Source organism: Homarus americanus, unplaced genomic scaffold (genome assembly GCF_018991925.1).
Source record: "Homarus americanus isolate GMGI-L3 unplaced genomic scaffold, GMGI_Hamer_2.0 scaffold1024, whole genome shotgun sequence".
Lineage (NCBI taxonomy): Eukaryota > Metazoa > Arthropoda > Malacostraca > Decapoda > Nephropidae > Homarus > Homarus americanus.
Genome location: NW_024715228.1, coordinates 1,919,416 through 2,050,861, shown reverse-complemented (window position 1 = coordinate 2,050,861; position 131,446 = coordinate 1,919,416). Strand labels below are relative to the sequence as shown.

At 38.0% G+C, this 131,446-nt stretch overlaps 8 protein-coding genes across 27 annotated transcripts in view; 5 read left to right on the top strand and 3 right to left on the bottom strand.

Moving 5' to 3' along the window:
* The first annotated feature begins 18,307 nt into the window (after positions 1 to 18,307).
* On the top strand, positions 18,308 to 31,732 carry LOC121855774 (low-density lipoprotein receptor-like). 2 transcript variants are annotated; one of them, XM_042350895.1, is made up of 17 exons: positions 18,308 to 18,464; positions 20,010 to 20,110; positions 20,483 to 20,636; positions 21,180 to 21,283; positions 22,485 to 22,613; positions 24,056 to 24,326; positions 24,525 to 24,655; positions 25,541 to 25,682; positions 25,885 to 26,047; positions 26,264 to 26,404; positions 26,677 to 26,895; positions 27,086 to 27,290; positions 27,508 to 27,660; positions 28,437 to 28,617; positions 28,782 to 28,957; positions 29,181 to 29,375; positions 29,894 to 31,732. In XM_042350895.1, exons 1-17 carry the CDS (start codon positions 18,395 to 18,397, stop codon positions 29,921 to 29,923), a joined length of 2,565 nt encoding a protein of 854 aa, XP_042206829.1. In that variant the 5' UTR covers positions 18,308 to 18,394; the 3' UTR covers positions 29,924 to 31,732. The 2 variants fall into 2 exon arrangements, with proteins under 2 accessions (XP_042206829.1, XP_042206823.1); XM_042350889.1 differs by having other exon boundaries at positions 28,734 to 28,957.
* A 650-nt stretch (positions 31,733 to 32,382) lies between these two features.
* LOC121855793 (E3 ubiquitin-protein ligase rnf168-like) lies at positions 32,383 to 46,462 on the bottom strand. 3 transcript variants are annotated; one of them, XM_042350902.1, is made up of 10 exons: positions 46,204 to 46,462; positions 43,828 to 43,961; positions 42,483 to 42,628; positions 41,167 to 41,253; positions 40,966 to 41,052; positions 39,346 to 39,478; positions 37,351 to 37,575; positions 36,317 to 36,816; positions 35,097 to 35,219; positions 32,383 to 32,897 (listed from the first exon to the last, which is right to left on the bottom strand). In XM_042350902.1, exons 1-10 carry the CDS (start codon positions 46,398 to 46,400, stop codon positions 32,727 to 32,729), a joined length of 1,803 nt encoding a protein of 600 aa, XP_042206836.1. In that variant the 5' UTR covers positions 46,401 to 46,462; the 3' UTR covers positions 32,383 to 32,726. The 3 variants fall into 3 exon arrangements, with proteins under 3 accessions (XP_042206836.1, XP_042206844.1, XP_042206853.1); XM_042350910.1 differs by having other exon boundaries at positions 42,483 to 42,625; XM_042350919.1 differs by lacking the exon at positions 40,966 to 41,052.
* Positions 46,463 to 49,764: 3,302 nt separating this feature from the next.
* On the top strand, positions 49,765 to 55,342 carry LOC121857173 (dynein regulatory complex subunit 2-like). Its single transcript, XM_042353098.1, has 9 exons — positions 49,765 to 49,994; positions 50,496 to 50,609; positions 51,138 to 51,276; positions 52,078 to 52,301; positions 53,082 to 53,279; positions 53,933 to 54,112; positions 54,227 to 54,442; positions 54,817 to 54,888; positions 55,124 to 55,342. The coding sequence occupies exons 1-9, from the start codon at positions 49,848 to 49,850 to the stop codon at positions 55,283 to 55,285; spliced, it is 1,452 nt and encodes a 483-aa protein (XP_042209032.1). The 5' UTR covers positions 49,765 to 49,847; the 3' UTR covers positions 55,286 to 55,342.
* Positions 55,343 to 55,675: 333 nt separating this feature from the next.
* LOC121857168 lies at positions 55,676 to 59,503 on the top strand. Of its 2 annotated transcripts, XR_006087122.1 has the most exons (4): positions 55,684 to 55,854; positions 56,660 to 56,916; positions 58,601 to 58,825; positions 59,013 to 59,503. XR_006087122.1 is itself a non-coding variant. In XM_042353084.1 (3 exons), exons 1-3 carry the CDS (start codon positions 55,687 to 55,689, stop codon positions 58,764 to 58,766), a joined length of 591 nt encoding a protein of 196 aa, XP_042209018.1. In that variant the 5' UTR covers positions 55,676 to 55,686; the 3' UTR covers positions 58,767 to 59,503. The 2 variants fall into 2 exon arrangements, 1 of the variants encoding a protein (XP_042209018.1); XM_042353084.1 differs by having other exon boundaries at positions 55,676 to 55,854; positions 58,601 to 59,503.
* A 2,899-nt stretch (positions 59,504 to 62,402) lies between these two features.
* Positions 62,403 to 94,284, bottom strand: LOC121855681 (DNA-binding protein P3A2-like). 10 transcript variants are annotated; one of them, XM_042350808.1, is made up of 14 exons: positions 93,856 to 93,984; positions 90,841 to 90,902; positions 84,700 to 84,768; positions 84,349 to 84,595; positions 83,243 to 83,367; positions 81,859 to 81,975; positions 80,971 to 81,166; positions 80,471 to 80,583; positions 79,680 to 79,784; positions 79,333 to 79,485; positions 72,700 to 72,841; positions 71,793 to 71,810; positions 69,899 to 70,140; positions 62,403 to 69,339 (listed from the first exon to the last, which is right to left on the bottom strand). In XM_042350808.1, the coding sequence occupies exons 2-14, from the start codon at positions 90,844 to 90,846 to the stop codon at positions 69,274 to 69,276; spliced, it is 1,599 nt and encodes a 532-aa protein (XP_042206742.1). In that variant the 5' UTR covers positions 90,847 to 90,902; positions 93,856 to 93,984; the 3' UTR covers positions 62,403 to 69,273. The 10 variants fall into 10 exon arrangements, with proteins under 10 accessions (XP_042206742.1, XP_042206698.1, XP_042206728.1 ...); XM_042350764.1 differs by lacking the exons at positions 90,841 to 90,902; positions 93,856 to 93,984 and adding an exon at positions 94,163 to 94,284; XM_042350794.1 differs by lacking the exons at positions 90,841 to 90,902; positions 93,856 to 93,984 and adding an exon at positions 94,163 to 94,284 and having other exon boundaries at positions 62,403 to 69,318.
* LOC121855738 (5-demethoxyubiquinone hydroxylase, mitochondrial-like) lies at positions 93,215 to 98,645 on the top strand. 6 transcript variants are annotated; one of them, XM_042350853.1, is made up of 4 exons: positions 93,215 to 93,239; positions 96,215 to 96,376; positions 98,014 to 98,163; positions 98,309 to 98,645. In XM_042350853.1, the coding sequence occupies exons 1-4, from the start codon at positions 93,230 to 93,232 to the stop codon at positions 98,587 to 98,589; spliced, it is 603 nt and encodes a 200-aa protein (XP_042206787.1). In that variant the 5' UTR covers positions 93,215 to 93,229; the 3' UTR covers positions 98,590 to 98,645. The 6 variants fall into 6 exon arrangements, with proteins under 6 accessions (XP_042206787.1, XP_042206779.1, XP_042206815.1 ...); XM_042350845.1 differs by lacking the exon at positions 93,215 to 93,239 and adding an exon at positions 93,710 to 93,813; XM_042350881.1 differs by lacking the exon at positions 93,215 to 93,239 and adding an exon at positions 93,780 to 93,874.
* Positions 98,646 to 99,280: 635 nt separating this feature from the next.
* Positions 99,281 to 117,261, bottom strand: LOC121855673 (nardilysin-like). Its single transcript, XM_042350750.1, has 20 exons — positions 116,715 to 117,261; positions 114,383 to 114,462; positions 113,621 to 113,775; positions 112,568 to 112,708; positions 111,663 to 111,831; positions 111,151 to 111,410; positions 110,427 to 110,659; positions 109,661 to 109,781; positions 109,013 to 109,231; positions 108,156 to 108,285; positions 107,422 to 107,677; positions 106,659 to 106,809; positions 105,503 to 105,636; positions 104,226 to 104,370; positions 103,504 to 103,599; positions 103,218 to 103,361; positions 102,357 to 102,493; positions 101,759 to 101,966; positions 101,202 to 101,361; positions 99,281 to 100,779 (listed from the first exon to the last, which is right to left on the bottom strand). The coding sequence occupies exons 1-20, from the start codon at positions 116,948 to 116,950 to the stop codon at positions 100,646 to 100,648; spliced, it is 3,309 nt and encodes a 1,102-aa protein (XP_042206684.1). The 5' UTR covers positions 116,951 to 117,261; the 3' UTR covers positions 99,281 to 100,645.
* A 13,254-nt stretch (positions 117,262 to 130,515) lies between these two features.
* The window catches only part of LOC121855651 (protein P200-like), a 10,263-nt gene continuing 9,332 nt past the window's right edge, over positions 130,516 to 131,446 (top strand). For both annotated transcript variants that reach the window (XM_042350729.1, XM_042350720.1), the window contains exon 1: positions 130,516 to 130,564. In XM_042350729.1, coding sequence (XP_042206663.1) covers positions 130,538 to 130,564 — 27 coding nt within the window. In that variant the 5' untranslated portion in view covers positions 130,516 to 130,537. The remainder of the gene's footprint in view (positions 130,565 to 131,446) is intronic.

Below are 131,446 nucleotides of genomic sequence, written 5' to 3'. Positions count from 1 at the left end.
ACGATCTAGATACTGGGACCAGCAGTGACATAAGTTTGGGGATGACACCAAAATAGGGCGGCAGATTAATTCAGGGCAGGATGCAAATGCACTACAGGATTTAAATAAACTGCAGGAGTGGTCAGAAAAATGGCAAATGAAATTCAACACCAGCAAGTGCAGCGTACTTAATATTGGTAGAACAAATACTGTCAACGTATACAGCCTTAACAACATCAACCTAGAAAGGTCGACATACGGCCTAGAAAACAGTGCGTTAATGTTCGAAATAAGGCAAACAGAGTATTAGGTTTTATATCTAGATGTGTAAGTAATAAGAGAGCAGAGGTCTTATTGCAACTATATCTTGCGCTAGTCTGGCCGCACCTCGATTATGGTGTTCATTTCTGGTGCCCTTATTACAGAATGGATATCAATTCACTGCAGTCGGTGCAGAGAAGAATGAAGAAAATGATTCCGGGACTTAGGAACCTTCCATATCAAGGTAGATTAAAGAAACTAAACTTGCATTCCCTAGAAAGACGAAGAGTGCGGGGAGATATGATAGAAGTATTTAAGTGGGTGAAAGGAATCAATAGAGGAGATATAGATAAAGTTCTTATAATATCCGAGCAGGATAGGACTCGTAGCAACGGATTTAAGTTGGATAAGTTTAGGTTTAGGAGGGAGATAGGAAGGAACTGTTTCACAAATAGGGTGGTGGACGAGTGGAACAAGCTTAGCAACTTTGTAGTAAGTGCTGGAACGCTGGAAAGTTTTAAAAGGAGGCTAGATAGATTCATGTAGTAACTCTCGACAGGAGCTGCCATGCACAGGCCAACCGGCCTATTGCAGACTCCTTATTTTCGCACGTTCTTATGTACTGCTACTTCATCTAGTATATTCACATTCTTGAGCCTTTCCTGCATTAATTACTGAAGTTCTGTGTATGAATACATGTCTTGAGACACTCTGGTTACACGATAAAGTTGTATGTGAGTATTAATATATATATATATATATATATATATATATATATATATATATATATATATATATATATGTGTGTGTATGGAACCGCGTTTGTAAGTACTGGTTGGCGGACATGTATGTGTGTGAAATGTGTACACCCTCCACTTACTCACCCACGCCTATATGAGTAAAGTGGTGTGTGTGTGTGTGTGTGTGTGTGTGTGTCCCAGACAGAGGACGCAAGGCAGCAGCATGAGGTACAGCAAGAACAATATTGCGTCATCTTTCGGCATCGGTGAGTTGCGTGTGTCCCCCGTCTCTCCCTCCCTTCTTTCTTCCGATAAAATCTCCCTCGCATCTCAATTCCGAGAAATCCATTTATATTACATATCCTCCCCAACCACAACACCCGATATACCCCACTACCACCACCACTCCAGACTTGCCTCTCTCTCTCTCTCTCTCTCTCTCTCTCTCTCTCTCTCTCTCTCTCCTTTCCTTTTACTTTAGCTATTTTTAGTTTCGTCTTTCTCTTTCCCTTATATCTTACTTTATCTTTCTTGTTTTTCTTTGTCTGGCATATATACACCTTTCTCTCTTGCTTTCTCTCACTTTCTGTCATTGGTCGTGGTCCAGGACGACTGAGCCTGGGCGAGAGTCAAGAAGAGTGAAGATGTAGACACTCGGCTGCCATACCAGTACTGTACCACCTGCCATGCTCGGGAGATCAGGAATATTGCATACCTCCATTATTTTGCACACACACACACACACACACACACACACACACACTCTGCTTCCTTATGCTCATCAATGATGCCCTAAGAGAAACCCCTGCTCGCTGGAAATATGTCGACGACTCCACCATTGGGATCAACGTCAACAATTCTGCTCCCGACTATACCGCCCTTCAGGATTTATTGAACAGTCTCCAAAACTGGGCCACCAACAACCATGTCACCATCAACCATACCAAGACCATGGTTATGCACATCAACCTCTCCTCCGACATTGTCCCACCTCCTTCCATTACTTTAGGTCCGAACACACTTCAGGTTGTAGATTCCACGAAGCTCCTCGGCGTCACCATAGACAACAAACTAAATTGGAAACCACACATCAGTGAAGTTGTCAAATCCTCCAGTTTCCGTCTCCACCTCCTCCGCCGACTCAAGTCCCTCGGAGTTCCTGCACCCGAGCTCCTCAGTGTTTACACAACATTCATACTTCCCAAGCTCACTTATGCCTCCCCTACCTGGTCTTCCTCCCTAAATGCCACACAACGTAAACACCTAGAAAAGTGCAAAGAGGGCATGCAAGATTATTCTCTCTTCCTACTCCACATATCAAGAAGCGCTCAACACACTGACCCTTTCGACTCTCACTGACCATCACCACGACCTCATCTGCAAATTTGGTAAGAAGCTTCTACACCATCCTCGACACCGGCCCTACTACCACCTGAGATCCCTAGCCCGAGAATTGCTGTTCGACATCACAACCGCATCCATACACGTGCACGAACTGATCGCTATAAGAACAGCCCAGTCCCAACCATTGTAAAAATTATCAATAACTTGTAATAAACCAGTGTATTCACTCCCAGTAAATACTACTTGCACACTGTCACTATGTTGAAATGCACTGTAGTTTGAGCTTTTCCCCATCTAGTTATTATATATCTTATTTGTATCACTTATGTTACTTGTATATTATTTGTAATTCGAAACCCATTCCCCAGATATGTAACTGTATATTTTCAGCCTTCTGGCTGCCAAGCTCTTTCAATAAACCGTTAATTATTATTATTATTACACACACACACTAAAGTGACACATACACACTCGCATGACACAGACATATACAAGTACCAGCTGGTCTTCCTTGCTAAGTCATACCATCCACCCATCCACCCACCCACCCAACCATCCACACACCTATCCATCATTCAACCTACCTACCCACCCATCTATCCACCTGAAGGTTATGTTACTTGAGGGCCATGTTACCTGAGGGCCATGTTATGAGGGCTATATTACCTGAAGGCCATGTTACTTGAGGGCTATGTTACCTGAGTGCCATGTTACCTGAGTGTCATGTTACTTGAGAGCCCTGTTACCTGAAGGCCATACACACACACTCGGGGTTAAGTGAGCCGGCCTCGTCCCTAGGTCGAAGGAGCAAGAGACTACACCGACTATCTCCCGAGTGTATGACCCACTTGTAGAAGGCGCGTTGGGAGGGCGTGGGTGGTGGACGTGGGGGGGGGGGGTGGCAGGTGGTGTTGGTTGACACCATCTGGGTGGTGAGGGATGGGTTAACGTAACGACCACCACTTATAGCTTTAGCCATCTCTGTATTGCCCTAACCTTCCTTATTAACTAAATCACTTTAGAAAGAAGGTGTCCATTGCTACTCACTCTCATCTTTATATGTTCATACACCCATGCACAAATCCTTTTACAAACACACATAGTTATTCACTTACACACACAAATCCTGTATTTCATCATCTGCCCAACATTTATATAACTGATCTCAACGTCATTAATTTCCAGAACTCCCACACTGATCGATAGCTGCAAAAACTTCCTGGATACGAGAGATGTTCCACCACATAAAACTTTCCTCAGGGGCGTCAGGACCGAGAGGGCGTCGGGACCGAGAGGGCGTCGGGACCGAGAGGGCGTCGAAGATCGTGTCATCTCCCTTCCCTCTGAAGATTTAAGGACCACGGTGTTCAGTAGTCTCCCCCCCCCCCAACACCGTCAAGATCTATGTAATGCTTAACCTTAGTGACAACCATAGTCCTACGCCTGTGTCTCTGTGTTTGTTAGTTGTCCCCCAGTGTCTGGTGAGGAGGAAAGAGTCCATTTGAGGGCCTCAGAAGCACAAGGCGGCAAGCGCCACCGTCTTTATTTGAGCTTCAAAGTATGCACGAACGGCTTTTTTTTCAGGATCTTAATCACTAATTAAACAACTTAACTTCTGCACTTAAAACATTCTGAACAAATAACTACCGTGTATTCAGGTTTTAAGATCAATCACATATGAATAACGGCTTTGTCAGAAACACACTCAGAGTATTTAAATTCACATTTTATTTCCATGTAAATATGTTATTTATATTTCTACTTTCTTAAAAAATATTTTCTTTTAATTAGCACTCACCTGTGCTATGAGCCAAGGGGTTTTCAGCAAGGGGATAATTACCCACTAAACTAGAGAGTAGTTTAGAATTTATAAGAATGGTTTTTCTTCTATTCTTTCATGTACAGATCATGTAGTTCTTCTTTTGTGCCATTAAAGGTCATGTAGTTCCTCCCTTGTCCCATTAAAGGTCATGTAGTTCCTTTTTTGTTCCACGAAAGGTCATGTAGTTCCTCTTTTGTTCCACTAAAGGTCATGTAGTTCCTCCCTTGTCCCATTAAAGGTCATGTAGTTCCTCCCTTGTCCCATTAAAGGTCATGTAGTTCCTCTTTTGTTCCACTAAAGGTCATGTAGTTCCTCTCTTGTCCCATTAAAGGTCACGCAGTTCCTCTTTTGTTCCATTAGAGGTCATGTACAGTAGTTTCTCTCTTATAGTCTCTCTTTTATGTTAGTTTTTTGCATTCCCGACGTCTTCAGTCATCCAGGGAGGCTCTTTCTCCACATACAGTACAATTTAATTTCATTGTGTCTCCGCTACCTGTTTCATTTCGTCTATCAATTTGTTCTATGTTTAGAGCATCTCCTTCATTATTCTCTTTTCTTCTTCTGTGTTATAAATGTTGAGAGATTCTTCATCTGTTTTGTACCATCACCCCCCCCCCCCATACCCCCTCCCCAACACCCGTAACGGTCTATCATCCAGTTAATCTATTTATACGTTCATGATCAAGATAATCCAGCAAAGTTAGATTAATCTTGGTCAAGTGTGGTCAATTTCGATTACTTGTTTGCATGAGCATAAGTTAGTGAGGACCTCAGCTGGTGCAGACAGACACACACACACACACACCACCGTACCCTGAACGGACCCAAGTAGTGTGTCTACTACATCCTGCCTATCTTCCTGGGGAGCTCCCATCGCGGTCATTGACTCTCACCCATGTAAACAATCCTTCACTTAGCTGACAGATTGACAGAACAATGAATGTGGGTCAGTTAAACGGTGTCAAAAAGGATGCTTGAAGGAGTTCCCGCCAATTCCAACATGATGCGGGTGGCGGGGCCGGGGCGTGGAGCATGTATCAGTTGATAAACTTTCGCTCAGTCGCACCAAGGTAAAGTCTATTTTGTCACTCAATAGTGAGTGCTTTGGCGGGGTAATGTGGAGTATTACATCGGCCTTGAAATAATTCAGAGTTACGAAAAACACCAACAACGAGAGAGGAATATGCTGGGGACAAGTAAACAAACTGGCCTCAGACTCGTGGCACCAAGTGGTAATGATGTGGAAGAATATAAGAAGCAGACGGTCTGACCACAGTAAATACAGTGTTAGATTAAGGAAGACTTAAGCATAACCTACTGCACCTGGGAGTCATGCACCTGGGCTTTGCATCTGTTCCAGTTACAAACTTTTGTTGCCGTTAACCAGACAAGTCTTCCTACCAAACAATGCAGGTTCCTCCGAGTTCTCAGGTGTCCTGGACTCACTCTGAACCAATCATGAATGAAGGACAAATTCATAGGAACAAAGGGGGAGGGGGATGAACGAGCCATTGGCTTCTTCCCCCCACCAGCGAAGGAAAAATCTATAAGAAATGTATACTGGTACCTGTTGTCTTCGTATAACACATAGTACCGCGTTAAGAAATAGTGGTAGTGGGAGAGCAGCTAGTGAAAGGCTACACGTGTTGTTCATATACACGCTTTACAAAGATCATCTGGGTAATATGACAGTGTAAGTATTGTGTTGTGTTTCCTGACTGATATTTTAACACCTAAAAATGCAAAGGTCAATTCCTAATTCTCTTTCTCAGGTGTTATTTGTTAACCATAAAATCATAAACAGCGATACTTTTTATCTCGTCGTTGTACAGTATTAGTGCCAAATCAGTTTTTAAAAAAGTATGCACAAAATTGTTCACGTGCTAAAAAAAATTTCAACTTGTACGAAATTAAACAATGTAATATATCTTAAAAATAATAAACTAAATAACATAATGCAGTAATGCCCTCATATATCCCCCCCCCACAACAGGTGACGCCGCTGCTGTGGTCACCTCCCTGGTACTGGGTGGTAGTAGTGGTAGTAGTAGCAGCACCAGCAGCAGCAGTAGCAGCAGCAGCACCAGCACCAGCAGTAGCAGCAGTAGTAGTAGCAGCAGCACCAGCAGCAGCAGTAGCAGCAGCAGTAGTAGTAGTAGTGATATTGAAGGTATTGGTGACAGTAGTGGTGTTGGAGGTAGTGATGGTAGTAGCAGTAATTGTAGCGGTACTGGAGGTGCAAGATGCGGGCCACATGATCGGGTTGTGGGTGTCGGAGTAGCTAGCAGGGTGTCTGTCTGGCCGGCGGCTACGACCGCGACGGCAGCGTAACGGGTGCACACTACCCCGCCCCCCTCCTCTATCCCTTCTCCAACCTTCCCTCTCCTACTTTCATCCTTTTCTTCACTTCTTATTTCTCCTAGTCTTCACTCTCTTCCTGTTCCTCCTATTCGTCACAATCTTCCCGTTCCCCCTAGTCTTCATTCTCTTCCCGTTCCTCCTATTCTTCATTTTCTTCCTGTTCCTCCTATTCTTCACTCTCTTCCTCTTCCTCTTGTGGTATGGGTGACATGATCCTGCTTACAATGGATAAGTTAAATGTGGTTGGCAGAGAGAAGCATTTAAGGTTTAACCATTTGAGGCATAAAGGGTTAAATCATCGTCTCCATATGGTTAAAATCGGTTTTTAAATTTCTCTAAGTATCAGACTCTAAGAAGTAGTAAACTGAATCACAAGACACAGTAAACATAATGTCGGGCACAAGTCCGCTGTCCTGACTAATTCTTCCTTAACTAAAAACATCTGTAACAACTTCTGCACGCCTTCTTTTCCTCCCCTCTTCCGTCCCAATAACTCTATAGCCAACTCTCCCCCTGACAAAGCCAATCTCTTTGGCACCTTATTCTCCTCTAATTCCACCTCAGACGATTCCCACTCTATCCCTCCTACCCCTGCACCTCCTACTGAACCTATGCACTTTCCTATAATCTCCACTCGCAGGGTTGCCGGTGTGTTATCCAGGTTGGATGTGAGTAAGGCGCATGGACCGGACGGAATACCCCCTCGTGTTCTGAGGGAGTGTGCTGAAGCCCTGGCCCCTGTGCTTGCTTCAGCCCATCCCGAAGAAGGGTGACCATTCTAATCCCTCTAACTATCTCCCCATTGCCCTAACTTCATCCCTCTCTAAGATTTTCGAACTATCTTGAACTCCCATTTTCTCCGTCACCTTGAACGCCTTTCTCTTTTGTCGGATCACCGGTATGGCTTTCGCCAGGCGAGATCTACTGGTGATCTGCTCTGCTATTGTACCCATCTTTGGTCATCCTCTCTTAGGGATTATGGGGAAACTTTTGTCGTGGCTCTCGACATCTCCAAAGCATTTGACAGGGTATGGCAAAAGTCTTTGCTCTCTAAACTTCCCTCTTTTGGTTTCTCTCCTCCACTTTGTTTTCTCATCTCTAGCTTCCTTGAGAACCGATCCATGGCAGTTGTTGTCGAGGGATCGATTTCTCGCTCTTTCTCTACAAGTAGTGGCGTCCCACAGGGTTCTGTTCTTTCACCAACTCTCTTCCTTCTTTTCATCAATGATTTACTTCACACTACAACTAATTCTATCCATTCTTACGCTGATGATTCTACTCTTCACTCTTCCTCACGTTTTCCCCTTCCTCCTAACTCTCAAACTAGATCTGTTTCTAGAACTGATATCATTACTTCTATCAACGCGGATCTGTGCAGCATCTCTGAATGGGGAGGTACAAACTTGGTTAAGTTCAATAGTAATAAAACTCAATATTTACCAATTACACTTTGTAAATTAGACGATCTCCCACCAATTACATTTCAGGACGCTATCATCCTCCCAAATTCTGAAATAAATATATTAGGCCTCACCATTTCCTACACTATGTCCTGGAAATCACACATCCTTAGTATAACTAAGGCTGCCTCCCTAAAGTTGGGTATGCTGTACAGATGCCGCAGCTACTTCACTCCTGAGCAGTTGCTCCAAGTATATAAGGGATTCATTCGTCCTAACTTGGAGTACTGCTCTCATATCTGGGGTGGCTCTTCTTCTGTCCAACTATTAGATAGGGTGGAATCAAAAGCATTTCGTCTTATTAACGCTCCTCCTTTAGTCGACAATCTCTCTTCCCTTTCTCTTCGCCGCAATGTTGCTTCACTCTCTCTCTTTTACAGGTACTTTAACGGGCAATGTTCGGTGGATTTGGCATCCTGTGTACCGCCGGCAAGGCCTTGGGTTCGTAACACACGTCTTGCCTGCGGTGCCCACCGTTTCTGTGTGGATGTCGGTCACACGAGAATAACCCGTTATTGTACCTCCTTCTTTCCTCACACAGCCAAACTGTGGAATGCTCTGCCTTCTTTTGTATTTCCATGCTCTTACAATCTGTCTTACTTTAAAAAGATGGTTTTCCGGCATCTTCGTGGTGTAGATTAATACAGTATAACCTTTTTTTTTCTATATTTACAATTTCTTTCCGTTCTTTTTTTTTCGCCCCCCAGGCTCCGTTGTGGGTCGTTTGACCTGTGCCCGGGAGGGCTAATTCCCGTAAAAAAAAAAAACATAAGGTCGGGCACAAAGGACAGTTAACATAAGGTTAGAAGACCCTTTCTCGAATGGTTCACCTCCACACGTACTGTACATGAATATTCCACAAACACTTTTCATATTTGCTTAGTAAATATGGCGACATGAGCGTCACTGATGGTGTTTTGTTTTTGTTTGTTTTTTGGCTGTGAGAGGAGGTCCCTCAAGATGGATGAACTTACCTTTAAATTCGTGAATCTAGATTAACCTTAACAATCTATTCCTTTTTTAAAGGTAAAATCACCGACGTTGTTGTCCCCTCAAAATACAGCAACATCTCAGTAACCCCAAATTTGCCTCAGCCAAGAAATAAACAAATTGTATAATCTTTACTTCCTCGCGCACTCCTACATGTGAGGGATTAAAATGCTTACATGTTTTTGTTGTGTATGATATTAATGCTGTTTTTATTGCGGCACGAAGTCTGATCTATTACCCAGTTTAACTTCAGGGGGCATCATCTACACGTACTGTACAATATGAAGCATCATGCATGGGGACTTACTGATGATAAATATAGTGCAGACAAATACAACAACACACACAACGGTTAAAAATATCGCTGGTATACTTGGATTTCTGTAATGAAAGTATACGGTAGCTTGTTTCAAAGACTGCATCGAGCATAATGTGTAGCTGACGTTGTTATATATAGACACTGGTATAATCTCCCACTTAAAAAATTCTAGGTCACCCCGCGGAATGTCAGTGACAGATGAAGGTCTCTTGTTGAATTTAATAGGTCATGAAAACATTTAATATTATTTTGTGCAACAATGTAGGTAATCACTAACTATTCGTGTTACAATTTCCTGACAACATAGCATGGGAGATGTACATTAAGGATCTTCAAGTCTCCCACTTCATATTTTTTTAACCTATATATACACTATACCTACCTAATTTACCCAATGGCCAGCCAAGGGAAGGAGGCCAGTGACTTGTGTATGATCCAGCCATTATTCTTGGTAGTTTTTATACAGGAAATCCAAGAAAATGAAAATTCATTTTTTTTATTGCTACCACGTGTGACCCGGTCACCATCAATTGTCCAAGACATGAAATTCAAGGTTGGTAACTGGAAATACTCGTATGGTAGCCAATGGTCACCTTTTTAACGTGGTAACGTATACGACTGCTTAGTTTATCACAACAAACCAAAATAACTCGCACCCACGCCAGCCAAGGTCCGTCGTGTCCCATATGTACTAGACTATGTTTTGAGCCCATTCCCCGCCACGCGAACTTCGGGCTGCTGACACCCACACTGAGTACATGACAAATACTTTACCCTTGAATGAGCTAAGGGGGCGAGCCATAACACTGTCACACATGCGCACATGTCTCTTATTGATGTAAACATTAACTTGTATTTATTTATATATAATGAACAATTAATGATTGACGTATGTATGTATGTTAGAGAATTTAAGGACACAATGCTTCATAATTCACGAGGGTATTCTTCCACCCATACAATATTTAAAGAACAGAAATTCCTGTATTTAGTGAAGGTGAACAAAGGTTTTTTTTTTTTACCGACATTCACTTTCCCAATGGCTGCTTCCCTTGTAGCAACTGTCTCCCCCCTAAAATGAACTAAGCTCATAAGGTGTGTAAAAATAATGGTAGAGTGGGGTAGTGTTCTTCACACACGACTGTACCTTCAGGACAACTTGTGTGATGGTCGCCGTACCTGTGACGCCGTGTGCACCCAGGAGACTATAGGTGGAGGAAGGATCGCTTGATACGAGGGATGAACCACAGACTGCTATCGTTCCCCCATCGTATAATGATAGCCTTCCAATGATAGTGGTTGATAATGATAGTTTTTCAGTCGCACCCTCCACCACCAATGTGCTTTGGAGAGTATCCCAACCACCCCTCAATACTCCCCTCCCCCCCATCCCTCTCCTAACGCGTGACCCCAACCAACAACAATGCGCCCTGGTGCAAAAAGTGTCTGTCGCTTACACTGACGGTCGTAGTAAAACAAAGATCTGGTAGCAATTGGTACCAATACATTTTCATCCACTTACACACCATCCTGTCTGCCTGGTTAGATACTGTATAATAAAATACTGCGTGACCCCTATAGTTACTGATGCCAGTAACTCGTCCCCTTCACTCACCCCTTTACTCATCCTCCTCCCCCTCACTCATCCTCGTCTCCCTTACTTATCTTCCTCCCCTCACTCTCCCTCCTCCCCCCACTCAACCCTCACGCCCATTCACTCCCCCTGTCTCGCTGTCCGAGACGTGTGACGCAATAACCCATATTCTTGGTCACACCATCGACCATGACTATAATAACATTGCATTTTGACTATATGTAAAGTGGTGTGTCTGCATGCACTGGGTTTTTATGTTATTAAAGTGGGAATTATGTCCAGACTACTGGCATGTCATTAAACATTGCTGTGTTAGAACTATATGCTAAAAAAATAGTCATTTAAGACAATTATATGACAGCTCACTTATACTACTAACAAAATAAAAAAAATACCATTGAAAAAATAAAAAATGATCTCGGCGAACGCGAATTATAGCGTTGAATCAATTATAGCAAATAGCATTCGATCGCATTTAGAGAAAAGAAAATTAATCTACGACTCTCAACATGGGTTTACAAAGGGAAAATCTTGTCTAACAAATCTGTTGACGTTTTTTAGGAAAGTCTTCGATGTCGTAGATAATGACGATAATTACAATGTTATTAGACTTTAGCAGAGCGTTTGACAGAGTACCACATCAGAGGCTTCTGAGAAAAATTAAGGCTCATGGTATCGAGGGGAAAGTTTTAAATTGGATAAAATCGTGCCTCACCGATAGAACACAGGGTCAGCGTAGATGGTGTCAAATCTGAGTGGGGCTGTGTAACCAGTGGGGTTCCCCAGGGGTCAGTAGTGGGCCATTCATGTTCATAATCTATATAAACGATCTAGATACTGGGATCAGCAGTGACGTAAGCAAGTTTGCTGATGACACCAAAATAGGGCGGCAGATTAATTCAGGGCAGGATGCAAATGCACTACAGGAGGATTTAAATAAACTGCAGGGGTGGTCTGAAAAATGGCAAATGAAATTCAACGCCAGCAAGTGCAGCGTACTTAATATTGGTAGAACAAATACTGTCAACGTATACAGCCTTAACACATCAACTTAGAAAGGTCGACTTGTGAAAGAGACTTAGAGGTACTTGTAAACCCGGATCTACGGCCTAGAAAACAGTGCGTTAATGTTCGAAATAAGGCTAACAGAGTATTAGGTGTTACATCTAGAAGTGTAAGTAATAAGAGTGCAGAGGTCTTATTGCAACTACAGTATATCTTGCGTTAGTCACGTCGCACCTCGATTATGCGGTTCAGTTCTGGTGCCCATATTATAGAATGGATATCAATTCACTGGAGTCGGTGCAGCGAAGAATGACGAAAATGATTCCGGGACTTAGAAACCTTCCATATCAAGATAGATTAAAGAAGCTAAACTTGCATTCCCTAGAAAGACGAAGAGTGCGGGGAGATATGATTGAAGTGTTTAAGTGGGTGAAAGGAATCAATAAAGGCGATATAGATAAAGTTTTTATAATATCCGAGCAGGATAGGACTCGTAGCAACGGATTTAAGTTGGATAAGTTTAGGTTTAGGAGGGAGATAGGAAGAACTGGTTCACAAATCGGGTGGTGGACGAGTGGAACAAGCTTAGCAACTTTGTAGTAAGTGCTGAAACGCTGGAGAGTTTTAAAAGGAGGCTACATAGATTCATGGATGATAGAGAGTGGTAGTAACTCTCGACAGGAGTTGCCATGCACAGGCCAACCGGCCTATTGCAGACTCCTTATTTTCTTATGTTCTTATGTACTGAAACGTAAACACGGGCGTAGAAAGCATGTGTAGCGAGGATGGAGATGATGCAACTCCAGCGTGGCGTGGCGTGGTGAGGAGCCGGCCAGCAGGGCTGCCAACTACAACATAACATTACCCCATACGTAGGTTGCCAGTTACAGCCATTTCCATGCTCCGTAAATGCCAGACTAATTATTTGCATGGCAATTTTGTTTCATGGAATCGCACCATTAAATCATATATATGCAAGAACTGTACAATTATACTAAAAACAACATATCGTGTAGGGAATCAGGGTAACAATTTCGTGAATATCAGTTCGTGAATTTAGATTTTTTCAGTTCTTTTCAATCTATACATTTATGTTTTGGTCAAATTAATTATAAGAAACTGTTAATACATCTACCATTATTTACTTGCGGAAGGGGAGACCCATTTAAAGTACAATTTCCCACTATGTTCATAAAACAGAAATCGAGATTTGTGACGTGTTTTCACAAAAGCTTGCATCAGCCAGGTGATTCCAATACTTCCAGGAAAGGATGAACTAGCTAAGTGTAATTCTTCAAACTGCGTAAGACAGATTATTTGAGAGGAAGGATCCTTGGTGCTACACGAATAATGTTTCGAAAATGTTACACAGGTAGAGTGAGGGGCGATATGATCGAGGGCTAAACAAATGTGACATTATAAAGGTACTCAAACTATCCAACCAGGAGCGAACTCGCAACAATAGTTTTAAATTAGACAAATTTAGATTAAGGCGCGAAATAGGTAAACATTGGTTTGGAAATAAAGTAGTGGACGAGTGGAACAAGTTACCAAACATCATCTTTAACTCGAATGCGCTGGATAGCTTCAAACACAGGTTGGATGGATATACTGTATGAGCGATAGGGGTTGGGTGTAAATGGGACTGCCCAGTATGGGCCAATAGGCCCGCTGCAGTTTCCTCCATTCCTATGTTCTTATGTACACTAATTGTTTCAATGAATCCTTCCTAACATTAAAACAAAAATCAGAATAATTCTACAAATTTCAGAAACACTAAAAATTTTCAAAGTGAAAATATTATAAAAATTCAAACTAAAATTTTCAGAAATATTCTATTAGTAGTGTGTGTGTGTGTGTGTGTGATGTTTAGGGAATTTTCCAGGGTAAAGTAAAGGATTGGTGAGAACACAAGTAGACACAACACACACACACACTGTGTGTGTGTGTCCTGTCACTAATATGCGAGGAAACTTCGCCTTAAGTCTAAATTTATATTCCTAGCAAGTTAACACCCAGCACTACCCTTGTAGCATCAACTATGAACCACTTCACCCACCTGGTTTTGGACAATCGTTCACTAATAGACGATCCCATGGTCCGTCCATAACAACAACTTTTCCCGCCCCTCATCTATCTACCAACTAATCACAGGCCTTCATCAGCTGACAAACAACTGCCTAAGAAGCCACTACCCAGCATTTAAGAACATAAGAACATAAGAAAATAAGGAGTCTGCAATAGGCCGGTTGGCCTGTGCATGGCAGCTCCTGTCGAGAGTTACTACCACTCTCTATCATCCATGAATCTATGTAGCCTCCTTTTAAAACTCTCCAGCGTTCCAGCACTTACTACAAAGTTGCTAAGCTTGTTCCACTCGTCCACCACCCGATTTGTGAACCAGTTCTTCCTATCTCCCTCCTGAACCTAAACTTATCCAACTTAAATCCGTTGCTACGAGTCCTATCCTGCTCGGATATTATAAAAACTTTATCTATATCCCCTTTATTGATTCCTTTCACCCACTTAAATACTTCTATCATATCTCCCCGCACTCTTCGTCTTTCTAGGGAATGCAAATTAAGTTTCTTTAACCTATCCTGATATGGAAGGTTTCTAAGTCCCGGAATCATTTTTGTCATTCTTCGCTGCACCGACTCTAGTGAATTTATATCCATTCTATAACAGGGGCACCAGAACTGAACCGCATAATCGAGGTGCGGCCTGACTAGCGCAAGATATAGTTGCAATAAGACCTCTGCACTCTTGTTACTTACACTTCTAGATATAAAACCCAATACTCTGTTTGCCTTACTTCGAACATTAACGCACTGTTTTCTAGGCCGTAGGTCCGGGCTTACAAGTACCCCTAGGTCTCTTTCACAAGTCGACTTCTCTAGGTTGATGTTGTTAAAGCTGTATACATTATAAGTATTTGTTCTTCCAATATTAAGTACGCTGCACTTGCTGGTGTTGAATTTCATTTGCCATTTTTCAGACCACCCCTGCAGTTTATTTAGATCCGAAAGCTGACACAACAGATAACTTTATACATTTATTTCTATCATATACTTAAGAAAAACCATTTACTTCATTAATACATTATAGTGTCACGAGTTGGGGATTTAGAGACTGGCTTAGAATATAGTTAAAAGTCTACCCAGATCCCAACAGGCAACAACAATAAAAAAACTAAACAAACAAAGACAAACGGACAATAAAAGGGAAGACAAAGGATGCAAGTTTTTGTTGTGTATAATAAAGTACAATAAATTCCTTAACAAAATATCCAGCTTTCTATAATTTACCCTTAACCATACTTAACTTAAACATATGCAACATTGGCTTAACAGTATATACATATTTATACAACATACAACAATCTGAAGCAAGTGGAGGTGGGAGGTAATATAGGGTTACAATACTCAAGTCCGGTGCTGAAGTGTTTGACGAGTAGGGCTGAGTATTGAAGAAGATGGTAAGTAGTCACTGTGCCGTAGGTTTCCAGGATAGGTGATCCTAGTGTGGTCACTTCCCAGAGTGAACTGAACTCTCCTTGATCCGGAGCTGATGAGGAAAAGTTGGAGGAGGTGATGCAACAACCAGGATATGGAGAAGGGAAACCTGGAGTGGTGACTAAGACTAGTCATACTCGGGTTGCGTCCCTAGATGGCGTTGCTTGTGGTGCTGGGTAGGTAGATCATGACAATAGATGGCGTGGTTCGTAACAATAGTTAAAAAAAAGTCATTTCATGAGTTTATATGCATTTTTTTCATCAAAACATTAAAGTTATTATATTTATACATTAAATTTTCATCCTTAACCCTCATTTAACTATATACCCCTAATTAAGAAAATTTCACAATACTATTATGAATTCGTGGTTGAGTAGAAATAGTGTTAAAACTTCGAGGGTGGTGCATCCCCATAATCCTCCCCATAAATACGCCCTTGATGAGAGATAAATTATATAAGAGTTACTGTGTTTTATTGTATTGGAAATAAATGTCTCCACTTCCCGTCGAGTTTCATCCAACCTAATCCTTAAGTACTGTACGTTTGTTCCTGTGTTTGTGTGTGTGTGTGTGTGAGGGGGGAAAGAGGAATTATACCTGGCAAATTTATTGTTGGGATATTTAAAAATGAAATAATATTACCGTAACTGGAATTGGTGGAACTCATTTATTAAATAATTGTGTTTAAGTAGGATTTAAATGTCATATAAGTCAAGCTGAGGCAGTAACTTTAAGTGGGTTAGTTTGCGTTTTTACTAGGAGAAAAGTGATCTGAATGTATTTAGTGAGATTGTAAATTACTTTTGTCAAGTGCTAAGTCAATGAATCTATTAAGATCGAGCTTCGGTGAAATGCTGATGCCATTTTTCTCCGTTATTTTATTGTTTTAATTCAAGTTAACAGGTTAAGAGCACCTTTAGTTAAAAGGACTAGACGTCCTTGAGCGCGTGACCTCAGCCCAGGGTGAATATGTCAACACCCAGCAGAGAGAAAGTTTGCACACATTGGAGTAACCTGCTACTGTCTCGTGGCACCTTATTCTTTTATAAGTAACGTTTGTATAAAGATAAATTATTGTCAACACTTACATTTTTTATAAATATATCAGAAAGAGATAATTCGAAGCATTAGATGCGCTTTAAGTCAGTCAGAAAAGTCATATTTCCCTTTTATATTTTTGGCACTAAAGTACCACAATTCCCTGTACACGTGAAGCAAATGGTATTATGAGTTACATATACAAGTTATAAATGGCACTACTGAATAGTAGTGTGTGTGTGAGTGTGTGTGTGTGCTGCAGACGCGGTCACTTCTACATCATGTGGTCACACACATGCTTGTTTTGATGGTTTCTGACCATTTCGCCTTTCGGATATGTTGACCGTCACATACATAGCATGGACGCCCTTATATAGCTAGCTGTGAATGTTGTCCTCTGAGTTTCCTGGTGTAAAATTACCTTTTGGTTAGATAGAAGATACAACCTTTTTTTTAAACTGTTAGAGTAATTTTTACACCATTAGTTTGTAGCCAGCGAATTTAATTTCCATTAATGTATTTTTTATCTTCAAGGTTAGGCTACAAGACAACACATCAGTTAGGCCGGATGGTGGTGGACACTACATTTTTTGTTTACGTTAATACCATACCTAACATGATGTCCATCAATGTTAGTGTCTGTTATATAATATTTTATTATTTTTAAATAAAATATCCATAGTTGATAAGTAATAGAACAATTTAACAACTATTACTCCGACTTTAATAATGTTAAAGCTCTCATAAAGATTATGGACCCTAACTTATTTCGCCTGATGATTAAACACCTAACCTAACGTGACCCACCCATTGAACGTAAGGGCGTTTAATTTTCCATTGAAATGAGCTGGGATTTCCAATCTTCATGAAATCCATTAGAGATCTCAGGATTATTATTATTATTATTATTATTATTATTATTATTATTATTATTATTATTATTATTATTTATGGATCTCATGAAGATTAGGAACCCGTGTTTAATTCAAGTTATGCCTAAACTCATTTATGCTAAATGGGGGGAGGGGAGGGTTAGGTTATGGGGGACTTATGATTGATTCATTGTAAGGTGCACAAAACATATTGGTTGTGAGAGTGAGGCAAATAACACTAACATATTAAGATTTTAGCTGAAGATGAAAACCTGAAAATTTTAATAAAGTTAAGCTAAACTGAATTCAAATTCATCAAAATTAAATGCAATGCATAATACTGTATATCAAATAATTACAAATACATTGTGACTGTACTTTATTGGAGAATGATTTGAATTGCTGAATATAATTGGCTGCGAAAACCCAACTTCTGCGACGCATGTAATATGATTTTAAAGATCATATGGGGGTAATATTTCTCACATGATGGCAACTCAAATTTTCGCAATGTTTATTTACAACTGGGTTGCACGGAAAGGTTGGCTGGCCTGTCGTAGTGGGCGGGGCTAGGAGGTGAATATATTGTCATATATTTTTCCTTCAGTGCAATAATTAATTTTCCTTAGAGCTGCTATGTGAATTAATTGTATTGGTCCATCTTATTAATTTCTAATCAAGTAAACTGGTCAGACTCAATTTTTACAGCAATTTTATACCCTAAAAATTTCTGAGGTCGCTGCGCAGTTCATTGGCAACCAATTTATGCGCGCTGAAAAAAATCTGCCGGTGACTTTATTTTATAGCTTTTTATAGTTCATGTAGTCAAAAGTTAAGAAAAAACATAATAAGTGTTTCGTAAATTTTCAGTAAGTAATGAAACACCTAAATTAATCATGTTTATTTTTATTTTTGTGTTGTAGCTGTATGAAACAAAATGAAACTGAACGTAATATAGTGAATGTTTTTAAGGTCACCGTAAATTTCATGGCGTCTCGGCTGGCCATAAATACAGGAGTTGACCATTACAGAGCATGAGTGTGTGAGAAGCTACCACATGGTGCTAATATCCTGAGTGTGTAGGTGCTGATCAATGGCTGCGAGAAGAAAAATGAAGACTTTAATAATACTACTTAGTGCCTCGGCGGGGCTGGTGTCGGGTGGTATGTACAGTTTAAGACGATTTTTTTTCAGCATTTAAAATATTGAGTGTTAACTGCTTTGTCAAGTAATATACTATTACTGTAATATTATTAGAGCTTAGGTGAAGTTTTAATGGATTATATGCCACTTTTGCTTACAAGTATAGTTACCCTGTGTGATGTCTGATTTTATCCAGTCATACGTGGTACATTAGGATGAGTTTAACTTGCTATTACTATATTAACATCCATTATGAACTAATATGATTACGGACTTGTGTTCATATAAATTCAATATTATATTTACTGACTTGTGCTATGTTGAAGTATTAACACTATTATAACTCCCATTTCCAAAAATGGCAATAACATATTTTCATACGAATGTCGTATTACACGATTTTTCGGACTCCAGTTCAAGATTTATTAATTTATACTTTTGTTAAAAAATAATTACGTTTTAGCAAATTAAAGTATGGATATTTTTTAATACATTCTGGGGTGTCTTGTCCATCTACTGGTGTGACCTGTGAAAGTGTTTGTAAGGTGTTGTTTCTGAATGGTTCTAAATAATGATGAACATTCATTGGAATTTAAGAATGTGCCTAATTAGTTCATTTAACCCAAAGCAAAAGCATCTTAACTACTGAGGCTGTCGTAACTATAATAGAAACGTTCATTCAATGCAAGTTAAGAGATAAAAGTACCTTAACGAAATACATTTGCTCAGTACCAGTTAAGATTTTCGCTCAATATCAGTTAGGAGACAAAAGTCGGGTAGATAATCTTTTCCATAAAAGTTCTAGCCTGAAGCCACTTTTTAGAAAAAATGAGTTCCCGGTATAGAAATGGTTTACACTTAATGTAGAAGTTCAACTTCCTAAGTTTTTAATGAGGAATCTAGCCACGTAGAAGCAAAAAAAAAAAATCACTTGCCTACAATATAATATATGTATTTATTGCTTGTCCTTCAAGGTAAACTCCTCTCTGACTTCCTTTTGAAGTTGTCTTGCCTATGGAAGCCTTGGTAATTAGTCCACAAGTTCACAGAAGTTAAGAGTTGCACACATAACTGATGCAGCAGTGCAAGTTGCAACTGTTACTGACTCGTAAACAAAGTGCCTGGGGCTGTTGTTTGTGTGCACCACACAGCAATCCGGATTGTCTGATTTTTTCTTGGTTAATCCAGACTTTACGGAAATTCACTGATTACGGACTAGGCCCCCCATTAATCCGGATTATGAGGGTTTTATTGTACTGTACTCTTTGGGAGTATTTTGTAGATACTGAATCCTAGACAAAGGAAGTAAGACCATACTTTGAATCACATCAATGTACTGTATATCATCAAGATGAAGTACAAGTCAAAAACTCGAGAACAGGTTTAGCCAAAGTCACCAAACTCGAAATTATCAATTACTCTAATAAGAGTTCGACTGTCAAAGTTCTTCAGTAGATGTTACATGTCGAGACGACATGTAGTAAGCTAGGTTAATGAAGTTGTAAGAATAAGGATTAAATAAGTAATTGAAAGGCATTATCTAACATATGATATTACCCTCCCAGCTTGTCGCAGTACCGAGTTCCCGTGTGATGTTAACCGGTGCTTACCTAAAAGATGGTTGTGTGATGGTGACCCAGACTGTCATGATGGTTTTGATGAAGAGGTGAGTTTTGAATCACCGAGTAATAAGCCTGTACAGTTTTACTAATATTTACATTTATATTTACTGTATACAATACATATTTTTTTTTATTGCCTAATTCTTTTATTATATGTTTTATTAGAAAATCTATAATATGATATCTGATTAGTTATATATTTTTTTTTAATGTCTAATCTTTAGAAGTTAGACATCGTAATATTTTTTTAATTCATAAAAAGTTCCTTTTAACCTTCCTTCAATTGGTTAATATTACAGTAGTGGTGGTAAAGCCACAAAATGACAGTACTGTACTGTAGTTGATATTATTATAACAATTATGACAGGTTATCTCACTAAATTTGGATGTATCTCCTTATGAGTATCATTTTCCAGCCAGCAAACTGCCCTAACCAAAACAAGACACAGGAGATTGGATGTCGCTCCACCCAGTTTGAATGTGGAAATGGAAACTGCATCCCAAATTTGTGGAAATGTGATGGTCAAGATGACTGTAACGACAACACTGATGAATCCTCAGAGGACTGCTGTAAGTTCTTTAAACTGTACATTACTTATGGTTTTTTTAGTTAACCCTCTGCCCATGCATTATTTTTGGCTTAGTTAGCCTTCTGCCCATCTTTCTTGACTGACACACCAAAAATATTTTCTGGGTTAGGGAGTAGTCCCACCTTAAAAAAAAGTCATTTCTCTATGACCATCTTTTACTAAAATAAAATATTTGCTCATACTTCTTGGGGGATACAGTACCACTCCAGAAAGAGTAAGAGGAGTCATTTAAGATATGCTTTATCTTATTAGGTACAGTCACCCAAAAAAGTCTGTCACGAACCACGATTCAGACTCGTGAACCCGAAGCAGTAGACAATGATACATTGTCCATAAATGCTTCGGATTCAAGAGTCTGAATCTCGGGGTTCATGGTTCGCGACAGGACTTTTTTGGGTGACTGTACAGTTATTGTATTTTAAAGATAATATACTATCTGTGAGCATGAAATGGCTTGCAAGTGATGTTCTGCGGTACGTAGTTTAAAATTTAGACTCTTTATTAAACTATTGCTTTCTTACAGCTTCATGTCGACCTGGGGAATTCCAGTGTGTGAGTGACAAGCAGTGCATATCTGGGTCCTGGCGGTGTAATGGTGAGGAGGATTGTTCTGATGGCTCTGATGAGGTAAGATATACAGTAAACATGCAAACCTCGTACACATTTTTCAAACCTTGTAATATATAGCATTTACAAAACCTTTTCAAATCGCATAATGCAGCAAAATAAAAGTACCTGCAGTACTGTACATGGTCTACAGGCAATCCCTGATTTATGAAAGGGTTCTGTTCGCGAATTTTTTTTGTTAGTGGATCCCATTTTCCCTTAGACTCCCATTATAAAAGCCGAGATACCCTTGTACATTTCTAAAAAAAAAAAAAAATCTACAAACCAGTTTTTAATGAGAATTTTTGGTGTACTGTACATAATTCATGATAATTATAAGCCAGTAATACACATAAAAGTGAATTGCAGGCAATAAATTAATACTGTAATTTTAAAATTACAAGAGATATATGGTGATTTCCCCGAGTTTCACTCCCTATTCAAATTTAGGTACGGTCCAATTTAGTTTGCAAATAAATCGCCTTCCAAGCTTTCTTCGGCTTACCACTGCCATCACGTTCACTAACACTTTGCTTGCCAGTCATTTTGGAGTTCAGGGTAGAGAGTAATCCAAAGAAATGTGAGAAGTAAATGTGCGCTTTAAATGACAAGCACGAGGATACTGAGATGTAACAATAATCATGGGGAACCATATGAGAAATAATGGAAACCATTGAAATGTTAAGTTGGTATCTGTTATAATTAAATACCCCTGGCTATTATTACCATGGTATTAAATAATAATTACAAAATTCCATAAAATCATAGAAATATGCAAGCAAAATATTGGAACTGTACTGTACAGTATTGTATGTTAAGTTAACACTAAAGGAAATGGTTCAGACAAATCTTGCTGATGTTGTAACCGGCTTCTACAGAAGGGGAAACTCCATTCTTACCTGCATAGTATTATAGTGCTTCTTCATTATGTAATTTAGCTTGTGTTTAGTCTTGCCAAGACTCTACTTTGGTGGATCTTTCATGGTTATTCACAATACTTAGGAATGTTACTCACTTAGTATCTTAAATATCCTCATGCTACAGTCACTGTTAATATGTACTGGGAGAACATAAGGTTTTAGCAATGGAATCTCTTGAATTGGCCTATATAGATGATAAGTATGATATAGTATACCTGTACTGTATATCATTCTTAATGATAAGTTTTCAATATAAACATTAATATTATTTTAAAATTTATAAATTTTTTGATTGTGTGCAGGATTGTGCAGCTGATAAAACCACAACACTTGGACCCAATTTGTTCCGCTGTGGAGCTGGATCCATGATTATTCCTTCCCGATGGCTCTGTGATGGAGTTGGAGATTGTCTTGATGGTTCTGATGAGAAGGTGAGTGAGAGAAGTTATAAAGAATATTCCGTAAATAAATTAATTTTCTGAAGTAGGTGGCAAACTAGTTTAGGACAATCATTCATGTTGTAAGTTTTGAGCATTGCAACAGTTTGGATGTAGACATAAATATTGCTTAAGAAATATTTTAAAAAGACAGCTGCAGAAGGATCTCTGTGAGCTCCAAGAATGGTTGAAGAAATGGCTGCTGAGATTCAATGTCACGAAGTGCAAGAGGATGCACTTGGGGTGTACCAACGGTAAAGAGGCGTATCATATGTCCCAACGGGATGAAGAAACTGCATTATTTGAGACAATGTGAGAAGGACCTAGCTGTGTATGTTGACAATGAGCTGAAGTTCTCGGGCCATTGCGAGAAGAAGGTAAATCAGGCAAATAAATTATTGGATCTTAGAAGAAGGTTGTTCAGATATCTAGATGGTTCGTCCTTCGTAACGATCTTCAAGAGTGAAGTGCTTCCCCATCTGGAGTGCTGTCACCCCGTCTGGTCCCCGAGATATGCTAGGGACTGTCGGTTGGTTGAAAATGTTCAAAGGAGGGCCACCAGACTGGTGCCTGCACTTCGACACCTCAACTACCCTGAGAGATTGGGGTGCCTGAACTTGCTTATCTTATACTACAGACGGGCAAGGGGTGACCTAATTGAGGTGTATAAGCATCTCAAGGGGCACTACTCAGTCGAGTGTCCTTACTTGGAGCTGGCGGACGCTCGCCCCACAAGGGGTCACAGCTCAAGATTGGAGAAGCCGCAGGTCCAGAAAACTGAGGGCAAACTTTTTCGGAGTGAGAGTTGCGAACTTTTGGAACAATCCACCAGAAAGTGTTGTGACGGCACGGGGTGTGAGCTCTTTCAAGACCAGACTTGACAAACACTGCAGCAGTTTCAGGTACATTCAGGAGCCTGTGCATGTCCAGTACTTGCCAACAGCACGTAACAGTGACGTGACCGATTGCCCAAGTGGCTAACGAGCCGATCAATGGTGAAGAGGATAAAAGTAAAAAGTAAAGTGATTATACCCAGCTTTTACTGACTGAAAATATACAAAAAATTTTAATTATTTGAAAAAACGAAAGGTCTGAACACTTACCTGGTTTACAGAGGAAGTTTGAAAGCTCAGATATTTTTATAGATAATGGTTTTCTAAAAGAAGGTGCCACAGACTTGCCTCCCACTGAAAGAAAGTTAATTATTCATTTACAGTAATCTTTGGACTGTACGAGATTATGATGATAGGTGTTATAGTTCATGTTTTATTCCTGTAAGTTTTGTAATGGAAATACAACGAAATAATATAAAAGTAATGACCTTAGCCTTAATTTTAAGTGAAAAATGTGGTATGGTTAACAGATACATTACTATAATACAGTGTAAAAATAAATATGAAATAGTTCTAATACATCAATTGTCTACTTGCTTACAGGCTTGTGGTAACTCAACATCCAATACCACCACTACCACTCCCAGGCCCACCTGTCGGGATAATGAATTTCAGTGTGGAGATTACTGTATCTTGAACATTAAACTGTGTGATGGGGATGAAGATTGTCCAAATGGTGAAGATGAAGAGCCAGCACGATGCTCACAGTGCCCTGCTACTCATTTTACTTGTGAAAACAAACAGTGTGTGCGTGGATATCTTCGCTGTAATGGCAGAAATGATTGTAGAGATGGATCAGATGAAACCAACTGTCGTAAGTGTTTCATGCTTATTTACTGAACATTACAAGAGAAATGAGCTTTTAGTAAAAAGTCAGAGAACTAGGCGATTCCAAGATGGACATAACTGTTTTTGAATGTACAGGTGTATGTGTTGTGCATATATTGATGCATATACTTACTGCTTTACTGTACATAGTCTTTCTTGAGATTTTATAATTTGTTCTTTTCAGCTACACCACCACCTGCACCTGAATTGACTAATACGTCCTGCAATCTTACAACACATTTCCTGTGTGCAAAAAACAAGTGCATCCCTCGTGATAAACTTTGCAATAACCATAATGACTGTGGTGATTGGCAGGTAAGACATTCTTTGAGTTCACAGATATTTCTTTTACAAATAATTTTCAATTTTAATAGATTCTCTAGGCTTCACAAAGTGAAAGTTGTATGCAGATATCTTGCAAAACAAAGAAGATAAATACTGACTGCATTAGCCATTACAGTGCTATATTTCCTTAGGAATATATAGAAGTATAACATTGAAAACATAGATTTGTAGAATGTTATTACTGTATCGGCATGAACTCGTATACTGTACTAATGTTCTTTTTGGGTTTAAAATATGGAATGTAATCGTGACAATGCAGACATTTATGGTATATCACTTAGCTCATTGTGATTTCTTTTCTTATTTGAATTAGGATACAAATTTGGAAAATTTTATAGAATTAATTTTACAAATATTCTTAAGCAAGACAATTTATCAGATTCATTCAGGATTTTAGTTATGTAGTGTGGTTTAAGGAAATATTGTTAACACGGTTAAACACAACATAATTATTTACAGTACACCGTTTTTTTTCTAAATTATTTCAGAGACAACTTGCTGAAGAAAAGTGTGGCAAACTTCCACCTAAATTATTATAGTATCAGTACTTGTGTCAAATCAGTTCAGTACAAAAGCAAGTAGGCTAGAATCTTTACAATATACAGTACTGTACATTCAACACTATTGTTGCATACCATTGGTCTTCCCAGCACTTGTCCCAGCATCTCTCTGAAGATTAACATGACTGGAGAGACCTGTGATCTCGCTCACTTCTTACGGGTTTAATATTGTGCTCTTTAAAAACAAGAACTTACTCTTTTCATTCAAAGAACATCTAATTTATATAAATTACAGGAATTATAATACATTTCTGTTTTACAAGCAACTCTGATTTATTGTACTAATCACATTCAGGACGAGTCTGAAGAGGTTTGTGGAACTGATGAATGTCAGCGCAACAATGGTGGCTGTACTCAGCAGTGTGTGGACACAAGAGAAGGCTACTATTGTCAGTGCCAGATTGGTTATCGTCTTCATGGAAAGTACACATGTGAAGGTAGGCACCTTATATGTGCTGAACATTAGTGGAGTTCTAGCCTTATATTAACATTACTTTTGTACGGCCTTTATACCAACTTCTCTACAATTTACTAAATGGATAATTTACTAAATGGATAATTTGTACTGTCTTCATCCTTTACTGATATGAAAGCTATATGTCTTGGTCCTCTCCTGATATGAAAGCTTGTGTCATGCAGATGTTGATGAATGTTTGGAGATTCCTGGAATTTGCTCTCAAAAATGCACAAACACGATGGGTGGGTACCACTGTTCCTGTCTTCTCGGCTACATGAGAGATCCAAGAAACTATACCCGTTGTAAGGCGTCTTCTGGGGAACCATACCTCCTGTTCTCACACAGGTACAGTATTAGATGGTTTAAAAATAGTTTTCCAATACATTTACAAAAGATTGGAAAATTAAATTGCAATGGTAAATACTGTATACCCACACACCTGTATTTAATGTGCAGTAGAAGATTTTAGTAGAAATTCTCTCGTTTTTCTTCTTGCACATCAAATTTTCAATTGCAACCTAAAAATTATATTGATCATGTCGACTATTTTTTAAATTTCAGACATGACATTCGTAGCCTCCGGTTGAGAGACCGTGACATGACGTCTGTTGTGAGTGAAACTCGAGGAGCCACAGCTCTTGACTACTTGTACAACAGTCATCAGATTATTTGGTCTGATAATAAAGAGAACAAGATCATAAGGTAAGTTTGACAGCATTCTTAAGTCCTGAAGTGAATACTGCACAATATTAGGCTTATAAAAATTAGTCTTCTCAGTGAATTGGCTTCCTAGGTATATAACTGCAAATGAAGTATTCCTGTGATACACAAATCCTGCTTGTGCTGTTACATTTAAACATTATTAATTTTCTTTGGAGTTATTACTTAATTGATAAGATATGAAAATATCTATTTACCTTATGTTATTTAATGTCATTAAAAATAAAATTAAAACTGTTCTCAAACTTTTCCAGAACCAACATGACCAATACTGAAGTGCGAGAGGTGTTGGTGGATGGGGAACATGTGTCTGCTGACGGTCTGGCAATAGACTGGATCCACAATCACATCTACTACACTGACTCCATCAACTTCAGGATTCAGATGATCTCGTGGGATGCCAAATGGTCCAAGGCAGTTGTAGAGGAGGATTTAGGACAGCCCCGAGCTATTGTTGTCAGTCCACTAGATGGGTTAGTACAGTATAGTATATGCCATTTGCATCTAAAGTACTGTATACAGGTAATATGTACTGTATACACTAACTCATACCAACCTGGTACAGTATAATTTTTAACATGTTATATAACAATCTTATAAACTTAGAAGTGAAAGATATAACCGCATACTACTATATAATAAAATGTTCCTGTATCTACACAGATATATATTCTGGACTGACTGGGGCAGCTCGCCCAAGGTTGAGCGTGCTAGACTAGATGGAGGTGACCGCTCTGCAATTGTTACTCCTCCACATGTTTACTGGCCAAATGGAATCACAATCGACCATTCCAGTAAACACATTTACTGGTGTGATGGTAAACTCAACACAATCAGCAAGTCAAGATTTGACGGGTCACAAACTGAGGTCAGTATTGATGTGTTAAAGAAGCTATTTTTAATAGATTTCGGTACTGTACTCTCAATGTTGGGGTTAAGTGGCATGCATGGTGTTTAGTATTTACCTAACATGTTGTGCTACAGGCATTATTGACATTAACACTATGTAGTTTAAATGAAATACAAAATTTAGAGCTTAAAAAATAGATGCTGTACAGCTATAAAACCATTTTTACTGTTTACAGGTTATTCTCTTCTCACCAACTGTACTTCGTCTGCCATACTCCATAACAGTGTTTGAAGACCGCTTGTACTGGACAGACTGGTCAATGCTTGCATTATATAGTGCAGACAAATTCACTGGGGGAGACATCCAGAATGTGTCTGCAGGACATTTGGTAAGTGATCCTAATATATATTATATAAAGCTACATTTATGTTAACTAAAAACATAACTAATTTGATGATAATAGTACCATTAGTACCACATGTTCACTACAACATTGGCATGACACATTCACCAGAGCACTAGTATTACACATTTACTACAACAATTTTATATAATGTTTACTATTATGAGAATAATACTACATATCCACTATAAAAGCAGTACTACATGTTGGTCGGTGACCTGTGCCTGGGTGGGCTAATTCCCGAGAAAAAAAAAAGTTCTCTACAACAGTTCATCTACATTTTGCAACAGTACCTGTACATCACAACTCTAATGCTACATGTTCTTAACTATTAACTCTTGTATCTCTTACTACTATGTCCTGGGTTCAAGTGCTGGCATATGTCAGCCATGGGAAGGGTGTTATCCAGTGTAGGTACCAATCAAAGCAGGCTTCCTCCGATTACTATAGTGCCTACATCATTGAAAATACTGTATGCATATTTTGAGTTAAAAAAGGCAGGAGCTAGTTCAAAGCCAGATTGTACACATGACAGACTGAATGAATACCCTGTACAGTAGTGTGTGTTGGTGCATATTGTAAATTATTAAGATATGCAAATTCAGTAACCCCCATGTAAATCAGAGGATTACTGTACATTATATGTCTTGAAACAAACTGTGATTGTTGATGGAAAAATTGGTAAAACGATCTTATTCTTAGGTTTAAAATACAATATTATTGAAAATTTTGTTTAAGGCAACATAATCATTTTTCCACAGCTTGAGTCGCCAAAGGTAGTACATGTGTACCATGAGAATCGGCAGCCAAATGGAGATAATGTTTGCTCCTCTCACATATGCAGCCACTTATGTGTACGTAGTCCAGAGGGGATTCCTCTCTGTTTCTGTCCAGATGGCCTGGTGCTTTCAACCAGAGATTCTATCACCTGTGTTGAGATTGGTAAGTCACACATGGAAGATGTTAATGATTCAATTATATCTGTGAGATAATGGAAAGATACTGTATTTTTCTGTATTTCGTAAACTTTTCTTTCATATTAGCCTCACATAATACAGATTTGCCACCTGTTGTCAGTCCAACTGAATACAACATTGGCATTCCAGAAGTGGACAGTATCACAATAACTCCTCCCGTTCCTGAGAATGTTGTGAAGGATGGTCGTACAGACTTCCATGTTGATCACCCAGAAGATAATCACCCAGAACATGATCGCCCTCAATCTGGAATGATCCTTGGTGTTGCTCTTGGATCTACAGTAGTGCTAGCACTGGCTGCTGCTGTAAGTTTAATCTCTTAAATGTTTTGACTGTACAGTATTACTGTAGTATTTTTATATTTGGTTATGGTAATTTCTCTACACATTAATATTAACAGATTGTAAAAAAAAAATTGGTGGACACTTAATACTGTATATTCATACAGGACTGTATTATAAAACTGGTTAAAAGTTAATGTATTTGTAATAGTTTTAACCTTATTTGAAACTTTTTTTTTATCCGCAGTTGTTTGTCGGATGGTGGAAAGTGCGAAAAGGGGTCATGCCTCACACCCGCTTCCGCTTCCCTAACCCAGTGTATCGTAAGACAACTGATGAAGAAATGGATGGTGGTGGTTACATCATTGGTCAGGATGAGCTGCTGTACAACCCACAAGGTTATCACTACAATGAAGGACCTGAAGCACCTATAATAGATGATGTAAGTAAATTTATGGGATCAGTTTATGCGGTAAATACATCTATTAGCTTGTAAAACAGGAAATGAAAACATTCATTACACAAATCTGTCCATAAATTGCGAGTTAATGAATGTGCACAAAAATTTAAGTTTTGAAATCGCGACGAATAATTTATTTCTTGGTTTATGATTATTTCATTATCACTTAAACATGACACATTCCATAAAATTTTAATATAAATCACTTTGCATAGAAATAGTCATTTATTAAAAAAAAATAGTTTTAAATTAAAATAAATTAAGGTAATAATAATTTGTAAAACTCATAACAAATCCATTGAAAAAAATCTGAAATAATTTAACACAATTATCGTAAATGTTCTATGGCCATTTTCCATGGTTTTATGGATCTAAATGGACACTGAACATGCCTCAACATGTATTTCTTTATATATTAAAACCTGTCATTACTATCCTGAATCAGAAACTTTATTTAAAATTTTTTTAAATAAATGCTGTAATGATTTTTCTGTTTATAGGATGATGTTCCCTTGGCACCCAAGAAGTGAGCTTCGAATGTTATACAAAGGACACTTTATCTAGAAACTAAGTCACAGGATAAATCGTTAAAGAAGCGATTATATGAGAACTACTGTTCGTGTGGATTCTTTCATTAGTTATTTGAGTGAGTAAGTCTGCTTATTTTAAAACAAATATATTTTTTAAAACCAGTCAAACTGAAAAGTTTAATAAGCTGCAAATATCAAGGTTACATTAAGGGTTAGATATACAGTATAGCAGATTACATATCAAGTGAAGACAAACCCTTAAGAAAATAGGTTTTACAAAAACCAATAGACCACTAAAGTTTGCATAACAATTAGGACATAATCAATACATTTTATAGTATAAGGTGTATTAGCTACTGAAAAGCTATTGTGGTGGTCATGAAGATCCCATGTGATATTCTCATATCTTGTTCTCAGGATTTGCTTTCAAGATTGTAAAACAAATGGTGTTTTCCACTGTTCATTGGTAATTCATGTAAAACACTTTGTCAGGTGTTTTTTTTTAGTTGTTTTGCATCCAGACAGAAAAGGAAGTTGTGTTCTTTATAGTGTAATAGATTTTTTGTGGTGTATAGATGAGGAATGAGTAATTAGATTTTCTTAATTCATCCAATACTTCATAATCTCATATTTTATATTTTTTTATCATGGAACTTAATGTCTTGCAGTTGTGAGAAATGTTAGTGCAGTTGTAGTACAGTGATGCTAAAAAAAAATTCTCAGCATTTTTATTTAGGTTGGTGCATCTGGTAAGTTTAACTGATAAGGCACTTCCCATTTTGATATACCTTTATGCATAAACACAGTTGCCTCTTGAGGAGTGCACAAAAAACAGTTTTCTCCCAAAAATTTAGCAACTGATGTGGTTATCATATTTGGGACAATTGTGGTAATTTACTTGCTCCTTTCTATACTTAGAACAATGGCCCATTAAGGTGCATCCTGCATGCACTAGAAAGTGCATTTTATACCAAATACTGTACAGTATTAATAGCTAGCACATGTGTACTGTATGTGATAATTGCAGTTGTTTATTTCTTAAAAAAATGACGAGTATTTATTTAATATGCATTAAACTAAATGGGGAGAAGAATGGAGGGTATTTTGATATGGATTAGTGTGCTACTTCTGTCTGTGATATAATTGTATAGTGTAAATAGTGTAAATAGTATTGTTTCAAGTTATCAGCTCAGATTGCATTAGTTCCTTTGAAGGCTCGACCTAGAGTTGAGATCGAGTTTTGGGAACTTCCCTCTCTGATCATCAATCATCCTTGTAGTCATCTCATCAACCACTACCTAAGTTTAGTGTCAGTATAGCTTCTTCCTAGTATTGAATAGGTGCCTATTATAGTGACTTGTAGCAAATTTTTTGTTAAAATGACCACCCAGAAGTATGTAAGGAACCATTCCTTGTGTTTTAGACACATTGTTGTTGAATATAATGCAATTTGTTTGACAGCACTTATTTTGTATGAGGTGTGAAATCTTTGTATTTATTTATTTTATATTTTTGTATTTATGTATATAGTTGTGCATTTGTTATGAACTAAAGCTCAAATTGTCTTAGAAGTTGTGGTGGATAGTTGGCATTATCCCCAAATATCGATGTTTATTACATGAAGATTCCAATGTTATTAGTAAGATGAGACTTACCCTGGACAGTGTTGAGTTGTACTCGGACACCAGTGTTTTAACTGAAGCCATTAGTTGAATATTGTATATTTATATACTTCACTATTTCAATGGCAACACACTTCGCTCTACTTTTGTAGCAGTGATATATTATTAATAATAAATTTAATAAATATAAAGACTATAATTTACCTTTTATAATACAGCACAGGTACTCCTCGACCTACGACCGCCGCAGTCGTACCAAAATTTTTTCAAATTACGTATTTTCTTGTTCCGACGTTAGTGATTGCGCTGTGTACTGACAAAATCTCCGTTTGTAATTCCTTTTAAAATGGCTGGCAAGCTTAAGTGAGAGTTTTGTGGTGCTGAGAAGAAAAAGAGAGACCCATTTTAGATTTTCTGTATTATTTTCGACTTGGATTTGGGGGCTAATGAAGGGTTAAGTTGTTGGTGTTACCAATTTTACATTCGACAACATACTGTATACCGGTAAAGCATAAAATTCTTCTCTAGTAAAGTATTTTTTTACTAATCATGGAACTGAAAATTTGGGTAAAGTATTTTTGGGAGTAATTATCATATCAGAGCAGAAAATTTTCATATGAGAACACCTGTACTGTACAGTACAGTACAGTAGATCCCCTCAATAATGGAATTCTGATAACTGGAATCTTCCAATATATGGAATTGAGATGGATTCTAGCAGAAAAAATAAATAAATAAATTTAGCGTAGCGTAGTCCTGGCCATCTAACACGGTGTTGTTTACATAATGTACTGTATACTCTTCATCTTTCGTGCAAGAACCTTAAAACAAACTACATGTCTTTAATGTTTTATTTCTTAGAGAAGCATTAAATATGTACAGTATAGTATTTCAACACAGTACTATATTAACTGTATTATTGTTACAGAAAAGGTTGTGTGTAAATGTTATGGTATTACAGTACAGTATATAAGTTGGGAATCCATTACTTTACTGTTGCATTTAATTGGGGGGAATGAGGTATTGTATCAAATAACTTAATGGAAAGTTGTTCAAGTAAACAAAATTTGTCCAATACTTAAGAGTAACTCTGGTTATTGTTCGTGTCCAAGTAAGCGGAAAATTTTATAAAATGGAACAGCCTTGCATGAATTATTCCGTTACCGAGACATTCTACAGAATTATACTTTTTTTTGCCGTTTAGCAATACTTTCCCTAATTGTGGGTTGTCGTGTTTTCTTCTGTGAGGGAGATTTTCCTGATGTGGTTTTAACGCCCTTATGAGCAGTTCGAGTCGAAAGATGGCGATTCCTCAGTTTGTACTCATCTTCTGAACCTCTACTTCTGTTGACCTGCAAAGGTGAAGAGGTCCTTAACAATCTTTAAAATGTAATTTTGGGTACAGAGTATTAGACTTTTCTGCAATCAAAGCAATGTATTGGAAAAATCAAATTCAATTACAGTAATACCTCGGTTTACGAGGTTCTCGTTTACGCGTTTCCACATTTACGCGGTCCCTGCCAGAACCGGAATGCCCAATTAAAGCGGTGCACCTACTCATATATGCTGGTGAAGTATAATTTTTTTATTTAGCTCATGAAATTCATACAAATTACCCCGCCAGAATATAATTTACATTGCTGGAATTTTTACAACATGATGATCATTTTAAATATATACATCATGGATTTTGCATTAGACATACAAATTTTAGATCTAATGTAAGAATTATGTTTACACAGCAAATATGTTATCTTTTGTGCAAAATATATGACGTGTATATTCAAAATATTCCTGGTCTTGCAAGGAATCCAGCAATGTCAATTATATTATCCTAACTTTAGTCAGAGGAATTATTTATTACTAAAAATGTAAATATACTGTTTTAACCCAAACATTTCTCTGGTAGGGAGGGAAGGTGGGGGTGGGGGGTAGGGAGGGAGGGAGGGAGGGAGGGAGGGAGGGAGGACCCAGCCAGCATGGGAAGAGGCTGTGGGGTATTTTGATTGACAGATAATGTCTGGGTGAAGTACAATTGTTTTATTTACTGAAGATATTTGTTTTAGCTCATAAAATTCATACAAATTACCCGGCCAGAATATAATTTACATTGCTGGAATTCTTACAATATGATCATCATTTAAATATAAACATCATGGATTTTGCATTGGACATACAAATTTTAGATCTAATGTAAGAATTTTGTTTACACAGAGCAAATATGTTATCTTTTGTACAAAATATATGATGTGAATATTCAAAATATTCCTGGTCTTGCAAGGAATCCAGCAATGTCAATTATATTATCCTAACTTTAGTCTGAGGTATTATTTATTACTATACCTTAAAATCTAGTGTTTTCACCCAAACATTTCTCAGAGAGGAGGAGCCAGCGAGCATGGGAAGGGGGGTTGAGTCCATTATTTGAATGGACATTAACCTGGCGACTGTATTTTTCTTAAATATTAATTGTGTGTGCATACCATCATAAAATTAAGATGTTATTTTTACTACAACATAGGTATTGTGTCGGAAAAAGTGGAGTTTGGGAGTCGGCCCAGTCTCTATTTCAATTAATCCCATATGTTCTGTTATTCCATTTACGCGTTTCTCGTTTTACGCGGATCTCTGCAGGTTCAATTGACCACGTAAATCGGGGTATTACTATACTGTACAGTAATCCTTCACCAGCCATGGGTTTACCAACAGCAGTTTTGAGTATCCATGTTTCATAATTTGTGCAGCATTTGACCAACCAAAATATAAAATTTTCAGTTTCTGCAGGTTCCATGGTTTCAAAATTATAAACAAATCTGTCCATATGTACTGTACTGTGTTACCTATAAAATTAATAAAGTATAAGCTATTTATACATTAATACTATTAAAGGCTGGTGAAGCATACTGTAATGTGCAGTAGTTATTACATTATTGGGGTACAGCTGTACAGTACATCCTTTATTTCTTTAAGTTTTTACAATACACCTGTTCTGTATCCACAAGTAGAAAGTTGGACTTATGAACAAGCCTCAGAAGTGTACTTCATTCAGAAGTAGAGGAGCACCTATACTGTTTTTCTTATACTAACCAGTGTTTCATACAAGTATTTTTATACTGTAAAGGTAATGAATTTTTCTTTACATATAGCATATACCCTATATACAGTATACTGCACTTATTTTTAACTTCTAGATCATACATTGTATGGCAATCAAAATTTTAACAACCACAGGAGAATTCTAGAATGTAATTCCCATGGTTGGTGAGGGATTACTGTATTTTGTCTATAATTTTCTACACTATTTTGAAATGTTGAGGACTCTAATTATAACATCAATTAAATAAAAGCACACCTGGCTCAAGCCTATTCTGCATTTTCAAACTGCAAGCAACATAATTCTTGAGTATTATATTCAATAACTTAATGTCCACTTCTACAATACAGCAAGTAAAAAAAAAAAAAAAAAAATTGCTCAAACAACACCCAAAAAAATTTTGATTACTAAATCCCTCCACTCTGGAATCTGAGAAAAATAAACTATAAACACAAACCACTCTTCGTTGGTCTTGGTTAAATTCCCTCTGTAAAGCTTCTGCCAATAGGCGATCTTCTTCTTCCTGTTTGAGTAGGGCCTCCACTGAATGCTGCTCTGCTACCAGTGTTGCCAATGATTCCTGCAAATGTAGTTTGTTATCTGGTACTGTACTTTAACAGATATTAAGGAATATGACATTTTCCACAATTGAGTACAGTAAAACAGTACTGTACTAATCCAATTTGTTTATCATATATAACTTGGACTTGTGTACAAAGAAATGTTTATTCCTTTTATGTGTTTGCCCTTAGGACAATTATTTATTTTACCTGTATTGTATATAACATTGTGTGTGTACACACACATGCACACAAATAAATAATAAGTAATGGGAAAATCCTCTCACAAACAATCTGAAAAAATTATTAAAATGTTGAGTCTACTCCGTGCTTTATTAATAACAAAGCACGGAATGGAGTTAAGAATAGACCCGATAAAAAAATCTGATTTAATTATTTGTGAAAGGATTTTCCCATTACATGTATTATTTATTTGTATGTGTTTTTATGTGTGTCTATACACACACACACATATATACAATACAATACTATACAATCAGAAAGAAATGTATTAAAAATATTGAGTCTACTCTCAAGTCCACTCTGTGCTTTGTTATTAATAAAGTACGGAGTAGACTTGAGGTCAGACTCAACATTTTTAATAAATGTTTTTCTGATTATTTGAGAGGATTTTCCCATTATTATTTATTTGTATGTGTTTTGTGTGTCTACACACATACACATATACAATACAGGTAAAGGAAATTACTGTCTCTAGAACGAATGGCTCCCTGTCCTGGCCATGAAAATGCCAGCAACTCTAAAACTACACTTAGACATTCTTGGGCACATCCAGCGTGTTATCTGCAAATAATAGAGGCCCGCAAAATAAAAATCTGCAAATTATCCAGGAGTACTGTACTGTAGTTCCTTTTGACTTCTTTACACCCTTCACTAATTAAAAAAAAAATTATGCGACTAAAATAAAGAAACTCGTCTAAATACCAGGAAAACAAGAATGAGAGAACAAGAACTGGTTACAAGCTGCATCAACCCAGGTTGGTCAGTGTGGGGTATGCAGGAAAGCAAAAAAAAAAAAAGCCACCTAGATTAGAGTTCTATGAAATTACTGAAAACACAAAAAATACAATAAATAAATAAAATATAATACACTTACTGGATTAAACTCCAGGCCATTAATTATTGATGTCAATTCCATTGGTGCGTTACGGTGAAGACCTAGTTTACCTGTTGAACTATCACACACTTCACCAACTGCTGTCTCCTTTTCTGTACCACCACCACATTCATGAATACAATCATGTGTTTTGGGTTTTTCATTTACCAGTCTGTTACAGTCATTTTCATTCACAATTACTTTGTCCTTCCCATTTGTTATAGTTTGAGAGTTTGTTGACACAGAGTTTTCAATATCAGTTTCATCACTATCATTATCTTCTCTAAATGCATTATTACAATTCAGACCAATTATTCCACTATAACACTCTATATCAGGGCTGTCCTGAATATTAATAATTTTGGTTTCATCAGCTGCCAATTTTCCCTTTCCTGATTTACATGGACTGTTTTTTCTTCTTCTTTGCGTATTTTCCTTCCCCGAATTGATCTGGCGATGACGATTACCGAGCTGTGAAGATAGGGTCAAGTCTTCAGGCTCTGAAAGATAAAATACCCGTACAGTATAATCACTATAACAAACAAGGAAGATTAGAGGAACCTATCACAGTAGCTGTCATCAGCCACAGCTGCCATTTTTATGAATTTGGGTAACAAAGAACAGACCAACCACACGAATGACTAGTAATCTGATAAGTGATGAAATATATTAATAACTAATCTTATAAGTTCCTCAAAAGTTTCCCTTCATTGGTTCATGTTTTCCTTGGAAGGATTCAACTCATTAACACAGGTACAGGGTACTAATTCAAATAGCTAAGGATACCAAAATTCCTCAATGATCAAGTGAGTAAGGCATACAATTCTTTTATGTGATTCAATGACCTTGATCATCACAATGGAGGTTTAAGCCCTTGAGGCTTAACACTAAGACTGACTCCTCCCAGGCCAAAAAACTGTAATACTAGTCACAGAAAATTACTACTACATTGATACATATTTGCATACAGGTAAGAATATGGTGTCATGACATTTGTATACATACAAACACTTGTCTACATCCAAAAGACATACCAGACTCTGAACTCTGAGATGATGTAATTTCCCTTAGTTGTCTCCAAATTCTATTGTCCACACATGCTGATATGCTGCCTGATGCTAATGGAATGACTAAAGCAGCAACATCTGTGGTGTCTAGTCTTGAAGAACTAATGGGTGAACTACTGGCTCTTGCACTGGATGTGGTTGGGGTATCGTTGATATCCTGATTTGTTTTGGTAATGACTCTCATATTGCTCCCTGAAAGAAAATGAGTATTAAAATCTCTCTATGCTAATACAGTTCTTCATATATATGCAGTCCAAAATTTACAATGATCCTGTTAATAACTATCCAAAGTTATGAACAAAAAGTATTATACCTGTACTTTCGATATATTGGTACTTACAAAAAACCCAAAGCTAGGTTTTTTTTTTTTGCAATTTTTTTCATAGCAGTGCTTCTTGTACCCAACCTCATTAGTTTATAAGGCCAAACTAAAAGCGACATATAGTACTGTGCTGTATTAACCAGGCGCGGGGCAATTAATTAACTTTGCTTAACTAATTAACTTTTGAAATAACAGTTTAACATACCGGTAACTTAATCAAAATTTTGGCACATTAATTGATTAACTTTGACTAATTATCAATTTACTCCTTAGAAAATATAACGAATAAAATATAACACACCAGCCCTTGCGTTCAGTGAGTATCCAATTGATATGTGATGAATAAGTGAAGGTGTGAAAACAATGTTAATAAAGTGTAGTAGGCATGTCATGAAAAAAAATTCGAGTTGAAGCTTTCACTGATTATCATTTAGCATTATAAAGTGTAATAAGTATGTGATTAAAAAAGTTGGAGTATAAACCTTCAGTGATTGTTATTTAATTGATATGCAGAATTCTTATTTTTTGTTGTTAAGTGTTCAGGCCTGACGGGTGCTGAATAAGTGATGAAAGGTTTGAATACATTATGTTTAACTTTATAAAGTGTAAGAAGTATGTGATGAAAAGGTTTGCGTTTAAACTTTCAATGATTATTATTTATTCGATATGCAGAATTCTTATCATATCGTGATATAATTTTTCAAGTAAGAAAGTCAAACTTGCTTCTGCATACTGAAATTATAAAATTATTTACATGTGAAAAACTGTTGAGTAGAAAATAAAAAAGTAAAGAATTTATAATTGTTTTGTCTCAAGACTTATTCATACCAAGCAAGTAGTGTGCCAGACTGCCTGACCCAGTTTGGCTATTCAGGTATTCAAACCACAGTATTTATTGACTCTTCTGGAAAACATTTACAGGATATTAAGTTATTTAATCCACATGAAAATTCTCCAAAACAAATTTGACATAGACTGGTTAACTTAACTTAATCGAAAAAATCTTAACTTAATTAGTTAATGTAAAAAAAAAACCAGGTTAACTGGAAAAAAATTAAAATTAACTTTACTAAGCGTAGTTAAATTTGAAACTTAATCGCCCCATGCCTGGTATTAACCCCTTGGGTATTAGGCACCTCTGTGCTGAATAAAATCACCTGCTGTTAGCCAAATTAAAAATTAAAAGGGACAGGGGTAAGGGGAATAGAAAAGGCAAAGTAAGGATAAAGTTATATGATGCCCTAGTCTCTTCTGCTACACCTTCCCCCCCAGGTGGGGGAACAGGTGGTGGCAGAGGATAAAAACAAAAGGAAAGTCGTTCTTGGAAAACTCCTAAGTGGCATAGTAAAGGTGTAACATATACATTGTACTGACAGTAAGCCAGAAGCAGCTGTGTCCATTGACTCAATGACTCTTCAAAGCATCCTGGGCAAGGCACACACTGCCAGGTGTTCTAGTGAAGTCATCTGGTGAGTGATCCATTGGCCATAAAAAAAATTATTTCTTTCCACTTGCAGGTAAACAATAAACAGCAGTCAAGGAAATTCTCCAGTTATACTCATATCTGCATAAAACAAGTTGAAGTTGCCCTTTGGTCACCTCCCAAGCCTCTAAAAACAATAAAAAATTAAAACATTTACCAATATAAACATCCATTGGACCATGGGGTGTTTTAACAGGTTTATTGGAAGTGCGACCTAATTTGGAGGAACCACCTGAACGATCCTTAGCATTCTGTGGAAGCCGTTGCTTCTGCTCCTTCCACTCCGTTTTCTGTCAGAATATCATATTAAATTGTTATTACTGTTAGTACTTGTAAAGAAATTGTTCATTATGTCTATTTCCACTACAACAAAACTTAAATGGAAAGCTATCAAGGAAAAAATTATACTGTAACAACCTGAATAAAAATCTTTTACCATGTAGGACTGCTGCCAGTCTACCTTCATAACATCCCCAAATTAAATACAACTAAGGGTTTCTAATGCAAAATATTCCCATCATACTTCTATAACATTTATAGCAAGATATCTTTGCAAATATTTCTGAAACATCGTCCATGCTATAAAAAGTCATTAAATTAATAACCAATGTTATTTTTTCTATAATTCCTTCACTACTCACATTTTGTTCAATGTAAATTAGCTACAGAAGTTCTGGCAATATATGAAGCATTTCCCTACCATAGACATTTAGGACACTGCTGTGGAAACATTACTACATGGTTCCTACCACCCTGGGGTATCATGAAAAAAAGTATGGATGAGTGGAATACTGTATACAAGAAGAATCCATTTTAGAGCAGACTTTGTGTAAGAATGCTTGGTAGCTTTGGCAATTTTTTTTGTTCGATTTGAAAGTTCTTCACATGCCAGTACTATTATCAAGCAGAAAACGAAAAAGTTTTGGGCTAGTTTAACAGTTATCCACAAAGTATGAGAGCTTTCTATTGATGAGAGGGCAGTAATGTTGTCACAACATAACCAGAAATGTCAATTCAGCACCTGGCACAATATCAGCATCCTTTTCTGTATAAGCCACATTATATACACTGTCACAATCACACAATACAAAAAGTTTCATTCCAAATTAATTACCCAATTCAAGTAAAAACTTTTAATGCCACATTCTCAGGCAGGTTATTAAAAGTTCACACCCCTTAGTGTCACAACATTCTCTGGTAGTCTTCAACATTATTCTTAATTGCCTAGAGAAGGGAAGCTGGCCATAAATGGTCAAATGGTCATCAAACACCCTTTACTTCAAAACCAGAATATTATTTAAATCATAGGCTGTCAGACAGAAGTAAACACTGCCAATATGATGACAATTCAAATGTAGAGATCACTTCATCTTAAGTTCCATGAGAAAAGCTGCATAGCATACACAATTGGTGTTGACAGTAGGGTCATGCATGGAAAACATGGCCACTAATGTGTGTCATCTAAGTATATAACTGAAGGATTGATTAAAAAAAGAAAACAAAATGGATTTAGGCCAAGACTTGCTTCATAAAGCATTATTCAACAGGGGCAGTAATGGATTTACAGCTTTTGCAATACTACTCTGAAAAAATGGTCCCTTCTTTAGAATCCAGAAGTTCCCCTCCCCTAAAAGAGGTGAGCTGCCTGAAATTTACGTTTGAGGGGGCTGTCTCAAAGTCACTTGCTGAATGACGTGTACGCTATAAAAAAAATATTATTCTAATGATCTCCTAATTTACAAATATTACATCCCTCATTAATTATAATATTTTATACCTCAATCTGGCGTGCAACAGCCTCATCACTGGCACACAACTCTCGGAACTGCTTCAACTTTTCTTCCATACACATCTTTTCTGCTTCCTGATAAACAATAAGTAAACATTAAAAAATCTGTAGCAACAAAAGAATAATAAAGCAAATAATCACATCTATCCTCATTCAGCAGTGTCTATACTCCACACAACCCCATCACACCTTCACTTCATGGGCCAGCATGGCATCCTTTTCTGCTAGGAGCTCCTGCTCTTTTCGTCGTTCCCGTAGTTTCATTTTTTCCTGGTCCTGTCAACGAGATAACTTTGTAACCAAGAATAAATCAAAGATATAAATATAATTTTAAATTACATATTCATATATAGTCCAGGCAGTCATCATAATACAAAAGGAATGCATTCTTTAGATGTTGTGTATAAAGTGGAAAATCATATAAAGGCTGAACCTCAATTTAATGGCATCGATGGAACCTGGACCACCATTAAATCCAGTTTGCTGTTAAATCGAAGAGTGGGGGGGGGGGGATCACTGATGAAACCATTGTATCAAGCTACCAAGATTATCACATTTGTCATAATATTTTATGCTAGAAATGATAAATGTTTCAGAGATGGTGTTTATATTTATAAGGAGGTCCTGTAGTACAGTACAGGCAAGCCCCATAATTCATAGCCAAGGTATTCGTAACCCCGTTTATCCGCAATCAATTTATTGTTACCCATTTTCATTATTCGCAATGGCTGCCCCGTTTATTCGCAAATTCTTACGAGCAAAAAATTTGAACCGTGCGCCTCAACCGTAGCGTAGGACAGCACGTGTACGTATTCCTCCGCCATACGCTCCCGCTCGCCTCAAGTCTCACACGTACTGACGTGTGTTTTGTGTGATCTCGCAATGCCTAACCAACCAGCTACTAAAACTCCCAGCAATGGTGCTAAGAGATCACGTATGGCAGTTACGTTGGAAGTGAAATTGGATATCATAAAAAGACATGAACACGGAGAAGGAACGTCAGTGATTTGGCGCATGCACGGCTTGGCTCCCTCTACGGTGCATTCCATAGTTAAAAGAGCTGACAAGATCAAGGAGAGGCCAGGTGTGCAACACCACTGACAGTCTACCCTCAAGTCCATGCTTTATTAATAAAGTGATAAATTACGGACTTGAGGGTAGATTCACATTTTTAATGAATTTGTTTATGATTATTTGTGAGAGTATTTTCCCATTATTATTTGTTTGTATGTGTTTTGTGCGTGTCTACACACACACACACATATATATATACAATACAGGTAAAAGAAATAATTGTTCTAATAGCAAACACATAAAGGGAATATACATTTCTTTGTACACACGTAAAAATGTAACCCTCCCCCTCCCTCCGCAAATGTTATTCATGGATTTGGCGATTTGCGGCCATTTTGAGAACCTAACCCCTGCGAATTTGGGGGGCCCCTTGTATTGGGAATTTATAGGCATCCAAGTTTGCTTGCAATAAATTTTGAATTTCCTTCTACCTGCAGTAGCTGTATCAGTCTATTTGAAGCAATTTCTTCCTCAGTTTTCCTCAGGGCTGCTTCCTCAAGCTGTTTTGCCAGGAAAGTCTCATACTCTTGACGAATTTCCCCTGGAGCACTCACAGAGTGGACTGGAACAAATACTTCTGAAACAAAATGATATAAATAATGAAAAACATGCACTCATTACATTATCTACACACACACAGCCAATGAATGAAGTATATGCATATTACATTCAGTTAATAAGCTTCTACCTTGACAGACATGTGCTTACTCCACCATGATACTAATTTTCTTTCTATCTTATTTCAGAACCACAATGTTTGGAAAATTATCTGGAATTGATATTGCTAGTAATATGGCTGTGCAGTCAAGGAAAAGCATCACTATGGATGGTAAAATACAGATTTTGAGTCAGGTTGACATTGATCATAGCTTGGGTTCGGCTATAACAACCATTAGAGCCATTCTCAAGATTGCAGCCAAGATAAGGGCTTCTGCTCAATCCACCAGTTCTTTAAGAGCAACCAAGACAACTCATTCAGTGAACACTTTAATGGAAAAGATGGAAAGCTAGTTGGGCAAGTGGGTTGTAAGATCAAACACAGTGCCACATGCCCCTCCGCCAACTAACCCTCATGAAGAAGGCTAGGAACACCTCCTCCTGCCTGCATGAAGGAGACGGCAAGGGATTGACAATGGAGATGTTTCAGGTCGGGGAAAGTTGGTTCAAGAAAATTAACTGTCATAGTAACTTGCAGAGTACATATCTCTGATGAAGCTATGAGTACTGAGTCTGCTGACATATAGGCAGCTACTGAATTCTTTGACTCCTTGAAGGCAATCATCAACCACAACAGTTTTCATCTTCAACTTGACTTTAATGTCAAAGAGGCAGGTAATGTTTGGAAGCCTATTACTTCATTCCACAGGAAGAGAGGCATGTTCCAGGGCTCAAAGATAAAAAGGATTGCCTTATGCTTCTGCTGGGTGGTTATGCTTCAAGTGATTTCAAGATCAAACCTTCTTACATATACTGTATGTACTTCACTTCTCGGGAACATCTACCTGTTTTCTGGAAGGCAGTCTACATCTTCCAGCAGTCAACCAGTACTGTACCGAGCAGAAAATTACCTCGAGTGTAAAGCATAGTCAATGGATGAAAGTGCCTAAGGTTACACAGAGACCCTTGACTCCCAAAGGAGATCAGTGCCTGTGGTAGTTGTTACTTTATTCACAGGATAAAAACTGATTACCTAAATGCAAAGCCAAAAACACACACACACACACACACACACATGCCAAAAACAAAAAAATTGGAAGGTTATGGTATGGTGTTTACCTTCACTATCAGTGTCGTCTACTCCACGTATACGAGCTTCTACCTTGGCAGAAAACTTGTCCCGGATCTTCTGCCAAAGTTTGGTGTCAATTAATCTATTGGTTTTGCTGGTACGACGCACCCAAACACTAATTCTGTGAATAGGATAATTGGTTTTAAAGATCTAAAAATAATATACAAAATTTATAGTTTATTCATAATGTCATCCCATACCCAACACATAACTAACATACATACTATAAACTGCAAAAATATTGTCAATATACCTGTACAGGTATCCCTCATTTAACGATAGGGTGGTGCTCCTGAAAAACCTAACATTAAGCGAAATTATCACTAAACAAGGGATAACAGCAACGGGCGACCAACAGGTTCAAACAGCAGTACAGCATTGTACTCCCTAATAATAATAATGATGATGATGATGATGATGATGATGATGATAATAATAATAATAAACGAGTTTGTTATAAATTGTTTCAAAGTTTAACAGTTGACTTCTTAACACCAAACTTCTATATAAATGATGTGGTTCGTGGTTAAACCTAATTTGAACAAATTTCAAATTGCATAAGTCAAAAACGAAAAAAATTGCTATGATAAACAATTAAATTGATACATAGCATATCATAAAATACAATAACACTAAAAAGAACTCCTTCCACACTCAAACCATCCTCTGGGTGATACCACAAAGTTCAGCCAGACAATCACTGAGCTGACTCTCTGACGTGTGGTTGCAGCGCTATGTATACCGTGATGTCACATTAGGGAGGGATTCAGGGGGCGGGGGCTGGGCCAGCAACACAGTTATTGCCCACTGCCTCCAAAAATGCATTCATTACACACACATACACACCCATGCCACCCCATCCCCAGTTTTCCCATTCCCAGTGAGTCAAGCTATCGTTAAAACAGAATTTTGAGCTAACATTTGGTGAGAAAGTGTCAAAATATTTTTAGCGCTAAACCGAATTAACGTAAAGTGAATTAACACTAAAAGAGAGACACCTGTATTTTACAATAGGCACTTATTACTGTATTTAATATTTAAATTAATTTGGATAATGGATTGCCTTAAAAAAAAATACACAATATTTACTAGAGGTATTATTTTACTTTAGGACATAGTGCACCCAAAAGTTATAAACTACTGAATCATTTAGATCTACCCATTCTGAGCATTTTGAACCCCATTTATACCATTCAAAAATTAAAAATAGCGATATAATTGAATTTAATTGATTTACGTAATTTACAGTCTTTGTCTGAGATGTTATCGGCATGAAACCGAGTTAATTATGGATCATGCATGCCCATATTGACTGACGTCATTCAGTCATGACTAATGATGTATCGATATCACCCTGAGAATTTTTTTACCAATCACATTTAAATTTTTCAAAGCAGCCTGGGTATGGATTTGAAAATCCATAACCAGTCTGACAACGGCCGTGGTCGTGTGTCAGTCGTGCTCCTATGATTATTTTAAGTTTATTGTTAAGTTTTACGAGAAAGACGATCATTCTATCCAATTCGTACGTAATCACGGTGATCTCCCTATGTCTGTCGAGTGCCCGCACTGTAAATTGCCTTGTAAATATAGAAAGGACAAGAACCAGTGGTTCTATAATCGTTCAAGGAGGTACACAAAGAGTAAGAAGAGGAATATTTGTCAATACATTATCTTCCACTTCTAAGGTACTGTATTGTACTTTCGGACATGGTGTGCCCCAAAGTTTCAAACTACTGAAACGGTTAGGTTAGGTTAGTTTAAGCTAGGCCTACTTGGGGTCCCGGCTAGGGGTTAGGTTGGGTTAGGTTGGGTTTAGGTTAGTTTAAGCTAGGCCTACTTGGTGTCCCGGCTAGGGGTTAGGTTGGGTTGGGTAGGGTTAGGTTAGTTTATATTTAAATTCTTTTTCCATTAAAATTCAGAGGCTGTGAAGTCAAGAATTACCAACTCAACTATTACTCACTGTATTAGTTCAGCTGTATGATCTTAAATTTTTAAAAATAGCAGAGCATGATTGTGCCACTACCTACACTGTGTGTCAGTGGTACACCCAGCGCGCTCTGTGTCAGTTATATAAGATAGGTGTTGTCCAGTATGACCAAGGTTCTCCAGCTACTGTACTTCAGTTTCTTCTATACTAAAACTGGACCCATCAGGGAAGATACTCCCTGGAACTCTTGAGAGGCCAGTTACTCCAGTTAGCACTATCAACACTTGAAACACAGGTCAGGTAACACTACAGTACTAGACCAGCCATGTCAGAAGCCATTACTGCATGTCCTACAGACTGTAGCAGTGTAGGTGGTAAATAATACCTCACCTCATTTACGAGTTTCCAGGGAATAAAAACACATTTATTTTACCTTTTACGACAGAGAGGACAAGCCAGGGAGGTCTGGGCTACCTGCTGGTTGAAACACTGCATACACAGGGAGTGAGAGCAAGGCATCGTTACCGGCTCTATCAGTATAGAAAGACATATTGGGCACATAACATCCGAGATGGATAACTCTCTGCTATCAGGTCCGGAGCCACAATTATTAACATTATATGACGCCATAACTCCCCGAGGCCGACGCGCCAGACTCCGGCCTTCTCCTGACGTTACTGGCCCTGGCTCTGGCTGGGCTGGCGAGTGGCTAAAGCGAATCACCTGATACTGATATTTTCCTAATTCACTTTAATTTTCACCTTAATGTGTAATCACATTGCACTCTGTATATGAAGATCTTTCTATTTATTTTTTAAATAGGATAGATGACAATAATAAATGGAGGAAATTGGTATATGGTATATATTTTAACTCATTTTGAATGCCTTATACTTGGCGCCAGTATGACAACGTCCTGTCTACGTCAGCTCGTGCTGCCTCACTGCCGACGTACGATTGACAAAACATGAATCAACAAGAGTAAATTGTTTCTAGTTTTCTCTATTCAATTGATTAATATATTGCAGTGGAAGGTTTTTCTCAGATAGTGAACCAGTTTAGTCAGAGTTCGTAGCCAGTTCATATATATATATATATATATATATATATATATTTATTCAGATTTCAAGTAGACTGGTGTAGCTCATTAAAGGAAAGCAACTTACTGATGAACAATGATACCAAAAGGAACGGATCAAATAAAGATACCCCCTCAAGAATAGCCACTTAAAAATCTTCCCCCCACCCAACCCTTTTCAAACTGATGCATTACTTCCCTCAAGCCTCAATACCTAACCTAACCTTGCTGACCGCATTACCTGAGGGCTGAATCATGGTGATCAACTGACGAACAGCCACCCCGATCGCACCCACATGAATCCCCCTAAATTCATGTACTGTACAGTACTGTGTTGTTTCCGTCATAGTATTACCTTTGTCTTTAGGTGTGTGATATTTGTATATTTATCCTATTTCTTGTTTCTATCAACGGGTATGTTTATTTCCTGCAAAGTCGAAATTAAAAACGCAAGTAGGAGTATCAGACCCGAGGCTTGAAGATGGTAGTTACGCAGATTCTGACCAGGATAAAGCTGAGGCATTGAACAACTTCTTTTCCTCCGTGTTCACAAGAGAGGATGCGATTAACCTTCCTGCGTTTGAGGACAGACGATTCGACACAGCACTGACCCACATTGTGTTCACAGAAGAGGGTATTAGAAATAAACTGTAAAAGCTATACTACAGACGGGCAAGGGGTGACCTAATTGAGGTGTATAAGCATCTCAGGGGGCACTACTCAGTCGAGTGTCCTTACTTGGAGCTGGCGGACGCTCGCCCTACAAGGGGTCACAGCTCAACATTGAAGAATCCGCAAGTCCAGAAGACTGTGAGGGCAAACTTTTTCGGAGTAAGGGTTGTAAACTCTTGGAACAATCTACCAGAAAATGTTGTGACGGCACCGAGTGTGAGCTCTTTCAAGGCAAGACTTGACCAACACTGGAGCAGGTTCAGGTACATTCAGGAGCCGGTCATGGCCAGTACTTGCCAACAGTGCGTAACAGAGACGTGACTGATCGCCCAAGCGGCTAACGAGCCGATCAGTGGTGGAGGATAAAAGTAAAAGTAAAAAAAAATCTGTATGTGAACTTATGCCGAGTTTGTCCATGCTTCAGGTGAAATTGTAATTGCGTGAATAAGTCAAGGTTAAGGAGAATTAATCCTGTTGTCTTGATGTGCCTCAACATTCTTGCATATAGTACGATCTTAATGGTCTAAAGGTAAGCATTCCTATAGTTTAATCGTGCATTGACGTAAATTTAAAAGAAACTAAGTCTTCTTGATGTTACATGGTAGATGTGTTAAGATTTACAGCAAATATCCCGTGATCAGTGAACAGCTTGGATCGTCTTTCATAACCCGTTACTGTACAAGACACAAATATTTATTACATTATCCGAATAAGACTATATATATTTCTTATCAAGGCGTATTGGTAACTCCCTTTATATAATATTTGTGGGCTGTACAACTTCGTATGCCTTTTACAATTTTTGAAACGTGGCACAGAAGACAGAAAGACGACGTGGAAACGTTGATATGACCCTTGTTCTGTGTGCCTCATATAACATGTACAGTATATAACTGCCGGTAAAGGGAGGAAGTGTCCTGTTTGGTGCAACGTCAACATTTACAAGTAAGGAGATTCCAATTCACATTCTAACACTTTAAGTCAGACCTTGTATAGCAGTTGGGTTGAGCTGTCAGAGGATCCTTGTACAGTGCAGTATTTGGGCGGTCGGTCACGTCTCTGTTACGCACTGTTGGCAAGTACTGGGTATGCACTAGCACCTGAAGGCTGAGTGTATCTGACGTTCTGAACCCACTCCAGCATCTCCAGTGTTGGTCAAGTGACAGTCTTGAAAGAGGTCACACTCGGTGCCGTCTTTAAGTTAAGTGCTCAATGCCGTGGTTATGTTTAACCAGATTTGTTTACTACTTTATATATTTATATTTTATTTCAAAGTAACTAACTTATTTTATTTAACCGAATTTTATGATAAATATGATCGTGACACACACAACCATATCTCCCGCCAGAAGACAGCGCATTATCATGACGTCATCCCTAACAACGCGCAGGTAACTAGGGACGCTCAGGTCGGTTCTTGTGACACAAACAGTTCTATTCTCCATCTCCGGTAAGAACCCATTAAATTAATTGCACTGCACTGATGCGCAATATCAAAATTCTAATTCTTTGCTCACATTTTATAAGAAACATTGTGTAATTTTATGGAAGATAAGTTACTTCAAAATTGCATTCCAGGCAAGACATTCGAAATATTAGTCGTATCTTCCAGTCACTAGACCTTTGCTTCCAGTCACTCGACCTTTGCTTCCTGTCACTAGACCTTTGGAGATAATATTTCACCACTCAAGAACTGATTTGAACTCCGAAGTATTAGTTTTATTACCACGAGATAAATTTTGTGATCCAGAATAACTCCTGCATTTATATAAGTTTTTTCAGAAGTCATAATTGAGCTAGGATGAAATTGTGATGAAATTGCTACCAAGTGGAAATAAACTGTAAAATAAAGAGAATGTGAAGCAAATGCACTGTACAGCTTAAGAGTCAACATATTATGGACTGTGGAGTGATGTCAGCTGTCACACAGTCAGCAGGAGGTACTAATGTGTGGGAATGTCAGCTAAGGTACTAATGTGTGGTGATATGAGCATGAGGTACTACTGTACGAGTATGTGGTAATGTCAACAAGAGGTACTTATGAGTGTGATGAACTGATGATATGAGCATGAGGTACTAATGTGATGTCAGTTAAGGTACTAATGCATGTGATGTCACAGAGATACTAATGTGATGTCAGCTAAGGTACTAATGTGTGTGATGATGTCAGTATCTGCCATCTCACTGTCATCATATATATAGCCTATTATCGCTTTCCTTTCTTTCATCTCATCTACAGTATTAAGAGAGTTCTACATATTGTACCATCACATCTATCTTCCGCCGGTCACAAATAAGAGAGAGAGAGATAAAGAAGAGAAGCAGAGATGGCTCCCAAGAAGAAAGGTAAGGGGAAGGGAGACAAGCTGGCCAGGATGACTGTAGAGCAGCGGCAGCAGTACCTGGACCGCCGCGCAGCCCAGGAAGCCGAGAGCAACAGACGGAAAGAAGAGCTATTGGCAGGGTTCCTCAAGGTGGGTCTAGAGTCCCTCATATTTTCTTTTAACGGTGTTTAGGTCTGTATGTACCATACGTAATCTCGTGTGTGCGTGTGCGTGTGTGTGTGGGGGGGCTTATGTACAAGGGTGTTTGTATGATTCAGAGGTAGATCGCATGCATTAGAATTTAGGAAGGTCATCCAGGAAGTAGCAGTGTACGTGAATCAGCAGAGAGCATGGCGTCAAGTGACTTTTGGGGAAGTATATACTGTACAGGGTATACTGTACTGATGGGTGTTGCTGGCTTGGGTGAAGTTAAAGGGATAAACCAGATATGTGGCCATGTTGTGTATGGTAAACAGAACACGCCTATCACTAGAGTGTGGAGGAGCGAACGACAATGAATAATTGTCAATTTATGTTTATATTTGCTCGTGTCTGAGTTTCTGGTTACACTACAGTATATGTTTAGCATTAGCTTTTAAGGATATGGAAAAAGCTTTGTGTGACACCTTCCTCACCCCAACACACACACAGCTCAAACTGGCAGACGAGGAGAAGAAGGGCCAAGTGAATGAGGCGAAGTTGATGACCAAGTGGAGGGAGATCCTACGGGAGGCCAAGACCTCCACTCTCAATGCCCAGCTCCAGGTATGCTTATACCAGCCTTAACACCCACCACCCTCAACAAGGGAGCACAAACTAAAAATTCTCTGCTCATAAATGAATGATATAATATGGCTTCACCCACACACTCTTAATTCTTATTGGTCAATGATTCTCTCTGAGTCTGATAATAGCCACTCACCAGCCATCTCAGGGAACAACGAGGCTTTGAAAAAATGGCTGATTATTTCATTACCTGCACTTATGAATGCAGCGGAAAGAAGTTCAAAACTTCGCTCCACCATGCCTCAGATGAATCCAGAATGTTCTCTCCCCTTGTGGGTTCCGATCATGTGTTATGTGAGGGTTGAATCTAGTTATGAGGCCAAGGAATTCAGTTCTTCAGCTTATAAGGTATTCACCAGTCTATTGTCACTTGATTAATATCGCCAAGAAAGGAGTCGTTTGTTCCTGAAATAAAACAAAAAAGATACTTTTCTCTTTCTTTTTAGTACTGTATTGTGAGGTGTTCATGAGAGACCCAACAGTAAGGTGCTTGTCTCTCTCTGACAGGAGCTGAAGACGCGAGTGACGGAGACAACGACACGGCAGGACCGACTGATCCACCTACTGTCCTCCCAGGTGGCTCAGGCCCAGCACCAGAGGACTCAGGCTGCCCACAACCACCTGACTGCCACCCATAACCTGACAGGTGAGTCTCCTACAATTACCTGACTGCCACCAACAACCTGACAGACTGTAACATGACATCAACTGGAGCCTAACCTTACGTAAAAGAACCTAACCTAGCCTTACCTAGTACAGTATAACGTAATCTAAACTAATCTTACTAAATATAACCGAACCCAACTTAACATAACCTAACCCTCCTGTTGTGAGGGTTGCATCCTGGGACAATCCCAGCCCACCCTGCTAGAAACAGCTACAGGGAACCTAACTTTTCAAGTTGAGGAAGTGAAGACGACCGAGTACAGTGCTGGCCACACTGGCTTCATGCGTGCCAAAGGCTCAGAACAGTTACACAGTGGGCTGTAACTACTCTGTCTCAGATGGGCAGTCATCCCAAGGGGATCCAACTTCAACTTAATATACCTAATATAACCAAATCTACCTGAGCTGCCCTTATTGTACCAAATGTAACCAAACTTAGTCTACCTTAATCTAACTAAACCTTACCTAAGTTTGGTGAGGATGAATCGGGTCTTCTACTGTCAGAAATGATCCCTGTTTATTTAATTAGTTTCATTAAAAAAATGGGTAAATGTTGTTGGAAAACAAATAGCAGGGAAAGCAAGATGAAGTCTGACAAAGTTGACATATAGTACCTGCATTTTCACCTGGAAGACTCGCTTTGTAATTTGGGGCATGTACAACTGGTGACCCAATACGGCAACCAAGAAGGGCTCTGTAATAGGCAATACCGAAATAGATTAACATCTACAAAACCAAAACCTGTGATATCTATGTCAGGTTCTTGTATGTGTGCGGACAGAGTTGCACGAGGAGCATGTAGGCATGTTGACCAGGCACGTACGTTCACGGGAGGCGGAGGTGACACGGTGTCAGGCGGCGAATTCGGAAGACCTAGCAGCCACCCATCTTCTTGACCTCCGCCGCCTCTCACTTGTCTCCCAGGCTGCCGAGCGTCATCACCAACTCACAGAGAAGGAGGAACTGGCCGCCTTCCATACCACCATCACCCACGTCACCACACAGGTCAGTGTTGAGAACTTATTACACAAAGCCAACAACCCCAACAACCATAGCCACCAAATGCCAACACTACCCACATCACCACACACCACTACCACCCATGTCACCACACAACACTATAACCCACATCACCACACACCATTACCACCCACGTCACCACACAACACTATAACCCACATCACAACACAATGCTATAACCCACATCACCACACACCACTACCACCCACGTCACCACACAACATTATAACCCACATCACAACACAATGCTATAACCCACATCACCACACACCATTACCACCCACGTCACCACACAACACTATAACCCACATCACAACACAATGCTATAACACATCACCACACACCACTACCACCCACGTCACCACACAACATTATAACCCACATCACAACACAATGCTATAACCCACATCACCACACACCACTACCACCCACGTCACCACACAACACTATAACCCACATCACAACACAATGCTATAGCTCACATCACCACACACCACTACCACCCACATCACCACACAACACTATAACCCACATCATCACACAATGCTATAACCCACATCACCACACACCACGAGGTCAAGTTTACCCTTACAAATTCAATGGAAAGCTGATGGCTTTCTTCATCTAAAAAATGGTTTTCTTCACTTAACAAAATTAGAAAAAGAGAACATCTAGGAAGAGAAGACCAGCTATGTCTGGCCTTCACCCCTAATATGAGGTATTCTCTTGATTAGTGATGTCTTCCTTCCCTTGGTGATGGTGCAGCTGGAGGAAGAGTTGGCGGCGGCTCGGGTGGAGAGGGAGGCGACATTGGAGGAGGCATGGGCACGTCTGGCTGTGGCTGTGAGGGACCATGGCAGCCAGACAGCCACCCTAAGGGCCACTTGTCAACAGCTACAACACCGAGTCTCCACAAACCACAAGAACCTCAACTCCATCAACCAAGGCATCAAGGATATGCAGGTAAGTGTTTTTTTATGTCTCGATGATACAACCAGACTCTACTGGATAGACCAAAGAGACTCTTGGATTGCAGTACGTAGTACATTTTATCTAATGGGCCACATGCAACTACCATTTTAGATATCTCGAGCAGTTGTTGTGTCAGAATAGATATAACCTAGACTGGAAACACACCAGGGACCATACTAACACAACCACACCACCTGGGACAATACAGGGGATCTGATCATGACAACCATGCCATAAGGACATGAGTCTCTGAGGCACTGAGGATATGACCAAAATACTGAGGATGTGAAGGGCGACGACCTGCTCAGGACCAAACAAATACTATACAGTACTACATTATCCACAACAGCACCGATGTATATTGTGCTGAATATCCATGGTTGTGATAACAGCTGGTAAGTCAAATAGTGAATTGTGAGAGGCCTACTCCTATGTCCTTTCCAGCATGTTTGACTGTACGTTGAATTAGAAACAGTTCTTAGTTGTTTCTAATAATTTTCAATTGGTTTATTACCTGTAGCGATAAATAATCAATACTGTACTAATAATATCTGGTGTTATTGCTATTGAGACAAAAACATCATTTAGTTTATTTGTTAATCTCAAAATTTCCTCTTCCATGAACTTCATCTTTCACCTTTCAGAGCGAGGTTGACGAGTTGCGGAAGCGACTGCGACAGGTGGGGACTCCGTCAGCTGCTGCTCGGGAGCTGCAGCACCTGAAGAAGGGGGTAATGGTGTTGAGGTCCTCCCTGGCAGCCCATCGTGTCTCAGCCAGGACTCTCATCAAGGCCATAAACAGGAGGGGTTATGAGGCCAAGAAGGTGAATATTGTACATAAGTGTATGAGAAAGTAGCCTGATACACTTTCACCGTCACTCACCATCTTGCTCAACACACTCACTCACCATCCCACTCAACACACTTATTCTCACCAGCAACTGGAAGAGACGCTGAAGGAGGGGCGACATGTGTTGGAGTTGGCGTCAGTATGTAGTCGCCTGGAGATGCCTCGGGACCGAAACCTGCCTTTCATGCCACCGCCACCCACCATCGCCTCGGCCACCATCCTCGACGGCAGCTTGCGGACATGCCTTGTAGCCGTTCCTCCTCTGGCAACTGAACATGATCGCCTTGGCCACACCCAGCCACAGGTACAGTTACGTGCAATACGTTCCAGTGATGCAGGTCTTGAAACCAGTCTCTAAACCCTTTTGCAGGTCTCGATCTGGGAAATCTAAGTGTAATGAAAAATGAAGTACTTTACCTGGATGTGATCAATGAGCTTGATGTAATAAACATACCTGTTAACTCCAATGAATAAATAAGATGTGTATATTTAATTACTGTACCCATTTTCTTGAAATTGGAAAAAAAAAACAATGAATTGTTTGGTAGTTGGTGTAATTCAATCCATACTTGTTGGTAAATATGTCCATAATAGAAGATAATACTAGCCCTCCATCACTCTCCCCCCAACACTGTGCTTCCCTCTTAGGAACTTGCACATTTTTCTTCCCTTCTTCAGGAACTGGAGACGCAGGTGGGGTTGTCGACGGAGATGGATGAGGGCCTGGGTACTTCCCTCCCATCCTCCAAGGTGATTATGTTCACAAACGCTAAATAGAAGTTGTGAATGTTGAAGACAGAGAGAGAGAGAGAGAGAGTTTTCGAGTGAGTTGTTATTGACATTAGTTATGAGTGGCTTTTTTGTGAGTTGTGAGTACTCATCAAGGCTTCATACAGTAATTGCACATTACTGTTATCAATACCTCACAAGTGCACGTTACCATGTTATCAGTACCTCATGAGCTAGCACCTCCTCACTCCTGCAGGCAACATTGAAAAGGGCGATGAGCGTGCTGGAGACTGATGAGGGTGTAGAGTCTAGTGTGTTGGGTGCCTCAACTACTGCTCCTGCTCCCTCTACCACCACCACCACCACCTCTGTCACGCTGCCTCGCCTCCCCTCCACCACACCACATCCGAGAGGTTAGTCTAGCTGCTGTACGGTACCCACGCTGTAAACCATTGTCTCCTACTCCACACCATATTCTGGTTACGGTATTCATATTCTATAATTGTAATTGATTACAATTGATTACAACCTGAACAATTATTGTAATTGATTACAATATTTTATTTTGTGTTATTTTATATACAATTAAAATAAAATTGTAATCATGATTATTTTTATGATAACATTTGCCTACTCCCTTGATATTTAATTTGAAAGTGCCTTACATTCCTGGCTACTGGTGACCAAGATCAAGACCTGAAAATATGTCTCGAGACTTACTCCACTGCTGTTAATATATTTACCGACACCAATTTACCCATTTATTACCATTTTGCATTTATCTTGAATGAGTGTTTTTTTATTCAAGGTGTGCCCCTAATGACAGGTGTGGGGGAAGGACGGGGTGGGGTGCGGGTCATGCTGGGACAGGATAAGCTGGCCAGGATCAGCGAGCTGCTCTACCACGAGGAGGCAGCTCACGAGGCTGCCCACACCCTCGGTGGCCACGACACACTTGGTCCCCCACCTGATTTTGTCTTACAGGAGGTAGGTGTTGGCTTTTTATGGAGTAGTGGAGGTACACACAAGAGTATTCCCTGAAGGTGCTGTAACTAACAGGTGACCTATATTTAAGCTAGTCTTACATAGTACACCATTGATAGGAAGATGTAGATAGAAAGATATGAGAGCAGGGAGCTCCATAGACAAAAAGTGCAAGGAATGAAGGATGTGAATAATGATAAAGTACAGTTTACATTGATGGCATGATGAAGTATGATTAGTGTTATAGGTGAGACCAAAGGGAGGGCAGTGATGGACTAGATTTGACCTTTGAAGTAGCAATAGAATAGAAAACGTGAAGAAACTGGTCGTCTGTCAGGAAGTTGGAGATAATGTGTGAATTTAATTTTGTTTAATATTAATTAGTATGACTACAGTGCATTATTCGACACCATGAGGTGGACATGACTATTGTAAAGGGCAAAAACGTTGTGTAAGACTAATATATGGACCAACCTGACAAAGATAACCTTGTTTTCTGGATCTATTCTTTGCAAAATTAAAATTGTGGTGATTCCAAGAGAGGCAAGGGAAGGACTTGAGAGAATAAAAAGAAGAGAATCTCAACATCAATGTTACCTTGTCTCTGCATAGCCTTACTTGTGTGTGGTTGCTTCCTTTCTTCAACACTCCTACTTGTAGTCTTGGTCCAAAGCCGTACACTATACAAGATTGACAGTCTTTTAACATGAAGAAACAACCCAAACTATTCTACATAAGCTCACTCACCTTTTACATATACAGTACCGTACTGTACTTATAACTCATTGTTTTGCTTCTCCACCACCAGGCAGACACGGTGCTCAAGACGCATGATGATCTGCGCAACTTTTGGCGTAAATACCACCACGTGCAGTTGGAGCGTCTTGCTCTGCGCAGTGAAGGGGAGGTCCTACGACAAGAGGGACGACATTTGCGGGGCCTCCTGAAGAAGTACTTTGTGTCCTTGGGAGTGACGGACGCAGCACTGTCCCAGTCGGCAGCCCCGGTCACTGTATCACACCTCAACCTCAGCCACAACCAGCAAGACCCAAGACACCCATCACGGTGAGTTGTGGTGCTGTATAAGACCTACTGAGACTGTATCTACACATTTATGCTATAGGTACTGCACCGTACAAAATAATTTACCGAGGCATCTTAGAATTTGGTACAGGGTATAAGTACTCCAGAGCATGTTGATTTCGAATATATGGTCCACGATTCGATTGCGGGATAATTAGTGGCTGTAATGACCCTTGGATGATTTAATTACAATTTTCAATGCAAATTACTCGCCAACTATGGGTTTCCAAAGTACGATTTTGGTGTTAATGTGTTATTCTGGAAGTACTTAATTAGTTAAACCCCTAAAATTTCAATTATGTGAAAAAAGTATATTATGGGCGAAAAATTACCAAGGGGTAAGGCTTACCTTTTTGACAGTTTTGGCCCAAAAATTTGATTTTGTTGAAAATCACATTACCCTGTATTATAATTATTATTATAATTCTTATTATATTTTCGCCCCCCAGGCCTCAATGTGGGTCAGTGACTTGTGCCCGGGTGGGCTGATCCCTGGGGGAAAAAAAAAAAAAACCCTAACCTAACCATTCTGAAATACGAAAAATTCCGAAATCTGAAATGCATCTGGCCCCAAGGATTTCGGATAAGGGATTGTCAACCTGTAATGTGTTATTACATTTTTTTATACATTTCATCAAACAAATTAAAGTAATAGTGTGAGATACTGTAAGAGATGTGAAAAATGTGAAATCTGTAATACAAATCTACTGTGGTTTTCAGCCCTTCTCCACTCTAACTTGGTTTGGTTCCTGGACCTAGCATATATCTTTTTGTCTTGCTTGTCATTTGTAGCAACCCATCTCTTGAAACTACAGTATTGAGATTTCTTTCCATCTTTGCCATTTGCCACATGGTTCATATATAAAGGTCTCCAAATTGCCCTGGAGTCAGTAGGCTTGGTCTTGGTTAAGTATCCATCAAATAATTTACTTTGCTGTCTATGAATTTCAAGGTAGTATCCATATTTTTATTTCTTAACAAGTTGGGTCGTCAATGCTCATGGTTTCCTCCTTCATCCTGTTGTAATAACCATTGTAATATTTGAACTTTAGTCTGCTCTCACCAAGTGCTAAACAGCAGTTAAATCTGATGGCTGGTACCAACGAAACCTAGATGTTCCAACTTGGCCACCATACCCTCATTGTTAGTTAAGATGAGATCCAGTAGTTTGGGCTTCTTTTTTTTTTACATAAACAGTAGCGGAGTTATTGAGGTCATTCACTATACATTTACAGCTCTAGTCGATGTTACCATAGTTGAAGTCCCCAGTGACAAGGAGATGGCTTACAGTTGAGTGCCATTGTGTTGTCTGTCAAGGATCTTAATTTCTTTGGTTCAGTAAACTATAATTCAGAGATCTGTAAATGCATTCAACAATGAGTGTATTTCTTCCCTTCAGTTTAATTTTACACCATTTATATTCTTTAAAAACATCTTCTCCCAGGTCCTTTCTAATGTAAATAACCACACCAGTATTAATACAGGAGGAAACCAGAATACTCAGAGATAACAGATGTTTGGTAGGGTCACACTGGATAATACCCTTCTTACATGTGACCCCCCCAGGGATCAAACCCAAGATTCAGTATTGAGAGGGAAGCACACTACCATTGTACTACATTACAATACTGTACCTCATACAGTATGCATATTATATATTTTGCAGGAGACGGTCGCATTCAGTCCCTGTGGGTGGTGTTGGCTGCATTCCTACAGTGCATGGTGACTCGAAGGGGGCTTCCAAGATGAGGGAGGTGGTGGCCGTGCAAGAGGCCCATCTGCTGGTGCGCTCCGCTGCCCTCCACTCTCTCCCCAGACTCCGTACATGCTGACTTCTCACTCTCTGCCTCTACTTGTTTGTCAACTCCTGGAATATTATAAACCTATTAAGGTATGTGTTTGTGTTTTCTTACTACTGTACGTACTGGAGAGGAGCACAATGAGCCAATCAGTGGCAAAGAGGTTAAAGGTAAAGGCAACAATTCAAGAATACTGAACAAATGAACAACATAAAAATTATCGCAATGTGAATGAGGAGCAAACACCTTAAATTTTCCCCTTGAATGTTTCTCTGGCAGAAAAACCTGTTATGTCTGTGTTCTCCAGCCATAGTGCGTTTTTTCCCAGCTGAGAAGAGATGCCCCGCTCCCTCCTCAAGAGTTACAGCTGATTGGCTGTTGCAAATCTGTCCGATTTATTATAGTCCAGTGACCAGCATCTATTACGAAACACCCTGGTAAATGACTGCCAACATAGTTTTATGCCTGGACGCTTCTTCTTGACATAATTAAAGATGCTGAATGGTTAGACTCAAATTCTGGAACATGGTAGCAAAATCAACAATATATTGTATATCTGTTCTTTGCCAAGGCATTCAACAGTGTACCCCAATGAAAGGCTGAGAATTAAACTGGAAGGGTATGGGATTCGCCTGTGTATAAAATCAGTCATTACAAATAGACAAACATCCTATCTTCAATTAGTACTGTTATTATACAAGTATAATTCAAGAATATACTGTACATAAATTATGTATGTTGTCTAACTAATAAAATGTGCATGTGTATGATAAGTGTTTTTGTTTTTTGCCTAAAAATGGATATACCTGTAATGGAATAGAAACACTTCACTTGTGAAATGGGAGTGGAACTTAACACACCCTAACCAAATCTTAACTTATCCTACCTCACCATGACTAACTTAATTTATTGTGACCAAGCCTAGCTTATCCTAATCTACGTTAACCTAACCAAACCTAATCTAACCTTACTTACCTAAGCTACCATATCCTATTCTAACCAAACCAAACCAATATAGGTTTCTTAATAACCCTAAAAATTAATTTCTTATAAATTTTGGGCAAATAGTCTGTAACATAAAATTCATGGTGCAAAAAATTGACTATACCCGTAGTTCCATTATGTGAACTTTTTGTAATTAAAATTTTTATAGTTAAGGTTAATTTCTTTAATATAACTCTGCCCTGTTAGAGATTTGTAAATCATATTTACTAGACAATATTGTAGTAGTAATGCCTATTAAAGTTTTTTTTTTTTAAAGAATAATCTGGATAATTGCTAGCAATGACAAGGTGCAGTAAAGTATAAAGCTCTCACATTAACACAATCTGCAGTGTCCCTCACAATGGTTGTTAGATAATAAAAAAAATACGGTAGGGAGGGTCGGCACAGTGACTCGTACATAAGAAAGCGGGTTGACCAGTACAGTACTGCACTCAATCGACTCCTTTTCCCCAATTATAAAGTTAGGTGCCCACTGTCAGCTGGGTGGACTGGGATAAAGTAGTGACCTTCAGGACAGGAGATGAATGCTGTATCGACTTTGCTGCCACATCCAGTAAGATAATCATTACTGGTCTGTAAACCTTGTAAAGAAAACAAAAATTTATCCATCTTCATTTTTATATACAGTTGACAATAAATTACATAAAATATACAAAGAGGACACCACATGTTGCTTTATATGCTAATGAGCTCAGCCTATGGCCTTTTTTTCCCTTATGGAACACAATTGTGGCTAAAATATTCATTTTTTAAGTACAGTTAGAAGTGCCAAGACAGTCAGTGTCTTCACATGCACTATTCATTATTCACATTTTACTAGAAACAAACAATAATATTAAACACAAAATACAAGTTAAAATGTGAATACATTTCTTTTTTGAAGACCTATACCTGAAATAGAAATATTATAATAACATTTAAAATTCACACACAATATTACGCATGAACTGTCTTGAGCTAATGCGAGGAAGGTGGATGGCTGTGTAGGAGGTGATCAGATTGGCAAAAGTTTCTCTGGTATTGTACAGTATAAACATCTAGCAGCAATATGATTCAGCCTCTGGCTCCCACCTCCACACTTCCTCTTTGGCAGAAGTTTCGTCTCCAGTTTTCCATTTCCAAAAACAAAGTTTGTCCTACAGGTATACATTTTATATATATATATATATATATATATATATATATATATATATATATATATATATATATATATATATATATATATATATATATATATATATATATATAAATCACTGTAGGGCGTGATCTAGGTATATGCTGATAACCACAAGGAAAGAAAAAACGCCGTGTTTTCTTCTTTCACTATATATATATATATATATATATATATATATATATATATATATATATATATATATATATATATATATATATATATATATATATATATATAGAGAGAGAGAGAGAGAGAGAGAGAGAGAGAGAGAGCAATTTTTTTATAGTATCTTTGCTCATACAAATATAAATCATAAAATTTGCAGAGTTCTGTCCAAGTGAGAAAAAAAAATATTGAAAATGGTATATGGACAAAATCACAATATAAACTCGACACCTGCACCTGGAAATGGTTAATGTGTACAAAACCTCTCCAAAACAATACAGTACAAATATCTCATTATGACCAGATCTACCGACCGGAAAAATAGGTTAAAGCGTGACCATCGCCCGAGAGGAGCTCCAGATGGCACTTCAATAAAGCTCATTTTACCCTCGATATGAATAAATCAATGAACCTTTCTGACACCTAGACCTATTCTTATTTAACAATCAGCAACAATGCATCAAGAAATTCAACTGATGTTTTCTTGACTTTTCATAAATTCAATGTAACAAAATTACAGATTACATTTAGTGGACACAGAGAGGACTTCAAGAGGTGACCTGGGGATCAACACACTGACATACAGGATGAAAGAAAGATCACTGGACATTCAGATCATACAGTACAATAGACCTTGACTGTACATAATCCAAAATTATCTTACGTCCTGAAATTCAAAACATTATACCGTACACAAAAGCCAAAAATAAATAATGCTTGGGACTGAATATTCTTTATATAACATACATCATGACAAAGAAAACTTGAGGGTGATTATACTGTAGTAAATTTTAAGACTGAATCACATACCTTTCTTACATCCTCTATGTCTACTGTCATGGCTGAGTCCCACAATTCTTTTCACTCTTTCCTGTGTACTATTGGCTTCACACATTCCTTGTTAAAAGATGACAGGGAGTTATATTTCCTGATATAATATTGCTAGTCAGAGGAGTTTATATAACTATCCATGATCTTTGGGCTAAATTCTTACACCATTACCCAAGAAGTAACACGGTCAATAAGAAAATTATTCAGTTTGATGCCAGATTATCATTACCTGACATTACTTGTTGATTCAGCTGTTGGTGGATGGAAAAGTTTTTGGTGATACCACTCAAGCATTGCATAGGAATTGTAGCCCTTTACAAAATTTTAATTTATTCTTGTCCATATTTCATTTTCATTTAATTATTATTATCACACAAGTCTTCCTCTGCTCTCATCAAGATGAATATTTAAAATTTCTCAAATACTGTATCAAAATTATTTGATTGTGCGCAAAAATGAATGTTGTAAACCGCATGACTGAATGGAGTCACTGTATTGGCTATTCCAAGTCCACCTTAATATTTAATGTATTATATTTATTAACAACAAGGATGTCTTGATGTGAGCCTAGACTATTTGTGCTTGTAGTAATAATATTAACAACATTGTACAAATAATTAATCTGAGGAAACTTCATGGCACACAATTAGAAAATAAAGAAATGAAGTGAGATTAACATAAACAACGAATCTGTTTGGCACCGAGATTTATTCGTAACTTATCCTTAGATCTTTCATACTTACTACCCTACAGTAACAAGGCTCCAATTACAAATTCACAAACCAGCAGCGATGAGTAAAAAAAAAAAAAAAAAAAAAAAAACAGCACAAACTGATACTCTTATTCCACTATGGGTGACTAAAATCTACCATAAATGGACTGACTTGGTGCACTGTGCTGTCTTTGTCCAACAAACAAAAACTAAAAATATATATATATATATACTATATATATAAATAAATATGTGAAAAAAGCTTAATGTCTAGGAAAAAAGAAGGAATGTAAAAACACTTGCAACAATGAAAGCCACAACACTGCAAGTAAGAAAGACAAAAGGCTATATTCCCAACTTTTTGACTTCATTAAAACACGCTTGAGGCTGAGGAGGAACAGTACAGTAAGGTAAACAACAGCAGGGAAACAATTCTGATTACAGGCACTATCAGAAAAAATAAAATAAAAATTAATAAAATGTGTGATTTTGTAGAGGGGCATAACCACAAGAAGATGTAGCAAGAAAAATTAGGGTACCTCAGAAAGTTGTCACAATCATTTAAAGAATTACCTTAATTTCATCAAGTTACCCTAGGTGCTAACAGCTTTAACAACAGAGTAAGCAAACTACACGAATGAGTGTGTTGTGAGAAGTGTGTTATGCAGAAGTAGACTTAAAAATAAAGCCTGTCATAATACTACACCATTGTAACATGTCATACAATTGTCAACCTTATATTGTACTACAAGAACAATATTTCCAAAATTTAATTAGATGAGAATAATGACCAATAACGCAGCAATAATGACAGCGAACAACTGCTATGTACCACAATGAACTCTTGAATGGCGGATTAATATTAACAAGTAACCAAATCAGTGGGATAACCCTCATTTGTACGTACATCTGAGAAATACACAGACCAAATTCAAAATACCTGAAGTGCTAAAACAAGATAAAAAATCACATGAATGGGTAAAAATGAGCTTGTGAATATCTTAGAACGATGGCCACATCTGACAAATCACTACATAAGAACGATAAAATATATGACAGAGAAATTTATAAAAGAAAATTTATGTTTTGGTAACAAAATCAGCAAACACAAACACAGAGGCTCCAATCAAATTCAACTGCCAACATTCAATAAAATTAATGTAATTTTTTTATATAAATCACATGACTCAATCCTGAAAATAAAAATCCAATTGAAAATTCATCACGAAATGAAGCACCACCACCAACACTACCAAACATGGAAGTACAAATTATGGCACGTACTATCGTGATATAATTTTTGTATCTGGATCTTGATTTACTATCTTGGCTCGTTTGTAGCTTATATCGAAAATATATTTTATTATACCAAGTGACTGCCCTGCAGTGTACCATATGTACAAGGAAAAAACAAACTTGCTACTGAATATAACTAAATGTTTATGACTGAAAGTAATGAGTGATGATGATGAATAAATCAATTATACAATCATGTACATAAAAATTATCAAGGTAATGAAGGCAAAATTAGAATAAAAAATCAAGATTAGTAGAGGTGACAAGAGGGTAAGATCCCAGGTGTCTGTTTTGTACCATAATGTTTTCACTACATTATATCTACATTTTGCGTCATGAAACACGACAATGAGCACCGGTAACTGGCAGAACACTGATCAACACTCAAAGAACATTAGCTTGAATGATTATATGCAACTCATGTTAATCAAAATTTAACTACATCTCAAGCATAAATTCATTAACCAATAGTGAAACTCTCGTCTCTAAAATTTATAAATTTCACGAGCCATCTGGCATTTTGTTTGCATGAATTTTGAAATGTTCTCTCAGTACAAGCTTATAATTGTCGTGCTCCATGGCTAATAGAGATCAGCAGGCCAATGAAAGATGACTAACAAAAAAGCCTTCAAATGGAGCCGTCTGTGCTCTACAAGATACTCCACTCAACAGTCACAAATAATTGATTAGTCTGACTTCCACCCGTCTGCAGACATTATTAGCCAGGGTGCGCCACAGTCGACTAGTTAAAAATCACCAAGTGCATGCTCGGAAGTCCACAGTTCCTATATCTCTATACAAAGCATCTCCATCACTCAAACATCATGTATTGTACTCATAAGATCTGAAAATATGTGGAACTGCTCAAGAAAAACAAAAAGTAAAAAATGGCACTCACTAAATATTTTAGTTGTTTACAAGCTTAAAATATAATCAATTCCCAGTTTGACAAAAAAGAAGTGTGCACGAAACAAAATGTCAATAGTGAAAGTACACAACACTGTACATGGAAACAAGATTAAAAAACAATAAGATAACTATAAAAACACAATATTATCCAGATTTGTGAACCTTCCTGTGATTTAAATATATTAAAATCTTTCATTTCCATACATCTCTTGAACTACTCATTATGTTATATGAGATACAAGATGGAATGTTTTCTAAACTTTACAAGCAGTTTTCACATAAAGTTCTTTTACTGACTTACAGTAAGCTTCGAATCAATAGTTTATCTCAATCAGTATGCAGTTTAACTCCCCCAAACCAAAATGTTTGTTGCATACATTATTACTACTACTACTGTACTACTACAATAACATACATCTTCAACAAGAACTAATTGCCTAATTCGTATACACACAACTTCATTACTTACCACTGCAATTTCAAAATATAAATTTGATGAAAATACAGATTTTTTCCAAGCTTTCAGCTAATACAGTACACAGTTCTTTTTCTCAAATAAAGCACATCCAATCTTGAATTTTGAATTCCTATTTCAAAAAACTTTTCAAAAAGCTATAACATTAAATAATCTGTACACAAATATTATGGGTATTTTAGGGGCAAAAGCAGTTACATCTACTCAGATGTTTATGTTCAAAGAAAGCATCCAGAACAAGCTTTACTCCTTTTGCTTGCTTAATACAATATGGACTTCCTGCAATAGATGTTTTTACACACAACTGAGCAAATTACTCTGGAAGGAATATTTGATGGCTTGTGATATGTTTTACAGTAATAATAATAACAAAGAATAAATACAGTAAATAAATACTTTCATTCCTTTACAATCTTAATTCATATCGTGACAAGCCACTTCATTGTTCCCCCAGGAATGCTCAGCCCGTGGCTCCATACTGGCGCGATGCTAAACTAGATTATCACAGCCATGATTGCTTGTTCTAGATTTAGTGACTGGACAGTGGCCCATTTATCCCAAGCCTTTCCTTGCTCGACCATAGGAAAGGAGCATTAATCTGATTACAGTATATTCATTTTAAGATTTTCACCGAATATAACAAATCTTGATAGTCGATTATGAGATTCAACGATACAATCACTGACCACCCAAAAGCATGTCTTGCATTATATATTTAAAGGTTAAATAAATTTATTACTGTACACAGTAATACTAGTTTTTTACATTGTAATGTTTGTCTTTCCCATGAATGTTGTGATCATGAGCTTCTTAATAAAGATATTGCTGTTATAACCCCATTCTTATAATGACACATACGCATTATCCACTCCCCTCGAAAAGGAGTAACAAAAAATATCCAAATGCCATATTATTCACATAACTCTAATGTGATCCTAAACTCTTGCTTCTAAATGATGTTGGAATGGTGTCCATCATCTGCCCACACAGCTAATTGGATTTCTAATAAATCATGTAGCCAATTAGTATCAATAGGACCCAATTAAAAGCAAGTATTCTTCTAGCTTTCCAGAAGCCTCAATGCATCTATACTTGCTATGATTATGTATGCTGGTTTAAGCAAATCATATGCTGTATATGTATTAGTATGGTTAATGTATCTATATTACATGTATATATAAACATGTTGTATGTCTACTGAGATGGGTGGTTGCAAGACATTTTGACACATTAATAAATGATGTCTTAATATTAGCAGAAAGGATTATTGAGTGTATTTTACATACATCCCGCCAAAACTCATATTGCTGTCAAATGCCACACTACTATAGTACCCAAGGCATCTGCTATTTAGTAACAATTAATGCACAGTTGCAAGAAGGAGACTCACATTAGAAGCTATGTGAACTAGCTGGGGTATTTTTACTCTAAGAAGAGAATTAAGCTCTTTTATTAAAATAATATAATTTCTAGAATTCATGAACTAACATTAGTAGAACACCAAAACAAGGAATCACTACTCATGTGAATTCTAACATTTCCCAAATGATCAACATAACTTTACCCCCTGGATACCTGAGGAGCCACTGTTGAACTCTAGAACATAACACCCTAGCCTCAATTTACCAATTTCTAGTAGTTCTATTTCAAGGAAAACTGAAGGTAGTTTTATTTATTACTCACATGCTTTGGATCAAACAACAAACTTTATGCTTGCAGTCATCTACCACTTCTTATTAAACATTAAAGATAACCAAGGCCATAAGCATTCAAGTTAACATCATATCAACAAGAATTCTGGCATTACTTACCCTATGGCAAAACATGTGGTGACAGTCAACAATCATGCTAACAAAGTACATACAAGAGTAACACCAGAATATGCACCAAGCTCGTCACACAACGGCACACGTGACGACACATCTGCCGAAACAACTCGCCTCAACTCACCCAGTTCTAACCTGAATACACAGAGGGTATATATTCAAGTTGTGTCATTAAGATGTTACCATTTCTTTTATTTTCCAGATCCTCATAAATACTAAGATGATATGAAATGAGAAACAACCTTTAACTGTGAGTGGTAAGAGGAAAAAAATTCCAGTACAGTAATACCATACAAAGCTTAACAGTACAGTATATAAACAACTATTAAGTAATTTGCAAATAGCTATCAATAAGAGCTTTTGGGGATGAATCCTTCTCCTGGTCACCCAAATCTAATTTGGTGTAATGCCTAGTGATGGAGTCTTTCAACACTCTTACAAACACACCCACATCTACAAGCCTTGACTGAATTGAAAGTTTACTCCAATTCCAACAAACATGTGACAATTTTATGTAGATACTCAATTCAAAATATATAAGAAAAGGTGATCTAAACTTTCATTCTGCTTGAATGTTTTGTGGGTTAAGGGCAAAAAAATCAAAGGATTCTCTATACTGCCAGCAAGATATAAGAGCTAACTAAAGGAATGGAATGAGGTTATGTATCTTACTTCCTGTGATAAGAATCCCTAAAAAGGTTTTAAGGTAATAGTAATAAAATTCAGGTTTTTAAAACAAATGTCATCAACAATCTTAAAAAAATTCATCCCAAAAACCTCAAAGTACAGTATTGTAGTAACATACCAGACCAACAGACATGATCTTCCATTGAGAATTTTCAATAAATTTAGAATTTTTCCTTACATATTTTACTAAATGTTGATGAATAATGTTTCACTTTTAAAATAAATATATAGAAAATAGGAAATGACACTTGTTTAAGAGTAAAATTCATGCGTAAAATCAACACAATTTCAGATAATTTTTCAGGCAGAAGTGGGTGACCTTTGATGTGGAGTAACATCCACAAAATTTCCCATCAAGCATTACCACAACAAATATTGATGCTCTTAATTCAAATTTGCTTAAATCAAGAGATTACCAAGCTAAACAATCCCAGCCACAGCAGAGATAATTCCCTCAAAATCATTACACCATCAGCTTTCAATGGAAGTGACATAAAAGGCTAACTCAATCATCTGTTGTATCACATACAAGCCATCCAGTTTTCAATTCTATCAACAGAACTCCTAAGATGACACCTAACAGTTGCTGCTAAGATATACAACACTGAGCAACTTCTATAACACTTGACAAATACAAAGCAAACTACATCAACTTCGCTGGTGAGGAGAAGGGTTTAAATAAATATTTTTTAAAGTTAAAGGGTACACTCAAGACCTAATTGCACATACACAGTACATTAAACTAAACACTTCAAACCTATTAAGTGCCTCTTTGATCTAAGTTAGCTTAATATATCTCAACAGTAAAGCTGTTACCCCTTACAGGCTCTCAGATACATAATCATTGCTAATGATGAAAATCAACAAACAGGGTCTTAATGACAGCTTTATACCCATAAGTTTTCTTTTCTATATTCTGAACCATCATCTAAAACAATAAGCAAGTATCAAACCTACTCATTCCTTGAGACAATATATTAAACTAGAGAAAATACAGAAATTCAAAACCATACCAAAACAAAATATCTTTTTCCTGGTTAGAAACCTAAAACTTTGCATATGCATTTTATTCAATCCAATGCCATATTTCATACTCATACAAAAATAGAGTTTCCTGTGGAGGATCACACCCAATTCATGGCTTTGGCTGGTATGGTTTCATTCTGAATCTAGGGGTAAAATTCTGAAACACTGGATGTATGAATTTGGTAACTGGCCAAGTAGAAAGAACTTGGTTAAATAATACTGGCCAATCCCATTCTGGAGCTTTGACTGAAGAATGCTCCAGTTGTTATTCATATTCCAGAAATCACACCCTAGTCTTTGGTGAGAAGCTGAGATGGGAAGAAAGACATGTGGATGGGAAACAGCTGAACAATTTGTGACCAACATTTTGGACAAAAGCCTCACTGTTGCCTGTCATCATCACCATCATCATCAGGAGATACAGTCCCTCATCATTCTTTATCCACCATGTCTACACTCCCTTCATCATCGTCATCCTGTAAAAAGACATGAAGATTCTAGGTTAAATCATAAATCAGTCAACATATCACAATATTGGTTTAACTTTTGTACCAACCTCATCCTTGGATATGGGTCAACGAGAGTTAGGCTCAATGCACTTTGTAATCTTTCATTTCTCATCGAGTCAACTGACCAACATCTTTGAGCTAAATTTCAACCCTTGGTCTTACTTGCTTTGTCTATTAACCTGCCTCTCTGCAAGCATTAGAACTTTATCTTATTTTTAGATTGCCGAGTTTGGTATCAAGGACAATGTTACTCTTATGGAATGCAATGAAGTCACAAAGAAAAGTGTCTGAAGAAAAGAATTTGAATGATGGGAAAATTCATCTATAGTGGGATATGTCTACTATACTGTACTGATGAGATGATGCATCCATTCCTGCCAAAGACCTACTGTCACTGGGAACCAATTTCACTCAAAAAATACTGGTACATAAAGTCATTTACATGATGAAACCATCAGAAGGCTCAGAACTAGTGTTATCACCAAGACAAGGCAAACTTTAAGGCCACAATCTATATACTGAAACTGAAAGTTTTAATATAACTCACATGTACTTGTCCTTGTCCAGAAGAAATAATTGTTGATGCATCTAGGGAGGCATTGAGACCTGCAGAAACTTCTACACTGTTGTCCAGTCCAGGTTCTAGCTTAGGTACTTGTACAAATGGTGTCATCACCTGTAGAGGCTGACCATCTGATCCTTGGATGTTAGCAACCACAGTTTGGTAGACTGGTAGCGGTACGGTTATCATCCCCGACACTGGATACGACCCGGACACACTGACTGGAACTGATCAAAGATTTGAATAATGCTGAGTTTTCTGACATGTTGAAGGGATGAAACATATTACATAAAACACAGGTGAACCTCTTCAGCCTTGGCAATTGAGCAGAGCTGGATCATAGACTTTTCCAGTTCAAGGGAGTTCACACATACACGATAAGGTTAGTATTACTTCAGAGAACTACAGCACAGTACTTGGTAATAATCTTCCCAGCGCTCAATAACTACAGCATTTAGTACTTGATATAATAAAATCAAGTACTCTGTTATCTTCTTAATGTCCATTATATTTTTGAAGACTATGTAATAGTTCTTCATCACACATTGTACACATCATCAATATATTACCCACTTACTTAACACAATATTTAACAACAATATCCTGAAAATTACACCCGTGAGAATTAAAATATCAAACACCAACTGCTAGTGTTTATTTTTCACGGACTGTATTTCCTGCCCTATAAAAAACACCTAAAAAATAAAAATAAAAATAAATAAATAAATAAATAAATAATAATATAGATAAAAATTATAACAACAATAATAATAATAATAATAAAACAAATAAATAAATAATAATAATAATCTTATTACTGTATGTTTTCTTATCATCCCATTTTCTTGTTCCATTTATGCCGAATCAATATTTTTGGTTTAAGATTGGAAGATGTATAAACCCTTATGTTTTGTTCTTACGGTCATTAATACTCCCTTGTGTTCATTGCTCTAGAAACACACTTTGTCCTCTCCACTTCATCTGCTACTTCGTGAGATTTTAGTATTAAGATGTCTTGAAAGCTCTGCTATTATAAGTACGAATATCCAGCTCAGAGGCTCTTAATTTGCACAAAGGGAGGGGCGGGGGGGTATTTTTAAATGCTGTAGCTGCAGCCATAACCAGTGTTCAAAGTACAAAACAAATGCTATCAGTAAACGCACCCACTTGTTGTCATTGTCAGCCCCATTCATTGACAATTTACAAGTTTTTGCAGTCATAACGTCATGAAAACTATGATAAAATGCACAAAAACCTCCAACACAATGATAATATATTCCTTCAGATAAAAGATTAAATGGACAGGAACTATTAATCTAAAGAGATTTTAGATGTAAGGAAGTTAGTTAAGCTTAGTTGCACTGACAAGGAAGCTGCTGCTCATCATTTTTTCCCTAGACATTCTCTGCTACATTACGGATGCATCGAATACGGTGGGAAATACTGCACTTCATCTTTGAATAATAATCTCACAACTTTAGTTAAATAATAATAATAATAATAATAATAATAATAATAATAATAATAATAATAATAATAATAAATAAATAATAATAATCATAGTAATAATAATAATAAAAAAATAAATAATAATAATCATAGTAATATAATAATAATCATAATAATATAATAATAATCATAATAATAATAATAATAATAATGATGATGATGATGATAATAATAATAAAAATAATAAAGAGAGAGAGGATGGAAATATGAAGTCACATTTGATAGTAAAGAGGAAGAAACAAATGAGCTGCAAGATTACCCTACCAGAACACTCATGACAGAGTGCTTTATTCAGGAGGTTATCAGCATTTTGAGGGAGGTGTATTGTGTTGTCAGAGCAGTATCAGTTGCTACATAAACAGCTACTCACCTAGGTGAATCAGCATTTCTGAAGCAAACAAGGGATTTTGAGTTTAAAAGAACAAAAACTTCTTTAAGGGATGTGAAAGAGAAGGTTTGAATGAATCAATGGAGTATATTTACTATTTCATATACTGACAACTGCAAAATAGAATAAAAATTACTGCTGCAGTGGAAATAATTACTTTTATGAGCCCCTGTAAAACCTTGCAATAAATTCTTAACATATTCACAGTATTTGCAAAAAATTTCATGCAGAAGACATAATGCCTTGTTGTATAAAATAACACCATAGCCTGTAGTTTAACCAACAAACAAAATCCTTGAAGCTTCTAAAATGGGGACAATACTTGGCCTTAGTAGAAGAGAAGAAGACCAGGGCAGAGTCTACCAGTACGGTCAGCCTCTGTGAATGTGAGTCAGAAACTAAGAGTGTAAACTGTCTCAGCTTAACCTAAATTCATATGGATTTGCATAGTTTCATTCATGGTGGACCTGCTGTAATTGGGCAGTCAGAGACCTTCTAACCAAAATGGATTAATAGATCAGCTTAATCCTGGCTGCGCCTAGGGGCCCCATAGGATACCCAAGTTTATGAGTCTCACCTGACTTAAGGGGTGAAGTAAAAAAATGGAGTTACAGTGTCTTAGTACACTGGTACAGGTGATTCGGTTGTAAGACCATTTAACAAAAAATTATATCCCAAGATAACAAATGTAGGTATGAAGGTAAACTTGCCTAACTGAGACCTGAGGCTTGGAAAGCTACTTCTTAACTGCTTCAAGGATTTGGGTGGGTAAACAGTATCTGTAAAATCTTATTTTTCCTTTAATTTTTTTAAGGTTAACTTATCTATCCATGACTGAGGTAATGATAGGAGGTAAAATATAAATTAATGAAGCAGAGCATCAACTTACTTTGTGAGCCATCCTCTCCTGTTAATAAAATGGTCCCTTCATGAGCGAGGGTCCCCTCAGAAACTTGGTTGAGGTCAATCGCCACAGAGCCACCAGATCCCCCATTCTCCCCATCCAGCGACTCCCCATTCTGTGTTGTGATCTGTGGGATCAACAACCTCATCCTTTTTAACAACGCAAAAGTTAGTCAATGGCACCCAGGAGGAGTAACCATGCAGCCCATGCAAGAAAGTTAGATTCATCGTGCAGGCTATCTTCTAAATGCAGAGGTGACAATCACAGTGAAAAATGTCAGAAAACACAAAGATACAAGGATGTCAGGTGAGTAAATACCAGAGACTAAGCAAAGTTTATCATTATAGAGCAAAGGTCAGAAACTCAACTCATTCATGACAAACTGCATATGCAGTGCTGCATTCTAAATACTGTATATACAATTCTAAATAGAAAACATTGACTGAAAAACAAATGCTCTTCCCATTCTTACAAATAAGAAACAATTCGTATTCCCTGACTTCTCTAAACAGTCCAATACATACTGAGACCATAGCAAAAGTTCTCATGGCACTTCAAACACACACTACCATACTAACAAAGCAGACCAATTCTTTACCCTTTGACAGACATTTCCCATTACATTTCAGACTCTCTCTTCTCAATTGTTGTCAATAATTCACCTCTACATATGTAATATTCTCATATACCATCCAACACTATATTCTGTTATTCACCAACACCACTGCATCCTAGATGTCCGTTCCCTTCACTGCCACTGTATCCTTCCATCTGTCCTTTCCTGGTCTTCCTGTCTCCCCTTTTATCATCCAACGTTAAACTATAAATGCATTTCCCATTTTTTAATATATTCATACCACCCTAACAAACCCAGGTCAGCACCTTCCACATCTCTTTATTTCTGTACTTATCAATCTTAACAACCTATTCGTCACATATATTGCACTCGAGCAAGTAATTTCTCTTGCTTAAAATTTGTTTCTTGCCTTTTCAACTAGAGTCTGTGTTTCTTAACTGTACCCACTAACCCACAGTGAAAGTGTATTGTACAGTATATGATCTAGAAACCCTGATGACTCTTCCTACCAGCCATGAGCCACAAAAGATCCTGGATTCATTTAAAAAAATAGACCCCAAAAGGCAAATAAATTCACTTTAGATCAACTAAGAAATCTGTCAAAGCCAGGAAAATAAATTCCCCCAAAACTGGAATAAAAAGCCTGCCTGCTTGCCAACCAAGATGAACTTGACTCCTCTTTTCTCTGAGCAATTAACATTCCTTATTCCTCACCTCTAAGGAGAAAAAAGGAATTCAAAGTTCACCCCAACCAAAAATGAGCTCACTGGCTCAATACAATTTATTCATGAAATCAAACACGAGCACAATATCTCAAATATCTCTTAAGAAAGAGAAATAGTGAATATAATGTACAGTCTGTCTAATCCAAGTGTAGGAAATTCCAAAACCTTCAGTAAACTTATGGCTATACTGCACACACATATACAAGCTGAATTAAAATCAATCTTTTAGTGTGTTAAGTTAAAAGTTCAAAACAGTGGAAACTTTTCATTAAAGAACACATCTTAGCTTTGTAATGAAGATACAAAACATAAAAACAATGTCTTAACCTGCATGGTTTCAAAATAATTAAATTACCACCTGTAAAAAGTTACTATTTTCTTACTGATTATAAGTAAATACTGTGAAAGTAATAACATGCAACACTAAAGCAAATACTACAGTAGTAACAACTCCAGCCCTGGGTTAGAAGACAAAGCTAATACCAAATAACATGCAACTCAATAATTCAACAGTCCAAAATCCTACAAACAGCTAGTTCATTTATATACCTGTAAGTACAGTAAACCCTCCAGTTTGGCAACTTTTTGTTTGGCGGTCAAAATTCAAAGTACACTGCCCTCCATTACGGCGACCAAACCCTTACCTTTGGCGAGAGTTTAAATTTAAATGCAATCACAACTAATAATTGTAGAATAATAAGTGCAAGATAAACCTCGCTTAATACTACTGGTGGGATTTACCGAGCACAAAGCGTCAGTCAGCTGTTCAAGCAGCCATTTTGACCACGTCAATCCACATTCCCGCTGCTTGTTTGAGTGACCTTGGCCTTTGTGTCCTTATTTTACTCCCTCTCGCTACAGATTAATGGCCTCAAAAGTACCTGGGGGTATTGGAGGGGATGATAGTGGTGGTGAAAGACAGTCTGAGCACCCGGGCGGTTCAAATGATGGGGTAAAAACAAAGACGAAAAATTCTTGTGAGAATCGAGTTGGGACAAAAATGAAAAAGTACTTGTATACCAGCTTAGTGTACATTAAGCACCTCAACTTTAGTTTTAAGGTTGATTTTCTATGTTTATGTTGATTAACTAATTATTCATTCTCTTTCAGCAATAAAATATAGGTTATATGTGGGTAAAATAGGAAAAATTGAGACTGGGTGGCCCCTCGGTACCAATTAGGCTTTTTCCCACTGGATTAAGCCCTCTGGTTTGGGGAGATTTTTTTGGCACTAATTAGTTGCCAAACTGGAGGGTTTACTGTAAAACATTGTTGCAGCAAATATGTTTATACTGCAGTGATATAGTAATAGGTAGTACAGGTATGTTATATCCACAACTTGAAGACCCTAAGTTTAGTTAAAGTATCAATATGAGATGACAGCATTACCAAAATATGCTTACAAATAAGACATTATTATGGCAGGCCTTGTACTGAGAAACCTCTCCATGCCCAGAGGATATTTTCCATCATTCAGTTACATAAACAAAGTATATGTTTCCAAACTCAAATTATTTGTTCATCTAATTTTACCAGATGAAGTTTGACAGTTTATTCCTGGGATGCCATAACGACACACACTGATGTTGTTGACACAGTTCATTTTGCAGGATATGAATATACTGTAATCAATATATGTATGAAATAAAACAAGTAGTACAGTGAATGTGGAAAGGGGTTTAGTAACCTTGAAGGTCTATTAGAGGCAGTGCAGAAAGACCATACATATACTACATTAAGCTTTCAGTAAACTGTACTGTAAAAGTAAGCAATGCGGTTGACACTGCACTGTGACTTCTCTAACTCTAAATATACACAGTGAATGAAGTGACTGGACTTGGTTGTGAAGGAAAATGGTTTAGCAAATCATGGATACTTTTTCAAAGTAAAGAAATATGTATGCCCAGATTTCCTTTAAATGTGGTTGTAGTGGTGAAGTAAGTGAAATTCTGAGGTTGTACTGGTAAAGTCAGTGAAAGTTAAAAAAAAATTATACACTACTGTTCTGAAAGACCTCTTGGTATTGCCTCTGACTGTCTCAATAACTACAACTGATCAGAAAAGACCTCTCAAGTTGTGAATACAGTATATCAAAACATCCTTAAACCACAATAAAATACACTGATCCTGAAATTTCTTTCAGGAATAGTCTTTAGCCAAGCAGATTCTTGCAATATATGCTGCCAACTGGAATCATTGTCCTCAGACAGACCCCAGTTCCTTAACCTTGAGTAGATATTTTAATTCAAATGAATAACGTCAACTCCCCACCCACTTCATCGCCCTAACAGGAGATATCAGACACAACAACTACCTTCTAGAGGAAGAAAGGTTTATTGTACCATGTATGATCAGTCAACTGGCATTTTGTCATTTTGTGTTAAATTTATTAAATTTAGATAATAATGTCTGATTTGTCAACTTGTGTCTACTTACTGTATATTGGTAAAAGCATGTTCAATATAACTCCACTGTATTAATTTTACTATACTGTACATGGTACAGTGTTTATTATCAATGAACATGTTTTGAACTGTGTAGGAAGAATTCTTGAAGCAAGGTACATAATATATAGTACTGTGCTGTACACAATATGGTGCAATTACAAAGTCTACCAATGTGATGATGCCAAGAATATTATTGGGTGACACGTGTAATTGTGAATTTTTAGAGCGAAAATACTGTTGTGGAGAAACCCTATCATATACAAAACCCACTTTTCATATATCACTCGAGTGAATGGACGAGTTGACGGTTCTGGGTAAACACAAGAAATATACTCTGCCATGTCCGTAGAGTGATACGGTATATATAATTTGTAATAAAAGTCTAAAGTCCTGCTATAATAGTCGAGATAAATTTATTTCTCTAGAAACAGGGCCGCCATTTGCAATGACATCACTAGTTTCAAACTCACAGCTGCAGTCGTAGGTAGTAGAAAGGATGGCCTCTTCAGACCTTAAATGCCATGTTCAGGTAGGTTTTAAGTGTTGTTTTTTTATGGTCTAAGTCATGGACATTTAGTAAGTAAAGAAATGTGTCGTGAAAAGTAGCTTTAAACATGGGTTGGATGGATATATGAGTGATAGGGGTTGGGTGTAAATGGGACTGCCCAGTATGGGCCAATAGGCCTGCTGCAGTTTCCTCCATTCTCATGTTGTTTTGGGCATAAAAAATTCCCATGTTCACACCAGCTAAGCTGTCATGTGTTCTTATATGGTAGACTTTTCTTCTTTTTTTTTAGTGCATTTACAGAGTACAGCTCCTACCTGACTTACGACGGGGTTAGGGACCCAAATCCAGGTTGTAAGTTGAAAATGCTTAAATAATACATAGAAAATCTAAAATGGATGTCTATTTCTCTTCTCAACACCACAAAACTCTCACTTTTAAGCTTGCCAGCCATTTTAAATTGAATTACAAACAAAAATTTTCTCTGTGTACTGACGTTGGGACTCGAAAATACATAATTTGACAAAATTTTGGTACGGCTGAGGCAGGTCGTAAGTGCGAGTGGTCGTAAGTCGAAAGTCGGGGAGGAGCTGTATATCAGTACTAGATGGAGATACGAGTAAATTTAGAAATGATGACATTGTCTGGACTTTGTTTTGATAATGCCTGATGCTAGCTAAACACGATAACATAGTGCTATTATTGTTTTGATGATTCACCAATGAACCACTGGGATATATCATCATTTATATTAATTAATGGGTAAAATTTTATTTTAACCACCAAAAGTATTTTGATGTTTAGATTCGAGATAGACTATATTGGGTAAATTTAATGTTTTGGTCATTCCTGTACTTAGACATGCAGACGATGTTTTTTTCTGGTAGTTTGCGATGTGCTATGAACGATTTAGACCTTCATTTCTATCGGAAATCATTAGTTTTGAGTTAATACCCCCCCCTTACCGATGTATGTTAAGCTTACCTTCTAACTCATTCTATGATTTGTATTTTCTTATGCGATCGAAAAATGTTTTGTGACAGAATTCCTGTAGAGATAATGTGTCTTATTGTTTAAAGTACTTAATCCCATAGTTAGAATCTTAAGGTTCCCCAGATGACCAAAGCCAAATAATATCAATATTGTTTGGAATGTTTATACTATGAAATTTGTTGTATGGGCAGCTAATATCCATTGAATTAGTTTATGTGCTTATTAATACAGTATTTATATATTCAAAATAGTATTACTGTGTTGCACAATAAAGCACAATTAATTATCTAATAATATTTAATTACCGAGCCGATCAGCCGAGAAGGTTGGACAACTACAGCTGGCTGCCTCCCCCTGGGAAGTTCACCCCAAGCAGAGATGCCACAACCAGTCACAGAGTTTTTCGCAGTCACGTGAGTTTTTAGCTGCTTTAACCCTTATTTTCTACACTTTTTGGCCCAATTTATTTTAAAATATAATTACCATAGTGAATTTAAGTGTTTTCTTTACCCATTGACCTGCCATTTTACGAAAAAATTCTGATCGTCAACTCGTCCATTGTTGTAACAATTTCACCAACACCTGCAACACACCTGTAAGTAATTTATGACTTGTTGTAAAATGAGCAGTACACTAAGCTTTTCGTACTAATAAGCTGGCCAGGGCAGAGCCAGCCTGGGGCATTTGTTCTCAATGGCATAAGGCTAGGAACTGAATCAGTGATGGCAGATTGGACTAAATAAGCGGGGGGAGCCATAGAACAGGATAGTGTGAGAAGATTGGTCAGACACAGCTATACTAAGATCTGTTACATCTACAGGGGCAGCTGTTGCACCTGATCACTCCATGTTAGGGTAAGGGTAAGGGTCGAGTGATTGGATTACCCATTTTATTTAAAAATATCCACCCACTGAATACCCTAACTGGTATCCTATACTGCATTAGAAGCTGCCTGTCTAAGGATATAATCCAGAAAATTTGTAAAAAGTTGTAGTTTCAGTTAAACATCAGTACAGTAGTAAAAGGCAATTACAGTTACAGTATTTGCTTTGAAACTAAGATTACAGAATTGAGCTTCCATAAAACTTAATGTAATCACAAGTTTTCATGAAAATTATTGCCACTTAAAGATATTATTACATTATAAAAAAAACAAATGTTTTAGCATACAAGATAATATGGTACTGATGTTGCACTAAATATTACTTATATGAAGAGTAATAATGATAAAACATAATTAACAATAACAGGTTTCAAGAACTATTAAGACTTCATTATTAAGACTTATTAACAAATGAAGGAAAACTTCAATTTAGGAAGATATTCAAAATCTAAAGAATAAAAACAAACAAAAATTCCATCAACACTTACATGGGCAATTCCTTGAACATGTGCAGTTGTTCCATCAGGTAACTGAATAACAGGATTATTTGGATCTACTTGGACGATAGAGACTGTGCCGTCAGGGTTACTGATGGTCTGTACTACTGGACCAGAGTAGACAGAGTTTACTTGCCCACTAACCTGCACACAAATTTTCCTTGATAAATATTAATGGTAATGAGGTTGGGTCACCTTAAGCTGTAAAAGGCAATTAAAGAATTCTAAGGAAGTACTACTCCAATAATTCCAAGTCATTATGGCTTATAACATCAGGCAAACTATCTTCATTCACCCAACCCATTAAATGAAGCCCATCATATATACACCATCCATACCTGAGTCTTCTCCTCTTCCTCATTAAACGCTGGCAGAAGGTCATCTCGTGCGTGAAATTTGTAACAGTTGACAACAATCTGGCGGAGTGCGGTCGTCCAAGACACCTGTGTAGTTAATAACCAACTTCAGTATGCAGTACAGTATATTTTCTTGCAATTTTGTAATCATAAGACTAATAGTATGAAGAATTATTTAAAAAAATAACTGAGTGAGAGCAGTCTGTAGAAATAAGTGTGAATACGAGAAATACAAACACATTATGCATCATATTGCAACAGCATCAGAATTCACAAGTCATACTACACAATACATCAAGACCAAATAGATGTTTGTGAAGTGGGCTTGGGTTCTCATATATTCAAAACAGAACCTTTCTTTCCCTTGTAACCAAATAAGGTCTAGTTTAACAGTAGATGATTATGTACAGTGTTCATGCATCACCCTCACCAACTGAACACTAATGCAAAAACACTAATGTGCAAGTGTCTGTGTAGTAGGATTTTTACAATACAAATGTCCAGTACTGTACTACCACTTAACTAGAAGCATTATTTGCCTGTCTCAGCCCTCTGTCTTCTCAAGTAACACACATAATACGGACTAAAAGCTCTGATTACATCTGTGGACCTTGCCTGCCTTATATGATGGAGTAAGAATTAATTTTGCTTCAGTGAGAGAAAATGGTTATGTTGTGTATTTCAGGCCTTAAGAACATACTGCTGAACAACACACCACTGTTTAATTTACATAACAAGGTACAGTGTTTGTATACTATCTATATTTAATTTACCTTCTGTTTTTGGTCCTCTGATCTTGCATCCATCCTCACATTAGCCCAGGGCACATCTTTGGGCCACCACTGAGGTCTTGTAGATTCTTTTCCCCAACCAGGTTTGCCTCTCCCTGAATTATTACAAAGAATTAGGGAATTGTAGCCTCATAACCAGGTCTATCATACATTGTAACAATATGTTGTATCATCATACCCATTTTCTAACACTATCATCATACATTTCATACCCACTGCTTTGTTATAGGAAAAATTTCTCCAACTTTAACAGTATATTATTTGATATAAATATCTAAAGCACTTCTGAAAAGTTTTATCATGACTTGGGGCCAAACCTTTCCCCAAAGCAAGTAACCAGTTTTGTAATGGTTGTTTATGGTAAATTGTTTTCTTTATACATAATTTCCAGATGTATGAAACTCTTCAGGTACACATCTATAACTGTTGTTTTGGAACACTTCCTTAGTTTAGCAAAATATATAACACAAGTCTGTAGTTACCTGTAGAATACTTCAACATGAGAGGAATAAATGCTCTTAGTTGTGCCTGGGTCATTTTTTCTACTGGAGTTGGTATTCCGTCTATAACAAGGGGCGGTAGTTCATGAAGAGAGGGGTCATCTTGCGGAGGAGGAGGAGCTTGTTGAGCTAATGCATTTTCTAACTCAGTCATCAGCATTTGTCGTAATGTCTTCATCTGTCGGGTGACATATAAGACATAAGTTTCTTAACACCAAGCATCATAGTTTTCTGTCACTCTTCTACCTGACAAACTCTGCATGGGCCACTCACTCCTCCACATTCCTGAATGACATTCTCACATACTGTTTCCCTCATATTTATTCATTTTTTATTTTTTTTTTACATATGTAAATCATTATAAATTCATGAGTTAGGTAAATAGGTAAAAGCTTATTGAAGAGAATTGCACAGAAAAAAGACAATATAACAACAAAATTTATTAACTTTAGCAAGTAACGTTCCAGCAGGTCTCTGCATGACTTGATGAGTATACAAGACAGACGTGAATGAGCCGTTATTTATTTGATGTATGTACTGTCCTTGTCAAATATGACGGAGAATATTAACATAGAAAACAGAGAATAACAGTACATTAAACCCTTGTCTTTATTTAAGGCTGACCCCTGGAAAGGTTAAATATTCATAAATAAATTAATGTGTGCAAAATTGAGAGTTTAAGCAATTTTCATTCCTCAGTCCAGAAAACTGTTAAGACCTCTGGGAGAATAGGATGGTGCGCTGCAAATGTCTTGGCAGAAATATGTGTACAACCGCCTAATAATTATTAGAGGTAAAATGAGTTTAATCATGAAATACACTGTTGTAAGAAACTAGAGATTAGTAATGTACAGTTATGTAATTACTTACCACATCCTCAAGAGGTTTTGCTCCAAAACATTTGAAATTATTTCCTGTTTTACTGGGTGTAGCAACCACCACCACTGCTTGCTGCCCGACTCTGGTTGAATATTCGTCTATTGTAGCCTGCGCCATAAAAAACAATTATAAATAAAATCAAAAATACATTTCACGGTTAAATTGTCAAGAAGAAGAACAAAAGATATTAGTGTAACCAATATAGTGTTAACATCAATGTTTACACACAGTGACTTATTCATTTACCCAAATGATGGTCATTCTCTTGTCCACAACTAGTAAATGCAGATGTTTTCACATTTAAGTAAAAAACAACAGTTTTTATGAATTTCAACCTTTTCCTAAACCAAATTACACTATAACTATTCATCCCAAAATTGAGGATATGAATTTAGAAATCTTATTCCACAACCAAGGTAAAAGAGATTTGTGAATTAAAAGCACTGCTATCTGATGGAGTGGCTCAGATGTGGGTTGTTGATCCAACTGCACTAATTGAACAACCCAGCTGAACCTCCTGATGGATCTAATTAAAGAACACTAAAGATTAAACAATAAACTCTCATAAGAGAATATTATTTAGTCTACCCTCAAGGTGAGAAACACCATGTTCCCTCCACATAGTAAATTCAAAACTGGAAGCATTCTTAAGTCCTGAAATTATTCCACCTGGTCTCAGGCTAGACTTCTGCACTGTACCTAAAATACAGCGACCGTACTGTACCCCTCAACAACCCTTATTTTCACCTCAAATTACTCACCATTTACTCTCGGCAGTTTTCCGAGCTTTCATATACTAGTGTCATAACTACTCAAACAAGACACCCCTTAACCTCCAGCTTTCTCACTGCCCACTTTACTACTCCACATAGTACCTTGTCAAATGCCTTCTCTAAGTCTACAAATACAAAGTACAGTACCTGTACAATGTTCTATCCTTCCCTATATATTTCTCTTATAGTTGCCTGGCTATAAATATTGCCATTGTTGTACCCCTGCCTGACATGAACTCAAACATTTCGATGTTCACTCTCGCCATTATCAATTTCTCGATCCCTCTTTCCACAATCCTGAACTACCAGCTACAGGCCCCTGTAGCTCTCACGTTCAAGTGCGTCACCCTTGAAAGTATTCACGTACGCACTCTTCCACAGTCATCTGGAACAGTACCTTCTATTATGACTGCAAAAGACAATTTGGTCACTACTGACAAGCTGACATCATCATGATGAAAGCTACCCATCATACACTATCTCATGATAGTCACATGAGATAAAAGTGTCCCCCACAGAACTAGAGTAGCTGGTGACCTGAGCACTTCCATCACACACCTACTGAACCTACCTGAAGATTATCACCACCATCATAAACTCACCTTTAGCTTTCTTAAAAGCCTTGTCTGTTGTCTTTTACGTATTGATGGGTTGAGTTCAAAACTGTGGTGTCGTTTACGTTTTTTTGCAGATGCGATGGCAGCTGCTGCAGCAACTCCAACTGGCCCTGTGCCATGCAAGGGAGAGAGAGACAAATAAAACCCCTGTCCGCTCCTGGGTGGAGGGAACGGGAGATGGGCAAGTTCTTGGCAATGGTCCTTGGAGACTTTGATGACATAGTGACATTGAGCTTCTAAGTGGTTTTTAATGAAATGGAAGATAACTAAATAAATAAATAACAGATTATAATCACATAAATAGAATGAAGAGTTCAAATCGTATAGCAAGTTAAGTGACAACTGAACCATGCAAACTAAACAGTCACTATCAAAAACACTGCAAAGCAAATCAAATTATAAACATCAAAATAAAAAGCATATGTGAAGAAAGTGCCATTTTCCCTCCACAATAAAAATAAATAAAAACATGCATTCAAGAAAACAAAAGTAAATAATGTAAACATAAAATAAAATAACACATCATCCAGTAGCTAAGTTAACTAAATTAACAAATCAAGGTTAATCACAATAAAAATTAAATAATAATAGTACACCTGTTAAAATAACAGTATCATGCAGAGCTCTTGATTTTCCTTATGTTGCCCTTCCCTTCACCAACTTCTGCATGAAGGTGCATGAGAGAAATCAACTCACCCAAGTTCCTTTCAAAGGTCTCCACACACTAATCAGCAATGCAGCACACAAAAATAAAATGCCTATACTAACACAATAAAGGTTTTGTTTCTTCTTCAAAACGTCCATTACACAAATAAAATTTACCAACGAGTCAAAAATATATTCATGATATTTCCAAGCCTTATTAAAGGCCTGTTAGTTGGTTAAATACAGATACAGTACTGTTGTTTGTTACCTTCAAGTGTACAAACGAAAAAAATATTCTTATAAATGAAGTTTTTATGCTGACTAGTACAGTATATCATAACTAGTGTGACCAAAGTAAGGAACTGCATAAACTTCTCTCATGCAGATGTCATGGTTTTCTATTGGTTCCCTCCACCATCAACAAAAAATAGTCTTCTTTGTCTCACCTGACCACCCACCTGCCGCCGCTAACTGGGCGGTGACGTCGTCTTCTCCGGGAAGTGAACCGTCGTCATCGTCAAAACTTCCGGGTGAAGACGGCACATCATCGTCGTCGTCATCACTAGTTCCTGTTATGTGCGTTGTTACATTATCGCCATGCCCACCCCCACCATCCTCACTCAGCGGGTCACCCGAACCCCCATTGCCAGTCATTCCACCCAGTCCTGAGGCCCCTACGCTGTTCACCACCAGCTGTAAGCCAACATAGTCACCATAGAATTATGAAATACATTATGAAGACTTAAATTTGAGCCTTAACACGAGTATTCATCATAAGTCATCATAATTCTATTCACCTGCTGTCCCCCTGCCAATGCCACACGCCATCCCCGCAAGGCTGATGCATCAACACTGTTCATCACCAGCTGAAAACAAATATAACCATGTAATTTATCAGAAATTGGTTACAGTGCACAGCAACCTTACATTATATATATATATATATATATATATATATATATATATATATATATATATATATATATATATATATATATATATATATATATATATATATATATATATATATATATATATATATATATATATATATATATATATATATATATATATATATATATATATATATATATATATATATATATATATATATATATATATATATATATATATATATATATATATATATATATATATATATATATATATATATATATATAGTAAATCACTGTAGGTGCGCGTGATCTAGGTATATGCTAATAACCACAAGGAAAGAAGAAAACACGAAGTTCCCAAGCACTTTCGTGTAATTCACATCTTCAGGGGTGAGTACAGACTAAAGAGAAGTACAAAACAAGGTGTATATATACAGAGGAGGGTGAGACCAGGTCCACAATGGTCAGGTATTAGGTAATGACCCTACTAATCTTTAAATAGCACCGCAATGGTCGGTAGTCAGGTCAGAGGGTAAGGTGACCCAACCTTCTCACCTGATTACAAATCTTCTTAATTACAAAACTGTCCAGTTTGTACAGGCCATTACTCAAATTCATGTTGAATGCTTTGGTATGTTTAATGAGACTAGATTCTATGATGTTCCTACTATCAATTGAATTACAAGGTAATATTGAGGAGGCATTATCCCAGTCAATGCAATGCGTATTATCCCTCAAATGAACAAACAGAGCATTGGATTCCTGGCCTGTCCTAACACTATATTTATGTTGTATATATACACCTTGTTTTGTACTTCTCTTTAGTCTGTACTCACCCCTGAAGATGTGAATTACACGAAAGCGCTTGGGAACTTCGTGTTTTCTTCTTTCCTTGTGGTTATCAGCACATATATATATATATATATATATATATATATATATATATATATATATATATATATATATATATATATATATATATATATATATATATATATATATATATATATATATATATATATATATATATATATATATACATACAGGTATTCTCTGTACAGTCCTGTACTGTACTCAAAAGGAAAGGATATTACTCTATGAGGTGTTGAAGATGTGTATGTAAGTGGGCTGCCTGTTCATCATGGCAGGTGTATTCTGTGAGCTATAGCTAATGTAGTTTATGTGGGTTCCTCTTTCACTATTCTGTTTTCTCACCCTGCCTTTATAGTTGCAAGCTTTCAGTGAACAAATATAAGTTAGCTTATATGAAGATCTATTTTAATCTACAAAAATTATTAAGGATACATAATAAACACAAACACTATCCAAACATTCCTATTCCATATAATTTTGTTTTGCTTTTGCACAACCACTTCAGCCAAGCACAGTGTGGTTACTATATACTATGTAAACGGTCAAGAACAAGTCACGTTTTCCTCCAGTTTGTCCCTTTGTGACTGCTAGTGTATTATCTGCAAAATGAAGCAATCATCGCAATTCAAGAAACAAAGACATTATTCTCCAAATATTTTTTGTTCAAAGACTTCAACAAGAGTTCTACAATTAATTAGCTATTTTTTCTTATTATTCTGCCTCATCTGAAGCATTATAAATGAGATGCCAGCAGCAGATTTGGAGCCATCAGTAAAAACAAACACCAAATTTGTGCCGAGTTACATGCTCCCAGAAATACATCAAGGCCATCTCCTCATTGGTATCAGCTTTGCTCCCCAGGAAGTAGCGACTGAAGAGCATCTCCAGTAGGTCCCGGGGTAACCAGGAGTTGGGGCAGTGACAGGCCATCAACCAGCTCTCAGACACCAAAGCCAAAAGATCAGGGAAGGTGTGGGTGAAGGGTAAGTCTTGGTCCAAAGACCCATCAGATATGGCATCCCATGTCGGTGACTCAAGGGAATGCTATAAGTACCCAGTACCAGCAGCAAGTCATCAGGGACTGTTGATGCAGCCATATTGACCAGCCAAATGATGTGACTGGACTGGAAGTCAAGCCTCCCATCTAACCAAATAAGGGACCAAAGAGGCATATTGCTAGCAGCATGGTGCACCTGTGGCATTACTCAACTTCCAGGATTCCCATCTCACAGCCTTACAGGTCACAAGGTACAGCAAACACATGGAAGAGCTACTTTCCAGCCCTGTTGGGCAGAGCAGGAGGAAAGGTGCCAGTAGCAGGCTCCCATGCTAGCAGCTAAAGGTAACCTATTTCCCCTATTCACAGATATGAAGAACCAAGGTCAAACCAGTCCTAAACTTCTAAGTAAGGCCATACTCACAGAAAATTAATCAAGAGAGAATAAACCAACCCATGTCTAGAACCTAACCCAACCAGGTCAATGTTAATGCAGGTGGTCACAACCATTGTATCAAACTGTGTCTACCTCACGGAAAACATAAGTCTATCTGGCAAGGGCATGGGAACCTTAAATTCAACAAATATATGTTCAAAACTGACTAGTATGTAAAGTGTTCTTACACTGTGTAAATCGGGGAGTTTCTGTACCTGAAAATCCCAAATGTCTTAAGATTAAATGTTGAGAGAGGAGACAATCATCTTTCCACTACAAATTTCTCAGCCAACAGTGCCCCGAGGTATGGTAAACAATACTGTACTGAACACAATAGCGTGTAGTGTAGTGTTTTTTCTTCTTTTTCCTCCTCATACTTCCAGTGACTTTCTCTTGTTATATTGTTGAATTGCCATAAAAAAACAGCTGACTATAGCAGCTGGCAAAGTTGCAGCCATGAGCAATTTTTCTTGCTTTTAATATCCAATTTCTTAACAAATAACAAAACATATTCAATTAAGCCATATCTATGCACATTAATTGTTATATAATGCTAAATGTGAGGGCTTATGGTAGGCAGACATGTGTACTATTACGTTGCCTTACTAAGGCACACCATCTCCACAATCCTACTAGCCGAATACAAACATGTACACATACACACACATACACATATACAGGTATATGTATGTAAGGATTTCTCTTCAAAGTGTGTGTGTGTGTAGTCAGGTTATGGAGTTGTATTTGTGTGGTCTTCCTGAATAGGTGATAATTTTTTTTTTTTATTTAATTATTTTATTTGTTTTGTTTTTTACGGGGAATAGCCCACCCGGGCACAGGTCATCTACCCACAACGGGGCCTAGGGGGCAAAAAAAATAAGAACAAAAAGAAATTAAAAATAGAAAAGGAAAAGGTTATATTAATCTACACCACGAAGATGCCGGAAAACCAACTTTTTGAAGTGAGACATATTGTATGAGTGTGGAAACACAGAAGAAGGCAGAGCATTCCACAGTTTGGCTGTGTGAAGAAAGAAGGATGCACTATAACGGGTTATTCTAGTGTGACCGACATCCAAAGAAATGGTGGGCACCGCGGGCAAGACGTGTGTTACGAGCCCAGGGCCTTGCCGGCGGTACACAGAATGCCAAATCCACCGAACATTGCCCGTTAAAGTGCCTGTAAAAGAGAGAGAGTGAAGCAACATTGTGGTGGAGAGAAAGGAAAGAAAGATTGTCGACTAAAGGAGGAGAGTTAATAAGACGAAATGCCTTTGATTCCACCCTATCTAACAGTTGGACAGAAAAAGAGCCACCCCAGATATGAGAGCATTACTCCAAATTAGGACGAATGAATCCCTTATATACTTGAAGCAACTGCTCAAGAGCGAAGTAGCGACAGCATCTGTACAGCATTCCCAGCTTTCGGGAGGCAGCTTTAGCAATGTTGAGGATGTGTGGCTTCCATGACATATTGGAGAAAATGGTGAGGACTAGCATATCTATTTTAGAATTTGGCAGAATGATAGCATCCTGAAATATGATGGTGGGAGATCATCTAATTTGGAAAGTGTAATTGGTAAATACTGAGTTTTATTACTATTGAATTTAACGAAGTTTCTACCTCCCCATTTAGAGATGCTGCACAGATCTGCATTGACAGATGTAATGATATCAGCTCTTGAAGCAGATCTAGCTTGAGAGTTAGGGGGAAGGGGAAAATGTGAAGAAGAGTGAAGAGTAGAATCATCAGTGTAAGAATGTATAGAATTAGTTGGAGTGTGAAGTAAATCATTGATAAAAAGAAGGAAGAGAGTAGGTGAAAGAGCAGAACCCTGTGGGACACCACTATTGGTAGAGAAAGAGCGAGAGATCGATCCCTCGACAACAACTGTCATGGATCAGTTCGCAAGGAAGCTAGAGATTAGAGAACAAAGTGGGGGAGAGAAACCATGAGGAAAGTTTAGAAAGCAAAGACTTGTGCCATACCCTGTCAAATGCTTTGGAGAAGTCGAGGGCCACGATGAAAGTTTCCCCATAATCCCTAAGAGAGGATGACCAAAGATGGGTGCAATAGGAGAGCAGATCACCAGTAGATCTTGCCTGGCAAAAGCCATACTGGTGATCCGACAAAAGAGAAAGGCGTTCAAGGTGACGGAGAAAATGGGAGTTCAAGATAGTTTTGAAAATCTTAGAGAGGGAAGAAGTTAGGGCAATGGGGCGATAGTTAGAGGGATTAGAATGGTCACCCTTCTTCGGGATGGGCTTCCAAGAAGAAGGAAAAGTTTGGGTTTTGAGGCAAAGACGAAAGAGGCGAGCAAGCACAGGGGCCAGAACTTCAGCACACTCCCTCAGAACACGAGGTGGTATTCCGTCCGGTCCATGTGCCTTACTCACATCCAACCTGGATAACATACCAGCAACCCTACAAGTGGATATTATAGGAAAGTGCATAGGTTCAGTAGGAGGGATAGAGTTGGAATCGTCTAAGGTGGAGTTAGAGGAGAATAAGGTGCCGAAGAGATTGGCTTTGTCAGGGGGAGAGTTGGCTATAGCGTTATCAGGTCAGAAGAGAGGAGGAAAAGAGGGAGTGCAGAAGTTATTACAGTTTTTTTTTGGCTAAGTACCAGAAGGATTTACTAGAGGAAGAATTAATCAGGACATTGGTCTTTCTTTTTATAAAATTCCACTTGGCCCTATGAAGAATAGCCTTACAAAGATTCCTAGAAGTAATGAAAGAGGAGTGGGTAATAGGAGAAGGAGATAGTTTCATAACTTGATATGCCCTATCTCTCTCCCTGCATGCAAGAGAGTGGGAGCAATCAAACCATGATTGTCAGCACATACTGAGGCGTCCCGAGTGGAAAAGCAACATTCATCCCAAGGACAATTGGTGAAAAATTCTCGCATGAATTGCCAGTTTGCCCTCTGATAGTGCCATAGTTGACGTTTAGAGAGTGGTGGGGGAGGTGGTCGTGCCCAGTTTGATCAAAAGAAATAAGATTGTGATCAGAAGACCCCTAAGGGGGCAGAAATTGAGTATGAATAGTGTGAGGGGTTAGAGGTAAAACAAAGATCAAGAATGTTAGCAAGTTGATCATGTTGATCAGGAACACATGTAGGGTGTTTGATTATTTGTTCCAAATCATTAAGTACTATATGTGTGCGTAGTCCTACATTAAGCATGCACACCTAATCACTTCTATGCTTTCTATACTATTTTCCATTACAAATAATATAACAATTAAAAGGACTGGTGTGTGTTTAACTCTAATTATAGGGTAAAATAACATTGTAATAAAATAATGAAGTAGTGACTAAATATCAATTTACTGAGGTTGTCATGGCTTTCCTGGGGGACCCCACTACTATACAGGTATATAGTTACAGTATACTGAACATGTGTTCACTACATTAATGAACTTTCTCTGAATGTTCTTTCACCTTAAGGTACAAGTTTAGCTCAAAGCAATTTTTGTAATTACTTGATAGACATGTAATGCCAAGTATCACAGCAGGCTATAAGTGTGTAGAAGGGACGTTGCTGGTACCGGACGCCTTGTTTTGTGTGACAAATGACAAAAGCAATGTATACTGACATATCCAACTTCCCTCCATATGAACTGTCTGTCATTTGCTCACATGAACCGAATAACATAAAATAATAATAAACTACCATCCCAGGTAAACCTCTGTAAACCTGACACAAACACATCCATGATACCTGTACACGCACCTCCATTACTTTGGGTCCCAACACTCTTCAGGTCGTGGACTCCACCAAGCTCCTCGGCGTCACTATAGATAACAAACTAAATTGGAAAACACACGTCAGTACAATTGTCAAATTCTCCAGTTTTCATCTCCACCTCCTCCGCCGACTCAAATCCCTCAGTTCCCGCGCCCGAACTCCTCAGTGCTTACTCAATATTCATACTTCCCAGGCTCACCTATGTCTTCCCTGTCTGGTGTTCCTCCCTAAATGCCACACAACCTAAACACCTACAAAAAGTGCAGAAAAAGGGCATGCAAAATTATTCTCTCCACCTCTTACTCTACATATCAAAAAGCGCTCAACACACTGACCCTCTCAGTTCTCTCTGAATAACCACCAGGACCTCCTCTGCTAATTTGGGGAGAAGCTTCTGCATCATCCTTGACACCAGCTCCTGCTTCCACCCGAGATCCCCCATGTGCGAATTGCTGTTTGATACCACAGCCGCATCCAGCCCATACGAGCTCGTACTGCTCGCTATAAGAACAGCCCAGTCCCAACCATTTTAAAAATTATCAACAACTCGTAATCAACCAATGAGTTCACTCCTAACCAATCTTACCTTTTTGCACTGTTACTATGTTGAAATGCCATGTAGTATAACCTTCTCCCCACCTAGTTATTTATATATCATATTTGTATCACTTATGTTACTTGTATATTATTTGTCAATCAAGTGACCCATTCCCCAATTATGTAACTATATTTTCAGCCTTCCGGCTGCCATGCTCTTTCAATAAACCATTAATTATTATTAAAAAGTTTTTTCTGTGTAAGTCAATTAAACTGGTATTCATAGAGCTGGCTGATACACTGATAAACCCATGATCTACATAAACAAATTGCTATAATAGAAGTTGTGACATTCCAGACAACTTAAAAGTCTGTAATGAGATGACTTGTAACTTCAAGGAATGTTTAATCACTTCTGAGAGGTTTCATACTACTGTACTAGCTACAAAAAAAGGCAAATACATCAGTTCCACACTGAAGTCCTGAAATTCTATTTTTTAAAGTCTTTAGAATAGGTCAATGGTGTTCTCTGACTTGTCTATGGGAGCCTTACTTTCAGTCTTATATAACTGAGGATTACTCATGTCCTTGACCTCTAGGATTGGTCCCTTTGTATACAAAGAGAAATTACAGTGCTGTATACTGGTACCTGTACTGTACTACATAATATATACGGTACCTCAGTTGAACATGCAAATCTTCGGTCAAAAATACTGAATACTGAAATTAATGGTCTCACCCTTGTGATACTTTGCCTTTAAAACATTTTTGCCACAATTTACATCAGATTCCACCCTGGATATAAACCCTGCCAACATACATGTACACACACAACACCCACACAGTCACTCCCACTTCCCCCAGACTATTTTATTCATAACCATCATTTCCAATGTACAGTATTTATATTAGTTTAAAATGCCAAGTGACATTAAAAATGGTTCTTAAGAAAACACTTAGGTCAAGATAATAATCTCAATTGGCTTATATTAATTAGCAAATAACAATTCATTTAACATCCAACTCCATCTTTTAAGACTTTAAATCATAATTATTTTAAGAAATTACATCAAATCCATACTGTATAGGCCTACCAACCTTTATATACACTATAGTACTGTACCTACAATACTGTACTTTTAAATTGTATTATCACCTCTATATAAAAGAATTTAGGTAGCTCCTGCAGTTTTTATATAAAAAATCAACAAGTGAAAACTATTGTCAGTTCAATTGCAAATGAATGAGACTGAAATTTACCTCTAAATAATGAAATACATATCATGGACTTTGAGCCATTTGCTTCAGTGACCACAGAGGAATATGGGAGTGCAGACTCAATCTCAACCCCAACTTGAGAAATCAATGTATCTAATCAATATCATTGCCAACCCTCTGAACCTTTCCTCACTCCATATATTTTGATATTAATAAAAAAAAATTTTTATCCACATTATTCAACTCAGTAAGATGATTTAGTTACACCTTGCAAAAAAAAAAAATATATATATTCTCATGTAGGTGAATGATAATGATGGAAAACTCTGCAATAAAACGAGTTTCTTATTCTTGATTAAAATATAAATGATTACAAAAAAGCTAATTTTGTTAAACATATGCTACTGTATAATATAAAAGATCACTGTTCATAGATAATAAACCACGACTAAAACTAAGTGCTCTTTTGACAGGTACAATGTTTGTAATACAATACTTTTGACTTAACATACTGTATTAATTCATGTGTAAATTCCTCTGGCACCCACAAATTATATTAGTGTGAATCACAGACCGCACTTCCTAAAATCATGCAGATACATCACATGCAAAATGACTTATGTGCAAAGGTAAGTTAAGACTATACTGTATATACCTAAATAGTGTGAGGCAGGAGGGAGGTCCCCTATCATAATATAAACAAATTTAAAAGGGCTTCAGTCCGAGTGGGGGGTAATTTTAACCATCCTCAAAATAGCCCAGTGATGCCTCCCCTCCTTCCTACCCGAGTGCAAGGGCGACAGAGAAAGGCATTTCCTGGACATAACGAAATGAACATATGCCAATGATAATTTTGAGAGCTTTATTTAAGTTCATGTCTACCCAGCTGAACATTTCTACAAGCACTGGAGTAAACATGATAGATATGAAATGTTATAAATCTTCGCTATACAGAGTATCTCTCGTTACATGACTTTAGCTTCCGTCTCGAGCCATTCTCTCGCTTAATTTATCAACTGGGCTTGTGTATGCCTTGTTCATGACTATGTGCGCCGAGATGGCATGCCAAGAGGTCCATTCAGTGACATTTGGCGCAAGATGGGCGGGGGTACGGGACTGAGCAGGCCCAAATGAGCAAATTTTGGACACAGTCCTCCCTCGGCTGCGTACGCACATATTACCTGCGTCCTGCACTCAATTTTGGTTCACAGTCACTCCTCTTGTCAGCTTTGTGTTTTCTCTCACCTCACTAGTTTATTTCCAGGTAATAAGTAATCCTCGTGAATCCAGGTAGAGCACCAGGAGCCAGGGAACGGCACTGTTAAATTTCTCGGTGAATTGTTTGTGGCAAGAGGGAAAAATATTGATTTTCTCCATGGCTTGCAGCCCTCCCTCGACCCCCTGCCATATTGAGTCTGCGCAGAACAAAGCTTAGCAGAAGATATTTGCGGCGGGAACACAAACACTGGCTATACCATCCTCCTCGGGACTAATCTACGCTCTGCTACCCCTCAACTGGCCTATTCAGAGGGGGAAAAGGCTCAAAACTCACCGGAAAAGTGTTAAAAAGACAAAGTAGACGGCGAGAGAGGAGGACAGGACACCGTATACAGCTAACACAGTGATTTTGAACACTAGTCACCAGCGCCATCTATTAAACCACACTTTACTTCCCCTAACCTTATTTAAGACCAATTTCTAGGTTATTCTACATATTACGAGGTCAATCTACTGAAAATTTTACTCTTAACCTTGTCTAAAAACTTATATATGTATGTATTAGTAGTAAGGGTCATCTTATGTGAAAGAATGTGAGAAGAGAAAGATGTTACGTAAGGTCGATAGTTCCGTAATGTTTAGTTGTATTTAGTCCTTGTGTATGTGAGGCAACTTATATCACAACATTACAGCAGACTAAACCTTCACCTGTCTCTATCAGTAAGTTCTATGACCATATTCTACACCAGGTATTAATATAAACAGCTCTTTCACTTTCATAGAGTATTATAAATATTTACTTAACCTTATAACTAATGGATAACATGAGTCAACGGGATGTATGAAAGAAAAAAGAAAATAGTTTTGGCTGGGGTGTTGGTGACGTGATAAGGCAGGAAACTTCCCACTCGTCCAGGTGCTTAATCAGCTTTATCTAATTAAGGAAAACGATTTTTTTGTTTTTATATAGATATAACGATAATTTGAATATCATTGGACACTAGGGCGAATTAGTTATTTATCAACATTACCAGGGATCACATTGACCTTGTAATAAGACTAGAGTAATCCTGTAATATGGAAGGCGTTATCTTATCAACTTGTTATATTGTACCCTGTATAGTGTTTCATGAACACACACACAATCATATTTTTTATGGGGTTTATCAAGGACGAAGGAGTTTTATTTATTTATTTTTATTTATTTGAAATGTAAAGGATGTAACGCAGAACAGTTCCAATCCAGTTTTAGAGATAAAAATTTATTTATAAGTTGTATAATAGTTAGCTTGAAGTTGATCCATTCTTGTAGAAAATAATTTCAGAACTTTTCCATCCCAGCATTGGTATACTGTAGTTAATGTGTCATAGCAATGAAAATATAGGAAAAGTTTGGGGTTAAAGTAAGGAAAACACAAGAACAGATTACAGCACTATATTGTACTGTATGTAGGAATTACATACTGTATGTAACATATATTTGAGGTGATTATTTATTCATATAGACAGACAATAGTTCTCAACTGTAATACTGTTATTTGTGTACAGTATACAGTAGTACCTGTACTTGCAAATACCTGAATCTATCTCCTCTAAAGTAATATAATTTAGAACTCTGGGTTCTGTGACATTTCTAAGAAAGTGTATAGCACAACACAGCACAGTATTACTGGGAGCAGCTGATCTGTGAACCATGTTTGGATGTGGCATTAAAGGTGCAGACCATGGGTACCATTATGTTTTCTTTTTGCACCCCTGCGCTCACTACCATCACTTTTGTGTTTGTTTTGAGACACTTTAGGAGCAGCATACCTGTTCAGGATCCACATTTCTTTCTGAATGACAAAAGATAATTATGAAGAGCACAATTGCACAGGTGATACTGGCCTGGTTCAATGTTGTTTCGGCTTATGGCTAGCTAGACTGTAAGCGTGCCACTGACTTCACCTTAAGAGTACAGTATAAAAAAAAACAAGACTAAGCAATTACTAACCAGGCTATCCTCTCTACCAGTGACAAAGCATGACTCAATCCACTCAATGAATGGTAATGTGAGTTAGTTCACTGGTCATTTTGTTCATTGAGTAGAAGTTTGTTCATTGAACATCCACTCCTTAAACACTATACTCATTTAACAGAATTCAGCAGAACCTTACTGTGCTAAGTAAGAATTAAGTAGTTATAAGAATTATAAAAAAAACTCCCTTGACAGTTTTCAGCTACTAGGATTTTGTTTATTCCTTAAATAGTACGAGGTTCAGAGACCAAAATCACAATAGGATTAGTAAGTGCTATTAAGTTAGTACTGTACTGTTGTGTGTTTTATTAGTTGTGATGACAAACCCTCTACACTATAATACAGTATGGTACTGTCTCTCTCTTTCAGAAAAAACATCAGCTATGTATCGCCCACCATTATTTCATGGCTTACGTCTATACAGTACAAAATCAGCACAGAATAAGGAACTAATTGATCGCATTATACGTGTAGATCATGCTGGGGAATTGGGAGCTGACCGTATTTATGCCGGACAAATGGCAGTGTTAGGTAAGTATCTCTGGTGACTCCACTATTCTTTTCCCCAAATTCAGGAGTGGTGCTACATAAATGTTGCTTTATGTTCCAAATGATCCCATGTCATTATGCCACACATTTTATCTTTATCATATGAGGATTAATTTCTTCCAAGACTGGACGATGACCGCAAGTAACTTCTCTTATCACACGATGTTCTATTACTATCTGAAGATAAACGTCCCTGTATATGTTTGTTCATTTAGGTTATGTTGTACTGGTACTGTATATCTTATTTCTCACAGAAGTTGGAAACTGGAGGGAATTCAGCTACAGTTGTTGTGGACTAGTACAGTATATTACTAACCTTGTTACACGCTTGAAGACCTTATTGAAGCACAGTAATATTATAACAACAACAGGGTCATGGCCAAGATGCATTGGTGTGACTTTGGTGTCTTGCTACAAATTATGTCGAGGATTATACCTACTACCGGGTATTTCTCAAAAGCTAGGGTCGAATTATAGGTTGATTTAATGAGTAAAAGGGAATAGGTTCCAATCCTTTGTTATTCTGAATTGTTGTGATACGGGCTGGACCGACGGGACCTCATGTCACTCCACAACACTAACAATGTCCCTCCAGATACCAAGATATTTTTTTGTGTCGTTACTCAGGTGTCCAGTACTCTGGGTGTTTACTGTAAACCGAACCTTTCCTCAAATACTGTACTATACTGTAATTCTCTAATGTGGCTTAGAAATACAAAAAATATAAGAGTAGGAAAGGTTGGTTGTTGGTTGAACTGAACAGAAAATTCCCCCTTCCGGTCCTGGGAGCTCCCTACGACAGTAATTCCCATATTTAAGCTCATTTGGTGCCAACTTAATAAAACAGTACTGTATTGTAAAATACAGTAATAAATTTTCACCAACAAATTTCACACAACCCTAGATGAGTTAATGTGCCGTACAGTATTAAATTCCCAGCGCTTTGTATTGAATGACTACTGAATTATAATTTAGATACAATATTTTGGAACCAAGTTGTTTAAAGTGTTAGAATACATCTCTGAACAACATCATAATGGAAGGTATAATGCTTTTTACAAAATTAGTTTAATTCTACTGTGCCTTACCTTATGATCTGATGTCTATCAATGAAGTAAGTTCACTATACCTGTACTGTATTATGTCTCCCAAAACGGGAGCAACTTCCTCGGCCAAACTGTATCAGGGCCCAGGGGATGTCTGCAAGACTGTGTTTGTTTCTTTAATGATGACCTGAGTGACAAGTGTCCCTGACATGATCAATATCCTAGAAGCCACCGTGGTAACACTTAAGTACCTAAAAATACCTTTTACTTAAATTTTTTTGGTAAAAATGTACTGAAGTTTCAGTAAAAAAATAAATTAAAAAAATGTACATTAATTAAAGTCAAAGGATTTTCAAATACAGTAAATATAATTTCTATTAAGTTGATTCTGAAAATTTTTAACAAGTACTTACTGGCAAGTATAGTTACTTTATTTCACTACTGTACACCTCTACATACATTTAAGTAATGAGGGTGAGGGAGATCATATACATTATCTGAGGATGCTTATCCATGCCGCTGATGTGAATGCAAGAAAAGGTCTACATGAACACTTCCTTTTCTTTCTTGCAGGTAAATCTAGTGTAGGGCCAGTTATCCAGCACATGTGGGACCAGGAAAAGGAGCATAAAGCCAAATTTGAAGAGTTGATACCCAAATATAGAGTGCGACCCACTGTTCTCGTCCCCATCTGGAATGTAGCTGGTTTTGTCCTCGGTGCAGGTAAAACATTGACAATGAAAATTGCATTTATGAATTTTTTTTATATCGCATCCTTTTACTATTAAAGGAATAGCCAAATGATCAGTAGAATTGATTATAGAAACTCATTTATTGTAGGCAAATTATAGTGACCACTATATTTCAGGAACTGCATTGATGGGGAAGGAAGCAGCAATGGCTTGTACTGTGGCAGTTGAGTCAGTCATCACAGATCATTACAACTCACAGCTACGTGAACTAATATCATTGGGAGAAGAAGAAAATAAGGAACTGATTGAAACTATAAAAAAATTCCGAGACGACGAAATGGACCACCACGACACAGGTCTTCTACATGATGCGGAGTTAGCACCAGCATACACTGCTCTCAGTACTGTGATAAAGACGGGTTGTAAAGCAGCCGTGTGGGTATCTGAACGTATTTAGTTTTTTTTTGTAGTACAGTTTACATTTTGTTAATAAAGAAAAAAATTTAAAAAATATTTTCCAATTTTTCTTTTCACCTTTTCAACACTAATAAAATGGCTTTTGTATCTCAGCTGATTTAATTGCAATGTTCTATAAATATTTATGCATATTGTATAATAAACTTCTTTTGTTGTATATACTGTATTACTATTTAACTTTGGTTAATAGTGTTGTTCCACTTCTCTCATCAATATATTGTGCATGAAATTTTGTATTTATCATGTGCAATCAGGATACAGTATCTGTAATTAATGGGAATTCATATGTTTTTTTGTTTTTTTTTACGGGGATTAGCCCACCCGGGCACAGGTCACTGACCCACATCGGGGCCTGGGGGGAGAAAATGTAATAGTAATAATAATAATTCATTGTAAATAAAATCAATAATAAAAAATAAAATAATAATGATAATAATATTAATAATAAAGAACCACCTGCATTGTCAAGTCATTTTGTGTGTGTCTGGACCAAGGACAGTCAGTTCGCTCTGAGTCGCCATACAGGCCACACACTCTCCTGACCACCACTGCTATCAACAACCACTCTGGAGTCATTCATCAGCGTGTTTTTAGTACTACAGGATACCCTGTATACGTATGTCGAGGATATAGGGTTAAACTCCTTGAAAACTCCTGGATTTAGGGACATGTTTGATTTGTTTTAAGTATTTATAACCCCTAGATTCCACAAAATTACACCAAAGGGCAATTCAGATAAAGACAAATTAAATTAAATTAATTATTAAAATTGTTGTACAGTTGTGGACAATTCCCTGAACATTTGGCATACTTGTGGGTCATATATATAAATATATGTGATTGGTTTCATGTACAGTACAGTATATCTAATAACAATGCTCTTCAACACATATTGTACTATGACAGAACCACAAAATGGGAAAAACACTTCTTAAAACAAAGAAAAATATGAGAACTTTATTATAATTCCAATCCCCTTCACCTCATGATCCTCAAGTACTGTACTGTACTTACATATCAGCTACTGCAAAGTGTCCAGGGAATTTTGTCTGCAACTATACCTTAACAGAGAGATCACATATAAACATTGGTAATAAACCCGGTAACTTATTTTAATTTTTTTTTGTCTACATCAAGTGCTATGTTACAAGTCTGTTAAACAAAATTTAAAAAATCAACAACAGTTTAACATTTGAAGATACAATTCAACAGTATAGTTTGTCATCTTTATACAGTACTTGTATATAATACAGCTACAGTAAGACTTCACTTTATCAGACTTATTTGGGCTAAAACCTGGTTAATTGCATCTGAATTCCCAGTAAATCCAAGCATATAAAAGTCGAACCTTGGTAACAAATTAATTATTATAAAACAGTACAGTACAGTACAGCACTGTTAAACAATAATGACTGCCAGCAATAAGGGTTTTTTATTGATTTTTTATTAAGTATCTGTAAAACTGGATTTGCATATTTCAGTCCAGTCATGTGAATACTTACTGCAGTAACAAAACATATTCCATGTATTATATATTCACAAATTTAGTTTCTGAGTTCAGTAAGCCATAAATATTATCAATCCTTTGGAAAAATTCACCATTTTCTATTCACCTAACCCCTTGCCCCTAATCCAAAAACTTAAGAATTTATTCTGAATATCCCCCTTCATAACACAGTACTGTGCAGTATAATCATGCTTGGATGGGGGGCAACTCAAGTGCTAACAAGTATGTGACAGTGACACTCCTAGTTCTTGGCCTCTGGTAACTGACTCATCAGCAATACTCCCATCTTTTAGGAGCTCCAGTTGATTTGTAATAGAATATCTCTTAGTTCTGTAATTATTTTACTGGTTTTCAAGAATGTATGGTAGTCGAAGATATAGAAGTGAAGGGTTCCTGAAAACTGGGGATGATTCTACAAGCTTGTTGATGCAGTAGCTGAGTTGTCCAACCTTCTGCATTAGTTAAAAATTCACAGAACTTGCAAATCCCATCCACTATAAACTTACTGTGGGCTTCCCTGATATAACAGTTATATAATCTTTGTAACTGGATACAGCCTCAGCTGCTTTTTGTGATTACCGATGTCTGTGATGAACCGTTCTACGGGCAATTTTCTGTCAGATTCTCCATTTGGCTCTAACAACTGTACAATGCCAGTGTTTCCTGGAAAGAAGTTTCCTTGTGAAATAAAAAAGTTAAGCTGAACAAATATGTTTCATTTGTAATGAAATTATTTTCATGCTTTATAAAAAATATGGATATATGCAGCATTTTCTTATTACTTTTAAATTTACAAACTTTAAATATGTGCACCTAATGAAATATTGTGGAGAATAAAATACAACAGAGAAGTAAAATGAAAAACAAATACAAAAACACTTTCCTTCAATAAATAAAATATAAATTATTTTCACAAATGACAACAAAGCTGACTACATCTCTCACCAAAGATATACAATATTAATATCAATATAAAATTAAGTCAGTAGTTAGGGTACAGAAATCTGATATTTAATATTAATTGAAATACCAAAGTACAGAAATATCTTGTAATTTTGGTAAATGTAAGTATGTACTGTACTAACCCATGAGGCTCTCCAAAGATGGTGGGGATCTTCCCTCAGGCTTTGCAGCACCAGCAACCTGCACACTCAGCTTTTTGTAGCCTGTGTTGTCATCACTTGATGTAATCTTCCTTACACAATTTATCACAGACTCATGTGTGATGTTTTTGATCAACTCAATCTAGAAGAGAATTCATTTTCATGGACCACTTAAGCGTGTTATGTTTCACCACAAGACATAAGACTATTTAAATATGTCACACATACTGTATAACATATAATGTGGCACTGAATGAGGGTGAACCAGACCACTTACAGACAAGGGATAATGTGGAATGCTTCCTCCACAACTAAATTATTTTTGCTTTCAAGACATCAATATAAAGAGTGAACCCTCTTCTACTACCATGACCAATATCAAGTAGAAAATCAATTAATTTGTCAAATGAACCAAATAAATTATATATGGAAATAACTGACATCTAACAGACATTAACATGCCATTATATGGCAACAAAATTGCAGGCACAAATAAGAAGACCCAAAAGACATGACTTAAATGATATCATCTAACATACCTGTCTCTTTAATCTGTCAAAAACATATTCTGCATGTACAATTTCACTCCAGTTCCTGTCCACTTCCTCTCTCAGTGTTAAGTCAATGGTCTGCTTCATACTGGTGAGCGTTTCCTGCAGTTCTGATAGTTCGTCATCTTTCATGTTTTTCACAGTTGTCATAAATTCCTCCAGGAAGGCCTCAATCCTCTCATCAACATGGGACACACTGTACCAGAGGAGACAATGAAAGGATATTATTTACTGAAAAGAATGTTTACATTACATTATATACAAAAGTACATAAAACAATATACAGCACAAACTATCCATAATCATTACATTTCTTTTCTCTGGGTAAATACACAAATATTCTTTTATGTTATACCTGTACAGTCTTTGCCATCTGGCAACAAAAGCTGTACAATTTATAAATGGCTTAACAGGCCATGACCTTTGACCCTGTAACCCAAAAAAGCAAATTCCCATCTGATTGATAATGATACCTGCCAGTTACCACATTTCAAATCTACAAATCCAAAACTTTCCGATGAAGAGTATTACTAATTTTTGGATAAACCGACCTACCCACCCATACACTTCTGATATGAAAACTAACCTGAATTTATTAGCCTGGGTGTTTACTGTTATAGACAGCCCAAGAATCCCAAAAGTATTGTGATTTGTGCAGAAAACATGATAACCCAGCTGCTCCCTTGTCCTCAGAACATCAAAAACTGGTTCATCCATCACCATCTGCAGAAGAAATAATTAATATGAGAAATATAATCTATGGTAAACAATGACTGAGCTTGCCACCTCCAAACAACTACTGTATCTGCATTTTTAAGCACAATGAACCATCATTAATCTCATATCATTGAGGCTCTGGGCTGACTGAATTAGCAAGAGCCATTTCCCTCTGGTGTGCAAAAAAAAAAAAAAAAAAAGTGCCTCACAGAAGGAGGACCTGAATATACATGAATTTATAGGTACTTACACAGGGATCCCAGGAATGTAACCCTCACATACTCTGAGACCCTACTGGACTGCGTCAATAAATATTAGGTGACAAGATCATTGCTGGAGGTGGTATTGAAACTAGCTCATTTACAAGGGTCAGAAGTGGCTTGAGGAAGTCTAGGGAGCTGAAGTCTTTGTTGACAACATGAGGACCTTCCCTCCATGTGAATGGAAATATGTATGCAACCAGTGTGAGAAATGTGATGTTGTATGGCAGTGAAACATGCCCTCAATAGGAAGAATGAATTATAGCAAATAAAGAGAGTATGTATACACTTTTAATTCAATCTAACCTGAGCAAGAGTGAACAGGCTTGAAACTAAAAAATAAGGTTTCTCTTACAAAGTGACAAGACTGATATTTGTCAATTGTGGTCAGTCACAATGATCACTGAATTAAGATGTCAAAACAAAAAGTTTCTCATTATATAATCCCTCCCCCCTCCTCTGGTGCTCACTTGAATAAACTCCAAGATAACTTCCAACATCAGGCTGCCCTCTTTATACTGGTAGTAATTGACTACTGAGCTGTTGGTGTCTGCAGAGTTTACTCCATTCACTCGAGCTACCCAGCAACCACTCTGGAGCTCTAACGTGCGTAGCTGGAAGGAAATAATGCATCATAAGCTTGAAACTTGAATCACAATTTCATATTACTATATTGTTGCCCACAACCTGTCATGTACTGTCTGAATTAATACTAAAATAAATAAGAATTTTATATAATTATTATTATCTGCTCACCTCAGGAAGTGGACACTTTTCTATCACCAAGTGTTTCTCCTTCGTGGCCTTCACCATACTATACATGTCTAAGGCTTGAGAGGCAGTGGTGTTACCCTGTAATGAAAAGTAACAATGAGAAAATGAGACATGGAAGATGAGCTTCATCACTCTCGTACAAAATAAAGGATAATTTATTTCTAATGTAAATATTGTACTGTATATATAATATATGATGATGACAAGTGAAAGGAGAAATATCAGCAGTATTTATGAGAGTAAGAGTGAAAAAGGTATAATAATATAATGATGCTGTTGATCAAGGATATGTAGTACTGTGGTAAAATAAGCGAACAGTCCCATATATGATTCAAAATACCTAGTGTCTTACTGCTCCATCACTCACCCTGAGGCTGAACAACTTCAGTCAAAGAAGCAGTTGTTTAGCCTCAAGGTGAGTTATAATAAATTGTATGTTTTGGGGCTGCAGTCCCATACTCTATATTGTCCAATGAAATACAGTGATTGATTTAATATGATTCAATCTTGCACAACAATTCTTGGTCACATTCAGGGGTCTCATGTAATTCTTCCAGTAATTATTTATCACTACTCTCACATTGACAATATACTTAGTGCACATTTTTTGCTTCCTCCATAAATGACTGATTCTATTCCTTCACAAAAAGACACGAAGGTTATAAAAAAAAAGGTCAACAATATTTCAGAAGACTTGAGCTCACCTGTACAAGCATCTGCACATGGCAAGAAGGAAACAGCCTGGCTACAAATTCCTCAAGCAGGTCCTTACTTGTTACATTCTTAACCTCCGCCAATTTTTGGTGAGCCGTCCAGTGCACCTGTTGTATGATGGACAAGCGAACATCCCTGAAAAAAAAATACAGAGCTGACCTTTATTTATGTACTGTATCTGTAATGCAAATACTGTATTCATTTAACGGACAGAGAAAGAATTACTGATAGATCCTGAAATCCCATTCTATGGCCAAACCTGGAACCAGGTAACTCATTTTATGCACCCACTAGTCCAGACCTACCTAGGAGACTTGATGATGATGTCTTTTACTAATCTTATGATCAGTGTGTCTTTACCTACTGAAGCCACTGCACAGAAAGGAGGAGTAAAAGCTAAGATTTTTCCTGTAGTAAACTAGAGGGAGGATACCCAGTGAGCACTTGATGCCACATCAGGTGGTACACACCTCACCCAGGTTGGTTACAAGGAAGGAGAAATGGATCCAAACTACTTCCTTCGGTGTTTGGCCAAAATGTGAAATTAACTATAGGCATGATTAGGAGAAAAATAATCATCTTTAAAATTTGTGTGCAAAATTCTGTGAAAAATAAAAACAATAAACAAACAGATCCATTATGATTTTTTTTCTTCATCTTTTTTCACAATTCCAAATGTTTCCATCTCTAATGAGAGTAACCTCAGACAATAGGCTGTATATCATTATCAGAATAACTCACCATTAATGCAGGAAATGGAAATTTATGTAAAGAAATGTGAAACAGCAACACAAAGTTATGTAGATAAACATGGACTGCGTGGGACTGTGTGGAAAAATGGCCATATTGACAGTAAATTAAATGCTTATTGGTTGACAGAGTCTTGCTGATTAGTGGTGCAAAGATTTCAGTGCAAAGTGTGCTGAATGTTCAGACCTCCTGTTCCTGGGTGCAACTGATTTTGGGGAGGGGGGGGTGATGGGTGACAAAATGGCTGGCAATATCTAACTCGTTAAGCCTTTGGGTTAATATATCATCCTTGACCAACTGACTGACTTCATATTACCATACCATAGAGCTTTAAATGACAGACTCTACATTATGACAGCCATCCTGTGCATAAGCTTGAAAAAATTTATGTGCAGTTACACCATTGAATTCATATTAATAGATTTGCTCAACCTATAAATATTCAAAACAGAATCAAATTTGAAACTGCACACCATCTGACATCTGTAGATGGTTAGGTTCTACATATATAACTTACTTGCGTACAATGCCAGGTTTGAGGATAGCATTATGATAGGATTTCATTTGCTGTTGTCTTATCTCTTGGAATGCCTTTTCATGCAAGTTATCTCCAAAAGTCTCCATATGATGCAGAAGAAGATCCAATAATTTCTGCATAAAAAATTATTGTTACTGAATATAATAAAAAAAAAATTCCCATTATATCACAAATTAAAATTAAATAACAAAACTTAAAGCAGCATAATATGACAAACAAACTTTATACTGTACCATACAATTAAGAATAAGGATTAAAGTGAAATAACATGATCAATGAGGTTGTTTATCAGGTATGAAATGGATGTAGTATGTAGTGAAGTGTTATATACTCTTGTTTATATATACACTGTACTGTAGACACAATACTGAAGACACAACCTTCAACATTTCAGAAGCTTTTTGAATGATGAGCAAAAATTACACAGTACAATATTTCAGCTAATACTCCAACCTTATATTATGTGTTTAATATGGGCTATCAGGATCAGTTGTCCCTCAGCCATAAAATGAAGTGCTTTAAGGATGTGAAAATTTATGTTTGTGCTTCCTGGGTCGATCATACAAGTCTTGTACACAGCTGATGTTTTGAGTTCCTGGCCCCTGGTCCTATCTGACAGCGTTATAATGCCTGTTAGTCCATACAGTTTCATCTTCACTTCACTGTCAGTCCCTGGAAGGTGTGAACTGGTGATGCCTTACTGTACTTAAATGTTATAAAACAAATTCTAACCCTTCTGAAAGATATCACTCATGTTTTTAATATAAACATTTGAATCCCACTTCCTCATGCTTTTCTGAATCCATACTGCTCTTCCTTTAATAATTCCCTATTTTGCTCCAGTTCTTTCAATAATACCTTCACCATTTACAAGTTTTATAATTATTTTTATTACCTCTCCTATGTACACATGTTCCCTGCCCTCCCTGTCAGCCATAACCTGTAAACTTGTTCCATCTATTATATCACTACTGTACAGGTACAGACACACATCTGTTCAGTTTGGGTCGCCAACAGTAAATGTTCTCAGATTCATTTTCAGCTAATAATTCACTACTGTATATCAAAACTGAATCCTGAATCTATTTCTAATGTCTTTCAGTGTACAATAAATTATCCTAACCTAAGAACTTACAGAAAGCTTCTGATTAAACCCATTCATCTTGATAACAATGCCTCGTTCACTGGCGGAGATGGAGTATTGATACTGTGCCATGTTAGCGGGGTAGACGTCCTCCATCACCTGCTGCTGGAATAGGTTTAGGTACAGGTCCAGCAGAGCCGCTCTGTAATGAATAAATATTATTGACCATTAAATAAAAACAAGCATATGGATTTGCTTCAGGAAGAACAAGAAATTTGGAGGTAGCTATTATAAAGTCTTACTCAGAAACTGCCTCAATAAGGTCTAGGGATATATCAGCGGAGAATTAAACTGATTTCAGTGAAATAAAAGGTCTGATTCCATGTCTCATTAATGACAATAAAAGGAAGAAAGGAAGCAATTACCAACCTTCATTACCGAAAGACATTCGTAAAAATGAATACTCTAATACAGTATCTAGTAAAGCCTTGTGATATCTAATACGTACAGTACTGGGGGTTGGTATACAAGTGATGCTACAGAAGGGTTGTAATACTATATGTAAGGTTTGGTTTTATGACTTCCTTGGATCCTAACCTTTATATTCTCAGCACACAACATATTCATAATGGAGTAATTTCATGATTATTTGAACCTTTTTTAGGACAGCATTTTGCATTAAACTAAGGTTTACAGTAGCAGGAAGTTGTTGGAATGGAAACAAAATTGTTTTGCGAGGGCTTCATGCACTGAACCATCACATACAAATGAGATTGAAGAAAAGGATAATAATAAAGCATGACAATTATCTTACAATCTGGGGGATTGAAGAGGTAATTCAGATAATAGAAATATGTAGCAGTAGCTCCTTGGTAGCTTAAACTTGAGGTCTTGTCTGAACCAGAGTTCTCCCCAGTCATCCTGACACAGCTTTTCAGGATATTCTGGCACGTCTTTCTCTGAAGACAACAAGTCAAAGTTGTCTGGGATAAAATGGTTGGTAGCTGGGATGTGTAACTCTGGATTAGTTGGCAAGTTAGCCCACTGTTCTTCCCAACTTTTTGGAATATCTGAAAGAGAATATATAGGCTGTAAATTACTGTATATTTTGAATGTACTGTATTGCTTTGCCTTTAAATTACTTAGAAACCAACATGAATTATTTCCTGATTTTCAAAGGTGATTACAACCAAGATAGTGTGTGAATCCCTGTTTGATTCAAACTCTTTACAAGACACACTCTGAGGATCTTCCAAATAATGGATATAAAAGAGTTTTAATATTAATCTGATTTCCTAAAGGAAAAACACCAAATGAGAAAAAATAATTAAAAGAAAAAAGAAGATAAATTTCCTTTATTATTTGTATAAATAAGTCCAATTTAAATTCAAGAATGACATCAAAGGTCTTTGTTATAATTAAGACTAACAATGAACAAAACAGAAAACTGGGAATATTAATGATAGGGGAAACTTTGTTGGATGTTGTAACATAACTCTGACATATGAACTACCTTGCCTCCCTAACTACTGTATGTACTGTACATACCTTCAACAGAATATTTGGTCCCAAACCACTTCTCTGTTAAGTGGCAAATGTTCTGCTCATCAAATGTTTTGGAACTGATCAAGATATTGCACTTCTCCGGGACCAGAGCATCAAGACACTCTTTAATAATCTGTAATTAAAACTTGTATAAAATTGTGATTTGCCAATTCTCGTCCCAAAGTAACACATTCACCTAACAACTATAAAGTAAAATAATTTAATACTGTACTGTACCAAGCTGTGAGACTGTTACAATAACTGCCCTCACCAATATAACTAAAACTAGAACAAGCACACCACCACCTATTACCACCTCCTTCATCACCAGCCTCACCATAGCAAAGCTGCCCTTACTACTCCTTTCACTGATGAAGAGATGGATTCACTTTAACCATAACTGAGCCATGTGATATCCTCTGCCTCTCACCAATCACTACCTCACAAAACATAAATTTGTTCATTTAGCTAAATAAATACTGTACTGTATAACCATGTTTACCTGTGAAGCACTCACGTCACCCACAACTTGTAGCAACACTATAGGCGCACATCTGAAAACTGCTTTGTGGTCTCTTCTCAAGAATGACTCCTGAGCGCTAGGTAAGGTATTATTGTGATGTACCAGAAAAGTATGATGCCAAGTAGCTTACAGGGATGTTGTTACAATAAAGAGTGAATGAATGACAGACAATAAAGGGAAGAGTGCATTCATTTTTGGTTCCTACCACCCTGTTAAAAAGCAAGAGATGGCTTACAGGAGTAAGAAACCTCTTCTCCATAACAAGAATATATCTTATCAACTTTAATGGCTAAAAATGAATGTGGTGAATAAAGTAGAATAAAAGGATTACTCTTACCTGAGGGTTATAATCACCCATGAGAGTGTCTCCTGTGAGGTAGTCCACTGGAGGAAATATCTGCATTGCCTCAGAAAGATTCTCAACATTCTCAATAGTTGTTGGCTCCTCTGCATAGTCAAAATTTAACTGTTCCATCTGTTGAATCTCCCTGAAGATTCTCTCGACAGGTCCTGCTCTTTGAATCATTGCCATATACTGGAATACTATACACAGAACCTGTTGAGAAAGGTACAATACACAAATTATATGCTACACCACAGTGCAAATCATAAATACAAAACATTCAGTAAAGAAAGTGCAAATGACAGTAGAACCTCTCCTAACTGATGTTCCTATCCTCATAAAAAAACTCAGGCACCTGAAAAGTCTGGAAATATTCAATACAAATTTATAATGGCAATAAATCTGAATAGAATCTATGCAACGTTTGGAAAAAAAACCCGATCATCTACTAGACTAGGTCACCAGATGGGGAAAGATATAGATGCAGCACTACGGCCAGTGCCCCCTACCCACCCGAGCCTGACAGCAGCTCTTTGACCCACCAGTCATTAGGACCACATCAAGTTCTTGCTTCCAGGCACAGTTACAAAACTGTCAATTGATTATAAATAAATTCATATTTTGAAGCTTAAGTCCATTTACCTTATCAATGTTCTTGAAGCCTTCATCTGTCAATTCTACGCTGATACTCATAACTGCATAAGTACTGTTGTGTTCAAAACCAGACTCATCATTTCCTGAATACAGCCCAACAGCCCATACTCTGAAAAAAAAAAAAAATAGGATATGAATTGCCAAATCCCATTTTATGGTTCATGGGAAGAGACAAGAAACCTGTAAGATTCCCACTACAGAGTCTACTTCATCCAGGGGCTACAAGCATTCTAGCAGTAAGAACACTGCTTTAGCATATCAGTGTAAATTCCTGTATAACAGCTAATCACCTATTCAAACCAGAGCTTATATAGGAAGCTACTATCTGAGTCTTGTGTGTTATTTTTTTTTCAAAATCCAATAAGCAATAAGGTACAGCAGGTTAAATCCTGATACCAGTTTACTTTTATCTCAATTGCACAGCCATAAACATGAGCTCCATACATCTACACCTCATGTATCCCACTGATTAGGAAATTCATTAAGGGAGGAGGGAAGGAATCTAGGTTGTCTCTTCCTCTCAGTTAAAACTCATAACTCAGTATCTCTGCTGGCCATAGAGACGACCAGCCCACCAATGTAGGCTTCTGGAGGTTCCTGGAGTGACCCAATAAAGAGCATCCCAAGGTCTCATTACCTATTCTTCAACAACTGAAGGTCATAAAACAAAACAAGATAGAAATTTAAACTTCTCAAGTTCTAATTATAAAATTGGAAAGTAATTAAAAAAGGAACAGAAGACTTTAACACTAACTTCTTCTTGAGACACGACAGAATGGAGCCTCGTCCTTCATGTCCTATTAAATGTGACACATAGTGAAGAGGCTTGGTGTGATAATACTTGAGTAGGGAGGGCAAAGCCCAGTTTATTTCCACACAATGGTATTCCTTGGTTGGCACCACACGATACAGGCGGTGAAGCTTTTCCACCGGAAAAGGAAACTCGAGGTGATTGTAGGTAGGGCGTGGAATGTTATTACCAGGGACCTGTAAATAAAATTAAGATATTAAAAAATCTTGAAATTTTACACATTCAGTTTTGCTCAGAGGTAGACTGAGAGAGTTTAGGCATATGGAGAGAATGGAGGAGACCAACTGAGTCAGGAGGAGCATGAATCTGAATGTGGAGGGGAGGAGAGCCAGAGGCAGGCCAATAATAGCACGGGGAGAGGTTGTAAGAAATGACTGAGTATTATTACAACCCCATAAAGGAAAACCTAGTCCTTTAAAGGGTTGCAATGATCTCTTCCAGATACTGTACTGTGATTTTAACCTGGTGAAACCCCCACTAAGTCTGATGGGAACAAAACTACCACTTTGTCCACCTCTTGATTCTCGTGGAATTAATAATAAACCCAAACTAAACCTTTAAAGTCAAACAGTTCTTTCACTGTCTCACTGATTTACTTTGTGACAAATATCTTATGGGAAAAAAACATTAACCTATAAACATATAAAATAAACACTTAGATACCAACCTGAGAAAAGATGTTGCAAACATACTCTTGTAAACAGTCAAGTGAGAACCTTGCTTGCACTGCCAGCGTCATGTAATGGCTAGAATAATATTTCAGACGTAATTCATGGAGTTTTTTATGCAGTTCTTCATCTGGAATCCCAATGTTGAGGGTTGACTCATTACCCCAGGTAAATTTACCCATAGGATGACCCTCTGCAGCAAAGCTGCCAAATAACTGTTGACTCCGGTAAGCATCCTCTGGCAGAGCCATCTGAAATTCTAAATGAAAATTTAGTCATACCAAAAATATAAGTACAGTATAGATGCAACATTATTAAATTTGTTCATGTTCTATCAAACCATAATTACAATTACAGTACTTTGTATCACCAGTAAAGACAGAGAAGGCATATGTTAAGAACTTAAATTTTTTCTATAAAGTTGGGAAGTCATCTTAAAAATGCAATGTCTAAATTAGTCTGAAACTGGATCTTCACATCTCAGAACATTGACAATGTAAGTGCTCCTCACCACTATGCACTGCTTCTCTTTCTCTGGTCATTGCCTCCTGCTTCATGAGTGGGTTAATGAAGAACTGAGCGAACCTGTCCAAGCTCTCATGTAGATAACATTCCTGAACCTCAAAGTAGAAGGTTGTGTGCTCCATGTCAGTGTGTGCGTTGTCATGGCCTCCATGTTTCTGTTATAAAGTACAGTACAGTATACAATATTTTACTTATGAGGAGTAAAATCATAAATGTTACCCTTAACAATAACAAATACTGTAGTGTCATCCGCAATATCTTGTTCTCTAGAGCCACTTCTGTAAAGGCCTTATCGAGATGAAACATTAATGACTGACATAAAAAGCACTTCAAAGAATACAGAAGATTGTTTCTTGAATACTCCGCACAACATGGTGAGAATGAAAAAGAGAGAAAATAAAAAGAGAATGATTTAATATACTGTACTAGTAATGCCAGACTTTCATTTACACCAAAATTTTGAGAGAGTAAGAATGATCACACTGGCGTATCCCTTGTTGGACCATAATATCAATCACTGAAAGTTAATCCGAGAGTTAATTTTTTTTTCTTTTTCACTGAGATAATGAAATGTAAAGTTGGATGGGCCATCCAATTTGCTGAGAAAGGTAATAAGTTATTTCACCAGGAGATTATGCTGCTAAGTGAAGCACAACAGCCTTTTGTTATTTATAAAAAAAAAAAAAAATACATGTAGTATGGTAATTTGATACAAAATAAGGGATTATGGAGCAGAGGGAAACAAAAAATTACCTAACAGAGCTACATAAATAAAACTAACAGAACTGCATGGCTGCAGCTGAAATCTAATGGAAATGTTTCAAATAACAAGAAACCATTTGTTATCAGTGATCCTACACTTAGTAAGCACACTGATATTTAATGCCTCACCTTAATATAGTAATCAAAGGCATTCTCCTTAGGATACTTCTCTGACCCCATGAACACCATGTGTTCCAGAAAGTGCATCAGGCCAGGAATTTCTGGAGGGTCTTCAAAACTTCCTACTCCTACTGTCAGAGATGCTGCTGCCTGGGGAACCAAAACAAAAATTAATTGAATCTGCTGAAAAACTTAAGTTAATTACCCCTGATACCTCAACAGTCAGGCTAAGAGACTAATCTTTTGAGGCAGAGATGATCGACTACACAACCATTCACTATCGTGATCAGCTAGGAAATAATATATTGTACTGTATATTCAGTGTTCAAATCTGGATTTGCACAGAACCATAGATGGCAGACCCAGCACCATGGATGGGGGTCACTGGTTGGTTACACACTGACTCAAATAAGATTTTAAGCCTTCTCTCCAAGTCCCTTTGACAGTGGATGGGAAACAAGTGTGTGCTAACTAAGTAGGCAAGAGTCCTATTAGTTCTCCTGCATCTACAGAGCAACCACTGCATCTAAAGTTGATTGAGTGGGATAAACAATTGTAATAACAGAACCCAGCTGACTTGGGGGCAAGGGGTGACAGAAGCCCTGAATCCAAGCATATGCAGAAACAAAAGTTAACCAAAAGAAAACATCGAGCCCGAAAATATGATCTGGCTTTTTAGATTGGGTAGTGTATCATGCCATTAAACGTAAGGATGGGCTCACCAGCGTGTGTCTTGCAGTATGGGTCTCCTGGCTTATTCACTCTTGAACGATAAGTCATAAGTAGGGACAGGACAGTCTTTCCTCGACGACCAGGTCATAAGTCAAATTGGTCATAACTCGAAAAGGCGAAAATAATACAAAGAGATTCTAAAATGGGTGTCTCTTTTTCTTCTCAGCACCACGAGTACTCTCACTTATCGCTAATGTGAAAAATATTTTATATGACCATGGCCGTCGTATGTTCGGGTTGTCGTAAGTCGAGGAGAGACTGTAATTCACGATACACCAAATAACAAGATATTTGACCCCCCAAAATATTCAAAAGTGCTAGTAAGCATACCAGGTATTTAGTTGAATCGGCACCACTTTTTCCACCCTTAATATCTCCTTCTTCTTCTTCTTCATCTTCTATTTCCGCATCATCATCATCATCATCTTCACTCTGGTCAACTTCGTCCTCTTCATTCTGATCAATTTCCTCTTCCTCAGAATCATCTGCAAATATAATAAATATTCATCAACGTACAATATTATACTGTACTTGTTGTTGCATCCATCTACTCCTGTTATGCAAGACTTGTTCCATCAGTTTTTGTATTGCAAAACATGGATTAACATCTTTGAGTGTACCCGGTGAACCAAACCAAACTAACCAGGATGTAGAAGTACCCTGTCTTTGTTCTCATTAGCATTATCTAAACATTGATAGTCTGAGTAGCAGATATGTGATCGACTGCCCAAGCGGCTAACGAGCCGATCAGTGGTGAAGAGGATAAAAGCAAAAAGACTTGTAGTGGAATGACAGTAAACTGTTATGAAAGCATTATGAATCAATGAGGATGTTATAGATTCACTTTGTATCCTCTGTATATAAGTTGAGGATATGAGCAAGCATGTAAAAATATTTCTACTTGTTTGAACTCTTCCTGTTACCTCTTACATCTGTTCTCTATCAATCTCTCTACTATTGCCCCATATCTTGGAGGGACAATGGCTGTATCCCTTGACTCTCCTACAAAAAATGAAAGAAGAGAAAAAATAAAAAAGGCAGAGTATCAGAAGTAGATTTAGAAGTACCGGTATCAACCTGTGTCGCACTTACCCTCTTCCTCAGCACCTGCAATGAATCTCCCTGCATCAGAAATGAGTAGCACTCTTATGCCACAGTCAAGTCGAATCACTCTGCAGAGAGAATAATTTGTACTGTATTTATAAATAAATTTATTACAGTACTGTAGTGAAAAAATATTTATAGACTTAATGAAATTCTGTATTCAGGAAATTCCATTGTACAACAGTGAAGACAAAGAGACTCATGTAATGTAACCACTGTATTTATGTTGGTGATCAGCCTTGTTCTCAACAGTGATAGCTGTAGTAATTAAACAATTGGTAATACTGTACCACATCATCACATCCATACTCCTGATACCTGTAAATGGATATTGCTAGATGTAACAGTTACTATTTTGGGAAGACAGCTTAACCATACAACTTATCCCTCCTTTGTCCATCTATGGTCAAACTGGATTTTCAGTAAATAAGCCTTTTTCTTTGTTTTTAAGATTGAAATTGAAGATTGTAATGCGGTATTTTAGGTTAATTTTACGTTTACCATCTTCACCACTGATCAGCTCGTTAGCCGCTTGGACGGTTGGTCACGTCTCTGTTACGCACTGTTGGCATGTACTGTACTGGGCATGTACCGATACTGGCTCTAGAATGTATCTGTACCTGCACCAGTTATGGTCAAGTCTGGTCTTGAAAGAGCTCACACTCTGTGCCGTCACAACACACTCTGGTATACTGTTCCAAGAGTTTACAATTCTCACTCTGAAAATTTTTTGCCATCACAGATATCTGCTACTTTTAGAGTTGACCACCAATGTAACATTGCGGTAATACCAGAAAATACAAGATGCTATACTGTATATACTGCTATATTCTATAATTAATCATTCATAAAATAAAACAAACTAACTATGAATCCTTACCTAACCTAAAATACTGTACAGGTACTTTAATTATATTGTAATTTATTCTTCTAAAAGAACATCAATAAACATGGCAGACCCAGGGAAATTGTTTTGAGGTAAGAAAGCTTTTTACAGTACTTTCTGTGGAGAAATTTCTTCAAGTTGGTGCTAAGAGTGTGCCATGGTCATCATGCATTACCAAGTTTTATTCGATAGAATGTTTTCTTACAGATGCTCATTCTCACGAGTCAGTTATCTAGACTATTACTGATACTCTTCTACAGATGTTGGTTAATGCAGGACCATGTTACAGAATGTGGTTATACAGTAGTCCAGATTACTGTAGCTAGTTGTGCATCTTAACTACCATAGAACATAAATGCTTTCTTACCTCATAAAATCAATTAAAAGTGAAAGAGGAACACACTACTTGGCATAAAAAAAAAAATCTCCTGAACACAATTCAATGGGCACTTCCTCCAACACTGAAGGCTCAATGGTTCCCTTCAGAAATGTATTTTTTTAAGATGATAATAGAAGCTATTAAATTATATTAAGTTAGATTAAGGTTTGTAGATTTGGTTAAAGCTGGTTGGTTCCTTTCATAGGCAATTTTGTTTATAGATAAAAACTAATGTTCCAGGTCAGATTAGGTTAGGTTTGGCTAGGACAGTCTTCTGTTCTATATGCTCTCACTGCAAGATGAAAACATACGGCGTCTAACAGTGGTTTGAGGAGCCTCGTCCTCCACCTCAGCAGAGGAAAAATTATAGTAAAATTATCATTTTGGTCATCCACCTATTTGGAAGTAAGTCAGAATCATTCGAAGCACACCAAAATCCATCAGAAAAACATAATTTCAACTTAACCTAACCTCTCTCGGACGTTGGTATTTGAAGACAGTGGATATTTTGCCATGACTGGCTAAATTCGTACTAACGTTATTTTACCACGAGTGCGCTCAGATTGGCAAATCGACCATTACCGGCGAACGAGAGAACTATATTTGACCGTGACTCTGGGGGCATTTGGCATTTATTTAGCCGTGAGTTGATCGTTGTGTAGCTGTAAACATACCTAACCATATTTTTGTTGTACATGGAACTTATCATTACAAAAAGAGGTGAAATTTACTAGAACCTAATAGAACCTGACCTAACCAACTAAAGAAACCTACCTAACCTTACCTAGCTTCCTAGCAGTGGGGATGAACCTCCCCGTCATATTAAACAGAAAGTACATAGCCAATCAGAGTGCACTCACGGTAAAATAGCATAGTAGGAACTTAGCCGGTCACGGCAAAATATTCACTACGTAACTTAAATTCCCCAAATTTGCTGGATGACCGAAACAATAATAATGCCGTTTATGGTGTAATTTAATTCTGCAACTTTTTGGGACTAGTATCAATTATTATCCATCTTTATCCATAAAGATGGATCCATAAAGTAATATTACCTGTATTCCTTCTTGTCAAAAGGGGACTTGGTTGGGGTGTCCAACACCTGTACGGCTGGGAGGACTGAAGCATTGTGGGACACCTGTGGTGGAGGAGGTATGTGTCCCCCATCATCACCCCCGCCCCCCGTTTCGGTGGTGTAGCCCCTCATCATCCTCCTCCCTTGGGGTCTGACCTTTCTCGGCTTCTTGACAGCTCGGCCACTAATTAAAGACAACACTCTCTTTGATGACATATATCGATGTTACAGTCAATACTTGCCCTAAGACTGACACGTGTGGTTTACTTGGTACTCCACACTCTTCCTCCTGCCCCTGGGTCCTGGGCACACTATCAGGGGCTGGCGTCTCACACGGCGTGTACAGTATTGTGCCTTGTGGTGCTAATAATTACATTTCTTGTTAATACATAATTGTATCTAAATTATTTACTTGGACTAGTTTAATTACCTACATTTGAAATAAATATGAATAATTTCAACTCCAAAAGTGTTAATTATATAAACAATAAACACATGTTCCCCGATGCTCCAAGATGTAAACAAGATAGTCGTCACTTCTCGATAAGACGACCTAACTTTAAACCCATTTACCCTTTAATTGATCCACCTCATACATATTACGTGTACAGTAATACTTCCGTCAAAGTTTCATGAGCAATATTGATAAATGATTTATTTATAAAAAGAAATATTCTATATTCGACTTTATAATAAGAAAGCAAGACAAGAAGACGTATTACTTTATTCAAAACAGGTACATACATCCATAGAAAAGCAAGATAAAGTATAATCGAGTTACTTTCGAGTACTATATGATCAGTAATATCAACTAATCGGTGTTATTTGCAAATTTTTATTCACTAAAATTATCATTAGCTTGACCTTAAGCAGTAAAAATTAACGAAAGTAATTTAGTTGCTATCATTAATCCTGATAATTTAGGGATGGCCAATGTTAACTGCCTGTTACGTTAGTTTTAAAATAAAATGAAATAAAATAAAATAAAATAAAATAATTGTTGTCTTAAAACCACAATAAAAAGTTAAAAAAGTTCTACCCTACATAAGTTACATTTTCTTTTATGGCAACAAAGAAAACGGGTGTAAATAAACAGTTTAAATGATGGACTTATATGATTTTGAAAGAGTTTAAAATGAGTTAATGTAGTATTAAAGAGAACAACAGAGTACTCTTAAATTAAATGGCCAATAATACCAATAAAAATAATAATAAAGGTCATTTACGAGGGAAAAGTCCTAGAAGTGTCTTAGAATTGTAAGAAATACTGATTGCAGTGATAAAATGATTGAGAATAGGTTGGTGGCAATAATAATAATAATAATAATAATAATAATAATAATAATAATAATAATAATTAAAGACGGCTACATTAATTCCATTATAGGAAATGTAACATGGATCTGAATAATAAAGATTCCCAGTGACTGGAAAATGGTGTATGTGAGTCCTATATTCAAGAAGGGTGATCTCTACTCCACAAATAAAGTGAATAATTATAGGTCAGTGAGCTTGACTACTGACCAGCATAGTTTGTAAAGTAGTATTGTACTATATATAATTTTAAGAGATGCTATGATGGAGTATCGACTACAAAACAACCTTGTAAAGGGCTGACCAACATGGTTTTATGCCGAGACACTCCTGCTGTACTACCAACGGCTGGTATGCAGCGATGTCGTTAATTCGGCACGATTGAATTGAGCGAGTCTTGCACCCTGGGAACTAAGCCACGGGACGAACTCCCTCGCAGTGGCAACCGACCTAACATGATCTTCGTTTGTTGGTGTGACATCAGTGTGACACCCTGGTGTATTCCTCACAGTTACAGTATATGGGCCAAAGAATTATTGCTGTACCTGATTTGGGATAACTAGTAGAAATATAGTTGTCCCATGTTGAGTAGTGAACCCATAAATATTGATATTACCAGCAATAACGTTTGTTATGTGGGTTGTGATGTACTCACCGCTGAGAGGAGCGAATCGGGGTAGTTTCACTGTGTCACATATGAAAGTGTATTTATTTTCCATCTTGATTATGAATTTAGAACACTTCCTCAAGACTCGTATCACATACGCCTTACACTTTCACCTGAGTAGTCCACTTCTTCCCCTTAATAAACTTGATGTTTTTCTCCAGCGTGGAGGGGGAGACGCTAGTGAGTGGCGGTGTTAGCACGAGTAAAGTTATCGAATGACTGGTCATAACCCCACATGACCCTGCACGTAACCCGAGGTCGCCTCCCGGGTGTGAGTTGTGTACAGTACTGATAACAATTTAATATCATAAGGGATTGAGAGAATTATAATTTATTCTCTGTAATTAAAAAAAACTAGATTATACTGAAACGTGTTTAATGGGAGTCTTGAGTTTAATTATTTGGGTAAAGGCGGCGTAATTAATTTATATATTTTCAAAATTAACCACAAATTCATACACAACAACTTTGCTTCATCAGCCTACTTATAAAAAATACTTTCTTCTTTTAATAAATATATTTCTGTTCATCGTGTATCGGAGGTAAGGTGACAGAACAACAATATAAGAGACAGTATTATATAGTGACAAGCTGATTTTCTCCACTAATGAAAACAGCCAAAAGAACAAACACTTCATATAGAGTTGTCGACGATGATTTTTAGAACTGTAATATACGATCTATTAATCTTCCCCGCTCACCATCTCTCAACATAATATTGACTGTCACTTTATATAACAACCACTGTTATGACTTTTCATCCGCTTTTACTTAGTGTTCTAGCATAACCCGTTACTTAGACAACACCACGTAGTCGCCAAGGTAGACAGCGTTTATGTCCGGCGTTACACTGTGTCACGATCCGAGCGTCACTCAGAAACATCGCTGCTGACGTTAGGGTTAAACAGGGTTACAACATCACGTACAGTAATTGTATATAGTGATCGTTGGTAACCGTTTGTGGGGATATTAACTTTATTTTTTGTTTATTTATTGTTAGTAAAGAAGCCAACACACGGAACACTTAGACCAGTGGTTCTCAACATTTTTCACTCCATTCCCCCCTTGAGGAATTTTCAACATCCTCGTGGCCTCCACTGTTTTCGTGATGGTATCCCAGGCCAGACTGAGATTATTCGGTCCTATCACCACTTGCAAAGGGATGACACACGGACACGTACTGAACAAGTCAGTTCAGCAACTCGGTCCAGCGCCTGTCACACAGACAGGGACTGGACCTGTGAAATCTTAAATAATCCGTAAAAAATAAAAATAATTAGCACCAGAGTATGTAAATATTAAAATTGTATTGTCGTTATGATTAAACAAAATTAAAAAAAATGAAAATTCTCTTCTGCCAAGTCAAAATAAGTAATACAAGTTTTGTTTAATTAAGATTCCCTAAATTCTCGCCGTGGCTCCCTTGGGGGCCATGGCCCCCAGGTTAAGAACCACTGAGTCTTAGACACTCAGGCCTGGAGTCCTCGCGGGGAGTCAACACAAGGTAAGTGAAGGCTGAAAACTGACAACTCACATCTGGAAAATAAATGGATAATGAAAACTAGAATTTGCAGAATTAAATGCCAGAAACACTGAACACACAGTTTTGAGTTACTGAATATTTGCCAGTGTATAATGTGAATATATAGTAGTGTATGAGAGGTTATGGGGAGGCGGGGTGAAGGGGGGGGACGGTGGGAGGCAGGGGTGAAGGGAGGGACGTGGGGAGGCGGGGTGAAGGGGAGGGGACGGTGGGGAGGCGGGAGAAAGGGAGGGGCGGCGGGGAGGAAGGGATGGAACGGTAGGGAGCAGGGGAATAGAAGGGTGAGCAGAGGGGGAGGGAACGGTGAGGAGGCTGAGAGAAGGGGATGGAAGAGTGGAGAGAGAGAGGGTGGGAAGAAGGGAAGGATGGAGGTGCTGAACGTGAGTGAAGGTGAAGGTGTGTGGAGGGAGGGAGCGACCGTGTGACGCCATCGCTACACCAGACTCCTCTTCCCCCCTCGAACAAGGAAAGAAGAAGGAAGATGGCGGAAGAAAAGATAACAAAACAGAAATTGGGAAAGCGAATGTAAAGAGTAATAGAAATAAGATGAAAGAAAGAGACATGAAACAAGAGATATATATATATATATATATATATATATATATATATATATATATATATATATATATATATATATATATATATATATATATATATATATATATATATATATTATATGACATCATACAAACAAGAGAATACAAAAAAACAAGAGAAGTACGAATAAAGTGAATTACACAACAATAGTAATATAAGTGAGCGATGATAACACGGGAAACAGTATTATACAATCGTCACTAAAAACAAAAAAGGTAAAATAAAAAAATAATAAAGTGAGAATACCAGTTTGTTGACAGTGGTGCGTCAATAAAAGGCGACCAGCAGAACAGCAGCCGATTACATGATATGCAGAATGAGTGACGAGTTATATTTTTTCGGCGCAAATTATTTGTTTATTGTTGAACTGACGATGAAGTAACGGTTGTGTGTGTGCGTGTGTATTGCTGGCGAAGTATGTGTGGGTGTGCATACTTATAGGTGTACTGACATTACCAGCGAATTGTTATTTATTTTTGTACTTTTACCGCCCCGCCATGACTTGAGAAAGAGAGACCTCAACTCCTCCAAAGACATATTGTTGTTCCTCCTTCTGTAGTAAATTGCTTCGATAACATTACGTCAGTATTAAATGACCTAAACATAAAAAGCTTTCTAACACTGAGACTGATCACACACTCACCCTCTCTGTGATTCCTGCAAGACTTGAGGTCACTGAGAGCCAATACTCAGGCAACTCTCTAAAGCTTTTACCACTGCCTTTTTGTTACCATGTACTACACTTGGTCTCGCAGCTGCTCCCGATGTTATAATTCTTCATATTTACTTTGATTTATTTTCAAGGCGTGAGTTAACAATATAATTTTACATATTTTTTTTTTGGGGGGGGGGGGGTAATGTGCTAGTAAGAGTCTTAGTGAAAAGTCTTCTCTCCTTCGTGTCCCTATTTCTTGGCATCCACTCTCCTCTGTGCTCCCTCATGATTCTTCACCTCCCTTCTCTACCTCTCCTTTCTCCCCTCCCTCTTCTCCACCCCTCCCTCTCAGCACCACCTTGTTTGTTATTCTAATCAATGGCATTATGGACGGTCTTCCTCCGGATGTTTCGAGCACCCTCTACGGGGATGACCTGTCGATATCTTTTCTGCTTCAAGGACGTCGATGGCGGATTGTCACCTTCTGTTGTTGCTGGATAAGGTATCTCAGAGGACAGAGAACCGTGGCTTCCTTTTTTATCCCACAAAAACCATGACCAGGGGGTCCTCTCACTTACGGGACCCCCATCTGGATCCTGACTTGTTTCTATACGGATGCAGGATTCCGCGTGTGAGTGAGAAACATTTCCTTGGGCTAATCTTTAATACGAACTTCACTTGGGTTTTCCATCTTGGGTCTCTCAGGACTTAGATGCCATCCACCATATTGGTATTTGTCAGGCCAGTTGCGCTTTAAACACTTCCACTATCCTTAGATCACAGTTGTCAGACATGCACGACCCTTGTGTGTAGTTCAAGTAACATTTACCCCAGCGAGTGGCTGATGGAGGCAGAGTAATAACGAGTGATAACGAGAACCACTAAATCGTGCCACGAGGCACCTGCTAAGAAGTCATTACAGGAGATTCAGGGAAGCAGCAGCCGAATGAATACAACACTCGCATGCTATCCTCAGTGTCAATTGGTTCGCTCTCAAGGTACTTACAGTTCACTCAGCTTTACAGTCATGGAAGTGAAGGCAATACATCCGTTTGTACTAAAAAAAAATTGGCCTCTTTTACAGTGTGTGTCGAATCCCCACTGCCCAAATTCGGACCCAATTCAACTTTCACAATAGTTCACAGCTGGACGTACAGTTCCGTTCAGAAGTTCATGGTACACTGGCGGTGAAGGGTGCATAGTCTGTTGTACCCTTCCTGTACGACAGGTCACTACGTCGACCCTCCCACCAACACACATGGTGGAACTGTCAACGGAGCAGTGTGAGTCGAACGAATACTCACCAAAAAAGAGATTGGAAGGATATTAATGTGAATATCGGCCAACGTTACTGATGATGAAGATGTGTTAATATCCTGTTTTCGAGAGTAGAAATCTATAGTGATAGGAGTGTCCAGTCGAATATCAGAATACAATAGGGGAATTAGTTTCGAATGAACATTATAAGAAATAGTTGAACAGAGCTCATATATCAAGAGTCTTCAATGAATTCATTACTTGAAGTTTTCCGTATAATACTCTCTCTCTCTCTCTCTCTCTCTCTCTCTCTCTCTCTCTCTCTCTCTCTCTATATATATATATATATATATATATATATATATATATATATATATAGTTTGGTTAATTTTTCAAGGTAAAACCAGTGATAAGGTTCAGCTAACAACTAATAGGTGTGAAATGCACTGAACAGTGTATTTTGCTAGGTCAGGTTATCCTTCGCGCTCACGCGAATTCGACTCAACATAGTTTTCTTGCCATGGTATGGAAAATAGCGGTCCTCACTTGACCGCGTCGTTTGTGATCACTATTTAGCCAGCACTGTTTGGAGCTACGCCCTTGACAAAAACTGTGACCTTAATCTACGCCCTTAACCGCAAGGACATAAAGGCAAGCATGGGTCAGCATGCTTCCAGATGGGCGCTGTAAGCGCCTGCGCTCGCCTGCAGGATCAGGGTGCCCAATAAACTGAAAAAAAAAAAAAAAAATGGTCCAGGGTTGATAGCTAGTCCTTTCGTTTGGTGGTTGGGTGCCCATTTTAACTTTTTAAACGTGTTTAATGGCTTGTTCATGTCACTCCACTGAGCCATTAAGCTGAAAGGTATCTTGTTCTTGAATCCAGTGACGGGGAGTGTGGATCGGACATCTGTCGTGAATAAATGGAGACCAAGCCAGCTAGAAGAACATTCCTTGCCCGTAGAGATAGCAGGCGTTCCTCCAGCAGTTGGATGCATTTGGACGTGACGACCCTCAATGATGAACATATCACCCAGGCCATGCAATATCGCCCAGCCCCAGATAATGCCGGTAACTTGTGGGTTAGGGGCGATCGTATCTGTCAATGCGAAATTATAATAATTTTAATGTTTTTGGCTAAGTTATTCATTTGATTTTCCTTACATATGATTAGCAACATGTGGTGGCAAAACGATTAATAGCAACAAATCATACTTCTACCGGAAGGCTGTCTCGTATATTACACGCGTTGGTTAAGTTGCCTCAATACCGATAATTAGCGCCATCTGCTCCTCATACTAACGAGTAGAACCTCATATTCAGAATGGTTTGGACACTCTGGGACAGGATACCTAAACTGTAAATTCCATTTTCAAATATAAGCATGGTTAGAAATTATTTCAGCTTCCATAACTCAACTACTAATCTAAATGTAATATGGTTTCAATAAAAAATAAAGGTTACAGCAGAGATTGTTATTTCAGATGAATCCACCTTTTCAGTAATATCAAAATTTAGCCTTACCCATATATAACTTTGTATTCTGATATTCGAATGGATACTACCATCCTACAGTTTTCTTCTCTCATAAACGGAATATTCATATCAATATCCTTCATCTCAACACAGTGATGTATCGAATTCGAATCACACTGTCCGTTGGCAGTTCCACTGGCCAATAATGTTGGTGGGGTTCCGGCACGATGACCTGTCGTCAGGAAAGTGCAATAGGTTATGCCTCTTCACCTCAGTGTGCCATAGACTTTTGAAGGGCTATGCACTAACATGAATTATCTGTGTACAGGAGTTAAATATTACTCTGTCTACTCACCTATAAACACACGTCTCATATGCATTTAGCTTCAAAGACAGTATCAAACTAAGCCAACGCAACTTGACTCCTTAACTCAGTAATGTATTTTGGCAGCTCAGATGGTAGAAATAAATTTAAAAGCAAAGATCCTCCAGGTTAAATTCTTCCTTCATGAAGTTGGTAGAAAACAATGATCTGTGTCCTGAATTCTCTTTATCGTGCAGTTTCAACGACATTTTGTCCTCTATCATGCACCCGTGGCGCTATTCCAGGAAGCAGTTAAGACACGTTCTCATCACTCAATAAAGGAGATTGAACGTAGAAATCTTGAAATATCGTCCAGGTTGCCGTTAATTGTGCCATGTCTTATGGTCTTCATCTCATTCTTACCTTGAACTTTTTTTTTCATTTTTCTGTTGTTTCCTTTACTCGAGTCTCATTTGTCTTCTTCTAACCTTGCTACTTCTCCGTCTTATCTTCCCTCTCCCTTCCTCCTTCTATCTCTACCTATTACCTTTCTCTCTCTCTCTTCATTGCCTTTCCCTCCATCTGGCTATTTTCTCTCGTCTCCTGTTTTCTCTTCCACTTTTGGCTCTTGCATCTCTGCCTTCACCTGTCACTGGCTGTGTTTTTATATATACATCACCATCACCCACCTACCTGTCTTCTATCACCTTCTCTTACGGTATATCTATACCTTTCTTCCTTTTTCAATGTCCTCCTCTCTTTTCTCTCTCTCTCTCTCTCTCTCTCTCTCTCTCTCTCGCTCTCTCTCTAAGCGCCTGAAATACCTCCATAGTTATGCTATATCAAGGTTGAATAATTATTATATATATTTATAGAGTTGAGCAGGTTACAATGACGGCAAATAATCTTCAATGTTAAGTTCCATTTTTCATTTAATTACATTGGTGAATTCTTATTACGTTTGAGTATTACATTCTTCCATCATAGCTAAATTGCGTGTTGATATCTATGTCAATCCATTTACGGTGAACCAACTGGGTCGTGTTTACTGGTCATCGTTATACTGAACCTGGCTCTCCTCCAAGCCTGACTCATACAAAAAAAAAAAAAAAATCAACTACCAACAATTCCTAATAATTTCTTTTCTACAATTTTGCATATCAGATGAATTCAGCAAATATTTTAATATAAAACAGTCAGTAAACGTAAAATGGTGGACAAATAAGTGTAGTCAACTCTAACAGCCACAGTTTTCTGCGTTAACAGACATCATTGAATCAAAATATCTTTATACTTTGGATAAAAGACTTCCATCTCTGTGTCCATGTCTTTATCCAATATCAGGATAATAGTGATGGATTGGACGGAGTTAATGTATATACTACATCTTGGTCTGTACTCAGTTCTGTGGTTTTATTTGGCTACTCCCAACACAAATGGCTGACCAAAATCGCGTTGAAATTCCACTTGAGGCTTTACTGTAAATGACAACGTGCGCTGCCCAGCCAGCTCTAATCACAGTGATTATGTCCTGGACTTTAAGGTCCGCCTCCTCTCTCTCCCCTCTCTCTCTCTCTCCCCCTTCTCTCTCTCTCTTCTCCATTTTTCCTCTCCTGCTCCTCCTTCTTGACTTTGCCTTTCAGGAGGAATCCCTGAGAGAAGGAAGTGGAGGGAGGGGGTGGAGAAAAGATGAGCTATTTCCGCTGCACCTGGTGGTGGCGGAACATCTCACTAAGCATTACGTTGTTAGGGTTTTAGCGTTGCTTCTCGGTGGCCGAGTAACCGAGGTGATCATCTGGAAGTTATGCTTTAATATAACTCGGCATGATACACTCCGAGTTGTACATTTCCTTAATGGTGTGGCTGCACTTACTACACCTTCACTCTATCTCGTTAACGACTCATGTTCCTGGCACTAATAACTGTATATATTGTGCTACAGTAAAACCTCTATTTAACGGAATATATGGAGAAGAGACGTCTGTTATATCGAGGGTCCGTTAAATGTGAAACCTCCATCTAATGAACTGTATAGATATGAAAGTCCGTTATATCGAGGATCCGTTATATATGAAACCCCTATCTAACGATTTATATGGAGAGATATATCCGTTATATGAAGGTTCCACTGTATAGGGAAAGTCAGGTGTAGTGTTTTCAGGGTTTAAACATCATCATCCAGAATGTAGCAGATGTTACAGGAAATCAGGAAATTGCGCGAACACGACCATGTACCCCGGGGCGGCATTTTAGATTTAATCACGGGATTTAAGCAGAAATTATTGTCAGCGTGATGAGCTGGTTGGGGAGTGTGAGATGCAATTTCTGTGCTGAATGAGATTTTTTTTTGGTCAGTCGTGATATGTTTACATGGTGAGGATGTTGACTTCCGAGTTTCTGACCCAAATCCCTAAACCATTTCAGATTACATCGTTGACAGTTAGTCATGGTTGCTCTTCACCGTTGTATTAAGGTTAAACAAAAGGTGAACATTGCTTGTATAATATTACCCCAAGAAGGTCCTCCCCCACCAGGAAAGTTTGTCTAGCTTCTCACAAGTGTTCAAAGGAAAAGTGATCGTTCAAAGTCAAACTCTTGGCACTGAGGAGAATTATTGTTCAACTTCCCAAGCGTTGTGAATGATTGTCTTCAAACTTTGAGAATAACTGAGGTGCTCCGAGATGATTTTCGTGTTTGAGATAAAATATAAGATATTATCATACGGCCAGTTTGATACTTTTGAATGTTCTGCATTACTGGCCTGAAATATTGCATTCAAAGATTCAAAATACTGAATTACTGGCAAGGCAAATATATCTGTAAAAACTGCTAAAGAAGGTCAAACTTTGGTTGACCTCTAAAAGGTTTTCTTGGAGGCCAAACGAACCTTCAAAAGACCGAACCTGGCAACCATGACCGAGAGCACCACCAGCACCAAGTAAACAGACGTCAGCTGGTCACACCACGTGACTTGATATCTGAAAAATATGTAAACAAACGCATTTCCTCGATTTATTGCAGTACCCATGTTTCTTTCTACAAGATAAAAACATAATATGAACGTGTTTGTGTTGTTTTATGGATTTTGCACACACACACACACACACTCACACACGCACACACACATCATGCTGCAGCGACAACATATGGCTCACGAAAGTAACCGAAACTGGGCTAAATATACATTCGTGCAAAATACAAGAAAGTGTGAGGTAAAATATGGTTGGGAAATAAACTGTGTCTTATACTTTCCAGACACTCGGGATGTGTAAAGTAGACGTGTAAAAAGAGAGTTAGAAAGGAGATAAGGGAAGCTGTGAGGCTGGTCACGGGAGATCACAGCCACCACAGACTACCACGACAGGAAACTTTCTCAGCGCTGTAATTTCTCTCTCATGTTCTGGCAGCTGTGCCCCCCCCCCCAGTACCCCGTGGTAATCCTCTCCAGCTCTCTCTCTCTCTCTCTCTCTTATATAGTTTACCGTGTGTAGGTATGTTTATTTGTCGTCCTGTTTTTGTTTTGTGGCTTCCTGAATAAATCTTGTTTCTGTTTCTTCATTTCATCTTATTCCATCTTCTCTGTGTGTTCACCTCTCACCCTTTCCGTCTTTCTTTCCCTCTCTTAACTTTTTTCACTATTTCACTTTCTCTTTATCTCTTTCCCTTTCAGCTCGAAGGCTTTTCACCTGTGCATTTCTATCGCGGAGCCGTAAGTGTGGTGGGGTGGTCGACAGGTGCAAACAGTAAAAACACACACACACACACACACACACACACACACACACACACACACACACACACACACACACAAACAAACAAACACCACACACACACACACACACACAAACACAAACACACACAAACACACACACACACACACACCCACACACACACACACACCTGCTGCAGAGGACGAGAAACTCCTTCACTTTTGTCGCTTGTTTCTTGTTAGTCTTCCCTGTCTGCAGTCACAAGATACTAAAAGACTCTTAAATATACCTAAACATAAGCCACCAGGCAGACAGGACCTACAGGCACTCACACAAGGTGCCTTCACAACATTCTCTGACACAGGTTATTCCAACAGATCACAACTCCTACTCTAAAGTTGTGAGTCTTAGGTGTCAGTAGAGTCTCAGTTCAGCTCTGGCTCCATTATAGCTCATTAAAAGGAGAGTCTTAAGTGGTGATTGAAGCCATCAGGAACCATTCATTTATAGTTGTTTATTTTACGGCGGGTTTAGTGAGTCTTTAATCCCTTGTAAACGCCTTCAGTAACCATAGTCTCAATGTTTTGTTTATGTCTTCTTGCTAATGGTGTTCAATTCCCAGCATATAGAGACGTTCGTTAATCAGTTAGTGGCGTTCTTTTATCACAGCTACAGGCGTTCTCTTATGAGCAGTCAGGGAAGAACTGAACGTACGAACCTTTGAGAGTCAAGAACTGTTAGGCGAGGTTTTTGTCTTTCGTTGACTTGACAAATCTCTCTCCATAATAGCTTCTAACTTTCTCTGTCTCCCTCTTTCTCTTTTTGGCTTTGTCTCTGTCTATTACTCTTTATCTTTTTCTTTCTCCCTTTTTCCCTCCGTCTGTGTGTCGCCCCAGTGAGAGAAGATATATACATTCCCTCATATGTATCTTCAGCAATATGACCGAAAACAATTCCTCTTGACCATTCAGTCCGAAAAGACTCGCAATTAGTAACCCAAAAAAATCGAAAATCAGCTTTTGTCAGTTTAGGTTAGGTTAGGTTAGGTTATATGAAATGTGTGTAGTATGACTGCTTAATTATTGCTTTGTATTCTTCATTACTCATCACCAGGAATGACACTTCACATATTGGTGGTGGCACAAGCGAGGGTAGTGTCGTCAACGCCCCCCACCATCTTCTCACACTTGCCTCAATAGTGTTTCCTGGTGGGGATGGAGGACCCAGGCTGCACCACATTTAATATACACTCGTGAGAACTTGTGGACGCGCACTAAGAGCCCTTGTTGTCTCTCTCAGCTGCCACAAGTCATCACTTCAGCAGGCACAGCTCCCCCCCTCCCTCCGTCCCTCCCCCTCCTTCCTTCTCTCCCTGGGTGACGATATACAACACAACCACAACAACTGAATAACAAGTTCACTGGAACACAGAAAACTACAACACCACACACACACACGTAAACAATGTTACCTGTAATACATATCTTTCAGGATCGTAATAGTTGATGAGATGTGTTAAAATAAACGTCAGATAAAAGCATCCTGGCGACCACAAGCTGTAGTCATAGCTGAGAAATGAAGATGAAAGAGTGACATTTACGCGCGAACTTGGACCTGACCTAACCTAACCTAACCTAACCTAACCTAACCTAACCTAACCTAACCTAACCTTACCTAACCTAACCTTACCTAACCTAACTTCATACTCTTCTTCACTCACTGGGTCGTCGGATGGTCAGTCGCCTCTGTGGTACGCGCTGTCGACAAGTACTGTACTAGTTATGTCCGGATTACTGAGTGAACCTGAACATGAGGCCCAGTGTTTGCAAACTATGAACTCAGAGGTGTTCAACCCATGTGCTCTCCCTGGCGGATTGTGACAGTGTCGTGAAATGTTGTTTGAGGCTTTGATAGATAGATAGATAGATAGATAGATAGATAGATAGATAGATAGATAGATTTAGACAATGCAGGTATACAATCGTAGCAATAGTGGCAGTGGTGGTGGTGATAGTGACAGTAGCGGTGGTAGTAGTGGTGGTGATACTCACAATAGTGGTGGTGATAGTGACAATAGTGGTGGTGATAGTGACAGTAGTGGTGGTGATAGCGACAGTAGCGGTGGAAGTAGTGGTGGTGATAGTGACTGGTGGGAGTAGTGGTGGAGATAGTGACAGTAGTGGTGGAGCAGCCCCTAGAGAGCACCACCCCCCTCCCCCAGGTATATATACGTGGTGCTTTCCCCTACTCCTCCAGTTGAGTGTCGTCTTGTCTGTCGCCTGGATGCATCACTCCGGCAGCATGAGACAGGTGAGTGTGATGGCTCCCTCCCGCCCCTCGTGTCAACCAGCCTCCCACCCCTCGTGTCAACCATCCTCCCGCCCCTCGTGTCAACCATCCTCCCGCCCCTCGTGTCAACCATCCTCCCGCCCCTCGTGTCAACCAATCCTCCGCCCCTCGTGTCAGCCATCCTCCCGCCCTCGTGTCCAACCATCGGCCAACCATCCCGCCCTCGTGTCAACCATCCTCCCGCCCTAGGCCAGCCATCCTCCACCCGTGTCATCAGCCATCCTCCCATCCTCTCCGCCCCTCTTCGCCCCTCATGTCAACCATCCTCCCCCTCGTGTCAGCCATCCTCCGCCCCTCGTGTCAACCACCTCCTCCTCGTGTCAACCATCCTCCCGCCCCTCGTGCAACCCTCCGCCCCTCGTCAACCATCTCCCATTGTCATCCTCCATCTCTCCCATCCTCCCGCCCCTCGTGTCAACCATCCTCCCACCTCTGTGTCATCCTCCATCCCCATCCTCCCATCCTCGTGTCAACCATCCTCCACCCCTCGTGTCGCCATCCTCCGCCCCTCGTGTCAACCATCCTCTCGCCTCGTGTCAACCATCCTCCCACCCCTCGTGTCGTGTCAACCATCCTCCCACCCCTCGTCAACCATCCTCCCACCCCCTCAGGTCCCGCCCCTCGTGTCCTCCTCTCGCCCCTCGTGTCAACCTCCTCCCACGCCCCTCGTGTCCAACCACCTCTCGTGTCAACCATCCTCCCGCCCTCGTGTCAACCATCCTCCCCCTCTCGTGTCAACCACCGCCTCGTGTCAACCATCCCCGCCCTCGCCATCCTCCCCCGTGTCAAGCATCCTCCCACCCCTCTCAACCATCTCCGCCCCTCGTGTCGCCATCCGCCCCT

Excerpts from the sequence above, each read along its gene's own strand:
- LOC121855774 (XM_042350889.1), top strand. The coding sequence starts at position 18,395 with ATGGCTGCGAGAAGAAAAATGAAGACTTTAATAATACTACTTAGTGCC. Across the intron at positions 24,327-24,524 it reads ATCAGATGAAACCAACTGTC|CTACACCACCACCTGCACCT; the intron begins GTAAGTGTTTCA and ends TGTTCTTTTCAG. Across the intron at positions 28,618-28,733 it reads TATCACCTGTGTTGAGATTG|ATTTGCCACCTGTTGTCAGT; the intron begins GTAAGTCACACA and ends CACATAATACAG.
- LOC121855793 (XM_042350902.1), bottom strand. The coding sequence starts at position 46,400 with ATGGCGTCATATAATGTTAATAATTGTGGCTCCGGACCTGATAGCAGA. Across the intron at positions 41,254-42,482 it reads GACTGATACAGCTACTGCAG|GACCAGGAAAAAATGAAACT; the intron begins GTAGAAGGAAAT and ends TCTCGTTGACAG. Across the intron at positions 41,053-41,166 it reads TGCTGGCCCATGAAGTGAAG|GAAGCAGAAAAGATGTGTAT; the intron begins GTGTGATGGGGT and ends ATTGTTTATCAG.
- LOC121857173 (XM_042353098.1), top strand. The coding sequence starts at position 49,848 with ATGGCTCCCAAGAAGAAAGGTAAGGGGAAGGGAGACAAGCTGGCCAGG. Across the intron at positions 52,302-53,081 it reads TCACCCACGTCACCACACAG|CTGGAGGAAGAGTTGGCGGC; the intron begins GTCAGTGTTGAG and ends GTGATGGTGCAG. Across the intron at positions 54,443-54,816 it reads TTGGCCACACCCAGCCACAG|GAACTGGAGACGCAGGTGGG; the intron begins GTACAGTTACGT and ends TCCCTTCTTCAG.
- LOC121857168 (XM_042353084.1), top strand. The coding sequence starts at position 55,687 with ATGACAGGTGTGGGGGAAGGACGGGGTGGGGTGCGGGTCATGCTGGGA. Across the intron at positions 55,855-56,659 it reads CTGATTTTGTCTTACAGGAG|GCAGACACGGTGCTCAAGAC; the intron begins GTAGGTGTTGGC and ends CTCCACCACCAG. Across the intron at positions 56,917-58,600 it reads GACCCAAGACACCCATCACG|GAGACGGTCGCATTCAGTCC; the intron begins GTGAGTTGTGGT and ends TATATTTTGCAG.
- LOC121855738 (XM_042350845.1), top strand. The coding sequence starts at position 93,741 with ATGAGCAAATTTTGGACACAGTCCTCCCTCGGCTGCGTACGCACATAT. Across the intron at positions 93,814-96,214 it reads GCGTCCTGCACTCAATTTTG|AAAAAACATCAGCTATGTAT; the intron begins GTTCACAGTCAC and ends TCTCTCTTTCAG. Across the intron at positions 98,164-98,308 it reads TGGTTTTGTCCTCGGTGCAG|GAACTGCATTGATGGGGAAG; the intron begins GTAAAACATTGA and ends ACTATATTTCAG.
- LOC121855681 (XM_042350764.1), bottom strand. The coding sequence starts at position 94,261 with ATGGCGCTGGTGACTAGTGTTCAAAATCACTGTGTTAGCTGTATACGG. Across the intron at positions 81,976-83,242 it reads GGCTTTTAAGAAAGCTAAAG|GCTACAATAGACGAATATTC; the intron begins GTGAGTTTATGA and ends TTTATGGCGCAG. Across the intron at positions 72,842-79,332 it reads ATGTTCAAGGAATTGCCCAT|ATCACAACACAGAATGGGGA; the intron begins GTAAGTGTTGAT and ends TTGATCCCACAG.
- LOC121855673 (XM_042350750.1), bottom strand. The coding sequence starts at position 116,950 with ATGTCATCAAAGAGAGTGTTGTCTTTAATTAGTGGCCGAGCTGTCAAG. Across the intron at positions 109,232-109,660 it reads GCTTCAAGAACATTGATAAG|GTTCTGTGTATAGTATTCCA; the intron begins GTAAATGGACTT and ends CTTTCTCAACAG. Across the intron at positions 105,637-106,658 it reads GGTTTAATCAGAAGCTTTCT|AAATTATTGGATCTTCTTCT; the intron begins GTAAGTTCTTAG and ends TTTTTTATGCAG.